Here is a 144,179-nt window from a genome sequence, read left to right on the forward strand (position 1 = left end):
AATAGGTTTATTAAATAGGCTTATTAAATAGGCATATTAAATAGGCTTATTAAATAGGCTTATTAAATAGACTAATTAAATAGGCGTATGAAATAGGCGTATGAAATAGGCTCAATAAATAGGCTTATTAAATAGGCTTATTAAATAGGCTTATTAAATAGGCCCATAAAATAATTATTAAATAGGATTATTAAATAGGCGTATTAAATAGGCTTATTAAATAGGCTTATTTAATAGGCTTATTAAATAGGCTTATTAAATAGACATTAAATAGCCTCATTAAATAGGCTTATTTTAGCAACTTAGGCTTATTAAATAGGTTTATTTCAGCAACTTAGACTTATTAAATAGCCTTACTAAATAGGCTTATTTCAGCAACTTAGGCTTATTAAATAGGCTTATTTCAGCAACTTATGCTTATTAAATAGCCTCATTAAATAGGCTTATTTCAGCAACTTAGGCTTATTAAATAGGCTTATTTCAGCAACTTAGACTTATTAAATAGGCCTATTAAATAGGCTTATTAAATAGACTTATTAAATAGGCTCATTAAATACTTATTAAATAGGCTTATTAAATAGGCTTATTAAATAGACTTATTAAATAGGCTCAATAAATAGGCTTATTAAATAGGCTTATTAAATAGGCTTATTGAATAGGCTTATTAAATAGGCTCATTAAATAGGTGTATTAAATAGACTTATTAAATAGGCTCAAGAAATAGGCGTATTAAATAGGCTCAATAAATAGGCTTATTAAATAGGCTCAATAAATAGGCTTATTAAATAGGCTCAATAAATAGGCTTATTAAATAGGCTCATTAAATACTTATTAAGTAGGCTTATTAAATAGACTTATTAAATAGACTTATTAAATAGGCTTATTAAATAGACTTATTAAATAGGCTTATTAAAAAGGCTTATTAAATAGACTTAATACATGGGCTCATTAAATACTTATTAAATAGGTTTATTAAATAGGCGTATTAAATAGGCTTATTAAATAGGCTTATTAAATAGGCTTATTAAATAGGCTTATGAAATAGGCTTATTAAATAGGCTTATTAAATAGGCGTATGAAATAGGATCAATAAATAGGCTTATTAAATAGACTTATTAAATAGGCTCATTAAATACTTATTAAATAGGCTCATTAAATAGGCTTATTAAATAGACTTATTAAATAGGCTCAATAAATAGGCTTATTAAATAGGCTTATTAAATAGGCTTATTGAATAGGCTTATTAAATAGGCTTATTAAATAAGCGTATTAAATAGACTTATTAAATAGGCTCAATAAATAGGCTTATTAAATAGGCTCATTAAATAGACTTATTAAATAGGCTCATTAAATACTTATTAAGTAGGCTTATTAAATAGACTTATTAAATAGACTTATTAAATAGGCTTATTAAATAGGCTTATGAAATAGGCTTATTAAATAGGCTTATTAAATAGGCGTATGAAATAGGATCAATAAATAGGCTTATTAAATAGACTTATTAAATAGGCTCATTAAATACTTATTAAATAGGCTCATTAAATAGGCTTATTAAATAGAGTTATTAAATAGGCTCAATAAATAGGCTTATTAAATAGGCTCATTAAATAGACTTATTAAATAGGCTCATTAAATACTTATTAAGTAGGCTTATTAAATAGACTTATTAAATAGACTTATTAAATAGGCTTATTAAATAGACTTATTAAATAGGCTTATTAAAAAGGCTTATTAAATAGACTTAATACATGGGCTCATTAAATACTTATTAAATAGGTTTATTAAATAGGCGTATTAAATAGGCTTATTAAATAGGCTTATTAAATAGGCTTATTAAATAGGCTTATGAAATAGGCTTATTCAATAGGCTTATTAAATAGGCGTATGAAATAGGATCAATAAATAGGCTTATTAAATAGACTTATTAAATAGGCTCATTAAATACTTATTAAATAGGCTCATTAAATAGGCTTATTAAATAGACTTATTAAATAGGCTCAATAAATAGGCTTATTAAATAGGCTCATTAAATACTTATTTAATAGGTTTATTAAGTAGGCGTATTAAATAGGCTTATTAAATAGGCTCATTAAATAGGTTTATTAAATAGACTTATTAAATAGCCTCATTAAATAGGCTTATTTTAGCAACTTAGGCTTATTAATTAGGTTTATTTCAGCAACGTATACTTATTAAATAGCCTTACTAAATAGGCTTATTTCAGCAACTTAGGCTTATTAAATAGGCTTATTTCAGCAACTTATGCTTATTAAATTATTAAATAGGCTTATTTCAGCAATTTAGGCTTATTAAATAGGCTTATTTCAGCAACTTAGACTTATTAAATAGGCCTATTAAATAGGCTTATTAAATGGACTTATTAAATAGGCTCATTAAATACTTATTAAATAGGCTTATTAAATAGGCTTATTAAATAGACTTATTAAATAGGCTCAATAAATAGGCTTATTAAATAGGCTTATTAAATAGGCTGATTAAATAGGCTTATTAAAAAGGCTTATTAAATCGGCTTATTAAATAGACTTATTAAATAGGCTCAATAAATAGGCTTATTAAATAGGCTCAATAAATAGGCGTATTAAATAGGCTCAATAAATAGGCTTATTAAATAGGCTCAATAAATAGGCATATTAAATAGGCTCAATAAATAGGCTTATTAAATAGGCTCAATAAATAGACTTATTAAATAGACTTATTAAATAGGCTTATTAAATAGACTTATTAAATAGGCTTATTAAAAAGGCTTATTAAATAGACTTAATACATAGGCTCATTAAATATTTATTAAATAGGTTTATTAAAGAGGCGTATTAAATAGGCTTATTAAATAGGCTTATTAAATAGGCTTATTAAATAGGCTTATTAAATAGGCTTATTAAATAGGCTTATTAAATAGACTAATTAAATAGGCGTATGAAATAGGCTCAATAAATAGGCTTATTAAATAGGCTCAATAAATAGGCGTATTAAATAAGCTCAATAAATAGGCTTATTAAATAGGCTCAATAAATATGCTTATTAAATAGGCTCATTAAATACTTATTAAATAGGCTTATTAAATAGACGTATTAAATAGACTCATTAAATAGGCTTATTAAATAGACTTATTAAATAGGCTTATTAAAAAGGCTTATTAAATAGACTTATTAAATAGGATCATTAAATACTTATTAAATAGGTTTATTAATTAGGTGTATTAAATAGGCTTATTAAATAGGCTTATTAAATAGGTTTATTAAATAGGCTTATTAAATAGACTTATTAAATACCCTCATTAAATAGGCTTATTTTAGCAACTAAGGCTTATTAAATAGGTTTATTTCAGCAACTTAGACTTATTAAATAGCATTATTAAATAGGCTTATTTCAGCAACTTAGGCTTATTAAATAGGCTTATTTCAGCAACTTATGCTCATTAAATAGCCTTATTAAATAGGCTTATTTCAGCAACTTAGGCTTATTAAATAGGCCTATTAAATAGACTTATTAAATAGACTTATTAAATAGGCTCATTAAATACTTATTAAATAGGTGTATTAAATAGGCTTATTAAATAGACTTATTAAATAGGCTTATTAAATAGACTTATTAAATAGGCTTATTAAAAAGGCTTATTAAATAGACTTAATACATGGGCACATTAAATACTTATTAAATAGGTTTATTAAATAGGCGTATTAAATAGGCTTATTAAATAGGCTTATTAAATAGGCTCATTAAATAGGCTTATGAAATAGGCTTATTAAGTAGGCTTATTAAATAGGCGTATGAAATAGGATCAATAAATAGGCTTATTAAATAGGCTTATTAAATAGACTTATTAAATAGGCTCATTAAATAGGCTCAATAAATAGGTGTATTAAATAGGCATATTAAATAGGCTTATTAAATAGGCTTATTAAATAGACTAATTAAATAGGTGTAAGAAATAGGCTCAATAAATAGTCTTATTAAATAGGTTTATTAAATAGGCGTATGAAATAGGCTCAATAAATAGGCTTATTAAATAGGCTCAATAAATAGGCTTATTAAATAGGCTCAATAAATAGGCTTATTAAATAGGCTCAATAAATAGGCTTATTAAATAGGCCCATTAAATACTTATTAAATAGGTTTATTAAATAGGCGTATTAAATAGGCTTATTAAATAGACTTATTTAATAGGCTTATTAAATAGGCTTATTAAATAGACTTATTAAATAGCCTCATTAAATAGGCTTATTTTAGCAACTTAGGCTTATTAAATAGGTTTATTTCAGCAACTTAGACTTATTAAATAGCCTTATTAAATAGGCTTATTTCAGCAAGTTAGGCTTATTAAATAGGCTTATTTCAGCAACTCAGGCTTATTAAATAGGCTTATTTCAGCAACTTAGACTTATTAAATAGGCCTATTAAATAGGCTTATTAAATAGACTTATTAAATAGGCTCATTAAATACTTATTAAATAGGCGTATTAAATAGGCTTATTAAATAGACTTATTAAATAGGCTCAATAAATAGGCTTATTAGATAGGCTTATTAAATAAGCTTATTAAATAGGCTTATTAAATAGGCTTATTAAATAGGCTTATTAAATAATCTTATTAAATAGGCTTATTAAATAGGCTCAATAAATAGGCTTATTAAATAGGCTCAATAAATAGGCTTATTAAAAAGGCTCAATAAATTGGCTTATTAAATAGGCTCAATAAATAGGCTTATTAAATAGGCTCAATAAATAGGATTATTAAATAGGCTCAATAAATAGGCTTATTAAATAGGCTCATTAAATACTTATTAAATAGACTTATTAAATATACTTATTAAATAGGCTTATTAAATAGACTTGTTAAATAGGCTTATTAAAAAGGCGTATTAAATAGACTTAATACATAGGCTCATTAAATACTTATTAAATAGGTTTATTAAATATGCGTATTAAATAGGCTTATTAAATAGGCGTATTAAATAGGCTTATTAAAATGGCTTATTAAATACTTATTTAATAGGTTTATTAAATAGGCGTATTAAATAGGCTTATTTTAGCAACTTAGGCTTATTAAATAGGCTTATTCAGCAACATAGGCATATTATATAGGCTTATTTCAACAACTTAGACTTATTAAATAGGCCTATTAAATAGGCTTATTAAATAGACTTATTAAATAGGCTCAATAAATAGGTTTATTAAATAGGCTTATTAAATAGGCTTATTAAATAGGCTTATTAAATAGGCTTATTAAATAGACGTATTAAATAGGCTCATTAAAATGGCTCAATAAATAGGCTTATTAAATAGGCTTATTAAATAGGCTTATTAAATAGACTAATTAAATAGGCGTATGAAATAGGCTCAATAAATAGGCTTATTAAATAGGCTCAATAAATAAGCTTATTAAATAGGCTCAATAAATAGGCTTATTAAATAGGCTCATTAAATACTTATTTAATAGGTTTATTAAGTAGGCGTATTAAATAGGCTTATTAAATAGGCTCATTAAATAGGTTTATTAAATAGACTTATTAAATAGCCTCATTAAATAGGCTTATTTTAGCAACTTAGGCTTATTAATTAGGTTTATTTCAGCAACTTAGACTTATTAAATAGCCTTACTAAATAGGCCTATTTCAGCAACTTAGGCTTATTAAATAGGCTTATTTCAGCAACTTATGCTTATTAAATTATTAAATAGGCTTATTTCAGCAACTTAGGCTTATTAAATAGGCTTATTTCAGCAACTTAGACTTATTAAATAGGCCTATTAAATAGGCTTATTAAATGGACTTATTAAATAGGCTCATTAAATACGTATTAAATAGGCTTATTAAATAGGCTTATTAAATAGACTTATTAAATAGGCTCAATAAATAGGCTTATTAAATAGGTTTATTAAATAGGCTGATTAAATAGGCTTATTAAAAAGGCTTATTAAATTGGATTATTAAATAGACTTATTAAATAGGCTCAATAAATAGGCTTATTAAATAGGCTCAATAAATAGGCGTATTAAATAGGCTCAATAAATAGGCTTATTAAATAGGCTCAATAAATAGGCATATTAAATAGGCTCAATAAATAGGCTTATTAAATAGGCTCAATAAATAGACTTATTAAATAGACTTATTAAATAGGCTTATTAAATAGACTTATTAAATAGGCTTATTAAAAAGGCTTATTAAATAGACTTAATACATAGGCTCATTAAATATTTATTAAATAGGTTTATTAAAGAGGCGTATTAAATAGGCTTATTAAATAGGCTTATTAAATAGGCTTATTAAATAGGCTTATTAAATAGGCTTATTAAATAGGCTTATTAAATAGACTAATTAAATAGGCGTATGAAATAGGCTCAATAAATAGGCTAATTAAATAGGCTCAATAAATAGGCGTATTAAATAAGCTCAATAAATAGGCTTATTAAATAGGCTCAATAAATATGCTTATTAAATAGGCTCATTAAATACTTATTAAATAGGCTTATTAAATAGACGTATTAAATAGACTCATTAAATAGGCTTATTAAATAGACTTATTAAATAGGCTTATTAAAAAGGCTTATTAAATAGACTTATTAAATAGGATTATTAAATACTTATTAAATAGGTTTATTAATTAGGTGTATTAAATAGGCTTATTAAATAGGTTTATTAAATAGGCTTATTAAATAGACGTATTAAATACCCTCATTAAATAGGCTTATTTTAGCAACTAAGGCTTATTAAATAGGTTTATTTCAGCAACTTAGACTTATTAAATAGCATTATTAAATAGGCTTATTTCACCAACTTAGGCTTATTAAATAGGCTTATTTCAGCAACTTATGCTCATTAAATAGCCTTATTAAATAGGCTTATTTCAGCAACTTAGGCTTATTAAATAGGCCTATTAAATAGACTTATTAAATAGACTTATTAAATAGGCTCATTAAATACTTATTAAATAGGTGTATTAAATAGGCTTATTAAATAGACTTATTAAATAGGCTCAATAAATAGGCTTATTAGATAGGCTTATTAAATAGGCTTATTAAATAGGCTTATTAAATAGGCTTATTAAATAGGCTTATTAAATAGACTTATTGAATAGGCTCAATAAATAGGCTTATTAAATAGGCTCAATAAATAGGCTTATTAAATAGGCTCAATAAATAGGCTTATTAAATAGGCTCAATAAATAGGCTTATTAAATAGGCTCATTAAATACTTATTAAGTAGGCTTATTAAATAGACTTATTAAATAGACTTATTAAATAGGCTTATTAAATAGACTTATTAAATAGGCTTATTAAAAAGGCTTATTAAATAGACTTAATACATAGGCTCATTAAATTCTTATTAAATAGGTTTATTAAATAGGCATATTAAATAGGCTTATTAAATAGGCTTATTAAATAGGCTCAATAAATAGGCTTATTAATTAGGCTCAATAAATAGTCTTATTAAATAGGCTCATTAAATACTTATTAAGTAGGCTTATTAAATAGACTTATTAAATAGACTTATTAAATAGGCTTATTAAATAGACTTATTAAATAGGCTTATAAAAAGGCTTATTAAATAGACTTAATACATGGGCTCATTAAATACTTATTAAATAGGTTTATTAAATAGGCCTATTAAATAGGCTTATTAAATAGACTTATTAAATAGGCTCATTCAATACTTATTAAATAGGCTATTAAAAAGGCTTATTAAATAGACATATTAAATAGGCTCAATAAATAGGCTTATTAAATAGGCTTATTAAATAGACTTATTAAATAGGCTCATTAAATAGGCTCAATAAATAGGCTTATTAAATAGGCTTATTAAATAGCATATTAAATAGGCTTCTTAAATAGACTTATTAAATAGGCTCATTCAATACTTATTAAATAGGCTATTAAAAAGGCTTATTAAATAGACATATTAAATAGGCTCAATAAATAGGCGTATTAAATAGGCTCAATAAATAGGCTTATTAAATAGGCTCAATAAATAGGCTTATTAAATAGGCTCAATAAATAGGCTTATTAAATAGGCTCATTAAATACTTATTAAGTAGGCTTATTAAATAGACTTATTAAATAGACTTATTAAATAGGCTTATTAAATAGACTTATTAAATAGGCTTATTAAAAAGGCTTATTAAATAGACTTAATACATGGGCTCATTAAATACTTATTAAATAGGTTTATTAAATAGGCCTATTAAATAGGCTTATTAAATAGACTTATTAAATAGGCTCATTCAATACTTATTAAATAGGCTATTAAAAAGGCTTATTAAATAGACATATTAAATAGGCTCAATAAATAGGCTTATTAAATAGGCTTATTAAATAGGCTTATTAAATAGGCTTATTAAATAGACTTATTAAATAGGCTCATTAAATAGGCTCAATAAATAGGCTTATTAAATAGGCTTATTAAATAGGCATATTAAATAGGCTTATTAAATAGGCTTATTAAATAGACTAATTAAATAGGCGTATGAAATAGGCTCAATAAATAGACTTATTAAATAGGCTCAATAAATAGGCTTATTAAATAGGCACAATAAATAGGCTTATTAAATAGGCTCAATAAATAGGCTTATTAAATAGGCACATTAAATACTTATTAAATAGGTTTATTAAATAGGCGTATTAAATAGGCTTATTAAATAGGCTTATTTAAAAGGCTTATTAAATAGGCTTATTAAATAGACATTAAATAGCCTCATTAAATAGGCTTATTTTAGCAACTTAGGCTTATTAAATAGGTTTATTTCAGCAACTTACACTTATTAAATAGCCTTACTAAATAGGCTTATTTCAGCAACTTAGGCTTATTAAATAGGCTTATTTCAGCAACTTAGACTTATTAAATAGGCCTATTAAATAGGTTTATTAAATAGACTTATTAAATAGGCTCATTAAATACTTATTAAATAGGCTTATTAAATAGGCTTATTAAATAGACTTATTAAATAGGCTCAATAAATAGGCTTATTAAATAGGCTTATTAAATAGGCTTATTAAATAGGCTTATTAAATAGGCTTATTAAATAGGCGTATTAAATAGACTTATTAAATAGGCTCAAGAAATAGGCGTATTAAATAGGCTCAATAAATAGGCTTATTAAATAGGCTCAATAAATAGGCTTATTAAATAGGCTCATTAAATACTTATTAAGTAGGCTTATTAAATAGACTTATTAAATAGACTTATTAAATAGGCTTATTAAATAGACTTATTAAATAGGCTTATTAAAAAAGCTTATTAAATAGACTTAATACATGGGCTCATTAAATACTTATTAAATAGGTTTATTAAATAGGCCTATTAAATAGGCTTATTAAATAGACTTATTAAATAGGCTCATTCAATACTTATTAAATAGGCTATTAAATAGGCTTATTAAATAGACATATTAAATAGGCTCAATAAATAGGCTTATTAAATAGGCTTATTAAATAGGCTTATTAAATAGGCTTATTAAATAGACTTATTAAATAGGCTCATTAAATAGGCTCAATAAATAGGCTTATTAAATAGGCATATTAAATAGGGTTATTAAATAGGCTTATTAAATAGACTAATTAAATAGGCGTATGAAATAGGCTCAATAAATAGACTTATTAAATAGGCTCAATAAATAGGCTTATTAAATAGGCTCAATAAATAGGCTTATTAAATAGGCTCAATAAATAGGCTTATTAAATAGGCCCATTAAATACTTATTAAATAGGTTTATTAAATAGGCGTATTAAATAGGCTTATTAAATAGGCTTATTTAATAGGCTTATTAAATAGACTTATTAAATAGACATTAAATAGCCTCATTAAATAGGCTTATTTTAGCAACTTAAGCTTATTAAATAGGTTTATTTCAGCAACTTAGACTTATTAAATAGCCTTACTAAATAGTCTTATTTCAGCAACTTAGGCTTATTAAATAGGCTTATTTCAGCAACTTATGCTTATTAAATAGCCTTATTAAATAGGCTTATTTCAGCAACTTAGGCTTATTAAATAGGATTATTTCAGCAACTTAGACTTATTAAATAGGCCTATTAAATAGGCTGATTAAATAGACTTATTAAATAGACTTATTAAATAGGCTTATTAAAAAGGCTTATTAAATAGACTTAATACATGGGCTCATTAAATACGTATTAAATAGGTTTATTAAATAGACCTATTAAATAGGCTTATTAAATAGACTTATTAAATAGGCTCATTCAATACTTATTAAATAGGCTATTAAATAGGCTTATTAAATAGACATATTAAATAGGCTCAATAAATAGGCTTATTAAATAGGCTTATTAAATAGGCTTATTAAATAAGCTTATTAAATAGACTTATTAAATAGGCTCATTAAATAGGCTCAATAAATAGGTTTATTAAATAGGCTTATTAAATAGGCATATTAAATAGGCTTATTAAATAGGCTTATTAAATAGACTAATTAAATAGGCGTATGAAATAGGCGTATGAAATAGGCTCAATAAATAGGCTTATTAAATAGGCTTATTAAATAGGCTTATTAAATAGGCCCATAAAATAATTATTAAATAGGATTATTAAATAGGCGTATTAAATAGGCTTATTAAATAGGCTTATTTAATAGGCTTATTAAATAGGCTTATTAAATAGACATTAAATAGCCTCATTAAATAGGCTTATTTTAGCAACTTAGGCTTATTAAATAGGTTTATTTCAGCAACTTAGACTTATTAAATAGCCTTACTAAATAGGCTTATTTCAGCAACTTAGGCTTATTAAATAGGCTTATTTCAGCAACTTATGCTTATTAAATAGCCTCATTAAATAGGCTTATTTCAGCAACTTAGGCTTATTAAATAGGCTTATTTCAGCAACTTAGACTTATTAAATAGGCCTATTAAATAGGCTTATTAAATAGACTTATTAAATAGGCTCATTAAATACTTATTAAATAGGCTCATTAAATAGGCGTATTAAATAGACTTATTAAATAGGCTCAAGAAATAGGCGTATTAAATAGGCTCAATAAATAGGCTTATTAAATAGGCTCAATAAATAGGCTTATTAAATAGGCTCAATAAATAGGCTTATTAAATAGGCTCATTAAATACTTATTAAGTAGGCTTATTAAATAGACTTATTAAATAGACTTATTAAATAGGCTTATTAAATAGACTTATTAAATAGGCTTATTAAAAAGGCTTATTAAATAGACTTAATACATGGGCTCATTAAATACTTATTAAATAGGTTTATTAAATAGGCGTATTAAATAGGCTTATTAAATAGGCTTATTAAATAGGCTTATTAAATAGGCTTATGAAATAGGCTTATTAAATAGGCTTATTAAATAGGCGTATGAAATAGGATCAATAAATAGGCTTATTAAATAGACTTATTAAATAGGCTCATTAAATACTTATTAAATAGGCTCATTAAATAGGCGTATTAAATAGACTTATTAAATAGGCTCAATAAATAGGCTTATTAAATAGGCTTATTAAATAGGCTTATTGAATAGGCTTATTAAATAGGCTTATTAAATAAGCGTATTAAATAGACTTATTAAATAGGCTCAATAAATAGGCTTATTAAATAGGCTCATTAAATAGACTTATTAAATAGGCTCATTAAATACTTATTAAGTAGGCTTATTAAATAGACTTATTAAATAGACTTATTAAATAGGCTTATTAAATAGACTTATTAAATAGGCTTATTAAAAAGGCTTATTAAATAGACTTAATACATGGGCTCATTAAATACTTATTAAATAGGTTTATTAAATAGGCGTATTAAATAGGCTTATTAAATAGGCTTATTAAATAGGCTTATTAAATAGGCTTATGAAATAGGCTTATTAAATAGGCTTATTAAATAGGCGTATGAAATAGGATCAATAAATAGGCTTATTAAATAGACTTATTAAATAGGCTCATTAAATACTTATTAAATAGGCTCATTAAATAGGCTTATTAAATAGACTTATTAAATAGGCTCAATAAATAGGCTTATTAAATAGGCTTATTAAATAGGCTTATTGAATAGGCTTATTAAATAGGCTTATTAAATAGGCGTATTAAATAGACTTATTAAATAGGCTCAATAAATAGGCTTATTAAATAGGCTCATTAAATAGATTTATTAAATAGGCTCATTAAATACTTATTAAATAGGCTTATTAAATAGGCTTATTGCATAGACTTATTAAATAGGCTCAATAAATAGGCTTATTAAATAGGCTTATTAAATAGGCTTATTAAATAGGCTTATTAAATAGGCTTATTAAATAGGCGTATTAAATAGACTTATTAAATAGGCTCAAGAAATAGGCGTATTAAATAGGCTTATTAAATAGGCTTATGAAATAGGCTTATTAAATAGGCTTATTAAATAGGCGTATGAAATAGGATCAATAAATAGGCTTATTAAATAGACTTATTAAATAGGCTCATTAAATACTTATTAAATAGGCTCATTAAATAGGCTTATTAAATAGACTTATTAAATAGGCTCAGTAAATAGGCTTATTAAATAGGCTTATTAAATAGGCTTATTGAATAGGCTTATTAAATAGGCTTATTAAATAGGCGTATTAAATAGACTTATTAAATAGGCTCAATAAATAGGCTTATTAAATAGGCTCATTAAATAGACTTATTAAATAGGCTCATTAAATACTTATTAAATAGGCTTATTAAATAGGCTTATTAAATAGACTTATTAAATAGGCTCAATAAATAGGCTTATTAAATCGGCTTATTAAATAGGCTTATTGAATAGGCTTATTAAATAGGCTTATTAAATAGGCGTATTAAATAGACTTATTAAATAGGCTCAATAAATAGGCTTATTAAATAGGCTCATTAAATAGACTTATTAAATAGGCTCATTAAATACTTATTAAGTAGGCTTATTAAATAGACTTATTAAATAGACTTATTAAATAGGCTTATTAAATAGACTTATTAAATAGGCTTATTAAAAAGGCTTATTAAATAGACTTAATACATGGGCTCATTAAATACTTATTAAATAGGTTTATTAAATAGGCGTATTAAATAGGCTTATTAAATAGGCTTATTAAATAGGCTTATTAAATAGGCTTATGAAATAGGCTTATTAAATAGGCTTATTAAATAGGCATATGAAATAGGATCAATAAATAGGCTTATTAAATAGACTTATTAAATAGGCTCATTAAATACTTATTAAATAGGCTCATTAAATAGGCTTATTAAATAGACTTTTTAAATAGGCTCAATAAATAGGCTTATTAAATAGGCTTATTAAATAGGCTTATTGAATAGGCTTATTAAATAGGCTTATTAAATAGGCGTATTAAATAGACTTATTAAATAGGCTCAATAAATAGGCTTATTAAATAGGCTCATTAAATAGATTTATTAAATAGGCTCATTAAATACTTATTAAATAGGCTTATTAAATAGGCTTATTGCATAGACTTATTAAATAGGCTCAATAAATAGGCTTATTAAATAGGCTTATTAAATAGGCTTATTAAATAGGCTCAAGAAATAGGCTTATTGCATAGACTTATTAAATAGGCTCAATAAATAGGCTTATTAAATAGGCTTATTAAATAGGCTTATTAAACAGGCTTATTAAATAGGCTTATTAAATAGGCGTATTAAATAGACTTATTAAATAGGCTCAAGAAATAGGCGTATTAAATAGGCTTATTAAATAGGCTCAATAAATAGGCTTATTAAATAGGCTCAATAAATAGGCTTATTAAATAGGCTCATTAAATACTTATTAAGTAGGCTTATTAAATAGACTTATTAAATAGACTTATTAAATAGGCTTATTAAATAGACTTATTAAATAGGCTTATTAAAAAGGCTTATTAAATAGACTTAATACATGGGCTCATTAAATACTTATTAAATAGGTTTATTAAATAGGCCTATTAAATAGGCTTATTAAATAGACTTATTAAATAGGCTCATTCAATACTTATTAAATAGGCTATTAAATAGGCTTATTAAATAGACATATTAAATAGGCTCAATAAATAGGCTTATTAAATAGGCTTATTAAATAGGCTTATTGAATAGGCTTATTAAATAGGCGTATTAAATAGACTTATTAAATAGGCTCAATAAATAGGCTTATTAAATAGGCTCATTAAATAGACTTATTAAATAGGCTCATTAAATACTTATTAAATAGGCTTATTAAATAGGCTTATTAAATAGACTTATTAAATAGGCTCAATAAATAGGCTTATTAAATCGGCTTATTAAATAGGCTTATTGAATAGGCTTATTAAATAGGCTTATTAAATAGGCGTATTAAATAGACTTATTAAATAGGCTCAATAAATAGGCTTATTAAATAGGCTCATTAAATAGACTTATTAAATAGGCTCATTAAATACTTATTAAGTAGGCTTATTAAATAGACTTATTAAATAGACTTATTAAATAGGCTTATTAAATAGACTTATTAAATAGGCTTATTAAAAAGGCTTATTAAATAGACTTAATACATGGGCTCATTAAATACTTATTAAATAGGTTTATTAAATAGGCGTATTAAATAGGCTTATTAAATAGGCTTATTAAATAGGCTTATTAAATAGGCTTATGAAATAGGCTTATTAAATAGGCTTATTAAATAGGCATATGAAATAGGATCAATAAATAGGCTTATTAAATAGACTTATTAAATAGGCTCATTAAATACTTATTAAATAGGCTCATTAAATAGGCTTATTAAATAGACTTATTAAATAGGCTCAATAAATAGGCTTATTAAATAGGCTTATTAAATAGGCTTATTGAATAGGCTTATTAAATAGGCTTATTAAATAGGCGTATTAAATAGACTTATTAAATAGGCTCAATAAATAGGCTTATTAAATAGGCTCATTAAATAGATTTATTAAATAGGCTCATTAAATACTTATTAAATAGGCTTATTAAATAGGCTTATTGCATAGACTTATTAAATAGGCTCAATAAATAGGCTTATTAAATAGGCTTATTAAATAGGCTTATTAAATAGGCTCAAGAAATAGGCTTATTGCATAGACTTATTAAATAGGCTCAATAAATAGGCTTATTAAATAGGCTTATTAAATAGGCTTATTAAACAGGCTTATTAAATAGGCTTATTAAATAGGCGTATTAAATAGACTTATTAAATAGGCTCAAGAAATAGGCGTATTAAATAGGCTTATTAAATAGGCTCAATAAATAGGCTTATTAAATAGGCTCAATAAATAGGCTTATTAAATAGGCTCATTAAATACTTATTAAGTAGGCTTATTAAATAGACTTATTAAATAGACTTATTAAATAGGCTTATTAAATAGACTTATTAAATAGGCTTATTAAAAAGGCTTATTAAATAGACTTAATACATGGGCTCATTAAATACTTATTAAATAGGTTTATTAAATAGGCCTATTAAATAGGCTTATTAAATAGACTTATTAAATAGGCTCATTCAATACTTATTAAATAGGCTATTAAATAGGCTTATTAAATAGACATATTAAATAGGCTCAATAAATAGGCTTATTAAATAGGCTTATTAAATAGGCTTATTGAATAGGCTTATTAAATAGGCTTATTAAATAGGCGTATTAAATAGACTTATTAAATAGGCTCAATAAATAGGCTTATTAAATAGGCTAATTAAATAGACTTATTAAATAGGCTCATTAAATACTTATTAAATAGGCTTATTAAATAGGCTTATTGCATAGACTTATTAAATAGGCTCAATAAATAGGCTTATTAAATAGCCTTATTAAATAGGCTTATTAAATAGGCTTATTAAATAGGCTTATTAAATAGGCGTATTAAATAGGCTTATTAAATAGGCTTATGAAATAGGCTTATTAAATAGGCTTATTAAATAGGCGTATGAAATAGGATCAATAAATAGGCTTAATAAATAGATTTATTAAATAGGCTCATTAAATACTTATTAAATAGGCTCATTAAATAGGCTTATTAAATAGACTTATTAAATAGGCTCAATAAATAGGCTTATTAAATAGGCTTATTAAATAGGCTTATTGAATAGGCTTATTAAATAGGCTTATTAAATAGGCGTATTAAATAGACTTATTAAATAGGCTCAATAAATAGGCTTATTAAATAGGCTCATTAAATACTTATTAAGTAAGCTTATTAAATAGACTTATTAAATAGACTTATTAAATAGGCTTATTAAATAGACTTATTAAATAGGCTTATTAAAAAGGCTTATTAAATAGACTTAATACATGGGCTCATTAAATACTTATTAAATAGGTTTATTAAATAGGCGTATTAAATAGGCTTATTAAATAGGCTTATTAAATAGGCTTATTAAATAGGCTTATGAAATAGGCTTATTAAATAGGCTTATTAAATAGGCGTATGAAATAGGATCAATAAATAGGCTTATTAAATAGACTTATTAAATAGGCTCATTAAATACTTATTAAATAGGCTCATTAAATAGGCCTATTAAATAGACTTATTAAATAGGCTCAATAAATAGGCTTATTAAATAGGCTTATTAAATAGGCTTATTGAATAGGCTTATTAAATAGGCTTATTAAATAGGCGTATTAAATAGACTTATTAAATAGGCTCAATAAATAGGCTTATTAAATAGGCTTATTAAATAGACTTATTAAATAGGCTCAAGAAATAGGCGTATTAAATAGGCTTATTAAATAGGCTCAATAAATAGGCTTATTAAATAGGCTCAATAAATAGGCTTATTAAATAGGCTCATTAAATACTTATTAAGTAGGCTTATTAAATAGACTTATTAAATAGACTTATTAAATAGGCTTATTAAATAGACTTATTAAATAGGCTTATTAAAAAGGCTTATTAAATAGACTTAATACATGGGCTCATTAAATACTTATTAAATAGGTTTATTAAATAGGCCTATTAAATAGGCTTATTAAATAGACTTATTAAATAGGCTCATTCAATACTTATTAAATAGGCTATTAAATAGGCTTATTAAATAGACATATTAAATAGGCTCAATAAATAGGCTTATTAAATAGGCTTATTAAATAGGCTTATTGAATAGGCTTATTAAATAGGCTTATTAAATAGGCGTATTAAATAGACTTATTAAATAGGCTCAATAAATAGGCTTATTAAATAGGCTAATTAAATAGACTTATTAAATAGGCTCATTAAATACTTATTAAATAGGCTTATTAAATAGGCTTATTGCATAGACTTATTAAATAGGCTCAATAAATAGGCTTATTAAATAGCCTTATTAAATAGGCTTATTAAATAGGCTTATTAAATAGGCTTATTAAATAGGCGTATTAAATAGGCTTATTAAATAGGCTTATGAAATAGGCTTATTAAATAGGCTTATTAAATAGGCGTATGAAATAGGATCAATAAATAGGCTTAATAAATAGATTTATTAAATAGGCTCATTAAATACTTATTAAATAGGCTCATTAAATAGGCTTTTTAAATAGACTTATTAAATAGGCTCAATAAATAGGCTTATTAAATAGGCTTATTAAATAGGCTTATTGAATAGGCTTATTAAATAGGCTTATTAAATAGGCGTATTAAATAGACTTATTAAATAGGCTCAATAAATAGGCTTATTAAATAGGCTCATTAAATACTTATTAAGTAAGCTTATTAAATAGACTTATTAAATAGACTTATTAAATAGGCTTATTAAATAGACTTATTAAATAGGCTTATTAAAAAGGCTTATTAAATAGACTTAATACATGGGCTCATTAAATACTTATTAAATAGGTTTATTAAATAGGCGTATTAAATAGGCTTATTAAATAGGCTTATTAAATAGGCTTATTAAATAGGCTTATGAAATAGGCTTATTAAATAGGCTTATTAAATAGGCGTATGAAATAGGATCAATAAATAGGCTTATTAAATAGACTTATTAAATAGGCTCATTAAATACTTATTAAATAGGCTCATTAAATAGGCCTATTAAATAGACTTATTAAATAGGCTCAATAAATAGGCTTATTAAATAGGCTTATTAAATAGGCTTATTGAATAGGCTTATTAAATAGGCTTATTAAATAGGCGTATTAAATAGACTTATTAAATAGGCTCAATAAATAGGCTTATTAAATAGGCTCATTAAATAGACTTATTAAATAGGCTCATTAAATACTTATTAAAAAGGCTTATTAAATAGGCTTATTGCATAGACTTATTAAATAGGCTCAATAAATAGGCTTATTAAATAGGCTTATTAAATAGGCTTATTAAATAGGCTTATTAAATAGGCTTATTAAATAGGCGTATTAAATAGACTTATTAAATAGGCTCAAGAAATAGGCGTATTAAATAGGCTCAATAAATAGGCTTATTAAATAGGCTCAATAAATAGGCTTATAAAATAGGCTCATTAAATACTTATTAAGTAGGCTTATTAAATATACTTATTAAATAGACTTATTAAATAGGCTTATTAAATAGACTTATTAAATAGGCTTATTATAAAGGCTTATTAAATAGACTTAATACATGGGCTCATTAAATACTTATTAAATAGGTTTATTAAATAGGCCTATTAAATAGGCTTATTAAATAGACTTATTAAATAGGCTCATTCAATACTTATTAAATAGGCTATTAAATAGGCTTATTAAATAGACATATTAAATAGGCTCAATAAATAGGCTTATTAAATAGGCTTATTAAATAGGCTTATTAAATAGGCTTCTTAAATAGACTTATTAAATAGGCTCATTAAATAGGCTCAATAAATAGGCTTATTAAATAGGCTTATTAAATAGGCATATTAAATAGGGTTATTAAATAGGCTTATTAAATATACTAATTAAATAGGCGTATGAAATAGGCTCAATAAATAGACTTATTAAATAGGCTCAATAAATAGGCTTATTAAATAGGCTCAATAAATAGGCTTATTAAATAGGCTCAATAAATAGGCTTATTAAATAGGCCCATTAAATACTTATTAAATAGGTTTATTAAATAGGCGTATTAAATAGGCTTATTAAATAGGCTTATTTAATAGGCTTATTAAATAGGCTTATTAAATAGACATTAAATAGCCTCATTAAATAGGCTTATTTTAGCAACTTAGGCTTATTAAATAGGTTTATTTCAGCAACTTAGACTTATTAAATAGCCTTACTAAATAGGCTTATTTCAGCAACTTAGGCTTATTAAATAGGCTTATTTCAGCAACTTATGCTTATTAAATAGCCTTATTAAATAGGCTTATTTCAGCAACTTAGGCTTATTAAATAGGATTATTTCAGCAACTTAGACTTATTAAATAGGCCTATTAAATAGGCTTATTAAATAGACTTATTAAATAGGCTCATTAAATACTTATTAAATAGGCTTATTAAATAGGCTTATTAAATAGACTTATTAAATAGGCTCAATAAATAGGCTTATTAAATAGGCTTATTAAATAGGCTTATTGAATAGGCTTATTAAATAGGCGTATTAAATAGACTTATTAAATAGGCTCAAGAAATAGGCGTATTAAATAGGCTCAATAAATAGGCTTATTAAATAGGCTCAATAAATAGGCTTATTAAATAGGCTCAATAAATAGGCTTATTAAATAGGCTCATTAAATACTTATTAAGTAAGCTTATTAAATAGACTTATTAAATAGACTTATTAAATAGGCTTATTAAATAGACTTATTAAATAGGCTTATTAAAAAGGCTTATTAAATAGACTTAATAAATGGGCTCATTAAATACTTATTAAATAGGTTTATTAAATAGGCGTATTAAATAGGCTTATTAAATAGGCTTATTAAATAGGCTTATTAAATAGGCTTATGAAATAGGCTTATTAAATAGGCTTATTAAATAGGCGTATGAAATAGGATCAATAAATAGGCTTATTAAATAGGCTTATTAAATAGACTTATTAAATAGGCTCATTAAATAGGCTCAATAAATAGGTGTATTAAATAGGTGTATTAAATAGGCTTATTAAATAGGCTTATTAAATAGACTAATTAAATAGGCGTATGAAATAGTCTCAATAAATAGGCTTATTAAATAGGCTCAATAAATAGGCTTATTAAATAGGCTCAATAAATAGGCTTATTAAATAGGCTCATTAAATAGACTTATTAAATAGGCTCATTAAATACTTATTAAATAGGCTTATTAAATAGGCTTATTAAATAGACTTATTAAATAGGCTCAATAAATAGGCTTATTAAATAGGCTTATTAAATAGGCTTATTAAATAGGCTTATTAAATAGGCTTATTAAATAGGCGTATTAAATAGACTTATTAAATAGGCTCAAGAAATAGGCGTATTAAATAGGCTCAATAAATAGGCTTATTAAATAGGCTCAATAAATAGGCTTATTAAATAGGCTCATTAAATACTTATTAAGTAGGCTTATTAAATAGACTTATTAAATAGACTTATTAAATAGGCTTATTAAATAGACTTATTAAATAGGCTTATTAAAAAGGCTTATTAAATAGACTTAATACATGGGCTCATTAAATACTTATTAAATAGGTTTATTAAATAGGCGTATTAAATAGGCTTATTAAATAGGCTTATTAAATAGGCGTATTAAATACGCTTATGAAATAGGCTTATTAAATAGGCTTATTAAATAGGCGTATGAAATAGGATCAATAAATAGGCTTATTAAATAGGCTTATTAAATAGACTTATTAAATAGGCTCATTAAATAGGCTCAATAAATAGGTGTATTAAATAGGCGTATTAAATAGGCTTATTAAATAGGCTTATTAAATAGACTAATTAAATAGGCGTATGAAATAGTCTCAATAAATAGGCTTATTAAATAGGCTCAATAAATAGGCTTATTAAATAGGCTCAATAAATAGGCTTATTAAATAGGCTCATTAAATAGACTTTTTAAATAGGCTCATTAAATACTTATTAAATAGGCTTATTAAATAGGCTTATTCAATAGACTTATTAAATAGGCTCAATAAATAGGCTTATTAAATAGGCTTATTAAATAGGCTTATTAAATAGGCTTATTAAATAGGCTTATTAAATAGGCGTATTAAATAGACTTATTAAATAGGCTCAAGAAATAGGCGTATTAAATAGGCTCAATAAATAGGCTTATTAAATAGGCTCAATAAATATGCTTATTAAATAGGCTCATTAAATACTTATTAAGTAGGCTTATTAAATAGACTTATTAAATAGACTTATTAAATAGGCTTATTAAATAGACTTATTAAATAGGCTTATTAAAAAGGCTTATTAAATAGACTTAATACATGGGCTCATTAAATACTTATTAAATAGGTTTATTAAATAGGCCTATTAAATAGGCTTATTAAATAGACTTATTAAATAGGCTCATTCAATACTTATTAAATAGGCTTATTAAATAGGCTTATTAAATAGCCTTATTAAATAGACTTATTAAATAGGCTCATTAAATAGGCTCAATAAATAGGCTTTTTAAATAGGCTCAATAAATAGGCTTATTAAATAGGCCCATTAAATACTTATTAAATAGGTTTATTAAATAGGCGTATTAAATAGGCTTATTAAATAGGCTTATTTAATAGGCTTATTAAATAGGCTTATTAAATAGACATTAAATAGCCTCATTAAATAGGCTTATTTTAGCAACTTAGGCTTATTAAATAGGTTTATTTCAGCAACTTAGACTTATTAAATAGCCTTACTAAATAGGCTTATTTCAGCAACTTAGGCTTATTAAATAGGCTTATTTCAGCAACTTATGCTTATTAAATAGCCTCATTAAATAGGCTTATTTCAGCAACTTAGGCTTATTAAATAGGCTTATTTCAGCAACTTAGACTTATTAAATAGGCCTATTAAATAGGCGTATTAAATAGACTTATTAAATAGGCTCATTAAATACTTATTAAATAGGCTTATTAAATAGGCTTATTAAATAGACTTATTAAATAGGCTCAATAAATAGGCTTATTAAATAGGCTTATTAAATAGGCTTATTAAATAGGCTTATTAAATAGGCTTATTAAATAGGCTCAATAAATAGGCTTATTAAATAGGCTCATTAAATACTTATTAAGTAGGCTTATTAAATAGACTTATTAAATAGACTTATTAAATAGGATTATTAAATAGACTTATTAAATAGGCTTATTAAAAAGGCTTATTAAATAGACTTAATACATGGGCTCATTAAATACTTATTAAATAGGTTTATTAAATAGGCGTATTAAATAGGCTTATTAAATTGGCTTATTAAATAGGCGTATTAAATACGCTTATGAAATAGGCTTATTAAATAGGCTTATTAAATAGGCGTATGAAAAAGGATCAATAAATAGGCTTATTAAATAGGCTTATTAAATAGACTTATTAAATAGGCTCATTAAATAGGCTCAATAAATAGGTGTATTAAATAGGCGTATTAAATAGGCTTATTAAATAGGCTTATTAAATAGACTAATTAAATAGGCGTATGAAATAGTCTCAATAAATAGGCTTATTAAATAGGCTCAATAAATAGGCTTATTAAATAGGCTCAATAAATAGGCTTATTAAATAGGCTCATTAAATAGACTTTTTAAATAGGCTCATTAAATACTTATTAAATAGGCTTATTAAATAGGCTTATTCAATAGACTTATTAAATAGGCTCAATAAATAGGCTTATTAAATAGGCTTATTAAATAGGCTTATTAAATAGGCTTATTAAATAGGCTTATTAAATAGGCTTATTAAATAGGCGTATTAAATAGACTTATTAAATAGGCTCAAGAAATAGGCGTATTAAATAGGCTCAATAAATAGGCTTATTAAATAGGCTCATTAAATAGACTTATTAAATAGGCTCATTAAATACTTATTAAGTAGGCTTATTAAATAGGCTTATTAAATAGCCTTATTAAATAGGCTTATTAAATAGACTTATTAAATACGCTTATTAAAAAGGCTTATTAAATAGACTTATTAAACAGGCTCATTAAATACTTATTAAATAGGTTTATTAAATAGGCGTATTAAATAGGCTTATTAAATAGGCTTATTTAATAGGCTTATTAAATAGGCTTATTAAATAGACTTATTAAATAGCCTCATTAAATAGGCTTATTTTAGCAACTTAGGCTTATTAAATAGGTTTATTTCAGCAACTTAGACTTATTAAATAGCCTTATTAAATAGGCTTATTTCAGCAACTTAGGCTTATTAAATAGGCTTATTTCAGCAACTCAGGCTTATTAAATAGGCTTATTTCAGCAACTTAGACTTATTAAATAGGCCTATTAAATAGGCTTATTAAATAGACTTATTAAATAGGCTCATTAAATACTTATTAAATAGGCGTATTAAATAGGCTTATTAAATAGACTTATTAAATAGGCTCAATAAATAGGCTTATTAGATAGGCTTATTAAATAAGCTTATTAAATAGGCTTATTAAATAGGCTTATTAAATAGGCTTATTAAATAGGCTTATTAAATAGGCTTATTAAATAGGCGTATTAAATAGACTTATTAAATAGGCTCAAGAAATAGGCGTATTAAATAGGCTCAATAAATAGGCTTATTAAATAGGCTCAATAAATAGGCTTATAAAATAGGCTCATTAAATACTTATTAAGTAGGCTTATTAAATAGACTTATTAAATAGACTTATTAAATAGGCTTATTAAATAGACTTATTAAATAGGCTTATTATAAAGGCTTATTAAATAGACTTAATACATGGGCTCATTAAATACTTATTAAATAGGTTTATTAAATAGGCCTATTAAATAGGCTTATTAAATAGACTTATTAAATAGGCTCATTCAATACTTATTAAATAGGCTATTAAATAGGCGTATTAAATAGACATATTAAATAGGCTCAATAAATAGGCTTATTAAATAGGCTTATTAAATAGGCTTATTAAATAGGCTTCTTAAATAGACTTATTAAATAGGCTCATTAAATAGGCTCAATAAATAGGCTTATTAAATAGGCTTATTAAATAGGCATATTAAATAGGGTTATTAAATAGGCTTATTAAATATACTAATTAAATAGGCGTATGAAATAGGCTCAATAAATAGACTTATTAAATAGGCTCAATAAATAGGCTTATTAAATAGGCTCAATAAATAGGCTTATTAAATAGGCTCAATAAATAGGCTTATTAAATAGGCCCATTAAATACTTATTAAATAGGTTTATTAAATAGGCGTATTAAATAGGCTTATTAAATAGGCTTATTTAATAGGCTTATTAAATAGGCTTATTAAATAGACATTAAATAGCCTCATTAAATAGGCTTATTTTAGCAACTTAGGCTTATTAAATAGGTTTATTTCAGCAACTTAGACTTATTAAATAGCCTTACTAAATAGGCTTATTTCAGCAACTTAGGCTTATTAAATAGGCTTATTTCAGCAACTTATGCTTATTAAATAGCCTTATTAAATAGGCTTATTTCAGCAACTTAGGCTTATTAAATAGGATTATTTCAGCAACTTAGACTTATTAAATAGGCCTATTAAATAGGCTTATTAAATAGACTTATTAAATAGGCTCATTAAATACTTATTAAATAGGCTTATTAAATAGGCTTATTAAATAGACTTATTAAATAGGCTCAATAAATAGGCTTATTAAATAGGCTTATTAAATAGGCTTATTGAATAGGCTTATTAAATAGGCGTATTAAATAGACTTATTAAATAGGCTCAAGAAATAGGCGTATTAAATAGGCTCAATAAATAGGCTTATTAAATAGGCTCAATAAATAGGCTTATTAAATAGGCTCAATAAATAGGCTTATTAAATAGGCTCATTAAATACTTATTAAGTAAGCTTATTAAATAGACTTATTAAATAGACTTATTAAATAGGCTTATTAAATAGACTTATTAAATAGGCTTATTAAAAAGGCTTATTAAATAGACTTAATAAATGGGCTCATTAAATACTTATTAAATAGGTTTATTAAATAGGCGTATTAAATAGGCTTATTAAATAGGCTTATTAAATAGGCTTATTAAATAGGCTTATGAAATAGGCTTATTAAATAGGCTTATTAAATAGGCGTATGAAATAGGATCAATAAATAGGCTTATTAAATAGGCTTATTAAATAGACTTATTAAATAGGCTCATTAAATAGGCTCAATAAATAGGTGTATTAAATAGGTGTATTAAATAGGCTTATTAAATAGGCTTATTAAATAGACTAATTAAATAGGCGTATGAAATAGTCTCAATAAATAGGCTTATTAAATAGGCTCAATAAATAGGCTTATTAAATAGGCTCAATAAATAGGCTTATTAAATAGGCTCATTAAATAGACTTATTAAATAGGCTCATTAAATACTTATTAAATAGGCTTATTAAATAGGCTTATTAAATAGACTTATTAAATAGGCTCAATAAATAGGCTTATTAAATAGGCTTATTAAATAGGCTTATTAAATAGGCTTATTAAATAGGCTTATTAAATAGGCGTATTAAATAGACTTATTAAATAGGCTCAAGAAATAGGCGTATTAAATAGGCTCAATAAATAGGCTTATTAAATAGGCTCAATAAATAGGCTTATTAAATAGGCTCATTAAATACTTATTAAGTAGGCTTATTAAATAGACTTATTAAATAGACTTATTAAATAGGCTTATTAAATAGACTTATTAAATAGGCTTATTAAAAAGGCTTATTAAATAGACTTAATACATGGGCTCATTAAATACTTATTAAATAGGTTTATTAAATAGGCGTATTAAATAGGCTTATTAAATAGGCTTATTAAATAGGCGTATTAAATACGCTTATGAAATAGGCTTATTAAATAGGCTTATTAAATAGGCGTATGAAATAGGATCAATAAATAGGCTTATTAAATAGGCTTATTAAATAGACTTATTAAATAGGCTCATTAAATAGGCTCAATAAATAGGTGTATTAAATAGGCGTATTAAATAGGCTTATTAAATAGGCTTATTAAATAGACTAATTAAATAGGCGTATGAAATAGTCTCAATAAATAGGCTTATTAAATAGGCTCAATAAATAGGCTTATTAAATAGGCTCAATAAATAGGCTTATTAAATAGGCTCATTAAATAGACTTTTTAAATAGGCTCATTAAATACTTATTAAATAGGCTTATTAAATAGGCTTATTCAATAGACTTATTAAATAGGCTCAATAAATAGGCTTATTAAATAGGCTTATTAAATAGGCTTATTAAATAGGCTTATTAAATAGGCTTATTAAATAGGCGTATTAAATAGACTTATTAAATAGGCTCAAGAAATAGGCGTATTAAATAGGCTCAATAAATAGGCTTATTAAATAGGCTCAATAAATATGCTTATTAAATAGGCTCATTAAATACTTATTAAGTAGGCTTATTAAATAGACTTATTAAATAGACTTATTAAATAGGCTTATTAAATAGACTTATTAAATAGGCTTATTAAAAAGGCTTATTAAATAGACTTAATACATGGGCTCATTAAATACTTATTAAATAGGTTTATTAAATAGGCCTATTAAATAGGCTTATTAAATAGACTTATTAAATAGGCTCATTCAATACTTATTAAATAGGCTTATTAAATAGGCTTATTAAATAGCCTTATTAAATAGACTTATTAAATAGGCTCATTAAATAGGCTCAATAAATAGGCTTATTAAATAGGCTCAATAAATAGGCTTATTAAATAGGCCCATTAAATACTTATTAAATAGGTTTATTAAATAGGCGTATTAAATAGGCTTATTAAATAGACTTATTAAATAGGCTCATTAAATAGGCTCAATAAATAGGTGTATTAAATAGGCGTATTAAATAGGCTTATTAAATAGGCTTATTAAATAGACTAATTAAATAGGCGTATGAAATAGTCTCAATAAATAGGCTTATTAAATAGGCTCAATAAATAGGCTTATTAAATAGGCTCAATAAATAGGCTTATTAAATAGGCTCATTAAATAGACTTTTTAAATAGGCTCATTAAATACTTATTAAATAGGCTTATTAAATAGGCTTATTCAATAGACTTATTAAATAGGCTCAATAAATAGGCTTATTAAATAGGCTTATTAAATAGGCTTATTAAATAGGCTTATTAAATAGGCTTATTAAATAGGCTTATTAAATAGGCGTATTAAATAGACTTATTAAATAGGCTCAAGAAATAGGCGTATTAAATAGGCTCAATAAATAGGCTTATTAAATAGGCTCATTAAATAGACTTATTAAATAGGCTCATTAAATACTTATTAAGTAGGCTTATTAAATAGGCTTATTAAATAGCCTTATTAAATAGGCTTATTAAATAGACTTATTAAATACGCTTATTAAAAAGGCTTATTAAATAGACTTATTAAACAGGCTCATTAAATACTTATTAAATAGGTTTATTAAATAGGCGTATTAAATAGGCTTATTAAATAGGCTTATTTAATAGGCTTATTAAATAGGCTTATTAAATAGACTTATTAAATAGCCTCATTAAATAGGCTTATTTTAGCAACTTAGGCTTATTAAATAGGTTTATTTCAGCAACTTAGACTTATTAAATAGCCTTATTAAATAGGCTTATTTCAGCAACTTAGGCTTATTAAATAGGCTTATTTCAGCAACTCAGGCTTATTAAATAGGCTTATTTCAGCAACTTAGACTTATTAAATAGGCCTATTAAATAGGCTTATTAAATAGACTTATTAAATAGGCTCATTAAATACTTATTAAATAGGCGTATTAAATAGGCTTATTAAATAGACTTATTAAATAGGCTCAATAAATAGGCTTATTAGATAGGCTTATTAAATAAGCTTATTAAATAGGCTTATTAAATAGGCTTATTAAATAGGCTTATTAAATAGGCTTATTAAATAGGCTTATTAAATAGGCGTATTAAATAGACTTATTAAATAGGCTCAAGAAATAGGCGTATTAAATAGGCTCAATAAATAGGCTTATTAAATAGGCTCAATAAATAGGCTTATAAAATAGGCTCATTAAATACTTATTAAGTAGGCTTATTAAATAGACTTATTAAATAGACTTATTAAATAGGCTTATTAAATAGACTTATTAAATAGGCTTATTATAAAGGCTTATTAAATAGACTTAATACATGGGCTCATTAAATACTTATTAAATAGGTTTATTAAATAGGCCTATTAAATAGGCTTATTAAATAGACTTATTAAATAGGCTCATTCAATACTTATTAAATAGGCTATTAAATAGGCGTATTAAATAGACATATTAAATAGGCTCAATAAATAGGCTTATTAAATAGGCTTATTAAATAGGCTTATTAAATAGGCTTCTTAAATAGACTTATTAAATAGGCTCATTAAATAGGCTCAATAAATAGGCTTATTAAATAGGCTTATTAAATAGGCATATTAAATAGGGTTATTAAATAGGCTTATTAAATATACTAATTAAATAGGCGTATGAAATAGGCTCAATAAATAGACTTATTAAATAGGCTCAATAAATAGGCTTATTAAATAGGCTCAATAAATAGGCTTATTAAATAGGCTCAATAAATAGGCTTATTAAATAGGCCCATTAAATACTTATTAAATAGGTTTATTAAATAGGCGTATTAAATAGGCTTATTAAATAGGCTTATTTAATAGGCTTATTAAATAGGCTTATTAAATAGACATTAAATAGCCTCATTAAATAGGCTTATTTTAGCAACTTAGGCTTATTAAATAGGTTTATTTCAGCAACTTAGACTTATTAAATAGCCTTACTAAATAGGCTTATTTCAGCAACTTAGGCTTATTAAATAGGCTTATTTCAGCAACTTATGCTTATTAAATAGCCTTATTAAATAGGCTTATTTCAGCAACTTAGGCTTATTAAATAGGATTATTTCAGCAACTTAGACTTATTAAATAGGCCTATTAAATAGGCTTATTAAATAGACTTATTAAATAGGCTCATTAAATACTTATTAAATAGGCTTATTAAATAGGCTTATTAAATAGACTTATTAAATAGGCTCAATAAATAGGCTTATTAAATAGGCTTATTAAATAGGCTTATTGAATAGGCTTATTAAATAGGCGTATTAAATAGACTTATTAAATAGGCTCAAGAAATAGGCGTATTAAATAGGCTCAATAAATAGGCTTATTAAATAGGCTCAATAAATAGGCTTATTAAATAGGCTCAATAAATAGGCTTATTAAATAGGCTCATTAAATACTTATTAAGTAAGCTTATTAAATAGACTTATTAAATAGACTTATTAAATAGGCTTATTAAATAGACTTATTAAATAGGCTTATTAAAAAGGCTTATTAAATAGACTTAATAAATGGGCTCATTAAATACTTATTAAATAGGTTTATTAAATAGGCGTATTAAATAGGCTTATTAAATAGGCTTATTAAATAGGCTTATTAAATAGGCTTATGAAATAGGCTTATTAAATAGGCTTATTAAATAGGCGTATGAAATAGGATCAATAAATAGGCTTATTAAATAGGCTTATTAAATAGACTTATTAAATAGGCTCATTAAATAGGCTCAATAAATAGGTGTATTAAATAGGTGTATTAAATAGGCTTATTAAATAGGCTTATTAAATAGACTAATTAAATAGGCGTATGAAATAGTCTCAATAAATAGGCTTATTAAATAGGCTCAATAAATAGGCTTATTAAATAGGCTCAATAAATAGGCTTATTAAATAGGCTCATTAAATAGACTTATTAAATAGGCTCATTAAATACTTATTAAATAGGCTTATTAAATAGGCTTATTAAATAGACTTATTAAATAGGCTCAATAAATAGGCTTATTAAATAGGCTTATTAAATAGGCTTATTAAATAGGCTTATTAAATAGGCTTATTAAATAGGCGTATTAAATAGACTTATTAAATAGGCTCAAGAAATAGGCGTATTAAATAGGCTCAATAAATAGGCTTATTAAATAGGCTCAATAAATAGGCTTATTAAATAGGCTCATTAAATACTTATTAAGTAGGCTTATTAAATAGACTTATTAAATAGACTTATTAAATAGGCTTATTAAATAGACTTATTAAATAGGCTTATTAAAAAGGCTTATTAAATAGACTTAATACATGGGCTCATTAAATACTTATTAAATAGGTTTATTAAATAGGCGTATTAAATAGGCTTATTAAATAGGCTTATTAAATAGGCGTATTAAATACGCTTATGAAATAGGCTTATTAAATAGGCTTATTAAATAGGCGTATGAAATAGGATCAATAAATAGGCTTATTAAATAGGCTTATTAAATAGACTTATTAAATAGGCTCATTAAATAGGCTCAATAAATAGGTGTATTAAATAGGCGTATTAAATAGGCTTATTAAATAGGCTTATTAAATAGACTAATTAAATAGGCGTATGAAATAGTCTCAATAAATAGGCTTATTAAATAGGCTCAATAAATAGGCTTATTAAATAGGCTCAATAAATAGGCTTATTAAATAGGCTCATTAAATAGACTTTTTAAATAGGCTCATTAAATACTTATTAAATAGGCTTATTAAATAGGCTTATTCAATAGACTTATTAAATAGGCTCAATAAATAGGCTTATTAAATAGGCTTATTAAATAGGCTTATTAAATAGGCTTATTAAATAGGCTTATTAAATAGGCGTATTAAATAGACTTATTAAATAGGCTCAAGAAATAGGCGTATTAAATAGGCTCAATAAATAGGCTTATTAAATAGGCTCAATAAATATGCTTATTAAATAGGCTCATTAAATACTTATTAAGTAGGCTTATTAAATAGACTTATTAAATAGACTTATTAAATAGGCTTATTAAATAGACTTATTAAATAGGCTTATTAAAAAGGCTTATTAAATAGACTTAATACATGGGCTCATTAAATACTTATTAAATAGGTTTATTAAATAGGCCTATTAAATAGGCTTATTAAATAGACTTATTAAATAGGCTCATTCAATACTTATTAAATAGGCTTATTAAATAGGCTTATTAAATAGCCTTATTAAATAGACTTATTAAATAGGCTCATTAAATAGGCTCAATAAATAGGCTTATTAAATAGGCTCAATAAATAGGCTTATTAAATAGGCCCATTAAATACTTATTAAATAGGTTTATTAAATAGGCGTATTAAATAGGCTTATTAAATAGGCTTATTTAATAGGCTTATTAAATAGGCTTATTAAATAGACATTAAATAGCCTCATTAAATAGGCTTATTTTAGCAACTTAGGCTTATTAAATAGGTTTATTTCAGCAACTTAGACTTATTAAATAGCCTTACTAAATAGGCTTATTTCAGCAACTTAGGCTTATTAAATAGGCTTATTTCAGCAACTTATGCTTATTAAATAGCCTTATTAAATAGGCTTATTTCAGCAACTTAGGCTTATTAAATAGGCTTATTTCAGCAACTTAGACTTATTAAATAGGCCTATTAAATAGGCGTATTAAATAGACTTATTAAATAGGCTCATTAAATACTTATTAAATAGGCTTATTAAATAGGCTTATTAAATAGACTTATTAAATAGGCTCAATAAATAGGCTTATTAAATAGGCTTATTAAATAGGCTTATTAAATAGGCTTATTAAATAGGCTTATTAAATAGGCTCAATAAATAGGCTTATTAAATAGGCTCATTAAATACTTATTAAGTAGGCTTATTAAATAGACTTATTAAATAGACTTATTAAATAGGCTTATTAAATAGACTTATTAAATAGGCTTATTAAAAAGGCTTATTAAATAGACTTAATACATGGGCTCATTAAATACTTATTAAATAGGTTTATTAAATAGGCGTATTAAATAGGCTTATTAAATAGGCTTATTAAATAGGCGTATTAAATACGCTTATGAAATAGGCTTATTAAATAGGCTTATTAAATAGGCGTATGAAAAAGGATCAATAAATAGGCTTATTAAATAGGCTTATTAAATAGACTTATTAAATAGGCTCATTAAATAGGCTCAATAAATAGGTGTATTAAATAGGCGTATTAAATAGGCTTATTAAATAGGCTTATTAAATAGACTAATTAAATAGGCGTATGAAATAGTCTCAATAAATAGGCTTATTAAATAGGGTCAATAAATAGGCTTATTAAATAGGCTCAATAAATAGGCTTATTAAATAGGCTCATTAAATAGACTTTTTAAATAGGCTCATTAAATACTTATTAAATAGGCTTATTAAATAGGCTTATTCAATAGACTTATTAAATAGGCTCAATAAATAGGCTTATTAAATAGGCTTATTAAATAGGCTTATTAAATAGGCTTATTAAATAGGCTTATTAAATAGGCGTATTAAATAGACTTATTAAATAGGCTCAAGAAATAGGCGTATTAAATAGGCTCAATAAATAGGCTTATTAAATAGGCTCATTAAATAGACTTATTAAATAGGCTCATTAAATACTTATTAAGTAGGCTTATTAAATAGGCTTATTAAATAGCCTTATTAAATAGGCTTATTAAATAGACTTATTAAATACGCTTATTAAATAGGCTTATTCAATAGACTTATTAAATAGGCTCAATAAATAGGCTTATTAAATAGGCTTATTAAATAGGCTTATTAAATAGGCTTATTAAATAGGCTTATTAAATAGGCGTATTAAATAGACTTATTAAATAGGCTCAAGAAATAGGCGTATTAAATAGGCTCAATAAATAGGCTTATTAAATAGGCTCATTAAATAGACTTATTAAATAGGCTCATTAAATACTTATTAAGTAGGCTTATTAAATAGGCGTATTAAATAGGCTTATTAAATAGGCTTATTTAATAGGCTTATTAAATAGGCTTATTAAATAGACTTATTAAATAGCCTCATTAAATAGGCTTATTTTAGCAACTTAGGCTTATTAAATAGGTTTATTTCAGCAACTTAGACTTATTAAATAGCCTTATTAAATAGGCTTATTTCAGCAACTTAGGCTTATTAAATAGGCTTATTTCAGCAACTCAGGCTTATTAAATAGGCTTATTTCAGCAACTTAGACTTATTAAATAGGCCTATTAAATAGGCTTATTAAATAGACTTATTAAATAGGCTCATTAAATACTTATTAAATAGGCGTATTAAATAGGCTTATTAAATAGACTTATTAAATAGGCTCAATAAATAGGCTTATTAGATAGGCTTATTAAATAAGCTTATTAAATAGGCTTATTAAATAGGCTTATTAAATAGGCTTATTAAATAATCTTATTAAATAGGCTTATTAAATAGGCTCAATAAATAGGCTTATTAAATAGGCTCAATAAATAGGCTTATTAAAAAGGCTCAATAAATTGGCTTATTAAATAGGCTCAATAAATAGGCTTATTAAATAGGCTCAATAAATAGGATTATTAAATAGGCTTATTAAATAGGCTTATGAAATAGGCTTATTAAATAGGCTTATTAAATAGGCGTATGAAATAGGATCAATAAATAGGCTTATTAAATAGACTTATTAAATAGGCTCATTAAATACTTATTAAATAGGCTCATTAAATAGGCTTATTAAATAGACTTATTAAATAGGCTCAATAAATAGGCTTATTAAATAGGCTTATTAAATAGGCTTATTGAATAGGCTTATTAAATAGGCTTATTAAATAAGCGTATTAAATAGACTTATTAAATAGGCTCAATAAATAGGCTTATTAAATAGGCTCATTAAATAGACTTATTAAATAGGCTCATTAAATACTTATTAAGTAGGCTTATTAAATAGACTTATTAAATAGACTTATTAAATAGGCTTATTAAATAGACTTATTAAATAGGCTTATTAAAAAGGCTTATTAAATAGACTTAATACATGGGCTCATTAAATACTTATTAAATAGGTTTATTAAATAGGCGTATTAAATAGGCTTATTAAATAGGCTTATTAAATAGGCTTATTAAATAGGCTTATGAAATAGGCTTATTAAATAGGCTTATTAAATAGGCGTATGAAATAGGATCAATAAATAGGCTTATTAAATAGACTTATTAAATAGGCTCATTAAATACTTATTAAATAGGCTCATTAAATAGGCTTATTAAATAGACTTATTAAATAGGCTCAATAAATAGGCTTATTAAATAGGCTCATTAAATACTTATTTAATAGGTTTATTAAGTAGGCGTATTAAATAGGCTTATTAAATAGGCTCATTAAATAGGTTTATTAAATAGACTTATTAAATAGCCTCATTAAATAGGCTTATTTTAGCAACTTAGGCTTATTAATTAGGTTTATTTCAGCAACTTATACTTATTAAATAGCCTTACTAAATAGGCTTATTTCAGCAACTTAGGCTTATTAAATAGGCTTATTTCAGCAACTTATGCTTATTAAATTATTAAATAGGCTTATTTCAGCAACTTAGGCTTATTAAATAGGCTTATTTCAGCAACTTAGACTTATTAAATAGGCCTATTAAATAGGCTTATTAAATGGACTTATTAAATAGGCTCATTAAATACTTATTAAATAGGCTTATTAAATAGGCTTATTAAATAGACTTATTAAATAGGCTCAATAAATAGGCTTATTAAATAGGCTTATTAAATAGGCTGATTAAATAGGCTTATTAAAAAGGCTTATTAAATCGGCTTATTAAATAGGCTCAATAAATAGGCTTATTAAATAGGCTCAATAAATAGGCGTATTAAATAGGCTCAATAAATAGGCTTATTAAATAGGCTCAATAAATAGGCATATTAAATAGGCTCAATAAATAGGCTTATTAAATAGGCTCAATAAATAGACTTATTAAATAGACTTATTAAATAGGCTTATTAAATAGACTTATTAAATAGGCTTATTAAAAAGGCTTATTAAATAGACTTAATACATAGGCTCATTAAATATTTATTAAATAGGTTTATTAAAGAGGCGTATTAAATAGGCTTATTAAATAGGCTTATTAAATAGGCTTATTAAATAGGCTTATTAAATAGGCTTATTAAATAGGCTTATTAAATAGACTAATTAAATAGGCGTATGAAATAGGCTCAATAAATAGGCTTATTAAATAGGCTCAATAAATAGGCGTATTAAATAAGCTCAATAAATAGGCTTATTAAATAGGCTCAATAAATATGCTTATTAAATAGGCTCATTAAATACTTATTAAATAGGCTTATTAAATAGACGTATTAAATAGACTCATTAAATAGGCTTATTAAATAGACTTATTAAATAGGCTTATTAAAAAGGCTTATTAAATAGACTTATTAAATAGGATCATTAAATACTTATTAAATAGGTTTATTAATTAGGTGTATTAAATAGGCTTATTAAATAGGCTTATTAAATAGGTTTATTAAATAGGCTTATTAAATAGACTTATTAAATACCCTCATTAAATAGGCTTATTTTAGCAACTAAGGCTTATTAAATAGGTTTATTTCAGCAACTTAGACTTATTAAATAGCATTATTAAATAGGCTTATTTCAGCAACTTAGGCTTATTAAATAGGCTTATTTCAGCAACTTATGCTCATTAAATAGCCTTATTAAATAGGCTTATTTCAGCAACTTAGGCTTATTAAATAGGCCTATTAAATAGACTTATTAAATAGACTTATTAAATAGGCTCATTAAATACTTATTAAATAGGTGTATTAAATAGGCTTATTAAATAGACTTATTAAATAGGCTTATTAAATAGACTTATTAAATAGGCTTATTAAAAAGGCTTATTAAATAGACTTAATACATGGGCACATTAAATACTTATTAAATAGGTTTATTAAATAGGCGTATTAAATAGGCTTATTAAATAGGCTTATTAAATAGGCTCATTAAATAGGCTTATGAAATAGGCTTATTAAGTAGGCGTATTAAATAGGCGTATGAAATAGGATCAATAAATAGGCTTATTAAATAGGCTTATTAAATAGACTTATTAAATAGGCTCATTAAATAGGCTCAATAAATAGGTGTATTAAATAGGCATATTAAATAGGCTTATTAAATAGGCTTATTAAATAGACTAATTAAATAGGTGTAAGAAATAGGCTCAATAAATAGTCTTATTAAATAGGTTTATTAAATAGGCGTATGAAATAGGCTCAATAAATAGGCTTATTAAATAGGCTCAATAAATAGGCTTATTAAATAGGCTCAATAAATAGGCTTATTAAATAGGCTCAATAAATAGGCTTATTAAATAGGCCCATTAAATACTTATTAAATAGGTTTATTAAATAGGCGTATTAAATAGGCTTATTAAATAGGCTTATTTAATAGGCTTATTAAATAGGCTTATTAAATAGACTTATTAAATAGCCTCATTAAATAGGCTTATTTTAGCAACTTAGGCTTATTAAATAGGTTTATTTCAGCAACTTAGACTTATTAAATAGCCTTATTAAATAGGCTTATTTCAGCAACTTAGGCTTATTAAATAGGCTTATTTCAGCAACTCAGGCTTATTAAATAGGCTTATTTCAGCAACTTAGACTTATTAAATAGGCCTATTAAATAGGCTTATTAAATAGACTTATTAAATAGGCTCATTAAATACTTATTAAATAGGCGTATTAAATAGGCTTATTAAATAGACTTATTAAATAGGCTCAATAAATAGGCTTATTAGATAGGCTTATTAAATAAGCTTATTAAATAGGCTTATTAAATAGGCTTATTAAATAGGCTTATTAAATAATCTTATTAAATAGGCTTATTAAATAGGCTCAATAAATAGGCTTATTAAATAGGCTCAATAAATAGGCTTATTAAAAAGGCTCAATAAATTGGCTTATTAAATAGGCTCAATAAATAGGCTTATTAAATAGGCTCAATAAATAGGATTATTAAATAGGCTCAATAAATAGGCTTATTAAATAGGCTCATTAAATACTTATTAAATAGACTTATTAAATATACTTATTAAATAGGCTTATTAAATAGACTTGTTAAATAGGCTTATTAAAAAGGCGTATTAAATAGACTTAATACATAGGCTCATTAAATACTTATTAAATAGGTTTATTAAATATGCGTATTAAATAGGCTTATTAAATAGGCGTATTAAATAGGCTTATTAAAATGGCTTATTAAATACTTATTTAATAGGTTTATTAAATAGGCGTATTAAATAGGCTTATTTTAGCAACTTAGGCTTATTAAATAGGCTTATTCAGCAACATAGGCATATTATATAGGCTTATTTCAACAACTTAGACTTATTAAATAGGCCTATTAAATAGGCTTATTAAATAGACTTATTAAATAGGCTCAATAAATAGGTTTATTAAATAGGCTTATTAAATAGGCTTATTAAATAGGCTTATTAAATAGGCTTATTAAATAGACGTATTAAATAGGCTCATTAAAATGGCTCAATAAATAGGCTTATTAAATAGGCTTATTAAATAGGCTTATTAAATAGACTAATTAAATAGGCGTATGAAATAGGCTCAATAAATAGGCTTATTAAATAGGCTCAATAAATAAGCTTATTAAATAGGCTCAATAAATAGGCTTATTAAATAGGCTCATTAAATACTTATTTAATAGGTTTATTAAGTAGGCGTATTAAATAGGCTTATTAAATAGGCTCATTAAATAGGTTTATTAAATAGACTTATTAAATAGCCTCATTAAATAGGCTTATTTTAGCAACTTAGGCTTATTAATTAGGTTTATTTCAGCAACTTAGACTTATTAAATAGCCTTACTAAATAGGCCTATTTCAGCAACTTAGGCTTATTAAATAGGCTTATTTCAGCAACTTATGCTTATTAAATTATTAAATAGGCTTATTTCAGCAACTTAGGCTTATTAAATAGGCTTATTTCAGCAACTTAGACTTATTAAATAGGCCTATTAAATAGGCTTATTAAATGGACTTATTAAATAGGCTCATTAAATACGTATTAAATAGGCTTATTAAATAGGCTTATTAAATAGACTTATTAAATAGGCTCAATAAATAGGCTTATTAAATAGGTTTATTAAATAGGCTGATTAAATAGGCTTATTAAAAAGGCTTATTAAATTGGATTATTAAATAGACTTATTAAATAGGCTCAATAAATAGGCTTATTAAATAGGCTCAATAAATAGGCGTATTAAATAGGCTCAATAAATAGGCTTATTAAATGGCTCAATAAATAGGCATATTAAATAGGCTCAATAAATAGGCTTATTAAATAGGCTCAATAAATAGACTTATTAAATAGACTTATTAAATAGGCTTATTAAATAGACTTATTAAATAGGCTTATTAAAAAGGCTTATTAAATAGACTTAATACATAGGCTCATTAAATATTTATTAAATAGGTTTATTAAAGAGGCGTATTAAATAGGCTTATTAAATAGGCTTATTAAATAGGCTTATTAAATAGGCTTATTAAATAGGCTTATTAAATAGGCTTATTAAATAGACTAATTAAATAGGCGTATGAAATAGGCTCAATAAATAGGCTTATTAAATAGGCTCAATAAATAGGCGTATTAAATAAGCTCAATAAATAGGCTTATTAAATAGGCTCAATAAATATGCTTATTAAATAGGCTCATTAAATACTTATTAAATAGGCTTATTAAATAGACGTATTAAATAGACTCATTAAATAGGCTTATTAAATAGACTTATTAAATAGGCTTATTAAAAAGGCTTATTAAATAGACTTATTAAATAGGATTATTAAATACTTATTAAATAGGTTTATTAATTAGGTGTATTAAATAGGCTTATTAAATAGGTTTATTAAATAGGCTTATTAAATAGACTTATTAAATACCCTCATTAAATAGGCTTATTTTAGCAACTAAGGCTTATTAAATAGGTTTATTTCAGCAACTTAGACTTATTAAATAGCATTATTAAATAGGCTTATTTCACCAACTTAGGCTTATTAAATAGGCTTATTTCAGCAACTTATGCTCATTAAATAGCCTTATTAAATAGGCTTATTTCAGCAACTTAGGCTTATTAAATAGGCCTATTAAATAGACTTATTAAATAGACTTATTAAATAGGCTCATTAAATACTTATTAAATAGGTGTATTAAATAGGCTTATTAAATAGACTTATTAAATAGGCTCAATAAATAGGCTTATTAGATAGGCTTATTAAATAGGCTTATTAAATAGGCTTATTAAATAGGCTTATTAAATAGGCTTATTAAATAGACTTATTGAATAGGCTCAATAAATAGGCTTATTAAATAGGCTCAATAAATAGGCTTATTAAATAGGCTCAATAAATAGGCTTATTAAATAGGCTCAATAAATAGGCTTATTAAATAGGCTCATTAAATACTTATTAAGTAGGCTTATTAAATAGACTTATTAAATAGACTTATTAGATAGGCTTATTAAATAGACTTATTAAATAGGCTTATTAAAAAGGCTTATTAAATAGACTTAATACATAGGCTCATTAAATTCTTATTAAATAGGTTTATTAAATAGGCATATTAAATAGGCTTATTAAATAGGCTTATTAAATAGGCTCAATAAATAGGCTTATTAATTATGCTCAATAAATAGTCTTATTAAATAGGCTCATTAAATACTTATTAAGTAGGCTTATTAAATAGACTTATTAAATAGACTTATTAAATAGGCTTATTAAATAGACTTATTAAATAGGCTTATAAAAAGGCTTATTAAATAGACTTAATACATGGGCTCATTAAATACTTATTAAATAGGTTTATTAAATAGGCCTATTAAATAGGCTTATTAAATAGACTTATTAAATAGGCTCATTCAATACTTATTAAATAGGCTATTAAAAAGGCTTATTAAATAGACATATTAAATAGGCTCAATAAATAGGCTTATTAAATAGGCTTATTAAATAGACTTATTAAATAGGCTCATTAAATAGGCTCAATAAATAGGCTTATTAAATAGGCTTATTAAATAGGCATATTAAATAGGCTTCTTAAATAGACTTATTAAATAGGCTCATTCAATACTTATTAAATAGGCTATTAAAAAGGCTTATTAAATAGACATATTAAATAGGCTCAATAAATAGGCGTATTAAATAGGCTCAATAAATAGGCTTATTAAATAGGCTCAATAAATAGGCTTATTAAATAGGCTCAATAAATAGGCTTATTAAATAGGCTCATTAAATACTTATTAAGTAGGCTTATTAAATAGACTTATTAAATAGACTTATTAAATAGGCTTATTAAATAGACTTATTAAATAGGCTTATTAAAAAGGCTTATTAAATAGACTTAATACATGGGCTCATTAAATACTTATTAAATAGGTTTATTAAATAGGCCTATTAAATAGGCTTATTAAATAGACTTATTAAATAGGCTCATTCAATACTTATTAAATAGGCTATTAAAAAGGCTTATTAAATAGACATATTAAATAGGCTCAATAAATAGGCTTATTAAATAGGCTTATTAAATAGGCTTATTAAATAGGCTTATTAAATAGACTTATTAAATAGGCTCATTAAATAGGCTCAATAAATAGGCTTATTAAATAGGCTTATTAAATAGGCATATTAAATAGGCTTATTAAATAGGCTTATTAAATAGACTAATTAAATAGGCGTATGAAATAGGCTCAATAAATAGACTTATTAAATAGGCTCAATAAATAGGCTTATTAAATAGGCACAATAAATAGGCTTATTAAATAGGCTCAATAAATAGGCTTATTAAATAGGCACATTAAATACTTATTAAATAGGTTTATTAAATAGGCGTATTAAATAGGCTTATTAAATAGGCTTATTTAAAAGGCTTATTAAATAGGCTTATTAAATAGACATTAAATAGCCTCATTAAATAGGCTTATTTTAGCAACTTAGGCTTATTAAATAGGTTTATTTCAGCAACTTAGACTTATTAAATAGCCTTACTAAATAGGCTTATTTCAGCAACTTAGGCTTATTAAATAGGCTTATTTCAGCAACTTATGCTTATTAAATAGCCTTATTAAATAGGCTTATTTCAGCAACTTAGGCTTATTAAATAGGCTTATTTCAGCAACTTAGACTTATTAAATAGGCCTATTAAATAGGTTTATTAAATAGACTTATTAAATAGGCTCATTAAATACTTATTAAATAGGCTTATTAAATAGGCTTATTAAATAGACTTATTAAATAGGCTCAATAAATAGGCTTATTAAATAGGCTTATTAAATAGGCTTATTAAATAGGCTTATTAAATAGGCTTATTAAATAGGCGTATTAAATAGACTTATTAAATAGGCTCAAGAAATAGGCGTATTAAATAGGCTCAATAAATAGGCTTATTAAATAGGCTCAATAAATAGGCTTATTAAATAGGCTCATTAAATACTTATTAAGTAGGCTTATTAAATAGACTTATTAAATAGACTTATTAAATAGGCTTATTAAATAGACTTATTAAATAGGCTTATTAAAAAAGCTTATTAAATAGACTTAATACATGGGCTCATTAAATACTTATTAAATAGGTTTATTAAATAGGCCTATTAAATAGGCTTATTAAATAGACTTATTAAATAGGCTCATTCAATACTTATTAAATAGGCTATTAAATAGGCTTATTAAATAGACATATTAAATAGGCTCAATAAATAGGCTTATTAAATAGGCTTATTAAATAGGCTTATTAAATAGGCTTATTAAATAGACTTATTAAATAGGCTCATTAAATAGGCTCAATAAATAGGCTTATTAAATAGGCATATTAAATAGGGTTATTAAATAGGCTTATTAAATAGACTAATTAAATAGGCGTATGAAATAGGCTCAATAAATAGACTTATTAAATAGGCTCAATAAATAGGCTTATTAAATAGGCTCAATAAATAGGCTTATTAAATAGGCTCAATAAATAGGCTTATTAAATAGGCCCATTAAATACTTATTAAATAGGTTTATTAAATAGGCGTATTAAATAGGCTTATTAAATAGGCTTATTTAATAGGCTTATTAAATAGACTTATTAAATAGACATTAAATAGCCTCATTAAATAGGCTCATTTTAGCAACTTAAGCTTATTAAATAGGTTTATTTCAGCAACTTAGACTTATTAAATAGCCTTACTAAATAGTCTTATTTCAGCAACTTAGGCTTATTAAATAGGCTTATTTCAGCAACTTATGCTTATTAAATAGCCTTATTAAATAGGCTTATTTCAGCAACTTAGGCTTATTAAATAGGATTATTTCAGCAACTTAGACTTATTAAATAGGCCTATTAAATAGGCTGATTAAATAGACTTATTAAATAGACTTATTAAATAGGCTTATTAAAAAGGCTTATTAAATAGACTTAATACATGGGCTCATTAAATACGTATTAAATAGGTTTATTAAATAGACCTATTAAATAGGCTTATTAAATAGACTTATTAAATAGGCTCATTCAATACTTATTAAATAGGCTATTAAATAGGCTTATTAAATAGACATATTAAATAGGCTCAATAAATAGGCTTATTAAATAGGCTTATTAAATAGGCTTATTAAATAAGCTTATTAAATAGACTTATTAAATAGGCTCATTAAATAGGCTCAATAAATAGGTTTATTAAATAGGCTTATTAAATAGGCATATTAAATAGGCTTATTAAATAGGCTTATTAAATAGACTAATTAAATAGGCGTATGAAATAGGCGTATGAAATAGGCTCAATAAATAGGCTTATTAAATAGGCTTATTAAATAGGCTTATTAAATAGGCCCATAAAATAATTATTAAATAGGATTATTAAATAGGCGTATTAAATAGGCTTATTAAATAGGCTTATTTAATAGGCTTATTAAATAGGCTTATTAAATAGACATTAAATAGCCTCATTAAATAGGCTTATTTTAGCAACTTAGGCTTATTAAATAGGTTTATTTCAGCAACTTAGACTTATTAAATAGCCTTACTAAATAGGCTTATTTCAGCAACTTAGGCTTATTAAATAGGCTTATTTCAGCAACTTATGCTTATTAAATAGCCTCATTAAATAGGCTTATTTCAGCAACTTAGGCTTATTAAATAGGCTTATTTCAGCAACTTAGACTTATTAAATAGGCCTATTAAATAGACTTATTAAATAGGCTCAATAAATAGGCTTATTAAATAGGCTTATTAAATAGGCTTATTGAATAGGCTTATTAAATAGGCTCATTAAATAGGCGTATTAAATAGACTTATTAAATAGGCTCAAGAAATAGGCGTATTAAATAGGCTCAATAAATAGGCTTATTAAATAGGCTCAATAAATAGGCTTATTAAATAGGCTCAATAAATAGGCTTATTAAATAGGCTCATTAAATACTTATTAAGTAGGCTTATTAAATAGACTTATTAAATAGACTTATTAAATAGGCTTATTAAATAGACTTATTAAATAGGCTTATTAAAAAGGCTTATTAAATAGACTTAATACATGGGCTCATTAAATACTTATTAAATAGGTTTATTAAATAGGCGTATTAAATAGGCTTATTAAATAGGCTTATTAAATAGGCTTATTAAATAGGCTTATGAAATAGGCTTATTAAATAGGCTTATTAAATAGGCGTATGAAATAGGATCAATAAATAGGCTTATTAAATAGACTTATTAAATAGGCTCATTAAATACTTATTAAATAGGCTCATTAAATAGGCTTATTAAATAGACTTATTAAATAGGCTCAATAAATAGGCTTATTAAATAGGCTTATTAAATAGGCTTATTGAATAGGCTTATTAAATAGGCTTATTAAATAAGCGTATTAAATAGACTTATTAAATAGGCTCAATAAATAGGCTTATTAAATAGGCTCTTTAAATAGACTTATTAAATAGGCTCATTAAATACTTATTAAGTAGGCTTATTAAATAGACTTATTAAATAGACTTATTAAATAGGCTTATTAAATAGACTTATTAAATAGGCTTATTAAAAAGGCTTATTAAATAGACTTAATACATGGGCTCATTAAATACTTATTAAATAGGTTTATTAAATAGGCGTATTAAATAGGCTTATTAAATAGGCTTATTAAATAGGCTTATTAAATAGGCTTATGAAATAGGCTTATTAAATAGGCTTATTAAATAGGCGTATGAAATAGGATCAATAAATAGGCTTATTAAATAGACTTATTAAATAGGCTCATTAAATACTTATTAAATAGGCTCATTAAATAGGCTTATTAAATAGACTTATTAAATAGGCTCAATAAATAGGCTTATTAAATAGGCTTATTAAATAGGCTTATTGAATAGGCTTATTAAATAGGCTTATTAAATAGGCGTATTAAATAGACTTATTAAATAGGCTCAATAAATAGGCTTATTAAATAGGCTCATTAAATAGATTTATTAAATAGGCTCATTAAATACTTATTAAATAGGCTTATTAAATAGGCTTATTGCATAGACTTATTAAATAGGCTCAATAAATAGGCTTATTAAATAGGCTTATTAAATAGGCTTATTAAATAGGCTTATTAAATAGGCTTATTAAATAGGCGTATTAAATAGACTTATTAAATAGGCTCAAGAAATAGGCGTATTAAATAGGCTTATTAAATAGGCTTATGAAATAGGCTTATTAAATAGGCTTATTAAATAGGCGTATGAAATAGGATCAATAAATAGGCTTATTAAATAGACTTATTAAATAGGCTCATTAAATACTTATTAAATAGGCTCATTAAATAGGCTTATTAAATAGACTTATTAAATAGGCTCAGTAAATAGGCTTATTAAATAGGCTTATTAAATAGGCTTATTGAATAGGCTTATTAAATAGGCTTATTAAATAGGCGTATTAAATAGACTTATTAAATAGGCTCAATAAATAGGCTTATTAAATAGGCTCATTAAATAGACTTATTAAATAGGCTCATTAAATACTTATTAAATAGGCTTATTAAATAGGCTTATTAAATAGACTTATTAAATAGGCTCAATAAATAGGCTTATTAAATCGGCTTATTAAATAGGCTTATTGAATAGGCTTATTAAATAGGCTTATTAAATAGGCGTATTAAATAGACTTATTAAATAGGCTCAATAAATAGGCTTATTAAATAGGCTCATTAAATAGGCTTATTAAATAGGCTCATTAAATACTTATTAAGTAGGCTTATTAAATAGACTTATTAAATAGACTTATTAAATAGGCTTATTAAATAGACTTATTAAATAGGCTTATTAAAAAGGCTTATTAAATAGACTTAATACATGGGCTCATTAAATACTTATTAAATAGGTTTATTAAATAGGCGTATTAAATAGGCTTATTAAATAGGCTTATTAAATAGGCTTTTTAAATAGGCTTTTGAAATAGGCTTATTAAATAGGCTTATTAAATAGGCATATGAAATAGGATCAATAAATAGGCTTATTAAATAGACTTATTAAATAGGCTCATTAAATACTTATTAAATAGGCTCATTAAATAGGCTTATTAAATAGACTTATTAAATAGGCTCAATAAATAGGCTTATTAAATAGGCTTATTAAATAGGCTTATTGAATAGGCTTATTAAATAGGCTTATTAAATAGGCGTATTAAATAGACTTATTAAATAGGCTCAATAAATAGGCTTATTAAATAGGCTCATTAAATAGATTTATTAAATAGGCTCATTAAATACTTATTAAATAGGCTTATTAAATAGGCTTATTGCATAGACTTATTAAATAGGCTCAATAAATAGGCTTATTAAATAGGCTTATTAAATAGGCTTATTAAATAGGCTCAAGAAATAGGCTTATTGCATAGACTTATTAAATAGGCTCAATAAATAGGCTTATTAAATAGGCTTATTAAATAGGCTTATTAAATAGGCTTATTAAATAGGCTTATTAAATAGGCGTATTAAATAGACTTATTAAATAGGCTCAAGAAATAGGCGTATTAAATAGGCTTATTAAATAGGCTCAATAAATAGGCTTATTAAATAGGCTCAATAAATAGGCTTATTAAATAGGCTCATTAAATACTTATTAAGTAGGCTTATTAAATAGACTTATTAAATAGACTTATTAAATAGGCTTATTAAATAGACTTATTAAATAGGCTTATTAAAAAGGCTTATTAAATAGACTTAATACATGGGCTCATTAAATACTTATTAAATAGGTTTATTAAATAGGCCTATTAAATAGGCTTATTAAATAGACTTATTAAATAGGCTCATTCAATACTTATTAAATAGGCTATTAAATAGGCTTATTAAATAGACATATTAAATAGGCTCAATAAATAGGCTTATTAAATAGGCTTATTAAATAGGCTTATTGAATAGGCTTATTAAATAGGCTTATTAAATAGGCGTATTAAATAGACTTATTAAATAGGCTCAATAAATAGGCTTATTAAATAGGCTAATTAAATAGACTTATTAAATAGGCTCATTAAATACTTATTAAATAGGCTTATTAAATAGGCTTATTGCATAGACTTATTAAATAGGCTCAATAAATAGGCTTATTAAATAGCCTTATTAAATAGGCTTATTAAATAGGCTTATTAAATAGGCTTATTAAATAGGCGTATTAAATAGGCTTATTAAATAGGCTTATGAAATAGGCTTATTAAATAGGCTTATTAAATAGGCGTATGAAATAGGATCAATAAATAGGCTTAATAAATAGATTTATTAAATAGGCTCATTAAATACTTATTAAATAGGCTCATTAAATAGGCTTATTAAATAGACTTATTAAATAGGCTCAATAAATAGGCTTATTAAATAGGCTTATTAAATAGGCTTATTGAATAGGCTTATTAAATAGGCTTATTAAATAGGCGTATTAAATAGACTTATTAAATAGGCTCAATAAATAGGCTTATTAAATAGGCTCATTAAATACTTATTAAGTAAGCTTATTAAATAGACTTATTAAATAGACTTATTAAATAGGCTTATTAAATAGACTTATTAAATAGGCTTATTAAAAAGGCTTATTAAATAGACTTAATACATGGGCTCATTAAATACTTATTAAATAGGTTTATTAAATAGGCGTATTAAATAGGCTTATTAAATAGGCTTATTAAATAGGCTTATTAAATAGGCTTATGAAATAGGCTTATTAAATAGGCTTATTAAATAGGCGTATGAAATAGGATCAATAAATAGGCTTATTAAATAGACTTATTAAATAGGCTCATTAAATACTTATTAAATAGGCTCATTAAATAGGCCTATTAAATAGACTTATTAATTAGGCTCAATAAATAGGCTTATTAAATAGGCTTATTAAATAGGCTTATTGAATAGGCTTATTAAATAGGCTTATTAAATAGGCGTATTAAATAGACTTATTAAATAGGCTCAATAAATAGGCTTATTAAATAGGCTCATTAAATAGACTTATTAAATAGGCTCATTAAATACTTATTAAAAAGGCTTATTAAATAGGCTTATTGCATAGACTTATTAAATAGGCTCAATAAATAGGCTTATTAAATAGGCTTATTAAATAGGCTTATTAAATAGGCTTATTAAATAGGCTTATTAAATAGGCGTATTAAATAGACTTATTAAATAGGCTCAAGAAATAGGCGTATTAAATAGGCTCAATAAATAGGCTTATTAAATAGGCTCAATAAATAGGCTTATAAAATAGGCTCATTAAATACTTATTAAGTAGGCTTATTAAATAGACTTATTAAATAGACTTATTAAATCGGCTTATTAAATAGACTTATTAAATAGGCTTATTATAAAGGCTTATTAAATAGACTTAATACATGGGCTCATTAAATACTTATTAAATAGGTTTATTAAATAGGCCTATTAAATAGGCTTATTAAATAGACTTATTAAATAGGCTCATTCAATACTTATTAAATAGGCTATTAAATAGGCTTATTAAATAGACATATTAAATAGGCTCAATAAATAGGCTTATTAAATAGGCTTATTAAATAGGCTTATTAAATAGGCTTCTTAAATAGACTTATTAAATAGGCTCATTAAATAGGCTCAATAAATAGGCTTATTAAATAGGCTTATTAAATAGGCATATTAAATAGGGTTATTAAATAGGCTTATTAAATATACTAATTAAATAGGCGTATGAAATAGGCTCAATAAATAGACTTATTAAATAGGCTCAATAAATAGGCTTATTAAATAGGCTCAATAAATAGGCTTATTAAATAGGCTCAATAAATAGGCTTATTAAATAGGCCCATTAAATACTTATTAAATAGGTTTATTAAATAGGCGTATTAAATAGGCTTATTAAATAGGCTTATTTAATAGGCTTATTAAATAGGCTTATTAAATAGACATTAAATAGCCTCATTAAATAGGCTTATTTTAGCAACTTAGGCTTATTAAATAGGTTTATTTCAGCAACTTAGACTTATTAAATAGCCTTACTAAATAGGCTTATTTCAGCAACTTAGGCTTATTAAATAGGCTTATTTCAGCAACTTATGCTTATTAAATAGCCTTATTAAATAGGCTTATTTCAGCAACTTAGGCTTATTAAATAGGATTATTTCAGCAACTTAGACTTATTAAATAGGCCTATTAAATAGGCTTATTAAATAGACTTATTAAATAGGCTCATTAAATACTTATTAAATAGGCTTATTAAATAGGCTTATTAAATAGACTTATTAAATAGGCTCAATAAATAGGCTTATTAAATAGGCTTATTAAATAGGTTTATTGAATAGGCTTATTAAATAGGCGTATTAAATAGACTTATTAAATAGGCTCAAGAAATAGGCGTATTAAATAGGCTCAATAAATAGGCTTATTAAATAGGCTCAATAAATAGGCTTATTAAATAGGCTCAATAAATAGGCTTATTAAATAGGCTCATTAAATACTTATTAAGTAAGCTTATTAAATAGACTTATTAAATAGACTTATTAAATAGGCTTATTAAATAGACTTATTAAATAGGCTTATTAAAAAGGCTTATTAAATAGACTTAATAAATGGGCTCATTAAATACTTATTAAATAGGTTTATTAAATAGGCGTATTAAATAGGCTTATTAAATAGGCTTATTAAATAGGCTTATTAAATAGGCTTATGAAATAGGCTTATAAAATAGGCTTATTAAATAGGCGTATGAAATAGGATCAATAAATAGGCTTATTAAATAGGCTTATTAAATAGACTTATTAAATAGGCTCATTAAATAGGCTCAATAAATAGGTGTATTAAATAGGTGTATTAAATAGGCTTATTAAATAGGCTTATTAAATAGACTAATTAAATAGGCGTATGAAATAGTCTCAATAAATCGGCTTATTAAATAGGCTCAATAAATAGGCTTATTAAATAGGCTCAATAAATAGGCTTATTAAATAGGCTCATTAAATAGACTTATTAAATAGGCTCATTAAATACTTATTAAATAGGCTTATTAAATAGGCTTATTAAATAGGCTTATTAAATAGGCGTATTAAATAGACTTATTAAATAGGCTCAAGAAATAGGCGTATTAAATAGGCTCAATAAATAGGCTTATTAAATAGGCTCAATAAATAGGCTTATTAAATAGGCTCATTAAATACTTATTAAGTAGGCTTATTAAATAGACTTATTAAATAGACTTATTAAATAGGCTTATTAAATAGACTTATTAAATAGGCTTATTAAAAAGGCTTATTAAATAGACTTAATACATGGGCTCATTAAATACTTATTAAATAGGTTTATTAAATAGGCCTATTAAATAGGCTTATTAAATAGACTTATTAAATAGGCTCATTCAATACTTAATTAAATAGGCTTATTAAATAGGCTTATTAAATAGCCTTATTAAATAGACTTATTAAATAGGCTCATTAAATAGGCTCAATAAATAGGCTTATTAAATAGGCTCAATAAATAGGCTTATTAAATAGGCCCATTAAATACTTATTAAATAGGTTTATTAAATAGGCGTATTAAATAGGCTTATTAAATAGGCTTATTTAATAGGCTTATTAAATAGGCTTATTAAATAGACATTAAATAGCCTCATTAAATAGGCTTATTTTAGCAACTTAGGCTTATTAAATAGGTTTATTTCAGCAACTTAGACTTATTAAATAGCCTTACTAAATAGGCTTATTTCAGCAACTTAGGCTTATTAAATAGGCTTATTTCAGCAACTTATGCTTATTAAATAGCCTTATTAAATAGGCTTATTTCAGCAACTTAGGCTTATTAAATAGGCTTATTTCAGCAACTTAGACTTATTAAATAGGCCTATTAAATAGGCGTATTAAATAGACTTATTAAATAGGCTCATTAAATACTTATTAAATAGGCTTATTAAATAGGCTTATTAAATAGACTTATTAAATAGGCTCAATAAATAGGCTTATTAAATAGGCTTATTAAATAGGCTTATTAAATAGGCTTATTAAATAGGCTTATTAAATAGGCTCAATAAATAGGCTTATTAAATAGGCTCATTAAATACTTATTAAGTAGGCTTATTAAATAGACTTATTAAATAGACTTATTAAATAGGCTTATTAAATAGACTTATTAAATAGGCTTATTAAAAAGGCTTATTAAATAGACTTAATACATGGGCTCATTAAATACTTATTAAATAGGTTTATTAAATAGGCGTATTAAATAGGCTTATTAAATAGGCTTATTAAATAGGCGTATTAAATACGCTTATGAAATAGGCTTATTAAATAGGCTTATTAAATAGGCGTATGAAAAAGGATCAATAAATAGGCTTATTAAATAGGCTTATTAAATAGACTTATTAAATAGGCTCATTAAATAGGCTCAATAAATAGGTGTATTAAATAGGCGTATTAAATAGGCTTATTAAATAGGCTTATTAAATAGACTAATTAAATAGGCGTATGAAATAGTCTCAATAAATAGGCTTATTAAATAGGCTCAATAAATAGACTTATTAAATAGGCTCAATAAATAGGCTTATTAAATAGGCTTATTAAATAGGCTTATTAAATAGGCTTATTAAATAGGCTTATTAAATAGGCGTATTAAATAGACTTATTAAATAGGCTCAAGAAATAGGCGTATTAAATAGGCTCAATAAATAGGCTTATTAAATAGGCTCAATAAATAGGCTTATTAAATAGGCTCATTAAATACTTATTAAGTAGGCTTATTAAATAGACTTATTAAATAGACTTATTAAATAGGCTTATTAAATAGACTTATTAAATAGGCTTATTAAAAAGGCTTATTAAATAGACTTAATACATGGGCTCATTAAATACTTATTAAATAGGTTTATTAAATAGGCCTATTAAATAGGCTTATTAAATAGACTTATTAAATAGGCTCATTCAATACTTAATTAAATAGGCTTATTAAATAGGCTTATTAAATAGCCTTATTAAATAGACTTATTAAATAGGCTCATTAAATAGGCTCAATAAATAGGCTTATTAAATAGGCTCAATAAATAGGCTTATTAAATAGGCCCATTAAATACTTATTAAATAGGTTTATTAAATAGGCGTATTAAATAGGCTTATTAAATAGGCTTATTTAATAGGCTTATTAAATAGGCTTATTAAATAGACATTAAATAGCCTCATTAAATAGGCTTATTTTAGCAACTTAGGCTTATTAAATAGGTTTATTTCAGCAACTTAGACTTATTAAATAGCCTTACTAAATAGGCTTATTTCAGCAACTTAGGCTTATTAAATAGGCTTATTTCAGCAACTTATGCTTATTAAATAGCCTTATTAAATAGGCTTATTTCAGCAACTTAGGCTTATTAAATAGGCTTATTTCAGCAACTTAGACTTATTAAATAGGCCTATTAAATAGGCGTATTAAATAGACTTATTAAATAGGCTCATTAAATACTTATTAAATAGGCTTATTAAATAGGCTTATTAAATAGACTTATTAAATAGGCTCAATAAATAGGCTTATTAAATAGGCTTATTAAATAGGCTTATTAAATAGGCTTATTAAATAGGCTTATTAAATAGGCTCAATAAATAGGCTTATTAAATAGGCTCATTAAATACTTATTAAGTAGGCTTATTAAATAGACTTATTAAATAGACTTATTAAATAGGCTTATTAAATAGACTTATTAAATAGGCTTATTAAAAAGGCTTATTAAATAGACTTAATACATGGGCTCATTAAATACTTATTAAATAGGTTTATTAAATAGGCGTATTAAATAGGCTTATTAAATAGGCTTATTAAATAGGCGTATTAAATACGCTTATGAAATAGGCTTATTAAATAGGCTTATTAAATAGGCGTATGAAAAAGGATCAATAAATAGGCTTATTAAATAGGCTTATTAAATAGACTTATTAAATAGGCTCATTAAATAGGCTCAATAAATAGGTGTATTAAATAGGCGTATTAAATAGGCTTATTAAATAGGCTTATTAAATAGACTAATTAAATAGGCGTATGAAATAGTCTCAATAAATAGGCTTATTAAATAGGCTCAATAAATAGGCTTATTAAATAGGCTCAATAAATAGGCTTATTAAATAGGCTCATTAAATAGACTTTTTAAATAGGCTCATTAAATACTTATTAAATAGGCTTATTAAATAGGCTTATTCAATAGACTTATTAAATAGGCTCAATAAATAGGCTTATTAAATAGGCTTATTAAATAGGCTTATTAAATAGGCTTATTAAATAGGCTTATTAAATAGGCGTATTAAATAGACTTATTAAATAGGCTCAAGAAATAGGCGTATTAAATAGGCTCAATAAATAGGCTTATTAAATAGGCTCAATAAATAGCCTTATTAAATAGGCTCATTAAATACTTATTAAGTAGGCTTATTAAATAGACTTATTAAATAGACTTATTAAATAGGCTTATTAAATAGACTTATTAAATAGGCTTATTAAAAAGGCTTATTAAATAGACTTAATACATGGGCTCATTAAATACTTATTAAATAGGTTTATTAAATAGGCCTATTAAATAGGCGTATTAAATAGACTTATTAAATAGGCTCATTCAATACTTATTAAATAGGCTTATTAAATAGGCTTATTAAATAGCCTTATTAAATAGACTTATTAAATAGGCTCATTAAATAGGCTCAATAAATAGGCTTATTAAATAGGCTCAATAAATAGGCTTATTAAATAGGCCCATTAAATACTTATTAAATAGGTTTATTAAATAGGCGTATTAAATAGGCTTATTAAATAGGCTTATTTAATAGGCTTTTTAAATAGGCTTATTAAATAGACATTAAATAGCCTCATTAAATAGGCTTATTTTAGCAACTTAGGCTTATTAAATAGATTTATTTCAGCAACTTAGACTTATTAAATAGCCTTACTAAATAGGCTTATTTCAGCAACTTAGGCTCATTAAATAGGCTTATTTCAGCAACTTATGCTTATTAAATAGCCTTATTAAATAGGCTTATTTCAGCAACTTAGGCTTATTAAATAGGCTTATTTCAGCAACTTAGACTTATTAAATAGGCCTATTAAATAGGCGTATTAAATAGACTTATTAAATAGGCTCATTAAATACTTATTAAATAGGCTCATTAAATAGGCTTATTAAATAGACTTATTAAATAGGCTCAATAAATAGGCTTATTAAATAGGCTTATTAAATAGGCTTATTGAATAGGCTTATTAAATAGGCTTATTAAATAGGCGTATTAAATAGACTTATTAAATAGGCTCAAGAAATAGGCGTATTAAATAGGCTCAATAAATAGGCGTATTAAATAGGCTCAATAAATAGGCTTATTAAATAGGCTCAATAAATAGGCTTATTAAATAGGCTCATTAAATACTCATTAAGTAGGCTTATTAAATAGACTTATTAAATAGACTTATTAAATAGGCTTATTAAAAAGGCTTATTAAATAGACTTAATACATGGGCTCATTAAATACTTATTAAATAGGTTTATTAAATAGGCCTATTAAATAGGCGTATTAAATAGACTTATTAAATAGGCTCATTCAATACTTATTAAATAGGCTATTAAATAGGCTTATTAAATAGACATATTAAATAGGCTCAATAAATAGGCTTATTAAATAGGCTTATTAAATAGGCTTATTAAATAGGCTTATTAAATAGACTTATTAAATAGGCTCATTAAATAGGCTCAATAAATAGGCTCATTAAATAGGCTTATTAAATAGGCATATTAAATAGGGTTATTAAATAGGCTTATTAAATAGACTAATTAAATAGGCGTATGAAATAGGCTCAATAAATAGACTTATTAAATAGGCTCAATAAATAGGCTTATTAAATAGGCTCAATAAATAGGCTTATTAAATAGGCTCAATAAATAGGCTTATTAAATAGGCCCATTAAATACTTATTAAATAGGTTTATTAAATAGGCGTATTAAATAGGCTTATTAAATAGCCTTATTTAATAGGCTTATTAAATAGGCTTATTAAATAGACATTAAATAGCCTCATTAAATAGGCTTATTTTAGCAACTTAGGCTTATTAAATAGGTTTATTTCAGCAACTTAGACTTATTAAATAGCCTTACTAAATAGTCTTATTTCAGCAACTTAGGCTTATTAAATAGGCTTATTTCAGCAACGTATGCTTATTAAATAGCCTTATTAAATAGGCTTATTTCAGCAACTTAGGCTTATTAAATAGGATTATTTCAGCAACTTAGACTTATTAAATAGGCCTATTAAATAGGCTTATTAAATAGACTTATTAAATAGGCTTATTAAAAAGGCTTATTAAATAGACTTAATACATGGGCTCATTAAATACTTATTAAATAGGTTTATTAAATAGACCTATTAAATAGGCTTATTAAATAGACTTATTAAATAGGCTCATTCAATACTTATTAAATAGGCTATTAAATAGGCTTATTAAATAGACATATTAAATAGGCTCAATAAATAGGCTTATTAAATAGGCTTATTAAATAGGCTTATTAAATAGGCTTATTAAATAGACTTATTAAATATGCTCATTAAATAGGCTCAATAAATAGGTTTATTAAATAGGCTTATTAAATAGGCATATTAAATAGGCTTATTAAATAGGCTTATTAAATAGACTAATTAAATAGGCATATGAAATAGGCTCAATAAATAGACTTATTAAATAGGCTCAAAAAATAGGCTTATTAAATAGGCTCAATAAATAGGCTTATTAAATAGGCTCAATAAATCGGCTTATTAAATAGGCCCATTAAATACTTATTAAATATGTTTATTAAATAGGCGTATTAAATAGGCTTATTAAATAGGCTTATTTAATAGGCTTATTAAATAGGCATATTAAATAGGCTTATTAAATAGGCTTATTAAATAGGCTTATTAAATAGGCGTATTAAATAGACTTATTAAATAGGCTCAAGAAATAGGCGTATTAAATAGGCTTATTAAATACGCTTATGAAATAGGCTTATTAAATAGGCTTATTAAATAGGCGTATGAAATAGGATCAATAAATAGGCTTATTAAATAGACTTATTAAATAGGCTCATTAAATACTTATTAAATAGGCTCATTAAATAGGCTTATTAAATAGACTTATTAAATAGGCTCAATAAATAGGCTTATTAAATAGGCGTATTAAATAGGCTTATTGAATAGGCTTATTAAATAGGCTTATTAAATAGGCGTATTAAATAGACTTATTAAATAGGCTCAATAAATAGGCTTATTAAATAGGCTCATTAAATAGACTTATTAAATAGGCTCATTAAATACTTATTAAATAGGCTTATTAAATAGGCTTATTAAATAGACTTATTAAATAGGCTCAATAAATAGGCTTATTAAATAGGCTGATTAAATAGGCTTATTGAATAGGCTTATTAAATAGGCTTATTAAATAGGCGTATTAAATAGACTTATTAAATAGGCTCAATAAATAGGCTTATTAAATAGGCTCATTAAATAGACTTATTAAATAGGCTCATTAAATACTTATTAAGTAGGCTTATTAAATAGACTTATTAAATAGACTTATTAAATAGGCTTATTAAATAGACTTATTAAATAGGCTTATTAAAAAGGCTTATTAAATAGACTTAATACATGGGCTCATTAAATACTTATTAAATAGGTTTATTAAATAGGCGTATTAAATAGGCTTATTAAATAGGCTTATTAAATAGGCTTATTAAATAGGCTTATGAAATAGGCTTATTAAATAGGCTTATTAAATAGGCGTATGAAATAGGATCAATGAATAGGCTCATTAAATAGACTTATTAAATAGGCTCATTAAATACTTATTAAATAGGCTCATTAAATAGGCTTATTAAATAGACTTATTAAATAGGCTCAATAAATAGGCTTATTAAATAGGCTTATTAAATAGGCTTATTGAATAGGCTTATTAAATAGGCTTATTAAATAGGCGTATTAAATAGACTTATTAAATAGGCTCAATAAATAGGCTTATTAAATAGGCTCATTAAATAGATTTATTAAATAGGCTCATTAAATACTTATTAAATAGGCTTATTAAATAGGCTTATTGCATAGACTTATTAAATAGGCTCAATAAATAGGCTTATTAAATAGGCTTATTAAATAGGCTTATTAAATAGGCTTATTAAATAGGCTTATTAAATAGGCGTATTAAATAGACTTATTAAATAGGCTCAAGAAATAGGCGTATTAAATAGGCTTATTAAATAGGCTTATGAAATAGGCTTATTAAATAGGCTTATTAAATAGGCGTATGAAATAGGATCAATAAATAGGCTTATTAAATAGACTTATTAAATAGGCTCATTAAATACTTATTAAATAGGCTCATTAAATAGGCCTATTAAATAGACTTATTAAATAGGCTCAATAAATAGGCTTATTAAATAGGCTTATTAAATAGGCTTATTAAATAGGCTTATTAAATAGGCTTATTAAATAGGCGTATTAAATAGACTTATTAAATAGGCTCAAGAAATAGGCGTATTAAATAGGTTTATTAAATAGGCTTATGAAATAGGCTTATTAAATAGGCTTATTAAATAGGCGTATGAAATAGGATCAATAAATAGGCTTATTAAATAGACTTATTAAATAGGCTCATTAAATACTTATTAAATAGGCTCATTAAATAGGCTTATTAAATAGACTTATTAAATAGGCTCAATAAATAGGCTTATTAAATAGGCTTATTAAATAGGCTTATTGAATAGGCTTATTAAATAGGCTTATTAAATAGGCGTATTAAATAGACTTATTAAATAGGCTCAATAAATAGGCTTATTAAATAGGCTCATTAAATAGACTTATTAAATAGGCTCATTAAATACTTATTAAATAGGCTTATTAAATAGGCTTATTGCATAGACTTATTAAATAGGCTCAATAAATAGGCTTATTAAATAGGCTTATTAAATAGGCTTATTAAATAGGCTTATTAAATAGGCTCATTAAATAGGCGTATTAAATAGACTTATTAAATAGGCTCAAGAAATAGGCGTATTAAATAGGCCCAATAAATAGGCTTATTAAATAGGCTCAATAAATAGGCTTATTAAATAGGCTCATTAAATACTTATTAAGTAGGCTTATTAAATAGACTTATTAAATAGACTTATTAAATAGGCTTATTAAATAGACTTATTAAATAGGCTTATTAAAAAGGCTTATTAAATAGACTTAATACATGGGCTCATTAAATACTTATTAAATAGGTTTATTAAATAGGCCTATTAAATAGGCTTATTAAATAGACTTATTAAATAGGCTCATTCAATACTTATTAAATAGGCTATTAAATAGGCTTATTAAATAGACATATTAAATAGGCTCAATAAATAGGCTTATTAAATAGGCTTATTAAATAGGCTTATTAAATAGGCTTATTGAATAGGCTTATTAAATAGGCTTATTAAATAGGCGTATTAAATAGACTTATTAAATAGGCTTATTAAATAGGCTCATTAAATAGGCTTATTAAATAGACTTATTAAATAGGCTCAAGAAATAGGCGTATTAAATAGGCTTATTAAATAGGCTTATGAAATAGGCTTATTAAATAGGCTTATTAAATAGGCGTATGAAATAGGATCAATAAATAGGCTTATTAAATAGACTTATTAAATAGGCTCATTAAATACTTATTAAATAGGCTCATTAAATAGGCTTATTAAATAGACTTATTAAATAGGCTCAATAAATAGGCTTATTAAATAGGCTTATTAAATAGGCTTATTAAATAGGCTTATTAAATAGGCGTATTAAATAGGCGTATTAAATAGACTTATTAAATAGGCTCAATAAATAGGCTTATTAAATAGGCTCATTAAATAGACTTATTAAATAGGCTCATTAAATACTTATTAAATAGGCTTATTAAATAGGCTTATTAAATAGACTTATTAAATAGGCTCAATAAATAGGCTTATTAAATAGGCTTATTAAATAGGCTTATTGAATAGGCTTATTAAATAGGCTTATTAAATAGGCGTATTAAATAGACTTATTAAATAGGCTCAATAAATAGGCTTATTAAATAGGCTCATTAAATAGACTTATTAAATAGGCTCATTAAATACTTATTAAGTAGGCTTATTAAATAGACTTATTAAATAGACTTATTAAATAGGCTTATTAAATAGACTTATTAAATAGGCTTATTAAAAAGGCTTATTAAATAGACTTAATACATGGGCTCATTAAATACTTATTAAATAGGTTTATTAAATAGGCGTATTAAATAGGCTTATTAAATAGGCTTATTAAATAGGCTTATTAAATAGGCTTATGAAATAGGCTTATTAAATAGGCTTATTAAATAGGCGTATGAAATAGGATCAATAAATAGGCTTATTAAATAGACTTATTAAATAGGCTCATTAAATACTTATTAAATAGGCTCATTAAATAGGCTTATTAAATAGACTTATTAAATAGGCTCAATAAATAGGCTTATTAAATAGGCTTATTAAATAGGCTTATTGAATAGGCTTATTAAATAGGCTTATTAAATAGGCGTATTAAATAGACTTATTAAATAGGCTCAATAAATAGGCTTATTAAATAGGCTCATTAAATAGACTTATTAAATAGGCTCATTAAATAGGCTTATTAAATAGACTTATTAAATAGGCTCAATAAATAGGCTTATTAAATAGGCTTATTAAATAGGCTTATTGAATAGGCTTATTAAATAGGCTTATTAAATAGGCGTATTAAATAGACTTATTAAATAGGCTCAATAAATAGGCTTATTAAATAGGCTCATTAAATAGATTTATTAAATAGGCTCATTAAATACTTATTAAATAGGCTTATTAAATAGGCTTATTGCATAGACTTATTAAATAGGCTCAATAAATAGGCTTATTAAATAGGCTTATTAAATAGGCTTATTAAATAGGCTTATTAAATAGGCTTATTAAATAGGCGTATTAAATAGACTTATTAAATAGGCTCAATAAATAGGCTTATTAAATAGGCTTATTAAATAGGCATATTGAATAGGCTTATTAAATAGGCTTATTAAATAGGCGTATTAAATAGACTTATTAAATAGGCTCAATAGATAGGCTTATTAAATAGCCTCATTAAATAGGCTCAATAAATAGGCTTATTAAATAGGCTTATTAAATAGGCTTATTAAATAGGCTTATTAAATAGGCTTATTAAATAGGCGTATTAAATAGACTTATTAAATAGGCTCAAGAAATAGGCGTATTAAATAGGCTCAATAAATAGGCTTATTAAATAGGCTCAATAAATAGGCTTATTAAATAGGCTCATTAAATACTTATTAAGTAGGCTTATTAAATAGACTTATTAAATAGACTTATTAAATAGGCTTATTAAATAGACTTATTAAATAGGCGTATTAAAAAGGCTTATTAAATAGACTTAATACATGGGCTCATTAAATACTTATTAAATAGGTTTATTAAATAGGCCTATTAAATAGGCTTATTAAATAGACTTATTAAATAGGCTCATTCAATACTTATTAAATAGGCTATTAAATAGGCTTATTAAATAGACATATTAAATAGGCTCAATAAATAGGCTTATTAAATAGGCTTATTAAATAGGCTTATTAAATAGGCTTCTTAAATAGACTTATTAAATAGGCTCATTAAATAGGCTCAATAAATAGGCTTATCAAATAGGCTTATTAAATAGGCATATTAAATAGGGTTATTAAATAGGCTTATTAAATATACTAATTAAATAGGCGTATGAAATAGGCTCAATAAATAGACTTATTAAATAGGCTCAATAAATAGGCTTATTAAATAGGCTCAATAAATAGGCTTATTAAATAGGCTCAATAAATAGGCTTATTAAATAGGCCCATTAAATACTTATTAAATAGGTTTATTAAATAGGCGTATTAAATAGGCTTATTAAATAGGCTTATTTAATAGGCTTATTAAATAGGCTTATTAAATAGACATTAAATAGCCTCATTAAATAGGCTTATTTTAGCAACTTAGGCTTATTAAATAGGTTTATTTCAGCAACTTAGACTTATTAAATAGCCTTACTAAATAGTCTTATTTCAGCAACTTAGGCTTATTAAATAGGCTTATTTCAGCAACTTATGCTTATTAAATAGCCTTATTAAATAGGCTTATTTCAGCAACTTAGGCTTATTAAATATGATTATTTCAGCAACTTAGACTTATTAAATAGGCCTATTAAATAGGCTTATTAAATAGACTTATTAAATAGGCTCATTAAATACTTATTAAATAGGCTTATTAAATAGGCTTATTAAATAGACTTATTAAATAGGCTCATTAAATACTTATTAAATAGGCCTATTAAATAGGCTTATTAAATAGACTTATTAAATAGGCTCATTAAATACTTATTAAATAGGCGTATTAAATAGGCTTATTAAATACGCTTATGAAATAGGCTTATTAAATAGGCTTATTAAATAGGCGTATGAAATAGGATCAATAAATAGGCTTATTAAATAGACTTATTAAATAGGCTCATTAAATACTTATTAAATAGGCTCATTAAATAGGCTTATTAAATAGACTTATTAAATAGGCTCAATAAATAGGCTTATTAAATAGGCGTATTAAATAGGCTTATTGAATAGGCTTATTAAATAGGCTTATTAAATAGGCGTATTAAATAGACTTATTAAATAGGCTCAATAAATAGGCTTATTAAATAGGCTCATTAAATAGACTTATTAAATAGGCTCATTAAATACTTATTAAATAGGCTTATTAAATAGGCTTATTAAATAGACTTATTAAATAGGCTCAATAAATAGGCTTATTAAATAGGCTGATTAAATAGGCTTATTGAATAGGCTTATTAAATAGGCTTATTAAATAGGCGTATTAAATAGACTTATTAAATAGGCTCAATAAATAGGCTTATTAAATAGGCTCATTAAATAGACTTATTAAATAGGCTCATTAAATACTTATTAAGTAGGCTTATTAAATAGACTTATTAAATAGACTTATTAAATAGGCTTATTAAATAGACTTATTAAATAGGCTTATTAAAAAGGCTTATTAAATAGACTTAATACATGGGCTCATTAAATACTTATTAAATAGGTTTATTAAATAGGCGTATTAAATAGGCTTATTAAATAGGCTTATTAAATAGGCTTATTAAATAGGCTTATGAAATAGGCTTATTAAATAGGCTTATTAAATAGGCGTATGAAATAGGATCAATGAATAGGCTCATTAAATAGACTTATTAAATAGGCTCATTAAATACTTATTAAATAGGCTCATTAAATAGGCTTATTAAATAGACTTATTAAATAGGCTCAATAAATAGGCTTATTAAATAGGCTTATTAAATAGGCTTATTGAATAGGCTTATTAAATAGGCTTATTAAATAGGCGTATTAAATAGACTTATTAAATAGGCTCAATAAATAGGCTTATTAAATAGGCTCATTAAATAGATTTATTAAATAGGCTCATTAAATACTTATTAAATAGGCTTATTAAATAGGCTTATTGCATAGACTTATTAAATAGGCTCAATAAATAGGCTTATTAAATAGGCTTATTAAATAGGCTTATTAAATAGGCTTATTAAATAGGCTTATTAAATAGGCGTATTAAATAGACTTATTAAATAGGCTCAAGAAATAGGCGTATTAAATAGGCTTATTAAATAGGCTTATGAAATAGGCTTATTAAATAGGCTTATTAAATAGGCGTATGAAATAGGATCAATAAATAGGCTTATTAAATAGACTTATTAAATAGGCTCATTAAATACTTATTAAATAGGCTCATTAAATAGGCCTATTAAATAGACTTATTAAATAGGCTCAATAAATAGGCTTATTAAATAGGCTTATTAAATAGGCTTATTAAATAGGCTTATTAAATAGGCTTATTAAATAGGCGTATTAAATAGACTTATTAAATAGGCTCAAGAAATAGGCGTATTAAATAGGTTTATTAAATAGGCTTATGAAATAGGCTTATTAAATAGGCTTATTAAATAGGCGTATGAAATAGGATCAATAAATAGGCTTATTAAATAGACTTATTAAATAGGCTCATTAAATACTTATTAAATAGGCTCATTAAATAGGCTTATTAAATAGACTTATTAAATAGGCTCAATAAATAGGCTTATTAAATAGGCTTATTAAATAGGCTTATTGAATAGGCTTATTAAATAGGCTTATTAAATAGGCGTATTAAATAGACTTATTAAATAGGCTCAATAAATAGGCTTATTAAATAGGCTCATTAAATAGACTTATTAAATAGGCTCATTAAATACTTATTAAATAGGCTTATTAAATAGGCTTATTGCATAGACTTATTAAATAGGCTCAATAAATAGGCTTATTAAATAGGCTTATTAAATAGGCTTATTAAATAGGCTTATTAAATAGGCTCATTAAATAGGCGTATTAAATAGACTTATTAAATAGGCTCAAGAAATAGGCGTATTAAATAGGCCCAATAAATAGGCTTATTAAATAGGCTCAATAAATAGGCTTATTAAATAGGCTCATTAAATACTTATTAAGTAGGCTTATTAAATAGACTTATTAAATAGACTTATTAAATAGGCTTATTAAATAGACTTATTAAATAGGCTTATTAAAAAGGCTTATTAAATAGACTTAATACATGGGCTCATTAAATACTTATTAAATAGGTTTATTAAATAGGCCTATTAAATAGGCTTATTAAATAGACTTATTAAATAGGCTCATTCAATACTTATTAAATAGGCTATTAAATAGGCTTATTAAATAGACATATTAAATAGGCTCAATAAATAGGCTTATTAAATAGGCTTATTAAATAGGCTTATTGAATAGGCTTATTAAATAGGCTTATTAAATAGGCGTATTAAATAGACTTATTAAATAGGCTCAATAAATAGGCTTATTAAATAGGCTCATTAAATAGACTTATTAAATAGGCTCATTAAATACTTATTAAATAGGCTTATTAAATAGGCTTATTGCATAGACTTATTAAATAGGCTCAATAAATAGGCTTATTAAATAGGCTTATTAAATAGGCTTATTAAATAGGCTTATTAAATAGGCGTATTAAATAGACTTATTAAATAGGCTCAAGAAATAGGCGTATTAAATAGGCTTATTAAATAGGCTTATGAAATAGGCTTATTAAATAGGCTTATTAAATAGGCGTATGAAATAGGATCAATAAATAGGCTTATTAAATAGACTTATTAAATAGGCTCATTAAATACTTATTAAATAGGCTCATTAAATAGGCTTATTAAATAGACTTATTAAATAGGCTCAATAAATAGGCTTATTAAATAGGCTTATTAAATAGGCTTATTGAATAGGCTTATTAAATAGGCGTATTAAATAGGCGTATTAAATAGACTTATTAAATAGGCTCAATAAATAGGCTTATTAAATAGGCTCATTAAATAGACTTATTAAATAGGCTCATTAAATACTTATTAAATAGGCTTATTAAATAGGCTTATTAAATAGACTTATTAAATAGGCTCAATAAATAGGCTTATTAAATAGGCTTATTAAATAGGCTTATTGAATAGGCTTATTAAATAGGCTTATTAAATAGGCGTATTAAATAGACTTATTAAATAGGCTCAATAAATAGGCTTATTAAATAGGCTCATTAAATAGACTTATTAAATAGGCTCATTAAATACTTATTAAGTAGGCTTATTAAATAGACTTATTAAATAGACTCATTAAATAGGCTTATTAAATAGACTTATTAAATAGGCTTATTAAAAAGGCTTATTAAATAGACTTAATACATGGGCTCATTAAATACTTATTAAATAGGTTTATTAAATAGGCGTATTAAATAGGCTTATTAAATAGGCTTATTAAATAGGCTTATTAAATAGGCTTATGAAATAGGCTTATTAAATAGGCTTATTAAATAGGCGTATGAAATAGGATCAATAAATAGGCTTATTAAATAGACTTATTAAATAGGCTCATTAAATACTTATTAAATAGGCTCATTAAATAGGCTTATTAAATAGACTTATTAAATAGGCTCAATAAATAGGCTTATTAAATAGGCTTATTAAATAGGCTTATTGAATAGGCTTATTAAATAGGCTTATTAAATAGGCGTATTAAATAGACTTATTAAATAGGCTCAATAAATAGGCTTATTAAATAGGCTCATTAAATAGACTTATTAAATAGGCTCATTAAATAGGCTTATTAAATAGACTTATTAAATAGGCTCAATAAATAGGCTTATTAAATAGGCTTATTAAATAGGCTTATTGAATAGGCTTATTAAATAGGCTTATTAAATAGGCGTATTAAATAGACTTATTAAATAGGCTCAATAAATAGGCTTATTAAATAGGCTCATTAAATAGATTTATTAAATAGGCTCATTAAATACTTATTAAATAGGCTTATTAAATAGGCTTATTGCATAGACTTATTAAATAGGCTCAATAAATAGGCTTATTAAATAGGCTTATTAAATAGGCTTATTAAATAGGCTTATTAAATAGGCTTATTAAATAGGCGTATTAAATAGACTTATTAAATAGGCTCAATAAATAGGCTTATTAAATAGGCTTATTAAATAGGCATATTGAATAGGCTTATTAAATAGGCTTATTAAATAGGCGTATTAAATAGACTTATTAAATAGGCTCAATAGATAGGCTTATTAAATAGCCTCATTAAATAGGCTCAATAAATAGGCTTATTAAATAGGCTTATTAAATAGGCTTATTAAATAGGCTTATTAAATAGGCTTATTAAATAGGCGTATTAAATAGACTTATTAAATAGGCTCAAGAAATAGGCGTATTAAATAGGCTCAATAAATAGGCTTATTAAATAGGCTCAATAAATAGGCTTATTAAATAGGCTCATTAAATACTTATTAAGTAGGCTTATTAAATAGACTTATTAAATAGACTTATTAAATAGGCTTATTAAATAGACTTATTAAATAGGCTTATTAAAAAGGCTTATTAAATAGACTTAATACATGGGCTCATTAAATACTTATTAAATAGGTTTATTAAATAGGCCTATTAAATAGGCTTATTAAATAGACTTATTAAATAGGCTCATTCAATACTTATTAAATAGGCTATTAAATAGGCTTATTAAATAGACATATTAAATAGGCTCAATAAATAGGCTTATTAAATAGGCTTATTAAATAGGCTTATTAAATAGGCTTCTTAAATAGACTTATTAAATAGGCTCATTAAATAGGCTCAATAAATAGGCTTATCAAATAGGCTTATTAAATAGGCATATTAAATAGGGTTATTAAATAGGCTAATTAAATATACTAATTAAATAGGCGTATGAAATAGGCTCAATAAATAGACTTATTAAATAGGCTCAATAAATAGGCTTATTAAATAGGCTCAATAAATAGGCTTATTAAATAGGCTCAATAAATAGGCTTATTAAATAGGCCATTAAATACTTATTAAATAGGTTTATTAAATAGGCGTATTAAATAGGCTTATTAAATAGGCTTATTTAATAGGCTTATTAAATAGGCTTATTAAATAGACATTAAATAGCCTCATTAAATAGGCTTATTTTAGCAACTTAGGCTTATTAAATAGGTTTATTTCAGCAACTTAGACTTATTAAATAGCCTTACTAAATAGTCTTATTTCAGCAACTTAGGCTTATTAAATAGGCTTATTTCAGCAACTTATGCTTATTAAATAGCCTTATTAAATAGGCTTATTTCAGCAACTTAGGCTTATTAAATAGGATTATTTCAGCAACTTAGACTTATTAAATAGGCCTATTAAATAGGCTTATTAAATAGACTTATTAAATAGGCTCATTAAATACTTATTAAATAGGCTTATTAAATAGGCTTATTAAATAGACTTATTAAATAGGCTCAATAAATAGGCTTATTAAATAGGCTTATTAAATAGGCTTATTGAATAGGCTTATTAAATAGGCGTATTAAATAGACTTATTAAATAGGCTCAAAAATAGGCGTATTAAATAGGGTCAATAAATAGGCTTATTAAATAGGCTCAATAAATAGGCTTATTAAATAGGCTCAATAAATAGGCTTATTAAATAGGCTAATTAAATACTTATTAAGTAAGCTTATTAAATAGACTTATTAAATAGACTTATTAAATAGGCTTTTTAAATAGACTTATTAAATAGGCTCAATAAATAGGCTTATTAAATAGGCTCATTAAATAGACTTATTAAATAGGCTCATTAAATACTTATTAAATAGGCTTATTAAATAGGCTTATTGCATAGACTTATTAAATAGGCTCAATAAATAGGCTTATTAAATAGGCTTATTAAATAGGCTTGTTAAATAGGCTTATTAAATAGGCTTATTAAATAGGCGTATTAAATAGACTTATTAAATAGGCTCAAGAAATAGGCGTATTAAATAGGCTTATTAAATAGGCTTATGAAATAGGCTTATTAAATAGGCTTATTAAATAGGCGTATGAAATAGGATCAATAAATAGGCTTATTAAATAGACTTATTAAATAGGCTCATTAAATACTTATTAAATAGGCTCATTAAATAGGCTTATTAAATAGACTTATTAAATAGGCTCAATAAATAGGCTTATTAAATAGGCTTATTAAATAGGCTTATTGAATAGGCTTATTAAATAGGCTTATTAAATAGGCGTATTAAATAGACTTATTAAATAGGCTCAATAAATAGGCTTATTAAATAGGCTCATTAAATAGACTTATTAAATAGGCTCATTAAATACTTATTAAATAGGCTTATTAAATAGGCTTATTGCATAGACTTATTAAATAGGCTCAATAAATAGGCTTATTAAATAGGCTTATTAAATAGGCTTATTAAATAGGCTTATTAAATAGGCTTATTAAATAGGCGTATTAAATAGACTTATTAAATAGGCTCAAGAAATAGGCGTATTAAATAGGCTCAATAACTAGGCTTATTAAATAGGCTCAATAAATAGGCTTATTAAATAGGCTCATTAAATACTTATTAAGTAGGCTTATTAAATAGACTTATTAAATAGACTTATTAAATAGGCTTATTAAATAGACTTATTAAATAGGCTTATTAAAAAGGCTTATTAAATAGACTTAATACATGGGCTCATTAAATACTTATTAAATAGGTTTATTAAATAGGCCTATTAAATAGGCTTATTAAATAGACTTATTAAATAGGCTCATTCAATACTTATTAAATAGGCTATTAAATAGGCTTATTAAATAGACATATTAAATAGGCTCAATAAATAGGCTTATTAAATAGGCTTATTAAATAGGCTTATTAAATAGGCTTCTTAAATAGACTTATTAAATAGGCTAATTAAATAGGCTCAATAAATAGGCTTATTAAATAGGCTTATTAAATAGGCATATTAAATAGGGTTATTAAATAGGCTTATTAAATATACTAATTAAATAGGCGTATGAAATAGGCTCAATAAATAGACTTATTAAATAGGCTCAATAAATAGGCTTATTAAATAGGCTCAATAAATAGGCTTATTAAATAGGCTCAATAAATAGGCTTATTAAATAGGCCCATTAAATACTTATTAAATAGGTTTATTAAATAGGCGTATTAAATAGGCTTATTAAATAGGCTTATTTAATAGGCTTATTAAATAGGCTTATTAAATAGACATTAAATAGCCTCATTAAATAGGCTTATTTTAGCAACTTAGGCTTATTAAATAGGTTTATTTCAGCAACTTAGACTTATTAAATAGCCTTACTAAATAGTCTTATTTCAGCAACTTAGGCTTATTAAATAGGCTTATTTCAGCAACTTATGCTTATTAAATAGCCTTATTAAATAGGCTTATTTCAGCAACTTAGGCTTATTAAATAGGATTATTTCAGCAACTTAGACTTATTAAATAGGCCTATTAAATAGGCTTATTAAATAGACTTATTAAATAGGCTCATTAAATACTTATTAAATAGGCTTATTAAATAGGCTTATTAAATAGACTTATTAAATAGGCTCAATAAATAGGCTTATTAAATAGGCTTATTAAATAGGCTTATTGGATAGGCTTATTAAATAGGCGTATTAAATAGACTTATTAAATAGGCTCAAAAATAGGCGTATTAAATAGGCTCAATAAATAGGCTTATTAAATAGGCTCAATAAATAGGCTTATTAAATAGGCTCAATAAATAGGCTTATTAAATAGGCTCATTAAATACTTATTAAGTAAGCTTATTAAATAGACTTATTAAATAGACTTATTAAATAGGCTTATTAAATAGACTTATTAAATAGGCTTATTAAAAAGGCTTATTAAATAGACTTAATACATGGGCTCATTAAATACTTATTAAATAGGTTTATTAAATAGGCGTATTAAATAGGCTTATTAAATAGGCTTATTAAATAGGCTTATTAAATAGGCTTATGAAATAGGCTTATTAAATAGGCGTATGAAATAGGATCAATAAATAGGCTTATTAAATAGGCTTATCAAATAGACTTATTAAATAGGCTCATTAAATAGGCTCAATAAATAGGTGTATTAAATAGGCGTATTAAATAGGCTTATTAAATAGGCTTATTAAATAGACTAATTAAATAGGCATATGAAATAGTCTCAATAAATAGGCTTATTAAATAGGCTCAATAAATAGGCTTATTAAATAGGCTCAATAAATAGGCTTATTAAATAGGCTCATTAAATAGACTTATTAAATAGGCTCATTAAATACTTATTAAATAGGCTTATTAAATAGGCTTATTAAATAGACTTATTAAATAGGCTCAATAAATAGGCTTATTAAATAGGCTTATTAAATAGGCTTATTAAATAGGCTTATTAAATAGGCTTATTAAATAGGCGTATTAAATAGACTTATTAAATAGGCTCAAGAAATAGGCGTATTAAATAGGCTCAATAAATAGGCTTATTAAATAGGCTCAATAAATAGGCTTATTAAATAGGCTCATTAAATACTTATTAAGTAGGCTTATTAAATAGACTTATTAAATAGACTTATTAAATAGGCTTATTAAATAGACTTATTAAATAGGCTTATTAAAAAGGCATATTAAATAGACTTAATACATGGGCTCATTAAATACTTATTAAATAGGTTGATTAAATAGGCATATTAAATAGGCTTATTAAATAGGCTTATTAAATAGGCGTATTAAATACGCTTATGAAATAGGCTTATTAAATAGGCTTATTAAATAGGCGTATGAAATAGGATCAATAAATAGGCTTATTAAATAGGCTTATTAAATAGACTTATTAAATAGGCTCATTAAATAGGCTCAATAAATAGGTGTATTAAATAGGCGTATTAAATAGGCTTATTAAATAGGCTTATTAAATAGACTAATTAAATAGGCGTATGAAATAGTCTCAATAAATAGGCTTATTAAATAGGCTCAATAAATAGGCTTATTAAATAGGCTCAATAAATTGGCTTATTAAATAGGCTCATTAAATAGACTTTTTAAATAGGCTCATTAAATACTTATTAAATAGGCTTATTAAATAGGCTTATTAAATAGACTTATTAAATAGGCTCAATAAATAGGCTTATTAAATAGGCTTATTAAATAGGCTTATTAAATAGGCTTATTAAATAGGCTTATTAAATAGGCGTATTAAATAGACTTATTAAATAGGCTCAAGAAATAGGCGTATTAAATAGGCTCAATAAATAGGCTTATTAAATAGGCTCAATAAATAGGCTTATTAAATAGGCTCATTAAATACTTATTAAGTAGGCTTATTAAATAGACTTATTAAATAGACTTATTAAATAGGCTTATTAAATAGACTTATTAAATAGGCTTATTAAAAAGGCTTATTAAATAGACTTAATACATGGGATCATTAAATACTTATTAAATAGGTTTATTAAATAGGCCTATTAAATAGGCTTATTAAATAGACTTATTAAATAGGCTCATTCAATACTTATTAAATAGGCTTATTAAATAGGCTTATTAAATAGCCTTATTAAATAGACTTATTAAATAGGCTCAATAAATAGGCTTATTAAATAGGCTCAATAAATAGGCTTATTAAATAGGCCCATTAAATACTTATTAAATAGGTTTATTAAATAGGCGTATTAAATAAGCTTATTAAATAGGCTTATTTAATAGGCTTATTAAATAGGCTTATTAAATAGACATTAAATAGCCTCATTAAATAGGCTTATTTTAGCAACTTAGGCTTATTAAATAGGTTTATTTCAGCAACTTAGACTTATTAAATAGCCTTACTAAATAGGCTTATTTCAGCAACTTAGGCTTATTAAATAGGCTTATTTCAGCAACTTATGCTTATTAAATAGCCTTATTAAATAGGCTTATTTCAGCAACTTAGGCTTATTAAATAGGCTTATTTCAGCAACTTAGACTTATTAAATAGGCCTATTAAATAGGCGTATTAAATAGACTTATTAAATAGGCTCATTAAATACTTATTAAATAGGCTCATTAAATAGGCTTATTAAATAGACTTATTAAATAGGCTCAATAAATAGGCTTATTAAATAGGCTTATTAAATAGGCTTATTGAATAGGCTTATTAAATAGGCTTATTAAATAGGCGTATTAAATAGACTTATTAAATAGGCTCAAGAAATAGGCGTATTAAATAGGCTCAATAAATAGGCTTATTAAATAGGCTCAATAAATAGGCTTATTAAATAGGCTCATTAAATACTTATTAAGTAGGCTTATTAAATAGACTTATTAAATAGACTTATTAAATAGGCTTATTAAAAAGGCTTATTAAATAGACTTAATACATGGGCTCATTAAATACTTATTAAATAGGTTTATTAAATAGACCTATTAAATAGGCTTATTAAATAGACTTATTAAATAGGCTCATTCAATACTTATTAAATAGGCTATTAAATAGGCTTATTAAATAGACATATTAAATAGGCTCAATAAATAGGCTTATTAAATAGGCTTATTAAATAGGCTTATTAAATAGGCTTATTAAATAGACTTATTAAATATGCTCATTAAATAGGCTCAATAAATAGGTTTATTAAATAGGCTTATTAAATAGGCATATTAAATAGGCTTATTAAATAGGCTTATTAAATAGACTAATTAAATAGGCGTATGAAATAGGCTCAATAAATAGACTTATTAAATAGGCTCAAAAAATAGGCTTATTAAATAGGCTCAATAAATAGGCTTATTAAATAGGCTCAATAAATCGGCTTATTAAATAAGCCCATTAAATACTTATTAAATAGGTTTATTAAATAGGCGTATTAAATAGGCTTATTAAATAGGCTTATTTAATAGGCTTATTAAATAGGCTTATTAAATAGACATTAAATAGCCTCATTAAATAGGCTTATTTTAGCAACTTAGGCTTATTAAATAGGTTTATTTCAGAAACTTAGACTTATTAAATAGCCTTACTAAATAGGCTTATTTCAGCAACTTAGGCTTATTAAATAGACTTATTTCAGCAACTTATGCTTATTAAATAGCCTTATTAAATAAGCTTATTTCAGCAACTTAGGCTTATTAAATAGGCTTATTTCAGCAACTTAGACTTATTAAATAGGCCTATTAAATAGGCTTATTAAATAGACTTATTAAATAGGCTCATTAAATACTTATTAAATAGGCTTATTAAATAGGCTTATTAAATAGACTTATTAAATAGGCTCAATAAATAGGCTTATTAAATAGGCTTATTAAATAGGCTTATTGAATAGGCTTATTAAATAGGCTTATTAAATAGGCGTATTAAATAGACTTATTAAATAGGCTCAAGAAATAGGCGTATTAAATAGGCTCAATAAATAGGCTTATTAAATAGGCTCAATAAATAGGCTTATTAAATAGGCTCAATAAATAGGCTTCTTAAATAGGCTCATTAAATACTTATTAAGTAGGCTTATCAAATAGACTTATTAAATAGACTTATTAAATAGGCTTATTAAATAGACTTATTAAATAGGCTTATTAAAAAGGCTTATTAAATAGACTTAATACATGGGCTCATTAAATACTTATTAAATAGGTTCATTAAATAGGCGTATTAAATAGGCTTATTAAATAGGCTTATTAAATAGGCTTATGAAATAGGCTTATTAAATAGGCTTATTAAATAGGCGTATGAAATAGGATCAATAAATAGGCTTATTAAATAGGCTTATTAAATAGACTTATTAAATAGGCTCATTAAATAGGCTCAATAAATAGGTGTATTAAATAGGCGTATTAAATAGGCTTATTAAATAGGCTTATTAAATAGACTAATTAAATAGGCGTATGAAATAGTCTCAATAAATAGGCTTATTAAATAGGCTCAATAAATAGGCTTATTAAATAGGCTCAATAAATAGGCTTATTAAATAGGCTCATTAAATAGACTTATTAAATAGGCTCATTAAATACTTATTAAATAGGCTTATTAAATAGGCTTATTAAATAGACTTATTAAATAGGCTCAATAAATAGGCTTATTAAATAGGCGTATTAAATAGACTTATTAAATAGGCTCAAGAAATAGGCGTATTAAATAGGCTCAATAAATAGGCTTATTAAATAGGCTCAATAAATAGGCTTATTAAATAGGCTCATTAAATACTTATTAAGTAGGCTTATTAAATAGACTTATTAAATAGACTTATTAAATAGGCTTATTAAATAGACTTATTAAATAGGCTTATTAAAAAGGCTTATTAAATAGACTTAATACATGGGCTCATTAAATACTTATTAAATAGGTTTATTAAATAGGCCTATTAAACAGGCTTATTAAATAGACTTATTAAATAGGCTCATTCAATACTTATTAAATAGGCTATTAAATAGGCTTATTAAATAGACATTAAATAGGCTCAATAAATAGGTTTTTAAAATAGGCTTATTAAATAGGCTTATTAAATAGCCTTATTAAATAGACTTATTAAATAGGCTCATTAAATAGGCTCAATAAATAGGCTTATTAAATAGGCTCAATAAATAGGCTTATTAAATAGGCCCATTAAATACTTATTAAATAGGTTTATTAAATAGGTGTATTAAATAAGCTTATTAAATAGGGTTATTTAATATTTAATAGGCTTATTAAATTTAATAGGCTTATTAAATAGACATTAAATAGCCTCATTAAATAGGCTTATTTTAGCAACTTAGGCTTATTAAATAGGTTTATTTCAGCAACTTAGACTTATTAAATAGCCTTACTAAATAGGCTTATTTCAGCAACTTAGGCTTATTAAATAGGCTTATTTCAGCAACTTATGCTATTTAAATAGCCTTATTAAATAGGCTTATTTCAGCAACTTAGGCTTATTAAATAGGCTTATTTCAGCAACTTAGACTTATTAAATAGGCCTATTAAATAGGCTTATTAAATAGACTTATTAAATAGGCTCATTAAATACTTATTAAATAGGCTTATTAAATAGGCTTATTAAATAGACTTATTAAATAGGCTCAATAAATAGGCTTATTAAATAGGCTTATTAAATAGGCTTATTGAATAGGCTTATTAAATAGGCTTATTAAATAGGCGTATTAAATAGACTTATTAAATAGGCTCAAGAAATAGGCGTATTAAATAGGCTCAATAAATAGGCTTATTAAATAGGCTCAATAAATAGGCTTATTAAATAGGCTCAATAAATAGGCTTATTAAATAGGCTCATTAAATACTTATTAAATAGACTTATTAAATAGACTTATTAAATAGGCTTATTAAATAGACTATTAAATAGACTTATTAAATAGGCTTATTAAAAAGGCTTATTAAATAGACTTAATACATGGGCTCATTAAATACTTATTAAATAGGTTTATTAAATAGGTGTATTAAATAGGCTTATTAAATAGGCTTATTAAATAGGCTTATGAAATAGGCTTATTAAATAGGCTTATTAAATAGGCGTATGAAATAGGATCAATAAATAGGCTTATTAAATAGGCTTATTAAATAGACTTATTAAATAGGCTCATTAAATAGGCTCAATAAATAGGTGTATTAAATAGGCGTATTAAATAGGCTTATTAAATAGGCTTATTAAATAGACTAATTAAATAGGCATATGAAATAGGCTCAATAAATAGGCTGATTAAATAGGCTCAATAAATAGGCTTATTAAATAGGCTCAATAAATAGGCTTATTAAATAGGCTCATTAAATAGACTTATTAAATAGGCTCATTAAATACTTATTAAATAGGCTTATTAAATAGGCTTATTAAATAGACTTATTAAATAGGCTCAATAAATAGGCTTATTAAATAGGCTTATTAAATAGGCTTATTAAATAGGCGTATTAAATAGACTTATTAAATAGGCTCAAGAAATAGGCGTATTAAATAGGCTCAATAAATAGGCTTATTAAATATGCTCAATAAATAGGCTTATTAAATAGGCTCATTAAATACTTATTAAGTAGGCTTATTAAATAGACTTATTAAATAGACTTATTAAATAGGCTTATTAAATAGACTTATTAAATAGGCTTATTAAAAAGGCTTATTAAATAGACTTAATACATGGGCTCATTAAATACTTATTAAATAGGTTTATTAAATAGGCCTATTAAATAGGCTTATTAAATAGACTTATTAAATAGGCTCATTCAATACTTATTAAATAGGCTATTAAATAGGCTTATTAAATAGACATATTAAATAGGCTCAATAAATAGGCTTATTAAATAGGCTTATTAAATAGGCTTATTAAATAGGCTTATTAAATAGACTTATTAAATAGGCTCATTAAATAGGCTCAATAAATAGGTTTATTAAATAGGCTTATTAAATAGGCATATTAAATAGGCTTATTAAATAGGCTTATTAAATAGACTAATTAAATAGTCGTATGAAATAGGCTCAATAAATAGACTTATTAAATAGGCTCAATAAATAGGCTTATTAAATAGGCTCAATAAATAGGCTTATTAAATAGGCTCAATAAATAGGCTTATTAAATAGGCCCATTAAATACTTATTAAATAGGTTTATTAAATAGGCGTATTAAATAGGCTTATTAAATAGGCTTATTTAATAGGCTTATTAAATAGGCTTATTAAATAGACATTAAATAGCCTCATTAAATAGGCTTTTTTTAGCAACTTAGGCTTATTAAATAGGTTTATTTCAGCAACTTAGACTTATTAAATAGCCTTACTAAATAGGCTTATTTCAGCAACTTAGGCTTATTAAATAGGCTTATTTCAGCAACTTATGCTTATTAAATAGCCTTATTAAATAGGCTTATTTCAGCAACTTAGGCTTATTAAATAGGCTTATTTCAGCAACTTAGACTTATTAAATAGGCCTATTAAATAGGCTTATTAAATAGACTTATTAAATAGGCTCATTAAATACTTATTAAATAGGCTTATTAAATAGGCTTATTAAATAGACTTATTAAATAGGCTCAATAAATAGGCTTATTAAATAGGCTTATTAAATAGGCGTATTGAATAGGCTTATTAAATAGACTTATTAAATAGGCGTATTAAATAGACTTATTAAATAGGCTCAAGAAATAGGCGTATTAAATAGGCTCAATAAATAGGCTTATTAAAAAGGCTCAATAAATAGGCTTATTAAATAGGCTCAATAAATAGGCTTATTAAATAGGCTCATTAAATACTTATTAAGTAGGCTTATTAAATAGACTTATTAAATAGACTTATTAAATAGGCTTATTAAATAGACTTATTAAATAGGCTTATTAAAAAGGCTTATTAAATAGACTTAATACATGGGCTCATTAAATACTTATTAAACAGGTTTATTAAATAGGCGTATTAAATAGGCTTATTAAATAGGCTTATTAAGTAGGCTTATTAAATAGGCTTATGAAATAGGCTTATTAAATAGGCTTATTAAATAGGCGTATGAAATAGGATCAATAAATAGGCTTATTAAATAGGCTTATTAAATACACTTATTAAATAGGCTCATTAAATAGGTTCAATAAATAGGTGTATTAAATAGGCGTATTAAATAGGCTTATTAAATAGGCTTATTAAATAGACTAATTAAATAGGCGTATGAAATAGGCTCAATAAATAGGCTTATTAAATAGGCTCAATAAATAGGCTTATTAAATAGGCTCAATAAATAGGCTTATTAAATAGGCTCATTAAATAGACTTATTATATAGGCTCATTAAATACTTATTAAATAGGCTTATTAAATAGGCTTATTAAATAGACTTATTAAATAGGCTCAATAAATAGGCTTATTAAATAGGCTTATTAAATAGGCTTATTAAATAGGCTTATTAAATAGGCTTATTAAATAGGCGTATTAAATAGACTTATTAAATAGGCTCAAGAAATAGGCGTATTAAATAGGCTCAATAAATAGGCTTATTAAATAGGCTCAATAAATAGGCTTATTAAATAGGCTCATTAAATACTTATTAAGTAGGCTTATTAAATAGACTTATTAAATAGACTTATTAAATAGGCTTATTAAATAGACTTATTAAATAGGCTTATTAAAAAGGCTTATTAAATAGACTTAATACATGGGCTCATTAAATACTTATTAAATAGGTTTATTAAATAGGCCTATTAAATAGGCTTATTAAATAGACTTATTAAATAGGCTCATTCAATACTTATTAAATAGGCTATTAAATAGGCTTATTAAATAGACATATTAAATAGGCTCACTAAATAGGCTTATTAAATAGGCTTTTTAAATAGGCTTATTAAATAGCCTTATTAAATAGACTTATTAAATAGGCTCATTAAATAGGCTCAATAAATAGGCTTATTAAATAGGCTTATTAAATAGGCATATTAAATAGGGTTATTAAATAGGCTTATTAAATAGACTAATTAAATAGGCGTATGAAATAGGCTCAATAAATAGACTTATTAAATAGGCTCAATAAATAGGCGTATTAAATAGGCTCAATAAATAGGCTTATTAAATAGGCTCAATAAATAGGCTTATTAAATAGGCCCATTAAATACTTATTAAATAGGTTTATTAAATAGGCGTATTAAATAGGCTTATTAAATAGGCTTATTTAATAGGCTTATTAAATAGGCTTATTAAATAGACATTAAATAGCCTCATTAAATAGGCTTATTTTAGCAACTTAGGCTTATTAAATAGGTTTATTTCAGCAACTTAGACTTATTAAATAGCCTTACTAAATAGGCTTATTTCAGCAACTTAGGCTTATTAAATAGGCTTATTTCAGCAACTTATGCTTATTAAATAGCCTTATTAAATAGGCTTATTTCAGCAACTTAGGCTTATTAAATAGGCTTATTTCAGCAACTTAGACTTATTAAATAGGCCTATTAAATAGGCTTATTAAATAGACTTATTAAATAGGCTTATTAAAAAGGCTTATTAAATAGACTTAATACATGGGCTCATTAAATACTTATTAAATAGGTTTATTAAATAGACCTATTAAATAGGCTTATTAAATAGGCTTATTAAATAGGCTTATTAAATAGGCGTATTAAATAGACTTATTAAATAGGCTCAAGAAATAGGCGTATTAAATAGGCTCAATAAATAGGCTTATTAAATAGGCTCAATAAATAGGCTTATTAAATAGGCTCAATAAATAGGCTTATTAAATAGGCTCATTAAATACTTATTAAGTAGGCTTATTAAATAGACTTATTAAATAGACTTATTAAATAGGCTTATTAAATAGACTTATTAAATAGGCTTATTAAAAAGGCTTATTAAATAGACTTAATACATGGGCTCATTAAATACTTATTAAATAGGTTTATTAAATAGGCGTATTAAATAGGCTTATTAAATAGGCTTATTAAATAGGCTTATTAAATAGGCTTATGAAATAGGCTTATTCAATAGGCTTATTAAATAGGCGTATGAAATAGGATCAATAAATAGGCTTATTAAATAGGCTTATTAAATAGACTTATTAAATAGGCTCATTAAATAGGCTCAATAAATAGGTGTATTAAATAGGCGTATTAAATAGGCTTATTAAATAGGCTTATTAAATAGACTAATTAAATAGGCGTATGAAATAGGCTCAATAAATAGGCTTATTAAATAGGCTTATTAAATAGACTTATTAAATAGGCTCATTAAATAGGCTCAATAAATAGGTGTATTAAATAGGCGTATTAAATAGGCTTATTAAATAGGCTTATTAAATAGACTAATTAAATAGGCGTATGAAATAGGCTCAATAAATAGGCTTATTAAATAGGCTCAATAAATAGGCTTATTAAATAGGCTCAATAAATACTTGTTAAATAGGTTTATTAAATAGGCGTATTAAATAGGCTTATTAAATAGACTTATTAAATAGGCTCAATAAATAGGCTTATTAAATAGGCTTATTAAATAGGCTTATTAAATAGGCTTATTAAATAGACTATTAAATAGGCGTATTAAATAGGCTTAATAAATAGGCTTATTAAATAGGCTCAATAAATAGGCTTAATAAATAGGCTTAATAAATAGGCTTATTAAATAGGCTCAATAAATAGGCTTAATAAATAGGCTCATTGAATACTCTTTAAATAGGCTTATTAAATAGACTTATTAAATAGACTTGTTAAATAGGCTTATTAAATAGGCTTATTAAATAGGCGTATTAAATAGGCTTATTAAATAGACTTATTAAATAGCCTCATTAAATAGGCTTATTTTAGCAACTTAGGCTTATTAAATAGGCTTATTTCAGCAACTTAGACTTATTGAATAGCCTTATTTCAGCAACTTAGGCTTATTAAATAGGCTCATTTCAGCAACTTAGGCTTATTAAATAGCCTTATTTCAGCAACTTAGACTTATTAAATTGGTTTATTCAGCAACTTAGGCTTATTAAATAGGCTTATTTCAGCAACTTAGACTTATTAAATAGGCCTATTAAATAGGCTTATTAAATAGACTCATTAAATAGGCTCATTAAATACTTATTAAATAGGCTTATTAAATAGGCTTATTAAATAGACTTATTAAATAGGCTCAATAAATAGGCTTATTAAATAGGCTTATTAAATAGGCTTATTAAATAGGCTTATTAAATAGACTATTAAATAGGCGTATTAAATAGGCTTAATAAATAGGCTTATTAAATAGGCTCAATAAATAGGCTTAATAAATAGGCTTAATAAATAGTCTTATTAAATAGGCTCAATAAATAGGCTTAATAAATAGGCTCATTGAATACTCTTTAAATAGGCTTATTAAATAGACTTATTAAATAGACTTCTTAAATAGGCTTATTAAATAGGCTTATTAAATAGGCGTATTAAATAGGCTTATTAAATAGACTTATTAAATAGCCTCATTAAATAGGCTTATTTTAGCAACTTAGGCTTATTAAATAGGCTTATTTCAGCAACTTAGACTTATTGAATAGCCTTATTTCAGCAACTTAGGCTTATTAAATAGGCTCATTTCAGCAACTTAGGCTTATTAAATAGCCTTATTTCAGCAACTTAGACTTATTAAATTTGTTTATTCAGCAACTTAGGCTTATTAAATAGGCTTATTTCAGCAACTTAGACTTATTAAATAGGCCTATTAAATAGGCTTATTAAATAGACTTATTTAATAGCCTCATTAAATAGGCTTATTTTAGCAACTTAGGCTTATTAAATAGGTTTATTTCAGCAACTTAGACTTATTAAATAGCCTTACTATATAGACGTATTTCAGCAACTTAGGCTTATTAAATAGGCTTATTTTAGCAACTTATGCTGATTAAATTATTAAATAGGCTTATTTTAGCAACTTAGGCTTATTAAATAGGTTTATTTCAGCAACTTAGACTTATTAAATAGCCCTATTAAATAGGCTTATTAAATAGACTTTTTGAATAGGCTCATTAAATACTTATAAAATAGGCTTATTAAATAGGCTTATTAAATAGGCTTATTAAATAGGCTTATTAAATAGGCTTATTAAATAGGCTTATTAAATAGACTTATTAAATAGGCTTATTAAAAAGGCTTATTAAATAGACTTAATACATAGGCTCATTAAATACTTATTAAATAGGTTGATTAAATAGGCATATTAAATAGGCTTATTAAATAGGCGTTTTAAATAGGCTTATTAAATTGGCTTATTAAATAGGCTTATTAAATAGGCTCAATAAATAGGCTTATTAAATAGGCTCATTAAATACTTATTAAATAGGCTTATTAAATAGACTTATTAAATAGCCTCATTAAATAGGCTTATTTTAGCAACTTAGGCTTATTAAATAGGTTTATTTCAGCAACTTAGACTTATTAAATAGCCTTATTAAATAGGCTTATTTCAGCAACTTAGGCTTATTAAATAGGCTTATTTCAGCAACTCAGGCTTATTAAATAGGCTTATTTCAGCAACTTAGACTTATTAAATAGGCCTATTAAATAGGCTTATTAAATAGACTTATTAAATAGGCTCATTAAATACTTATTGAATAGGCGTATTAAATAGGCTTATTAAATAGACTTATTAAATAGGCTCAATAAATAGGCTTATTAGATAGGCTTATTAAATAGGCTTATTAAATAGGCTTATTAAATAGGCTTATTAAATAGGCTTATTAAATAATCTTATTAAATAGGCTTATTAAATAGGCTCAATAAATAGGCTTATTAAATAGGCTCAATAAATAGGCTTATTAAATAGGCTCAATAAATAGGCTTATTAAATAGGCTCAATAAATAGGCTTATTAAATAGGCTCAATAAATAGGCTTATTAAATAGGCTCAATAAATAGGCTTATTAAATAGGCTCATTAAATACTTATTAAATAGACTTATTAAATAGACTTATTAAATAGGCTTATTAAATAGACTTGTTAAATAGGCTTATTAATAATGCGTATTAAATAGACTTAATACATAGGCTCATTAAATACTTATTAAATAGGTTTATTAAATATGCGTATTAAATAGGCTTATTAAATAGGCTTATTAAATAGGCTTATTAAATAGACTTATTAAATAGCCTCATTAAATCGGATTATTTTAGCAACTTAGGCTTATTAAATAGCATTATTAAATAGGCTTATTTCAGCAACTTATGCTTATTAAATAGCCTTATTAAACAGGTTTATTTCAGCAACTTAGGCTTATTAAATAGCATTTTTAAATAGGCTTAGTTCATAAACTTAGGCTTATTAAATAGGCTTATTTCAGCAACTTAGGCTCATTAAATAGCCTTATTAAATAGGCTTTTTTCAGCAACTTAGTCTCATTAAATAGCCTTATTAAATAGGCTTATTTCAGCAACTTAGGCTTATTAAATAGCCTTATTAAATAGGCTTATTTTAGCAACTTAGACTTATTAAATCGACTTATTAAATAGACATTTCAGCAACTTAGGCTCATTAAATATGCTTATGAAATATGCTTATTTAAGCAAATTAGGCGTATTAAATAGCATTATTAAATAGGTTTATTTCTGCAACTTAGACTTATTTAATAGCCTTATTAAATAGGTTTATTTCAGCAACTTAGGCTTATTAAATAGGCTTATTTCAGCAACTTATGCTTATTAAATAGCCTTATTAAACAGGTTTATTTCTAGCAATTTAGGCTTATTAAATAGCATTTTTAAATAGGTTTTTTTCAGCAACTTAGACTTATTAAATAGACCTTTTTATATAGGCTTAGTTCACCAACGTAGGCTTATTAAATAGGCTTATTTCAGCAACTTAGGCTTATTAAATAGCCTTATTTCAGCAACTTAGACTTATTAAATAGGCTTATTCAGCAACTTAGGCTTATTAAATAGCCTTATTAAATAGGCTTATTTCAGCAACTTAGGCTTATTAAATAGGCTTATTTCAGCAACTTAGACATATTAAAAAGGCTTATTTCAGCAACTTAGGCTTATGAAATAGGCTTATTCAGCAACTTAGGCTTATTAAATAGGCTTATTTCAGCAACTTATGCTTATTAAATAGCCTTATTAAACAGGTTTATTTCAGCAACTTAGGCTTATTAAATAGCATTTTTAAATAGGTTTATTGCAGCAACTTAGACTTCTTAAATATACCTTTTTAAATAGGCTTAGTTCAGAAACTTAGGCTTATTAAATAGGCTTATTTCAGCAACTTAGGCTAATTAAATAGCCTTATTAAATAGGCTTATTAAATAGACTTATTAAATAGGCTTATTAAAAAGGCTTATTAAATAGACTTATTAAACACGCTCATTAAATACTTATTAAATAGGTTTATTAAATAGGCGTATTAAATAGGCTTATTAAATAGGCTCAATAAATAGGCTTATTAAATGGGCTTATTAAATAGGCTCATTAAATAGGCTTAATAAATAGGCTTATTAAATAGGCGTATTAAATAGGCTTATTAAATAGACTCATTAAATAGGCTTATTAAATAGGCTCAATAAATAGGCTCATTAAATAGGCTCAATAAATAGGCTTATTAAATAGGCTCAATAATTAGGCTTATTGAATAGGCTCAATAAATAGGCTTATTAAATAGGCGCATTATATACTTATTAAATAGGCTTATTAAATAGACTTATTAAATAGACGTATTAAATATGCTTATTAAATAGGCTTATTAAATAGGCTTATTAAATAGGCGTATTAAAGAGCCTCATTAAATAGGCTTATTTTAGCAACTTAGGCTTATTAATTAGGCTTTTTTCAGCAACTTAGACTTATTAAATAGCCTTATTACAGCAACTTAGGCTTATTAAATAGGCTTATTTCAGCAACTTAGGCTTATTAAATAGGCTTATTAAATAGGCTTATTCAGCAACTTAGGCTTATTAAATAGCCTTATTAAATAGGCTTATTTCAGCAACTTAGGCTTATTAAATAGGCTTATTTCAGCAACTTAGACTTATTAAAAAGACATATTTCTGCAACTTAGGCTTATGAAATAGGCTTATTCAGCAACTTAGGCTTATTAAATAGGCTTTTTTCAGCAACTTAGACTTATTAAATAGGCCTATTAAATAGGCTTATTAAATAGACTGATTAAATAGGCTCATTAAATACTTATTAAATTGGCATATTAAATAGACGTATCAAATAGGCTCAATAAAGAGGCTTATTAAATAGGCTTATTAAATAGGCTTATTAAATAGGCTTATTAAATAGACTTATTAAATAGGCTCAATAAATAGGCTTATTAAATAGGCTTATTAAATAGGCTTATTAAATAGGCTCAATAAAGAGGTTTATTTCAGCAACTTAGGCTTATTAAATAGGCTTATTTCAGCAACTTATGCTTATTAAATAAGCCTTATTAAACAGGTTTATTTCAGCAACTTAGGCTTATTAAATAGCATTTTTAAATAGGCTTAGTTCATAAACTTAGGCTTATTAAATAGGCTTTTTTCAGCAACTTAGGCTCATTAAATAGCCTTATTAAATAGGCTTTTTTCAGCAACTTATGCTCATTAAAAAGCCTTATTAAATAGGCTTATTTCAGCAACTTAGGCTTATTAAATAGCCTTATTAAATAGGCTTATTTTAGCAACTTAGACTTATTAAATCAACTTATTAAATAGACATTTCAGCAACTTAGGCTCATTAAATATGCTTATGAAATATGCTTATTTAAGCAAATTAGGCGTATTAAATAGCATTATTAAATAGGTTTATTTCTGCAACTTAGACTTATTAAATAGCCTTATTAAATAGGTTTATTTCAGCAACTTAGGCTTATTAAATAGGCTTATTTCAGCAACTTATGCTTATTAAATAGCCTTATTAAACAGGTTTATTTCTAGCAATTTAGGCTTATTAAATAGCATTTTTAAATAGGTTTTTTTCAGCAACTTAGACTTATTAAATAGACCTTTTTATATAGGCTTAGTTCACCAACGTAGGCTTATTAAATAGGCGTATTTCAGCAACTTAGGCTTATTAAATAGCCTTATTTCAGCAACTTAGACTTATTAAATAGGCTTATTCAGCAACTTAGGCTTATTAAATAGCCTTATTAAATAGGCTTATTTCAGCAACTTAGGCTTATTAAATAGGCTTATTTCAGCAACTTAGACATTAAAAAGGCTTATTTCAGCAACTTAGGCTTATGAAATAGGCTTATTCAGCAACTTAGGCTTATTAAATAGGCTTATTTCAGCAACTTATGCTTATTAAATAGCCTTATTAAACAGGTTTATTTCAGCAACTTAGGCTTATTAAATAGCATTTTTAAATAGGTTTATTGCAGCAACTTAGACTTATTAAATATACCTTTTTAAAAAGGCTTAGTTCAGAAACTTAGGCTTATTAAATAGGCTTATTTCAGCAACTTAGGCTCATTAAATAGCCTTATTAAATAGGCTTATTAAATAGACTTATTAAATAGGCTTATTAAAAAGGCTTATTAAATAGACTTATTAAACACGCTCATTAAATACTTATTAAATAGGTTTATTAAATAGGCGTATTAAATAGGCTTATTAAATAGGCTCAATAAATAGGCTCATTAAATGGGCTTATTAAATAGGCTCATTAAATAGGCTTATTAAATAGGCTTATTAAATAGGCGTATTAAATAGGCTTATTAAATAGACTCATTAAATAGGCTTATTAAATAGGCTCAATAAATAGGCTCATTAAATAGGCTCAAAAAATAGGCTTATTAAATAGGCTCAATAATTAGGCTTATTAAATAGGCTCAATAAATAGGCTTATTAAATAGGCTCATTATATACTTATTAAATAGGCTTATTAAATAGACTTATTAAATAGACGTATTAAATATGCTTATTAAATAGGCTTATTAAATAGGCTTATTAAATAGGCTTATTAAATAGACTTATTAAATAGCCTCATTAAATAGGCTTATTTTAGTAACTTAGGCTTATTAATTAGGCTTTTTTCAGCAACTTAGACTTATTAAATAGCCTTATTACAGCAACTTAGGCTTATTAAATAGGCTTATTTCAGCAACTTAGGCTTTTAAATAGGCTTATTTCAGCAACTTAGGCTTATTAAATAGGCTTATTCAGCAACTTAGGCTTATTAAATAGCCTTATTAAATAGGCTTATTTCAGCAACTTAGGCTTATTAAATAGGCTTATTTCAGCAACTTAGACTTATTAAAAAGACTTATTTCTGCAACTTAGGCTTATGAAATAGGCTTATTCAGCAACTTAGGCTTATTAAATAGGCTTATTTCAGCAAAATAGACTTATTAAATAGGCCTATTAAATAGGCTTATTAAATAGACTGATTTAATAGGCTCATTAAATACTTATTAAATAGGCTTATTAAATAGACTTATTAAATAGGCTCAATAAATAGGCTTATTAAATAGGCTTATTAAATAGGCTCAATAAATAGGCTTATTAAATAGGCTTATTAAATAGGCTTATTAAATAAGCTTATTAAATAGACTTATTAAATAGGCTCAATAAATAGGCTTATTAAATAGGCTTATTAAATAGGCTTATTAAATAGGCTCAATAAATAGGCTTATTAAATAGGCTCAATAAATAGGCTTATTAAATAGGCTCATTAAATACTTATTAAATAGGCTTATTAAGAAGGCATATTAAATAGACTTAATACATAGGCTCATTAAATACTTATTAAATAGGTTTATTAAATAGGCGTATTAAATAGGCTTATTAAATAGGCTTATTAAATAGGATTATTAAATAGGCTTATTAAATAGACTTATTAAATAGCCTCATTAAATAGGCTTATTTTAGCAACTTACGCTTATTAAATAGGTTTATTTCAGCAACTTAGACTTATTAAATAGCCTTATTAAATAGGCTTATTTCAGCAACTTAGGCTTATTAAATAGGCTTATTTCAGCAACTTATGCTTATTAAATAGCCTTACTAAATTGGCTTATTTCAGCAACTTAGGCTTATTAAATAGGCTTATTTCAGCAACTTATGCTTATTAAATTATTAAATAGGCTTATTTTAGCAACTTAGTCTTATTAAATAGGTTTATTTCAGCAACTTAGACTTATTAAATAGCCCTATTAAATAGGCTTATTAAATAGACTTATTGAATAGGCTCATTAAATACCTATAAAATAGGCTTATTAAATAGGCTTATTAAATAGGCTTATTAAATAGGCTTATTAAATAGGCTTATTAAATAGGCTTATTAAATAGACTTATTAAAAAGGCTTATTAAATAGACCTAATACATAGGCTCATTAAATACTTATTAAATAGGTTTATTAAATAGGCGTATTAAATAGGCTTATTAAATAGGCTTATTAAATAGGCTTATTAAATTGGCTTATTAAATAGGCTTATTAAATAGGCTTATTAAATAGGCTTATTTAATAGACTTATTAAATAGGCTTATTAAAAAGCTTATTAAATAGACTTAATACATAGGCTCATTAAATACTTATTAAATAGGTTTATTAAATAGGCGTATTAAATAGGCTTATTAAATAGGTGTATTAAATAGGCTTATTAAATTGGCTTATTAAATAGGCTTATTAAATAGACTAATTAAATAGGCGTATGAAATAGGCTCAATAAATAGGCTTATTAAATAGGCTCAATAAATAGGCTTATTAAATAGGCTCAATAAATAGGCTTATTAAATAGGCTCAATAAAAAGGCTTATTAAATAGGCTCATTAAATATTTATTAAATAGGCTTATTAAATAGACGTATTAAATAGACTCATTAAATAGGCTTATTAAATAGGCTTATTAAATAGGCTTATTAAATAGGCTTATTAAATAGGCTTATTAAATAGACTTATTAAAAAGGCTTATTAAATAGACTTAATACATAGGCTCATTAAATACTTATTAAATAGGTTTATTAAATAGGCGTATTAAATAGGCTTATTAAATAGGCTTATTAAATAGGCTTATTAAATTGGCTTATTAAATAGGCTTATTAAATAGGCTTATTAAATAGGCTTATTAAATAGACTTATTAAATAGGCTTATTAAAAAGCTTATTAAATAGACTTAATACATAGGCTCATTAAATACTTATTAAATAGGTTTATTAAATAGACGTATTAAATAGGCTTATTAAATAGGCGTATTAAATAGGATTATTAAATTGGCTTATTAAATAGGCTTATTAAATAGACTAATTAAATAGGCGTATGAAATAGGCTCAATAAATAGGCTTATTAAATAGGCTCATTATATACTTATTAAATAGGCTTATTAAATAGACTTATTAAATAGACGTATTAAATATGCTTATTAAATAGGCTTATTAAATAGGCTTATTAAATAGGCTTATTAAATAGACTTATTAAATAGCCTCATTAAATAGGCTTATTTTAGCAACTTAGGCTTATTAATTAGGCTTTTTTCAGCAACTTAGACTTATTAAATAGCCTTATTACAGCAACTTAGGCTTATTAAATAGGCTTATTTCAGCAACTTAGGCTTTTTAAATAGGCTTATTTCAGCAACTTAGGCTTATTAAATAGGCTTATTCAGCAACTTAGGCTTATTAAATAGCCTTATTAAATAGGCTTATTTCAGCAACTTAGGCTTATTAAATAGGCTTATTTCAGCAACTTAGACTTATTAAAAAGACTTATTTCTGCAACTTAGGCTTATGAAATAGGCTTATTCAGCAACTTAGGCTTATTAAATAGGCTTATTTCAGCAAAATAGACTTATTAAATAGGCCTATTAAATAGGCTTATTAAATAGACTGATTAAATAGGCTCATTAAATACTTATTAAATAGGCTTATTAAATAGACTTATTAAATAGGCTCAATAAATAGGCTTATTAAATAGGCTTATTAAATAGGCTCAATAAATAGGCTTATTAAATAGGCTTATTAAATAGGCTTATTAAATAGGCTTATTAAATAGACTTATTAAATAGGCTCAATAAATAGGCTTATTAAATAGGCTTATTAAATAGGCTTATTAAATAGGCTCAATAAATAGGCTTATTAAATAGGCTCAATAAATAGGCTTATTAAATAGGCTCATTAAATACTTATTAAATAGGCTTATTAAAAAGGCGTATTAAATAGACTTAATACATAGGCTCATTAAATACTTATTAAATAGGTTTATTAAATAGGCGTATTAAATAGGCTTATTAAATAGGCTCAATAAATAGGCTTATTAAATAGGCTCAATAAATAGGCTTATTAAATAGGCTCAATAAATAGGCTTATTAAATAGGCTCAATAAATAGGCTTATTAAATAGGCTTATTAAATAGGCTTATTAAATAGGCTTATTAAATAAGCTTATTAAATAGGCTTATTAAATAGGCTCAATAAATAGGCGTATTAAATAGGCTTATTAAATAGGCTTATTAAATAGGCTTATTAAATAGGCTTATTAAATAGACTTATTAAATAGCCTCATTAAATAGGCTTATTTTAGCAACTTAGGCTTATTAAATAGGTTTATTTCAGCAACTTAGACTAATAAATAGCCTTATTAAATAGGCTTATTTCTGCAACTTAGGCTTATTAAATAGGCTTATTTCAGCAACTCAGGCTTATTAAATAGGCTTATTTCAGCAACTTAGACTTATTAAATAGACTTATTAAATAGGCTCAATAAATAGGCTTATTAGATAGGCTTATTAAATAGGCTTATTAAATAGGCTTATTAAATAGGCTTATTAAATAGGCTTATTAAATAAGCTTATTAAATAGGCTTATTAAATAGGCTCAATAAATAGGCTTATTAAATAGGCTCAATAAATAGGCTTATTAAATAGGCTCAATAAATAGGCTTATTAAATAGGCTCAATAAATAGGCTTATTAAATAGGCTCAATAAATAGGCTTATTAAATAGGCTCAATAAATAGGCTTATTAAATAGGCTCATTAAATACTTATTAAATAGACTTATTAAATAGACTTATTAAATAGGCTTATTAAATAGACTTGTTAAATAGGCTTATTAAAAAGGTGTATTAAATAGACTTAATACATAGGGTCATTAAATACTTATTAAATAGGTTTATTAAATAGGCGTATTAAATAGGCTTATTAAATAGGCTTATTAAATAGGCTTATTAAATAGGCTTATTAAATAGACTTATTAAATAGCCTCATTAAATAGGCTTATTTTAGCAACTTAGGCTTATTAAATAGGTTTATTTCAGCAACTTAGACTTATTAAATAGCCTTATTAAATAGGCTTATTTCAGCAACTTAGGCTTATTAAATAGGCTTATTTCAGCAACTTATGCTTATTAAATAGCCTTACTAAATTGGCTTATTTCAGCAACTTAGGCTTATTAAATAGGCTTATTTCAGCAACTTATGCTTATTAAATTATTAAATAGGCTTATTTTAGCAACTTAGTCTTATTAAATAGGTTTATTTCAGCAACTTAGACTTATTAAATAGCCCTATTAAATAGGCTTATTAAATAGACTTATTGAATAGGCTCATTAAATACTTATAAAATAGGCTTATTAAATAGGCTTATTAAATAGGCTTATTAAATAGGCTTATTAAATAGGCTTATTAAATAGGCTTATTAAATAGACTTATTAAAAAGCCTTATTAAATAGACTTAATACATAGTCTCATTAAATACTTATTAAATAGGTTTATTAAATAGGCGTATTAAATAGGCTTATTTAATAGGCTTATTAAATAGGCTTATTAAATTGGCTTATTAAATAGGCGTATTAAATAGGCTTATTAAATAGGCTTATTAAATAGACTTATTAAATAGGCTTATTAAAAAGCTTATTAAATAGACTTAATACATAGGCTCATTAAATACTTATTAAATAGGTTTATTAAATAGGCGTATTAAATAGGCTTATTAAATAGGTGTATTAAATAGGCTTATTAAATTGGCTTATTAAATAGGCTTATTAAATAGACTAATTAAATAGGCGTATGAAATAGGCTCAATAAATAGGCTTATTAAATAGGCTCAATAAATAGGCTTATTAAATAGGCTCAATAAATAGGCTTATTAAATAGGCTCAATAAATAGGCTTATTAAATAGGCTCATTAAATAGGCTCAATAAATAAGCTTATTAAATAGGCTCAATAAATAGGCTTATTAAATAGGCTCAATAAATAGGCTTATTAAATAGGCTCAATAAATAGGCTTATTAAATAGGCTCAATAAATAGGCTTATTAAATAGGCTCATTAAATACTTATTAAATAGACTTATTAAATAGACTTATTAAATAGGCTTATTAAATAGACTTGTTAAATAGGCTTATTAAAAAGGCGTATTAAATAGACTTAATACATAGGCTCATTAAATACTTATTAAATAGGTTTATTAAATAGGCGTATTAAATAGGCTTATTAAATAGGCTTATTAAATAGGCTTATTAAATAGGCTTATTAAATAGACTTATTAAATAGCCTCATTAAATAGGCTTATTTTAGCAACTTAGGCTTATTAAATAGGTTTATTTCAGCAACTTAGACTTATTAAATAGCCTTATTAAATAGGCTTATTTCAGCAACTTAGGCTTATTAAATAGGCTTATTTCAGCAACTTATGCTTATTAAATAGCCTTACTAAATTGGCTTATTTCAGCAACTTAGGCTTATTAAATAGGCTTATTTCAGCAACTTATGCTTATTAAATTATTAAATAGGCTTATTTTAGCAACTTAGTCTTATTAAATAGGTTTATTTCAGCAACTTAGACTTATTAAATAGCCCTATTAAATAGGCTTATTAAATAGACTTATTGAATAGGCTCATTAAATAAACTTATTAAAAAGGCTTATTAAATAGACTTAATACATAGTCTCATTAAATACTTATTAAATAGGTTTATTAAATAGGCGTATTAAATAGGCTTATTAAATAGGCTTATTAAATAGGCTTATTAAATTGGCTTATTAAATAGGCTTATTAAATAGGCTTATTAAATAGGCTTATTAAATAGACTTATTAAATAGGCTTATTAAAAAGCTTATTAAATAGACTTAATACATAGGCTCATTAAATACTTATTAAATAGGTTTATTAAATAGGCGTATTAAATAGGCTTATTAAATATGTGTGTTAAATAGGCTTATTAAATTGGCTTATTAAATAGGCTTATTAAATAGACTAATTAAATAGGCATATGAAATAGGCTCAATAAATAGGCTTATTAAATAGGCTCAATAAATAGGCTTATTAAATAGGCTCAATAAATAGGCTTATTAAATAGGCTCAATAAATAGGCTTATTAAATAGGCTCATTAAATATTTATTAAATAGGCTTATTAAATAGACGTATTAAATAGACTCATTAAATAGGCTTATTAAATAGGCTTATTAAATAGGCTTATTAAATAGGCTTATTAAATAGGCTTATTAAATAGGCTTATTAAATAGACTTATTAAAAAGGCTTATTAAATAGACTTAATACATAGGCTCATTAAATACTTATTAAATAGGTTTATTAAATAGGCGTATTAAATAGGCTTATTAAATAGGCTTATTAAATAGGCTTATTAAATTGGCTTATTAAATAGGCTTATTAAATAGGCTTATTAAATAGGCTTATTAAATAGACTTATTAAATAGGCTTATTAAAAAGCTTATTAAATAGACTTAATACATAGGCTCATTAAATACTTATTAAATAGGTTTATTAAATAGACGTATTAAATAGGCTTATTAAATAGGCGTATTAAATAGGCTTATTAAATTGGCTTATTAAATAGGCTTATTAAATAGACTAATTAAATAGGCGTATGAAATAGGCTCAATAAATAGGCTTATTAAATAGGCTCATTAAATACTTATTAAATAGGCTTATTAAATAGACGTATTAAATAGACTCATTAAATAGGCTTATTAAATAGACTTATTAAATAGGTTTATTAAATAGGCTTATTAAATAGACTTATTAAATAGCCTCATTAAATAGGCTTATTTTAGCAACTTAGGCTTATTAAATAGGTTTATTTCAGCAACTTAGACTTATTAAATAGCCTTATTAAATAGACTTATTTCAGCAACTTAGGCTTATTAAATAGGCTTATTTCAGCAACTCAGGCTTATTAAATAGGCTTATTTCAGCAACTTAGACTTATTAAATAGGCCTATTAAATAGGCTTATTAAATAGACTTATTAAATAGGCTCAATAAATAGGCTTATTAGATAGGCTTATTAAATAGGCTCATTAAATACTTATTAAATAGGTGTATTAAATAGGCTTATTAAATAGACTTATTAAATAGGCTCAATAAATAGGCTTATTAGATAGGCTTATTAAATAGGCTTATTAAATAGGCTTATTAAATAGGCGTATTAAATAGGCTTATTAAATAAGCTTATTAAATAGGCTTATTAAATAGGCTCAATAAATAGGCTCATTAAATAGGCTCAATAAATAGGCTTATTAAATAGGCTCAATAAATAGGCTTATTAAATAGGCTCAATAAATAGGCTTATTAAATAGGCTCAATAAATAGGCTTATTAAATAGGCTCAATAAATAGGCTTATTAAATAGGCTCATTAAATACTTATTAAATAGACTTATTAAATAGACTTATTAAATAGGCTTATTAAATAGACTTGTTAAATAAGCTTATTAAAAAGGCGTATTAAATAGACTTAATACATAGGCTCATTAAATACTTATTAAATAGGTTTATTAAATAGGCGTATTAAATAGGCTTTTAAATAGGCTTTTTAAATAGGCTTATTAAATAGGCTTATTAAATAGACTTATTAAATAGCCTCATTAAATAGGCTTATTTCAGCAACTCAGGCTTATTAAATAGGCTTATTTCAGCAACTTAGACTTATTAAATAGGCCTATTAAATAGGCTTATTAAATAGACTTATTAAATAGGCTCATTAAATACTTATTAAATAGGCGTATTAAATAGGCTTATTAAATAGACTTATTAAATAGGCTCAATAAATAGGCTTATTAGATAGGCTTATTAAATAGGCTTATTAAATAGGCTTATTAAATAGGCTTATTAAATAGGCTTATTAAATAAGCTTATTAAATAGGCTTATTAAATAGGCTCAATAAATAGGCGTATTAAATAGGCTTATTAAATAGGCTTATTAAATAGGCTTATTAAATAGGCTTATTAAATAGACTTATTAAATAGCCTCATTAAATAGGCTTATTTTAGCAACTTAGGCTTATTAAATAGGTTTATTTCAGCAACTTAGACTAATAAATAGCCTTATTAAATAGGCTTATTTCTGCAACTTAGGCTTATTAAATAGGCTTATTTCAGCAACTCAGGCTTATTAAATAGGCTTATTTCAGCAACTTAGACTTATTAAATAGACTTATTAAATAGGCTTATTAAATAGGCTCAATAAATAGGCTTATTAAATAGGCTCAATAAATAGGCTTATTAAATAGGCTCAATAAATAGGCTTATTAAATAGGCTCAATGAATAGGCTTATTAAATAGGCTCAATAAATAGGCTTATTAAATAGGCTCAATAAATAGGCTTATTAAATAGGCTCATTAAATACTTATTAAATAGACTTATTAAATAGACTTATTAAATAGGCTTATTAAATAGACTTGTTAAATAGGCTTATTAAAAAGGCGTATTAAATAGACTTAATACATAGGCTCATTAAATACTTATTAAATAGGTTTATTAAATAGGCGTATTAAATAGGCTTTTAAATAGGCTTTTTAAATAGGCTTATTAAATAGGCTTATTAAATAGACTTATTAAATAGCCTCATTAAATAGGCTTATTTCAGCAACTCAGGCTTATTAAATAGGCTTATTTCAGCAACTTAGACTTATTAAATAGGCCTATTAAATAGGCTTATTAAATAGACTTATTAAATAGGCTCATTAAATACTTATTAAATAGGCGTATTAAATAGGCTTATTAAATAGACTTATTAAATAGGCTCAATAAATAGGCTTATTAGATAGGCTTATTAAATATGCTTATTAAATAGGCTTATTAAATAGGCTTATTAAATAGGCGTATTAAATAAGCTTATTAAATAGGCTTATTAAATAGGCTCAATAAATAGGCGTATTAAATAGGCTTATTAAATAGGCTTATTAAATAGGCTTATTAAATAGGCTTATTAAATAGACTTATTAAATAGCCTCATTAAATAGGCTTATTTTAGCAACTTAGGCTTATTAAATAGGTTTATTTCAGCAACTTAGACTAATAAATAGCCTTATTAAATAGGCTTATTTCTGCAACTTAGGCTTATTAAATAGGCTTATTTCAGCAACTCAGGCTTATTAAATAGGCTTATTTCAGCAACTTAGACTTATTAAATAGACTTATTAAATAGGCTTATTAAATAGGCTCAATAAATAGGCTTATTAAATAGGCTCAATAAATAGGCTTATTAAATAGGCTCAATAAATAGGCTTATTAAATAGGCTCAATAAATAGGCTTATTAAATAGGCTCAATAAATAGGCTTATTAAATAGGCTCAATAAATAGGGTTATTAAATAGGCTCATTAAATACTTATTAAATAGACTTATTAAATAGACTTATTAAATAGGCTTATTAAATAGACTTGTTAAATAGGCTTATTAAAAAGGCGTATTAAATAGACTTAATACATAGGCTCATTAAATACTTATTAAATAGGTTTATTAAATAGGCGTATTAAATAGGCTTATTAAATAGGCTTATTAAATAGGCTTATTAAATAGGCTTATTAAATAGACTTATTAAATAGCCTCATTAAATAGGCTTATTTTAGCAACTTAGGCTTATTAAATAGGTTTATTTCAGCAACTTAGACTTATTAAATAGCCTTATTAAATAGGCTTATTTCAGCAACTTAGGCTTATTAAATAGGCTTATTTCAGCAACTTATGCTTATTAAATAGCCTTATTAAACAGGTTTATTTCAGCAACTTAGGCTTATTAAATAGCATTTTTAAATAGGCTTAGTTCATAAACTTAGGCTTATTAAATAGGCTTATTTCAGCAACTTAGGCTCATTAAATAGCCTTATTAAATAGGCTTTTTTCAGCAACTTACGCTCATTAAATAGCCTTATTAAATAGGCTTATTTCAGCAACTTAGGCTTATTAAATAGCCTTATTAAATAGGCTTATTTTAGTAACTTAGACTTATTAAATCGACTTATTAAATTGACATTTCAGCAACTTAGGCTCATTAAATATGCTTATTAAATATGCTTATTTAAGCAAATTAGGCGTATTAAATAGCATTATTAAATAGGTTTATTTCTGCAACTTAGACTTATTAAATAGCCTTATTAAATAGGTTTATTTCAGCAACTTAGGCATATTAAATAGGAAATTTCAGCAACTTATGATTATTAAATAGCCTTATTAAACAGGTTTATTTCTAGCAATTTAGGCTTATTAAATAGCATTTTTAAATAGGTTTTTTTCAGCAACTTAGACTTATTAAATAGACCTTTTTATATAGGCTTAGTTCATCAACGTAGGCTTATTAAATAGTCTTATTTCAGCAACTTAGGCTTATTAAATAGCCTTATTTCAGCAACTTAGACTTATTAAATAGGCTTATTCAGCAACTTAGGCTTATTAAATAGCCTTATTAAATAGGCTTATTTCAGCAACTTAGGCTTATTAAATAGGCTTATTTCAGCAACTTATGCTTATTAAATAGCCTTATTAAACAGCTTTATTTCAGCAACTTAGGCTTTTTAAATACCATTTTTAAATAGGTTTATTTCAGCAACTTAGACTTATTAAATATACCTTTTTAAATAGGATTAGTTCAGAAACTTAGGCTTATTAAATAGGCTTATTTCAGCAACTTAGGCTCATTAAATAGCCTTATTAAATAGGCTTATTTCAGCAACTTAGGCTTATTAAATAGCCTTATTAAATAGGCTTATTAAATAGATTTATTAAATAGGCTTATTAAAAAGGCTTATTAAATAGACTTATTAAACAGGCTCATTAAATACTTATTAAATAGGTTTATTAAATAGGTGTATTAAATAGGCTTATTAAATAGGCTCAATAAATAGGCTTATTAAATGGGCTTATTAAATAGGCTCATTAAATATGCTTAATAAATAGGCTTATTAAATACGTGTATTAAATAGGCTTATTAAATAGACTCATTAAATATGCTTATTAAATAGGCTCAATAAATAGGCTCATTAAATAGGCTCAATAAATAGGCTTATTAAATAGGCTCAATAATTAGGCTTATTAAATAGGCTCAATAAATAGGCTTATTAAATAGGCTCATTATATAATTATTAAATAGGCTTATTAAATATACTTATTAAATAGACGTATTAAATATGCTTATTAAATAGGCTTATTAAATAAGCTTATTAAATAGGCTTATTAAATAGACTTATTAAATAGCCTCATTAAATAGGCTTATTTTAGCAACTTAGGCTTATTAATCAGGCTTTTTTCAGCAACTTAGACTTATTAAATAGCCTTATTACAGCAACTTAGGCTTATTAAATAGGCTTATTTCAGCAACTTAGGCTTATTAAATAGGCTTATTTCAGCAACTTAGGCTTATTAAATAGGCTTATTTCAGCAACTTAGGCTTTTTAAATAGGCTTATTCAGCAACTTAGGCTTATTAAATAGCCTTATTAAATAGGCATATTTCAGCAACTTAGGCTTATTAAATAGGCTTATTTCAGCAACTTAGACTTATTAAAAAGACTTATTTCTGCAACTTAGGCTTATGAAATAGGCTTATTCAGCAACTTAGGCTTATTAAATAGGCTTATTTCAGCAACTTAGACTTATTAAATAGGCCTATTAAATAGGCTTATTAAATAGACTGATTAAATAGGCTCATTAAATACTTATTAAATAGGCTTATTAAATAGACTTATTAAATAGGCTCAATAAAGAGGCTTATTAAATAGGCTTATTAAATAGGCTTATTAAATAGGCTCAATAAATAGGCTTATTAAATAGGCTTATTAAATAGGTTTATTAAATAGGCTTATTAAATAGACTCATTAAATAGGCTCAATAAATAGGCTTATTAAATAGGCTTATTAAATAGGCTTATTAAATAGGCTCAATAAATAGGCTTATTAAATAGGCTCAATAAATAGGCTTATTAAATAGGCTTATTAAATAGACTTATTAAATAGGCTTATTAAAAAGGCTTATTAAATAGACTTAATACATAGGCTCATTAAATACTTATTAAATAGGTTTATTAAATAGGCGTATTAAATAGGCTTATTAAATAGGCTTATTAAATAGGCTTATTAAATTGGCTTATTAAATAGGCTTATTAAATAGGCTTATTAAATAGGCTTATTAAATAGACTTATTAAATAGGCTTATTAAAAAGCTTATTAAATAGACTTAATACATAGGCTCATTAAATACTTATTAAATAGGTTGATTAAATAGGCGGATTAAATAGGCTTATTAAATAGGCGTATTAAATAGGCTTATTAAATTGGCTTATTAAATAGGCTTATTAAATAGACTAATTAAATAGGCGTATGAAATAGGCTCAATAAATAGGCTTATTAAATAGGCTCAATAAATAGGCTTATTAAATAGGCTCAATAAATAGGCTTATTAAATAGGCTCAATAAATAGGCTTATTAAATAGGCTAATTAAATACTTATTAAATAGGCTTATTAAATAGACTTATTAAATAGACTCATTAAATAGGCTTATTAAATAGACTTATTAAATAGGTTTATTAAATAGGCTTATTAAATAGACTTATTAAATAGCCTCATTAAATAGGCTTATTTTAGCAACTTAGGCTTATTAAATAGGTTTATTTCAGCAACTTAGACTTATTAAATAGCCCTATTAAATAGGCTTATTAAATAGACTTATTGAATAGGCTCATTAAATACTTATAAAATAGGCTTATTAAATAGGCTTATTAAATAGGCTTATTAATTAGGCTTATTAAATAGGCTTATTAAATAGGTTTATTAAATAGGCTTATTAAATAGACTTATTAAATAGGCTCAATAAAGAGGCTTATTAAATAGGCTTATTAAATAGGCTTATTAAATAGGCTCAATAAATATGCTTATTAAATAGGCTTATTAAATAGGTTTATTAAATAGGCTTATTAAATAGACTCATTAAATAGGCTCAATAAATAGGCTTATTAAATAGGCTTATTAAATAGGCTTATTAAATAGGCTCAATAAATAGGCTTATTAAATAGGCTCAATAAATAGGCTTATTAAATAGGCTTATTAAATAGACTTATTAAATAGGCTTATTAAAAAGGCTTATTAAATAGACTTAATACATAGGCTCATTAAATACTTATTAAATAGGTTTATTAAATAGGCGTATTAAATAGGCTTATTAAATAGGCTTATTAAATAGGCTTATTAAATTGGCTTATTAAATAGGCTTATTAAATAGGCTTATTAAATAGACTTATTAAATAGGCTTATTAAAAAGCTTATTAAATAGACTTAATACATAGGCTCATTAAATACTTATTAAATAGGTTGATTAAATAGGCGTATTAAATAGGCTTATTAAATAGGCGTATTAAATAGGCTTATTAAATTGGCTTATTAAATAGGCTTATTAAATAGACTAATTAAATAGGCGTATGAAATAGGCTCAATAAATAGGCTTATTAAATAGGCTCAATAAATAGGCTTATTAAATAGGCTCAATAAATAGGCTTATTAAATAGGCTCAATAAATAGGCTTATTAAATAGGCTCATTAAATACTTATTAAATAGGCTTATTAAATAGACTTATTAAATAGACTCATTAAATAGGCTTATTAAATAGACTTATTAAATAGGTTTATTAAATAGGCTTATTAAATAGACTTATTAAATAGCCTCATTAAATAGGCTTATTTTAGCAACTTAGGCTTATTAAATAGGTTTATTTCAGCAACTTAGACTTATTAAATAGCCCTTTTAAATAGGCTTATTAAATAGACTTATTGAATAGGCTCATTAAATACTTATAAAATAGGCTTATTAAATAGGCTTATTAAATAGGCTTATTAAATAGGCTTATTAAATAGGCTTATTAAATAGGTTTATTAAATAGGCTTATTAAATAGACTTATTAAATAGCCTCATTAAATAGGCTTATTTTAGCAACTTAGGCTTATTAAATAGGTTTATTTCAGCAACTTAGACTTATTAAATAGCCCTATTAAATAGGCTTATTAAATAGACTTATTGAATAGGCTCATTAAATACTTATAAAATAGGCTTATTAAATAGGCTTATTAAATAGGCTTATTAAATAGGCTTATTAAATAGGCTTATTAAATAGGCTTATTAAATAGACTTATTAAAAAGGCTTATTAAATAGCCTCATTAAATAGGCTTATTTTAGCAACTTAGGCTTATTAAATAGGTTTATTTCAGCAACTTAGACTTATTAAATAGCCCTATTAAATAGGCTTATTAAATAGACTTATTGAATAGGCTCATTAAATACTTATAAAATAGGCTTATTAAATAGGCTTATTAAATAGGCTTATTAAATAGGCTTATTAAATAGGCTTATTAAATAGGCTTATTAAATAGACTCATTAAAAAGGCTTATTAAATAGACTTAATACATAGGCTCATTAAATACTTATTAAATAGGTTTATTAAATAGGCATATTAAATAGGCTTATTAAATAGGCTTATTAAATAGGCTTATTAAATTGGCTTATTAAATAGGCTTATTAAATAGGCTTATTAAATAGGCTTATTAAATAGACTTATTAAATAGGCGTATGAAATAGGCTCAATAAATAGGCTTATTAAATAGGCTCAATAAATAGGCTTATTAAATAGGCTCAATAAATAGGCTTATTAAATAGGCTCAATAAATAGGCTTATTAAATAGGCTCATTAAATACTTATTAAATAGGCTTATTAAATAGACGTATTAAATAGACTCATTAAATAGGCTTATTAAATAGGCGTATTAAATAGGCTTATTAAATAGGCTTATTAAATAGGCTTATTAAATAGGCTTATTAAATAGGCTTATTAAATAGGCTTATTAAATAGACTTATTAAATAGGCTTATTAAAAAGCTTATTAAATAGACTTAATACGTAGGCTCATTAAATACTTATTAAATAGGTTTATTAAATAGGCGTATTAAATAGGCGTATTAAATAGGCGTATTAAATAGGCTTATAAAATTGGCTTATTAAATAGGCTTATTAAATAGACTAATTAAATAGGCGTATGAAATAGGCTCATTAAATAGGCTTATTAAATAGGCTCAATAAATAGGCTTATTAAATAGGCTCAATAAATAGGCTTATTAAATAGGCTCAATAAATATGCTTATTAAATAGGCTCATTAAATACTTATTAAATAGGCTTATTAAATAGACGTATTAAATAGACTCATTAAATAGGCTTATTAAATAGACTTATTAAATAGGTTTATTAAATAGGCTTATTAAATAGACTTATTAAATAGGCTCATTAAATACTTATTAAATAGGCGTATTAAATAGGCTTATTAAATAGGCTCAATAAATAGGCTTATTAGATAGGCTTATTAAATAGGCTTATTAAATAGGCTTATTAAATAGGCTTATTAAATAGGCTTATTAAATAAGCTTATTAAATAGGCTTATTAAATAGGCTCAATAAATAGGCTTATTAAATAGGCTCAATAAATAGGCTTATTAAATAGGCTCAATAAATAGGTTCATTAAATAGGTTCAATAAATAGGTTTATTAAATAGGCTCAATAAATAGGCTTATTAAATAGGCTCAATAAATAGGCTTATTAAATAGGCTCATTAAATACTTATTAAATAGGCTTATTAAATAGAATTATTAAATAGACTCATTAAATAGGCTTATTAAATAGACTTATTAAATAGGTTTATTAAATAGGCTTATTAAATAGACTTATTAAATAGCCTCATTAAATAGGCTTATTTTAGCAACTTAGGCTTATTAAATAGGTTTATTTCAGCAACTTAGACTTATTAAATAGCCCTATTAAATAGGCTTATTAAATAGACTTATTGAATAGGCTCATTAAATACTTATAAAATAGGCTTATTAAATAGGCTTATTAAATAGGCTTATTAAATAGGCTTATTAAATATGCTTATTACATAGGTTTATTAAATAGGCTTATTAAATAGACTTATTAAATAGCCTCATTAAATAGGCTTATTTTAGCAACTTAGGCTTATTAAATAGGTTTATTTCAGCAACTTAGACTTATTAAATAGCCCTATTAAATAGGCTTATTAAATAGACGTATTGAATAGGCTCATTAAATACTTATAAAATAGGCTTATTAAATAGGCTTATTAAATAGGCTTATTAAATAGGCTTATTAAATAGGCTTATTAAATAGGCTTATTAAATAGACTTATTAAAAAGGCGTATTAAATAGACTTAATACATAGGCTCATTAAATACTTATTAAATAGGTTTATTAAATAGGCGTATTAAATAGGCTTATCAAATAGGCGTATTAAATAGGCTTATTAAAATGGCTTATTAAATAGGCTTATAAAATAGGCTTATTAAATAGGCTTATTAAATAGACTTATTAAATAGGCTTATTAAAAAGCTTATTAAATAGACTTAATACATAGGCTCATTAAATACTTATTAAATAGGTTTATTAAATAGGCGTATTAAATAGGCTTATTAAATAGGCGTATTAAATAGGCTCAATAAATAGGCTTATTAAATAGGCTCAATAAATAGGCTTATTAAATAGGCTCAATAAATAGGCTTATTAAATAGGCTCATTAAATACTTATTAAATAGGCTTATTAAATAGACGTATTAAATAGACTCATTAAATAGGCTTATTAAATAGGCTTATTAAATAGGCTTATTAAATAGGCTTATTAAATAGGCTTATTAAATAGACTTATTAAAAAGGCTTATTAAATAGACTTAATACATAGGCTCATTAAATACTTATTAAATAGGTTTATTAAATAGGCATATTAAATAGGCTTATTAAATAGACTTATTAAATAGACTCATTAAATAGGCTTATTAAATAGACTTATTAAATAGGTTTATTAAATAGGCTTATTAAATAGACTTATTAAATAGCCTCATTAAATAGGCTTATTTTAGCAACTTAGGCTTATTAAATAGGTTTATTTCAGCAACTTAGACTTATTAAATAGCCCTTTTAAATAGGCTTATTAAATAGACTTATTGAATAGGCTCATTAAATACTTATAAAATAGGCTTATTAAATAGGCTTATTAAATAGGCTTATTAAATAGGCTTATTAAATAGGCTTATTAAATAGGTTTATTAAATAGGCTTATTAAATAGACTTATTAAATAGCCTCATTAAATAGGCTTATTTTAGCAACTTAGGCTTATTAAATAGGTTTATTTCAGCAACTTAGACTTATTAAATAGCCCTATTAAATAGGCTTATTAAATAGACTTATTGAATAGGCTCATTAAATACTTATAAAATAGGCTTATTAAATAGGCTTATTAAATAGGCTTATTAAATAGGCTTATTAAATAGGCTTATTAAATAGGCTTATTAAATAGACTTATTAAAAAGGCTTATTAAATAGCCTCATTAAATAGGCTTATTTTAGCAACTTAGGCTTATTAAATAGGTTTATTTCAGCAACTTAGACTTATTAAATAGCCCTATTAAATAGGCTTATTAAATAGACTTATTGAATAGGCTCATTAAATACTTATAAAATAGGCTTATTAAATAGGCTTATTAAATAGGCTTATTAAATAGGCTTATTAAATAGGCTTATTAAATAGGCTTATTAAATAGACTCATTAAAAAGGCTTATTAAATAGACTTAATACATAGGCTCATTAAATACTTATTAAATAGGTTTATTAAATAGGCATATTAAATAGGCTTATTAAATAGGCTTATTAAATAGGCTTATTAAATTGGCTTATTAAATAGGCTTATTAAATAGGCTTATTAAATAGGCTTATTAAATAGACTTATTAAATAGGCGTATGAAATAGGCTCAATAAATAGGCTTATTAAATAGGCTCAATAAATAGGCTTATTAAATAGGCTCAATAAATAGGCTTATTAAATAGGCTCAATAAATAGGCTTATTAAATAGGCTCATTAAATACTTATTAAATAGGCTTATTAAATAGACGTATTAAATAGACTCATTAAATAGGCTTATTAAATAGGCGTATTAAATAGGCTTATTAAATAGGCTTATTAAATAGGCTTATTAAATAGGCTTATTAAATAGGCTTATTAAATAGGCTTATTAAATAGACTTATTAAATAGGCTTATTAAAAAGCTTATTAAATAGACTTAATACGTAGGCTCATTAAATACTTATTAAATAGGTTTATTAAATAGGCGTATTAAATAGGCGTATTAAATAGGCGTATTAAATAGGCTTATAAAATTGGCTTATTAAATAGGCTTATTAAATAGACTAATTAAATAGGCGTATGAAATAGGCTCATTAAATAGGCTTATTAAATAGGCTCAATAAATAGGCTTATTAAATAGGCTCAATAAATAGGCTTATTAAATAGGCTCAATAAATATGCTTATTAAATAGGCTCATTAAATACTTATTAAATAGGCTTATTAAATAGACGTATTAAATAGACTCATTAAATAGGCTTATTAAATAGACTTATTAAATAGGTTTATTAAATAGGCTTATTAAATAGACTTATTAAATAGGCTCATTAAATACTTATTAAATAGGCGTATTAAATAGGCTTATTAAATAGGCTCAATAAATAGGCTTATTAGATAGGCTTATTAAATAGGCTTATTAAATAGGCTTATTAAATAGGCTTATTAAATAGGCTTATTAAATAAGCTTATTAAATAGGCTTATTAAATAGGCTCAATAAATAGGCTTATTAAATAGGCTCAATAAATAGGCTTATTAAATAGGCTCAATAAATAGGTTCATTAAATAGGTTCAATAAATAGGTTTATTAAATAGGCTCAATAAATAGGCTTATTAAATAGGCTCAATAAATAGGCTTATTAAATAGGCTCATTAAATACTTATTAAATAGGCTTATTAAATAGAATTATTAAATAGACTCATTAAATAGGCTTATTAAATAGACTTATTAAATAGGTTTATTAAATAGGCTTATTAAATAGACTTATTAAATAGCCTCATTAAATAGGCTTATTTTAGCAACTTAGGCTTATTAAATAGGTTTATTTCAGCAACTTAGACTTATTAAATAGCCCTATTAAATAGGCTTATTAAATAGACTTATTGAATAGGCTCATTAAATACTTATAAAATAGGCTTATTAAATAGGCTTATTAAATAGGCTTATTAAATAGGCTTATTAAATATGCTTATTACATAGGTTTATTAAATAGGCTTATTAAATAGACTTATTAAATAGCCTCATTAAATAGGCTTATTTTAGCAACTTAGGCTTATTAAATAGGTTTATTTCAGCAACTTAGACTTATTAAATAGCCCTATTAAATAGGCTTATTAAATAGACGTATTGAATAGGCTCATTAAATACTTATAAAATAGGCTTATTAAATAGGCTTATTAAATAGGCTTATTAAATAGGCTTATTAAATAGGCTTATTAAATAGGCTTATTAAATAGACTTATTAAAAAGGCGTATTAAATAGACTTAATACATAGGCTCATTAAATACTTATTAAATAGGTTTATTAAATAGGCGTATTAAATAGGCTTATCAAATAGGCGTATTAAATAGGCTTATTAAAATGGCTTATTAAATAGGCTTATAAAATAGGCTTATTAAATAGGCTTATTAAATAGACTTATTAAATAGGCTTATTAAAAAGCTTATTAAATAGACTTAATACATAGGCTCATTAAATACTTATTAAATAGGTTTATTAAATAGGCGTATTAAATAGGCTTATTAAATAGGCGTATTAAATAGGCTCAATAAATAGGCTTATTAAATAGGCTCAATAAATAGGCTTATTAAATAGGCTCAATAAATAGGCTTATTAAATAGGCTCATTAAATACTTATTAAATAGGCTTATTAAATAGACGTATTAAATAGACTCATTAAATAGGCTTATTAAATAGGCTTATTAAATAGGCTTATTAAATAGGCTTATTAAATAGGCTTATTAAATAGGCTTATTAAATAGACTTATTAAAAAGGCTTATTAAATAGACTTAATACATAGGCTCATTAAATACTTATTAAATAGGTTTATTAAATAGGCATATTAAATAGGCTTATTAAATAGGCTTATTAAATAGGCTTATTAAATTGGCTTATTAAATAGGCTTATTAAATAGGCTTATTAAATAGGCTTATTAAATAGACTTATTAAATAGGCTTATTAAAAAGCTTATTAAATAGACTTAATATGTAGGCTCATTAAATACTTATTAAATAGGTTTATTAAATAGGCGTATTAAATAGGCGTATTAAATAGGCTTATAAAATTGGCTTATTAAATAGGCTTATTAAATAGACTAATTAAATAGGCGTATGAAATAGGCTCAATAAATAGGCTTATTAAATAGGCTCAATAAATAGGCTTATTAAATAGGCTTATTAAATTGGTTTATTAAATAGGCTTATTAAATAGGCTTATTAAATAGGCTTATTAAATAGACTTATTAAATAGGCTTATTAAAAAGCTTATTAAATAGACTTAATACATAGGCTCATTAAATACTTATTAAATAGGTTTATTAAATAGGCGTATTAAATAGGCTTATTAAATAGGCGTATTAAATAGGCTTATTAAATTGGCTTATTAAATAGGCTTATTAAATAGACTAATTAAATAGGCGTATGAAATAGGCTCAATAAATAGGCTTATTAAATAGGCTCAATAAATAGGCTTATTAAATAGGCTCAATAAATAGGCTTATTAAATAGGCTCAATAAATAGGCTTATTAAATAGGCTCATTAAATACTTATTAAATAGGCTTATTAAATAGACGTATTAAATAGACTCATTAAATAGGCTTATTAAATAGGCTTATTAAATAGGCTTATTAAATAGGCTTATTAAATAGGCTTATTAAATAGACTTATTAAAAAGGCTTATTAAATAGACTTAATACATAGGCTCATTAAATACTTATTAAATAGGTTTATTAAATAGGCATATTAAATAGGCTTATTAAATAGGCTTATTAAAAAGGCTAATTAAATTGGCTTATTAAATAGGCTTATTAAATAGGCTTATTAAATAGGCTTATTAAATAGACTTATTAAATAGGCTTATTAAAAAGCTTATTAAATAGACTTAATACGTAGGCTCATTAAATACTTATTAAATAGGTTTATTAAATAGGCGTATTAAATAGGCGTATGAAATAGGCGTATTAAATAGGCTTATAAAATTGGCTTATTAAATAGGCTTATTAAATAGACGTATTAAATAGACTCATTAAATAGGCTTATTAAATAGACTTATTAAATAGCTTTATTAAATAGGCTTATTAAATAGACTTATTAAATAGGCTCATTAAATAGGCTTATTAGATAGGCTTATGAAATAGGCTTATTAAATAGGCTTATTAAATAGGCTTATTAAATAGGCTCAATAAATAGGCTTATTAGATAGGCTTATGAAATAGGCTTATTAAATAGGCTTATTAAATAGGCTTATTAAATAGGCTTATTAAATAGGCTTATTAAATAGGCTCAATAAATAGGCTTATTAAATAGGCTCAATAAATAGGCTTATTAAATAGGCTCAATAAATAGGTTTATTAAATAGGCTCAATAAATAGGTTTATTAAATAGGCTCAATAAATAGGCTTATTTAATAGGCTCAATAAATAGGCTTATTAAATAGGCTCATTAAATACTTATTAAATAGACTTATTAAATAGACTTATTAAATAGGCTTATTAAATAGACTTGTTAAATAGGCTTATTAAAAAGGCGTATTAAATAGACTTAATACATAGGCTCATTAAATACTTATTAAATAGGTTTATTAAATAGGCGTATTAAATAGGCTTTTAAAAAGGCTTTTTAAATAGGCTTATTAAATAGGCTTATTAAATATACTTATTAAATAGCCTCATTAAATAGGCTTATTTTACCAACTTAGGCGTATTAAATAGGTTTATTTCAGCAACTTAGACTTATTAAATAGCCTTATTAAATAGGCTTATTTCAGCAACTTAGGCTTATTAAATAGGCTTATTTCAGCAACTCAGGCTTATTAAATAGGCTTATTTCAGCAACTTAGACTTATTAAATAGGCCTATTAAATAGGCTTATTAAATATACTTATTATTAATAGGCTCATTAAATACTTATTAAATAGGCATATTAAATAGGCTTATTAAATAGACTTATTAAATAGGCTCAATAAATAGGCTTATTAGATAGGGTTATTAAATAGGCTTATTAAATAGGCTTATTAAATAGGCTCAATAAATAGGCTTATTAAATAGGCTCAATAAATAGGCTTATTAAATAGGCTCAATAAATAGGCTTATTAAATAGGCTCAATAAATAGGCTTATTAAATAGGCTCATTAAATACTTATTTAATAGACTTATTAAATAGACTTATTAAATAGGCTTATTAAATAGACTTGTTAAATAGGCTTATTAAAAAGGCGTATTAAATAGACTTAATACATAGGCTCATTAAATACTTATTAAATAGGCTTATTAAATAGGCGTATAAAATAGGCTTATTAAATAGGCTTATTAAATAGGCTTATTAAATAGACTTATTAAATAGCCTCATTAAATAGGCTTATTTTAGCAACTTAGGCTTATTAAATAGGTTTATTTCAGCAACTTAGACTTATTAAATAGCCTTATTAAATAGGCTTATTTCAGCAACTTAGGCTTATTAAATAGGCTTATTTCAGCAACTTATGCTTATTAAATAGCCTTATTAAACAGGTTTATTTCAGCAACTTAGGCTTATTAAATAGCATTTTTAAATAGGCTTAGTTCATGAACTTAGGCTTATTAAATAGGCTTATTTCAGCAACTTAGGCTCATTAAATAGCCTTATTAAATAGGCTTTTTTCAGCAACTTAGGCTCATTAAATAGCCTTATTAAATAGGCTTATTTCAGAAACTTAGGCTTATTAAATAGCCTTATTAAATAGGCTTATTTTAGCAACTTAGACTTATTAAATCGACTTATTAAACAGACATTTCAGCAACTTAGGCTCATTAAATATGCTTATGAAATATGCTTATTTAAGCAAATTAGGCGTATTAAATAGCATTATAAAATAGGTTTATTTCTGCAACTTAGACTTATTAAATAGCCTTATTAAATAGGTTTATTTCAGCAACTTAGGCTTATTAAATAGGCTTATTCAGCAACTTATGCTTATTAAATAGCCTTATTATACAGGTTTATTTCTAGCAATTTAGGCTTATTAAATAGCATTTTTAAATAGGTTTTTTTCAGCAACTTAGACTTATTAAATAGACCTTTTTATATAGGCTTAGTTCACCAACGTAGGCTTATTAAATAGGCTTATTTCAGCAACTTAGGCTTATTAAATAGCCTTATTTCAGCAACTTAGACTTATTAAATAGGCTTATTCAGCAACTTAGGCTTATTAAATAGCCTTATTAAATAGGCTTATTTCAGCAACTTAGGCTTATTAAATAGGCTTATTTCAGCAACTTAGACATATTAAAAAGGCTTATTTCAGCAACTTAGGCTTATGAAATAGGCTTATTCAGCAACTTAGGCTTATTAAATAGGCTTATTTCAGCAACTTATGCTAATTAAATAGCCTTATTAAACAGGTTTATTTCAGCAACTTAGGCTTATTAAATAGCATTTTTAAATAGGTTTATTTCAGCAACTTAGACTTATTAAATATACCTTTTTAAATAGGCTTAGTTCAGAAACTTAGGCTTATTAAATAGGCTTATTTCAGCAACTTAGGCTCATTAAATAGCCTTATTAAATAGGCTTATTTCAGCAACTTAGGCTTATTAAATATCCTTATTAAATAGGCTTATTAAATAGACTTATTAAATAGGCTTATTAAAAAGGCTTATTAAATAGACTTATTAAACAGGTTCATTAAATACTTATTAAATAGGTTTATTAAATAGGCGTATTAAATAGGCTTATTAAATAGGCTCAATAAATAGGCTTATTAAATGGGCTTATTAAATAGGCTCATTAAACAGGCTTAATAAATAGGCTTATTAAATAGGCGTATTAAATAGGCTTATTAAATAGACTCATTAAATAGGCTTATTAAATAGGCTCAATAAATAGGCTCATTAAATAGGCTCAATAAATAGGCTTATTAAATAGGCTCAATAAATAGGCTTATTAAATAGGCTTATTAAATAGACTTATTAAATAGGCTTATTAAATAGACTTATTAAATAGGCTTATTAAAAAGCTTATTAAATAGACTTAATACATAGGCTCATTAAATACTTATTAAATAGGTTGATTAAATAGGCGTATTAAATAGGCTTATTAAATAGGCGTATTAAATAGGCTTATTAAATTGGCTTATTAAATAGGCTTATTAAATAGACTAATTAAATAGGCATATGAAATAGGCTCAATAAATAGGCTTATTAAATAGGCTCAATAAATAGGCTTATTAAATAGGCTCAATAAATAGGCTTATTAAATAGGCTCAATAAATAGGCTTATTAAATAGGCTCATTAAATACTTATTAAATAGGCTTATTAAATAGACTTATTAAATAGACTCATTAAATAGGCTCATTAAATAGCCTTATTAAATAGGCTTATTTCAGAAACTTAGGCTTATTAAATAGCCTTATTAAATAGGCTTATTTTAGCAACTTAGACTTATTAAATCGACTTATTAAACAGACATTTCAGCAACTTAGGCTCATTAAATATGCTTATGAAATATGCTTATTTAAGCAAATTAGGCGTATTAAATAGCATTATAAAATAGGTTTATTTCTGCAACTTAGACTTATTAAATAGCCTTATTAAATAGGTTTATTTCAGCAACTTAGGCTTATTAAATAGGCTTATTCAGCAACTTATGCTTATTAAATAGCCTTATTATACAGGTTTATTTCTAGCAATTTAGGCTTATTAAATAGCATTTTTAAATAGGTTTTTTTCAGCAACTTAGACTTATTAAATAGACCTTTTTATATAGGCTTAGTTCACCAACGTAGGCTTATTAAATAGGCTTATTTCAGCAACTTAGGCTTATTAAATAGCCTTATTTCAGCAACTTAGACTTATTAAATAGGCTTATTCAGCAACTTAGGCTTATTAAATAGCCTTATTAAATAGGCTTATTTCAGCAACTTAGGCTTATTAAATAGGCTTATTTCAGCAACTTAGACATATTAAAAAGGCTTATTTCAGCAACTTAGGCTTATGAAATAGGCTTATTCAGCAACTTAGGCTTATTAAATAGGCTTATTTCAGCAACTTATGCTAATTAAATAGCCTTATTAAACAGGTTTATTTCAGCAACTTAGGCTTATTAAATAGCATTTTTAAATAGGTTTATTTCAGCAACTTAGACTTATTAAATATACCTTTTTAAATAGGCTTAGTTCAGAAACTTAGGCTTATTAAATAGGCTTATTTCAGCAACTTAGGCTCATTAAATAGCCTTATTAAATAGGCTTATTTCAGCAACTTAGGCTTATTAAATATCCTTATTAAATAGGCTTATTAAATAGACTTATTAAATAGGCTTATTAAAAAGGCTTATTAAATAGACTTATTAAACAGGTTCATTAAATACTTATTAAATAGGTTTATTAAATAGGCGTATTAAATAGGCTTATTAAATAGGCTCAATAAATAGGCTTATTAAATGGGCTTATTAAATAGGCTCATTAAACAGGCTTAATAAATAGGCTTATTAAATAGGCGTATTAAATAGGCTTATTAAATAGACTCATTAAATAGGCTTATTAAATAGGCTCAATAAATAGGCTCATTAAATAGGCTCAATAAATAGGCTTATTAAATAGGCTCAATAAATAGGCTTATTAAATAGGCTTATTAAATAGACTTATTAAATAGGCTTATTAAATAGACTTATTAAATAGGCTTATTAAAAAGCTTATTAAATAGACTTAATACATAGGCTCATTAAATACTTATTAAATAGGTTGATTAAATAGGCGTATTAAATAGGCTTATTAAATAGGCGTATTAAATAGGCTTATTAAATTGGCTTATTAAATAGGCTTATTAAATAGACTAATTAAATAGGCATATGAAATAGGCTCAATAAATAGGCTTATTAAATAGGCTCAATAAATAGGCTTATTAAATAGGCTCAATAAATAGGCTTATTAAATAGGCTCAATAAATAGGCTTATTAAATAGGCTCATTAAATACTTATTAAATAGGCTTATTAAATAGACTTATTAAATAGACTCATTAAATAGGCTTATTAAATAGACTTATTAAATAGGTTTATTAAATAGGCGTATTAAATAGACTTATTAAATAGCCTCATTAAATAGGCTTATTTTAGCAACTTAGGCTTATTAAATAGGTTTATTTCAGCAACTTAGACTTATTAAGTAGCCTTATTAAATAGGCTTATTTCAGCAACTTAGGCTTATTAAATAGGCTTATTTCAGCAACTTAGGCTCATTAAATAGCCTTATTAAATAGGCTTATTTCAGCAACTTAGGCTTATTAAATATCCTTATTAAATAGGCTTATTAAATAGACTTATTAAATAGGCTTATTAAAAAGGCTTATTAAATAGACTTATTAAACAGGCTCATTAAATACTTATTAAATAGGTTTATTAAATAGGCGTATTAAATAGGCTTATTAAATAGGCTCAATAAATAGGCTTATTAAATGGGCTTATTAAATAGGCTCATTAAACAGGCTTAATAAATAGGCTTATTAAATAGGCGTATTAAATAGGCTTATTAAATAGACTCATTAAATAGGCTTATTAAATAGGCTCAATAAATAGGCTCATTAAATAGGCTCAATAAATAGGCTTATTAAATAGGCTCAATAAATAGGCTTATTAAATAGGCTTATTAAATAGACTTATTAAATAGGCTTATTAAAAGGGCGTATTAAATAGACTTAATACATAGGCTCATTAAATACTTATTAAATAGGTTTATTAAATAGGCGTATTAAATAGGCTTATTAAATAGGCTTATTAAATAGGCTTATTAAATTGGCTCATTAAATAGGCTTATTAAATAGGCTTATTAAATAGGCTTATTAAATAGACTTATTAAATAGGCTTATTAAAAAGCTTATTAAATAGACTTAATACATAGGCTCATTAAATACTTATTAAATAGGTTGATTAAATAGGCGTATTAAATAGGCTTATTAAATAGGCGTATTAAATAGGCTTATTAAATTGGCTTATTAAATAGGCTTATTAAATAGACTAATTAAATAGGCAAATGAAATAGGCTCAATAAATAGGCTTATTAAATAGGCTCAATAAATAGGCTTATTAAATAGGCTCAATAAATAGGCTTATTAAATAGGCTCAATAAATAGGCTTATTAAATAGGCTCATTAAATACTTATTAAATAGGCTTATTAAATAGACTTATTAAATAGACTCATTAAATAGGCTTATTAAATAGACTTATTAAATAGGTTTATTAAATAGGCGTATTAAATAGACTTATTAAATAGCCTCATTAAATAGGCTTATTTTAGCAACTTAGGCTTATTAAATAGGTTTATTTCAGCAACTTAGACTTATTAAGTAGCCTTATTAAATAGGCTTATTTCAGCAACTTAGGCTTATTAAATAGGCTTATTTCAGCAACTCAGGCTTATTAAATAGGCTTATTTCAGCAACTTAGACTTATTAAATATGCCTATTAAATAGGCTTATTAAATAGACTTATTAAATAGGCTCATTAAATACTTATTAAATAGGCGTATTAAATAGGCTTATTAAATAGACTTATTAAATAGGCTCAATAAATAGGCTTATTAGATAGGCTTATTAAATAGGCTTATTAAATAGGCTTATTAAATAGGCTTATTAAATAGGCTTATTAAATAATCTCATTAAATAGGCTTATTAAATAGGCTCAATAAATAGGCTTATAAAATAGGCTCAATAAATAGGCTTATTAAATAGGCTCAATAAATAGGCTTATTAAATAGGCTCAATAAATAGGCTTATTAAATAGGCTTATTAAATAGACTTATTAAATAGGCTTATTAAAAAGGCTTATTAAATAGACTTATTAAACAGGCTCATTAAATACTTATTAAATAGACTTATTAAATAGGCTTATTAAATAGACTTGTTAAATAGGCTCAATAAATAGGCTTATTAAATAGGCTTATTAAATAGGCTCATTTAATAGGCTTAATAAATAGGCTTATTAAATAGGCGTATTAAATAGGCTTATTAAATAGACTTATTAAATAGCCTCATTAAATAGGCTTATTTTAGCAACTTAGGCTTATTAAATAGGTTTATTTCAGCAACTTAGACTTATTAAATAGCCTTATTAAATAGGCTTATTTCAGCAACTTAGGCTTATTAAATAGGCTTATTTCAGCAACTTATGCTTATTAAATAGCCTTATTAAACAGGTTTATTTCAGCAACTTAGGCTTATTAAATAGGCTTATTTCAGCAACTTATGCTTATTAAATTATTAAATAGGCTTATTTCAGCAACTTAGGCTTATTAAATAGGCTTATTTCAGCAACTTAGGCTCATTAAATAGCCTTATTAAATAGGCTTTTTTCAGCAACTTAGGCTCATTAAATAGCCTTATTAAATAGGCTTATTTCAGAAACTTAGGCTTATTAAATAGCCTTATTAAATAGGCTTATTTTAGCAACTTAGACTTATTAAATCGACTTATTAAACAGACATTTCAGCAACTTAGGCTCATTAAATATGCTTATGAAATATGCTTATTTAAGCAAATTAGGCGTATTAAATAGCATTATTAAATAGGTTTATTTCTGCAACTTAGACTTATTAAATAGCCTTATTAAATAGGTTTATTTCAGCAACTTAGGCTTATTAAATAGGCTTATTTCAGCAACTTATGCTTATTAAATAGCCTTATTATACAGGTTTATTTCTAGCAATTTAGGCTTATTAAATAGCATTTTTAAATAGGTTTTTTTCAGCAACTTAGACTTATTAAATAGACCTTTTTATATAGGCTTAGTTCACCAACGTAGGCTTATTAAATAGGCTTATTTCAGCAACTTAGGCTTATTAAATAGCCTTATTTCAGCAACTTAGACTTATTAAATAGGCTTATTCAGCAACTTAGGCTTATTAAATAGCCTTATTAAATAGGCTTATTTCAGCAACTTAGGCTTATTAAATAGGCTTATTTCAGCAACTTAGACATATTAAAAAGGCTTATTTCAGCAACTTAGGCTTATGAAATAGGCTTATTCAGCAACTTAGGCTTATTAAATAGGCTTATTTCAGCAACTTAGACTTATTAAATATACTTTTTTAAATAGGCTTAGTTCAGAAACTTAGGCTTATTAAATAGGCTTATTTCAGCAACTTAGGCTCATTAAATAGGCTCATTTCAGCAACTTAGGCTTATTAAATAGGCTTATTTCAGCAACTTATGCTTATTAAATTATTAAATAGGCTTATTTCAGCAACTTAGGCTTATTAAATAGGCTTATTTCAGCAACTTAGGCTCATTAAATAGCCTTATTAAATAGGCTTTTTTCAGCAACTTAGGCTCATTAAATAGCCTTATTAAATAGGCTTATTTCAGAAACTTAGGCTTATTAAATAGCCTTATTAAATAGGCTTATTTTAGCAACTTAGACTTATTAAATCGACTTATTAAACAGACATTTCAGCAACTTAGGCTCATTAAATATGCTTATGAAATATGCTTATTTAAGCAAATTAGGCGTATTAAATAGCATTATTAAATAGGTTTATTTCTGCAACTTAGACTTATTAAATAGCCTTATTAAATAGGTTTATTTCAGCAACTTAGGCTTATTAAATAGGCTTATTTCAGCAACTTATGCTTATTAAATAGCCTTATTATACAGGTTTATTTCTAGCAATTTAGGCTTATTAAATAGCATTTTTAAATAGGTTTTTTTCAGCAACTTAGACTTATTAAATAGACCTTTTTATATAGGCTTAGTTCACCAACGTAGGCTTATTAAATAGGCTTATTTCAGCAACTTAGGCTTATTAAATAGCCTTATTTCAGCAACTTAGACTTATTAAATAGGCTTATTCAGCAACTTAGGCTTATTAAATAGCCTTATTAAATAGGCTTATTTCAGCAACTTAGGCTTATTAAATAGGCTTATTTCAGCAACATAGACATATTAAAAAGGCTTATTTCAGCAACTTAGGCTTATGAAATAGGCTTATTCAGCAACTTAGGCTTATTAAATAGGCTTATTTCAGCAACTTAGACTTATTAAATATACTTTTTTAAATAGGCTTAGTTCAGAAACTTAGGCTTATTAAATAGGCTTATTTCAGCAACTTAGGCTCATTAAATAGCCTTATTAAATAGGCTTATTTCAGCAACTTAGGCTTATTAAATAGCCTTATTAAATAGGCTTATTAAATAGACTTATTAAATAGGCTTATTAAAAAGGCTTATTAAATAGACTTATTAAACAGGCTCATTAAATACTTATTAAATAGGTTTATTAAATAGGCGTATTAAATAGGCTTATTAAATAGGCTCAATAAATAGGCTTATTAAATGGGCTTAATAAATAGGCTCATTAAATAGGCTTAATAAATAGGCTTATTAAATAGGCGTATTAAATAGGCTTATTAAATAGACTCATTAAATAGGCTTATTAAATAGGCTCAATAAATAGGCTCATTAAATAGGCTCAATAAATAGGCTTATTAAATAGGCTCAATAATTAGGCTTATTAAATAGGCTCAATAAATAGGCTTATTAAATAGGCTCATTATATACTTATTAAATAGGCTTATTAAATAGGCTTATTAAATAGACTTATTAAATAGCCTCATTAAATAGGCTTATTTTAGCAACTTAGGCTTATTAATTAGGCTTTTTTCAGCAACTTAGACTTATTAAATAGCCTAATTACAGCAACTTAGGCTTATTAAATAGGCTTATTTCAGCAACTTAAGCTTATTAAATAGGCTTATTCAGCAACTTAGGCTTATTAAATAGCCTTTTTAAATAGGCTTATTTCAGCAACTTAGGCTTATTAAATAGGCTTATTTCAGCAACTTAGACTTATTAAAAAGACTTATTTCTGCAACTTAGGCTTATGAAATAGGCTTATTCAGCAACTTAGGCTTATTAAATAGGCTTATTTCAGCAACTTACACTTATTAAATAGGCCTATTAAATAGGCTTATTAAATAGACTGATTAAATAGGCTCATTAAATACTTATTAAATAGGCTTATTAAATAGACTTATTAAATAGGTTTATTAAATAGGCTTATTAAATAGACTTATTAAATAGCCTCATTAAATAGGCTTATTTTAGCAACTTAGGCTTATTAAATAGGTTTATTTCAGCAACTTAGACTTATTAAGTAGCCTTATTAAATAGGCTTATTTCAGCAACTTAGGCTTATTAAATAGGCTTATTTCAGCAACTCAGGCTTATTAAATAGGCTTATTTCAGCAACTTAGATTTATTAAATAGGCCTATTAAATAGGCTTATTAAATAGACTTATTAAATAGGCTCATTAAATACTTATTAAATAGGTGTATTAAATAGGCTTATTAAATAGACTTATTAAATAGGCTCAATAAATAGGCTTATTAGATAGGCTTATTAAATAGGCTTATTAAATAGGCTTATTAAATAGGCTTATTAAATAATCTTATTAAATAGGCGTATTAAATAGGCTCAATAAATAGGCTTATTAAATAGGCTCAATAAAGAGGCTTATTAAATAGGCTCAATAAATAGGCTTATTAAATAGGCTCAATAAATAGGCTTATTAAATAGGCTTATTAAATAGACTTATTAAATAGGCTTATTAAAAAGGCTTATTAAATAGATTTATTAAACAGGCTCATTAAATACTTATTAAATAGACTTATTAAATAGGCTTATTAAATAGACTTGTTAAATAGGCTCAATAAATAGGCTTATTAAATGGGCTTATTAAATAGGCTCATTAAATAGGCTTAATAAATAGGCTTATTAAATAGGCGTATTAAATAGGCTTATTAAATAGGCTTATTAAATAGGCTTATTAAATAGGCTTATTAAATAGGCGTATTAAATAGCATTATTAAATAGGTTTATTTCTGCAACTTAGACTTATTAAATAGCCTTTTTAAATATGCTTATTTTAGCAACTTAGGCTTATTAAATATGCTTATTTCAGCAACTTATGCTTATTAAATAGCCTTATTAAACAGGTTTATTTCTAGCAATTTAGGCTTATTAAATAGCATTTTTAAATAGGTTTTTTTCAGCAACTTAGACTTATTAAATAGACCTTTTTATATAGGCTTAGTTCACCAACGTAAGCTTATTAAATAGGCTTATTTCAGCAACTTAGGCTTATTAAATAGCCTTATTTCAGCAACTTAGACTTATTAAATAGGCTTATTCAGCAACTTAGGCTTATTAAATAGCCTTATTAAATAGGCTTATTTCAGCAACTTAGGCTTATTAAATAGGCTTATTTCAGCAACTTAGACATATTAAAAAGGCTTATTTCAGCAACTTAGGCTTATGAAATAGGCTTATGCAGCAACTTAGGCTTATTAAATAGGCTTATTTCAGCAACTTATGCTTATTAAATAGCCTTATTAAACAGGTTTATTTCAGCAACTTAGGCTTATTAAATAGCATTTTTAAATAGGTTTATTTCAGCAACTTAGACTTATTAAATATACCTTTTAAATAGGCTTAGTTCAGAAACTTAGGCTTATTAAATAGGCTTATTTCAGCAACTTAGGCTCATTAAATAGCCTTATTAAATAGGCTTATTTCAGCAACTTAGGCTTATTAAATAGCCTTATTAAATAGGCTTATTAAATAGACTTATTAAATACGCTTATTAAAAAGGCTTATTAAATAGACTTATTAAACAGGCTCATTAAATACTTATTAAATAGGTTTATTAAATAGGCGTATTAAATAGGCTTATTAAATAGGCTCAATAAATAGGCTTATTAAATGGGCTTATTAAATAGGCTCATTAAATAGGATTAATAAATAGGCTTATTAAATAGGCGTATTAAATAGGCTTATTAAATAGACTCATTAAATAGGCTTATTAAATAGGCTCAATAATTAGGCTTATTAAATAGGCTCAATAAATAGGCTTATTAAATAAGCTCATTATATACTTATTAAATAGGCTTATTAAATAGACTTATTAAATAGACGTATTAAATATGCTTATTAAATCGGCTTATTAAATAGGCTTATTAAATAGGCTTATTAAATAGACTTATTAAATAGCCTCTTTAAATAGGCTTATTTTAGCAACTTAGGCTTATTAATTATGCTTTTTTCAGCAACTTAGACTTATTAAATAGCCTTATTACAGCAACTTAGGCTTATTAAATAGGCTTATTTCAGCAACTTAGGCTTATTAAATAGGCTTATTAAATAGGTTTATTTCAGCAACTTAGACTTATTAAATAGCCTTATTAAATAGGCTTATTTCAGCAACTTAGGCTTATTAAATAGGCTTATTTCAGCAACTTCGACTTATTAAAAAGACTTATTTCTGCAACTTAGGCTTATGAAATAGGCTTATTCAGCAACTTAGGCCTATTAAATAGGCTTATTTCAGCAACTTAGACTTATTAAATAGGCCTATTAAATAGGCTTATTAAATAGACTGATTAAATAGGCTAATTAAATACTTATTAAATAGGCTTATTAAATAGACTTATTAAATAGGCTCAATAGAGAGGCTTATTAAATAGGCTTATTAAATAGGCTGATTAAATAGGCTCAATAAATAGGCTTATTAAATAGGCTCAATAAATAGGCTTATTAAATAGGCTCATTAAATACTTATTAAATAGGCTTATTAAAAAAGCGTATTAAATATACTTAATACATAGGCTCATTAAATACTTATTAAATAGGTTTATTAAATAGGCTTATTAAATAGGCTTATTAAATAGGCTTATTAAATAGGCTTATTAAATAGGCTTATTAAATAGACTTATTAAATAGCCTCATTAAATTGGCTTATTTTAGCAACTTAGGCTTATTAAATAGGTTTATTTCAGCAACTTAGACTTATTAAATAGCCTCATTAAATAGGCTTATTTCAGCAACTTAGGCTTATTAAATAGGCTTATTTCAGCAACTTATGCTTATTAAATAGCCTTACTAAATAGGCTTATTTCAGCAACTTAGGCTTATTAAATAGGCTTATTTCAGCAACTTATGCTTATTAAATTATTAAATCGGCTTATTTCAGCAACTTAGGCTCATTAAATAGCCTTATTAAATAGGCTTATTTCAGCAACTTAGGCTTATTAAATAGCCTTATTAAATAGGCTTATTAAATAGACTTATTAAATAGGCTTATTAAAAAGGCTTATTAAATAGACTTATTAAACAGGCTCATTAAATACTTATTAAATAGGTTTATTAAATAGGCGTATTAAATAGGCTTATTAAATAGGCTCAATAAATAGGCTTATTAAATGGGCTTATTAAATAGGCTCATTAAATAGGCTTAATAAATAGGCTTATTAAATAGGCGTATTAAATAGGCTTATTAAATAGACTCATTAAATAGGCTTATTAAATAGGCTCAATAAATAGGCTCATTAAATAGGCTCAATAAATAGGCTAATTAAATAGGCTCAATAATTAGGCTTATTAAATAGGCTCAATAAATAGGCTTATTAAATAGGCTCATTATATACTTATTAAATAGGCTTATTAAATAGACTTATTAAATAGACGTATTAAATATGCTTATTAAATCGGCTTATTAAATAGGCTTATTAAATAGGCTTTTTAAATAGACTTATTAAATAGCCTCATTAAATAGGCTTATTTTAGCAACTCAGGCTTATTAATTAGGCTTTTTTCAGCAACTTAGACTTATTAAATAGCCTTATTACAGCAACTTAGGCTTATTAAATAGGCTTATTTCAGCAACTTAGGCTTATTAAATAGGCTTATTCAGCAACTTAGGCTTATTAAATAGCCTTATTAAATAGGCTTATTTCAGCAACTTAGGCTTATTAAATAGGCTTATTTCAGCAACTTAGACTTATTAAAAAGACTTATTTCTGCAACTTAGGCTTATGAAATAGGCTTATTCAGCAACTTAGGCTTATTAAATAGGCTTATTTCAGCAACTTAGACTTATTAAATAGGCCTATTAAATAGGCTTATTAAATAGACTGATTAAATAGGCTCATTAAATACTTATTAAATAGGCTTATTAAATAGGCTTATTAAATAGACTTATTAAATAGGCTCAATAAATAGGCTTATTAAATAGGCTCAATAAATAGGCTTATTAAATAGGCTTATTAAATAGACTTATTAAAAAGGCGTATTAAATAGGCTTAATAAATAAGCTTATTAAATAAACTCAATAAATAGGCTTAATAAATAGGCTTATTAAATAGGCTCAATAAATAGGCTTAATAAATAGTCTCATTGAATACTCTTTAAATAGGCTTATTAAATAGACTTATTAAATAGACTTGTTAAATAGGCTTATTAAATAGGCTTTATTAAATAGGCTTATTAAATAGGCTTATTAAATAGACTTATTAAATAGCCTCATTAAATAGCCTTATTTTAGCAACTTAGGCTTATTACATTGGCTTATTTCATCAACTTAGACTTATTCAATAGCCTTTATTCAGCAACTTAGGCTTATTAAATTGGCTTATTTCAGCAACTTAGGCTTATTAAATAGGCCTATTAAATAGGCTTATTAAATAGACTTATTAAATAGGCTTATTAAAAAGGCTTATAAATAGACTTAATAAATAGGCTCATTAAATACTTATTAAATAGGTTTATTAAATAGGCGTATTAAATAGGCTTATTAAATAGGCGTATTAAATAGGCTTATTAAATAGGCTTATTAAATGGACTTATTAAATAGCCTCATTAAATAGGCTAATTTTAGCAATTTAGGCTTATTAAATAGGTTTATTTCAGCAACTTAGACTTATTAAATAGCCTTATTAAATAGGCTTATTTCAGCAACTTAGGCTTATTAAATAGGCTTATTTCAGCAACTTACGCTTATTAAATACCATTTTTAAATAGGTTTATTTCAGCAACTTAGACTTATTAAATAGACCTTTTTAAATAGGCTTAGTTCAGAAACTTAGGATTATTAAATCGGCTTATTTCAGCAACTTAGGCTCATTAAATAGCCTCATTAAATAGGCTTATTTCAGCAACTTAGGCTTATTAAATAGCCTTATTAAATAGGCTTCTTTCAGTAACTTAGGCTTATTCAATAGCCTTATTAAATAGGCTTATTTCAGCAACTTGGGCTTATTAAATAGGCTTATTTCAGCAACTTATGCTGATTAAATAGGCTTATTTCAGCAACTTAGATTTATTAAATAGCCTTATTTCAGCAACTTAGACTTATTAAATAGGTTTATTTCAGCAACTTAGACTTATTAAATAGGCTTATTTCAGCAACTTAGACTTATTAAATAGCCTTATTTCAGCAACTTAGGCTTATTAAATAGGCTTATTTCAGCAACTTAGGCTTATTAAATAGCCTTATTTCAGCAACTTAGACTTATTAAATAGGCTTATTTCAGCAACTTAGGCTTATTAAATAGGCTTATTCAGCAACTTAGGCTTAATAAATAGGCTTATTAAAAAGGCTTATTTCAGCAACTTAGGCTTATTAAATAGGTTTATTCAGCAACTTGGGTTTATTAAATAGGTTCATTAAATACTTATTAAATAGGCTTATTAAACAGGCTTATTAAATAGACTTATTAAATAGGTTCAATAAATAGGCTTATTAAATAGGCTCATTAAATAGGATTAATTAATAGGCTTATTAAAGAGGCTTATTAAATAGGCGTATTTAATTGGCTTAATAAATAGGCTTATTAAATAGGCTCAATAAATAGGCTTATTAAATAGGCTCGTTAAATACTTATTAAATAGGCGTATTAATTAGACTTATTAAATAGACTTATTAAATAGGCTTTTTAAATAGGCTCATTAAATAGGCATATTAAATAGGCTTATTAAATAGACTTATTAAACAGCCTCATTAAATAGGCTTATTTTAGCAACTTAGGCTTATTAAATAGGCTTATTTCAGCTACATAGACTTATTAAAAAGGCTTATTTCAGCAACTTAAGGCCTATGAAATAGGTTTTTCAGCAACTTAGGCTCATTAAATAGGCTTATTTCAGCAACTTAGACTTATTAAATAGCCCTATTAAATAGGCTTATTAAATAGACTCATTAAATAGGCTCATTAAATACTTATTAAATAGGCTTATTAAATAGGCTGATTAAATAGACTTATTAAATAGGCTCAATAAATAGGCTTATTAAATAGGCTTATTAAATAGGCTTATTAAATAGGCTTAATAAATAGGCTTATTAAATAGGCTCAATAAATAGGCTTAATAAATAGGCTTAATAAATAGGCTTATTAAATAGGCTCAATAAATAGGCTTAATAAATAGGCTCATTGAATACTCTTTAAATAGGCTTATTAAATAGACTTATTAAATAGACTTGTTAAATAGGCTTATTAAATAGGCTTATTAAATAGGCGTATTAAATAGGCTTATTAAATAGACTTATTAAATAGCCTCATTAAATAGGCTTATTTTAGCAACTTAGGCTTATTAAATAGGCTTATTTCAGCAACTTAGACTTATTGAATAGCCTTATTTCAGCAACTTAGGCTTATTAAATAGGCTCATTTCAGCAACTTAGGCTTATTAAATAGCCTTATTTCAGCAACTTAGACTTATTAAATTGGTTTATTCAGCAACTTATGCTTATTAAATAGGCTTATTTCAGCAACTTAGACTTATTAAATAGGCCTATTAAATAGGCTTATTAAATAGACTTATTAAATAGGCTTATTAAAAAGGCTTATTAAATAGACTTAATAAATAGGCTCATTAAATGCTTATTAAATAGGTTTATTAAATAGGCGTATTAAATAGGCTTATTAAATAGGCGTATTAAATAGGCTTATTAAATAGGCTTATTAAATGGACTTATTAAATAGCCTCATTAAATAGGCTTATTTTAGCAACTTAGGCTTATTAAATAGGTTTATTTCAGCAACTTAGACTTATTAAATAGACCTTTTTAAATAGGCTTAGTTCAGAAACTTAGGCTTATTAAATCGGCTTATTTCAGCAACTTAGGCTCATTAAATAGCCTCATTAAATAGGCTTATTTCAGCAACTTAGGCTTATTAAATAGCCTTATTAAATAGGCTTATTTTAGCAACTTTGACTTATTAAATCGACTTATTAAATAGACATTTCAGCAACTTAGGCTCATTAAATAGGCTTATAAAATATGCTTATTTCTGCAACTTAGACTATTAGATAGGCCTATTAAATAGGCTTATTTCAGCAACTTAGGCTTATTAAATAGGCTTATTTCAGCAACTTAGGCTTATTAAATAGGCCTATTTCAGCAACTTAGACTTATTAAATTGCCTTATTTTAGCAACTTACGCTTATTAAATAGGCTTCTTTCAGCAACTTAGGCTTATTAAATAGCCTTATTAAATGGGCTTATTTCAGCAACTTGGGCTTATTAAATAGGCTTATTTTAGCAACTTACGCTGATTAAATAGGCTTATTTCAGCAACTTAGACTTATTAAATAGCCTAATTTCAGCAACTTAGACTTATTAAATAGCCTTATTTCAGCAACTTAGGCTTATTAAATAGGCTTATTTCAGCAACTTAGGCTTATTAAATAGGCTTATTTCAGCAACTTACGCTTATTAAATAGCCTTATTAATCAGGTTTATTTCAGCAACTTGGGCGTATTAAATAGCATTTTTAAATAGGTTTATTTCAGCAACTTAGACTTATTAAATAGACCTTTTTAAATAGGCTTAGTTCAGAAACTTAGGCTTATTAAATAGGTTTATTTCAGCAACTTAGACTTATTAAATAGCCTTACTAAATAGGCTTATTTCAGCAACTTAGGCTTGTTAAATAGGCTTATTTCAGCAACTTATGCTTATTAAATAGCCTTATTAAATAGGCTTATTTCAGCAACATAGGCTTATTAAATAGGCTTATTTCAGCAACTTAGACTTATTAAATAGGCCTATTAAATAGGCTTATTAAATAGACTTATTAAATAGGCTCATTACATACTTATTAAATAGGCTTATTAAATAGGCTTATGAAATAGACTTATTAAATAGGCTCAATAAATAGGCTTACTAAATAGGCTTATTAAATAGGCTTATTAAATAGGCTTATTAAATAGGCTTATTAAATAGGCTTATTAAATAGGCGTATTAAATAGACTTATTAAATAGGCTCAAGAAATAGGCGTATTAAAGAGGCTCAATAAATAGGCTCATTAAATAGGCTCAATAAATAGGCTTATTAAATAGGCTCAATAAATAGGCTTATTAAATAGGCTCATTAAATACTTATTAAGTAGGCTTATTAAATAGACTTATTAAATAGACTTATTAAATAGGCTTATTAAATAGGCTCAATAAATAGGCTTATTAAATAGGCTCAATAAATAGGCTTATTAAATAGGCTCAATAAATAGGCTTATTAAATAGGCTCAATAAATAGGCTTATTAAACAGCCTCATTAAATAGGCTTATTTTAGCAACTTAGGCTTATTAAATAGGCTTATTTCAGCAACTTAGACTTATTAAAAAGGCTTATTTCAGCAACTTAGGTCTATGAAATAGGCTTTTCAGCAACTTAGGCTTATTAAATAGGCTTATTTCAGCAACTTAGACTTATTAAATAGGCCTATTAAATAGGCTTATTAAATAGACTGATTAAATAGGCTCATTAAATACTTATTAAATAGGCTTATTAAATAGGCTTATTAAATAGACTTATTAAATAGGCTCAATAAATAGGCTTATTAAATAGGCTCAATAAATAGGCTTAATAAATAGTCTCATTGAATACTCTTTAAATAGGCTTATTAAATAGACTTATTAAATAGACTTGTTAAATAGGCTTATTAAATAGGCTTTATTAAATAGGCTTATTAAATAGGCTTATTAAATAGACTTATTAAATAGCCTCATTAAATAGCCTTATTTTAGCAACTTAGGCTTATTACATTGGCTTATTTCATCAACTTAGACTTATTCAATAGCCTTTATTCAGCAACTTAGGCTTATTAAATTGGCTTATTTCAGCAACTTAGGCTTATTAAATAGGCCTATTAAATAGGCTTATTAAATAGACTTATTAAATAGGCTTATTAAAAAGGCTTATAAATAGACTTAATAAATAGGCTCATTAAATACTTATTAAATAGGTTTATTAAATAGGCGTATTAAATAGGCTTATTAAATAGGCGTATTAAATAGGCTTATTAAATAGGCTTATTAAATGGACTTATTAAATAGCCTCATTAAATAGGCTAATTTTAGCAATTTAGGCTTATTAAATAGGTTTATTTCAGCAACTTAGACTTATTAAATAGCCTTATTAAATAGGCTTATTTCAGCAACTTAGGCTTATTAAATAGGCTTATTTCAGCAACTTACGCTTATTAAATACCATTTTTAAATAGGTTTATTTCAGCAACTTAGACTTATTAAATAGACCTTTTTAAATAGGCTTAGTTCAGAAACTTAGGATTATTAAATCGGCTTATTTCAGCAACTTAGGCTCATTAAATAGCCTCATTAAATAGGCTTATTTCAGCAACTTAGGCTTATTAAATAGCCTTATTAAATAGGCTTCTTTCAGCAACTTAGGCTTATTCAATAGCCTTATTAAATAGGCTTATTTCAGCAACTTGGGCTTATTAAATAGGCTTATTTCAGCAACTTATGCTGATTAAATAGGCTTATTTCAGCAACTTAGATTTATTAAATAGCCTTATTTCAGCAACTTAGACTTATTAAATAGGTTTATTTCAGCAACTTAGACTTATTAAATAGGCTTATTTCAGCAACTTAGACTTATTAAATAGCCTTATTTCAGCAACTTAGGCTTATTAAATAGGCTTATTTCAGCAACTTAGGCTTATTAAATAGCCTTATTTCAGCAACTTATACTTATTAAATAGGCTTATTTCAGCAACTTAGGCTTATTAAATAGGCTTATTCAGCAACTTAGGCTTAATAAATAGGCTTATTAAAAAGGCTTATTTCAGCAACTTAGGCTTATTAAATAGGTTTATTCAGCAACTTGGGTTTATTAAATAGGTTCATTAAATACTTATTAAATAGGCTTATTAAACAGGCTTATTAAATAGACTTATTAAATAGGTTCAATAAATAGGCTTATTAAATAGGCTCATTAAATAGGATTAATTAATAGGCTTATTAAATAGGCTTATTAAATAGGCTTATTAAATAGGCGTATTTAATTGGCTTAATAAATAGGCTTATTAAATAGGCTCAATAAATAGGCTTATTAAATAGGCTCGTTAAATACTTATTAAATAGGCGTATTAATTAGACTTATTAAATAGACTTATTAAATAGGCTTTTTAAATAGGCTCATTAAATAGGCATATTAAATAGGCTTATTAAATATACTTATTAAACAGCCTCATTAAATAGGCTTATTTTAGCAACTTAGGCTTATTAAATAGGCTTATTTCAGCTACATAGACTTATTAAAAAGGCTTATTTCAGCAACTTAAGGCCTATGAAATAGGCTTTTCAGCAACTTAGGCTCATTAAATAGGCTTATTTCAGCAACTTAGACTTATTAAATAGGCCTATTAAATAGGCTTATTAAATAGACTCATTAAATAGGCTCATTAAATACTTATTAAATAGGCTTATTAAATAGGCTTATTAAATAGACTTATTAAATAGGCTCAATAAATAGGCTTATTAAATAGGCTTATTAAATAGGCTTATTAAATAGGCTTATTAAATAGACTATTAAATAGGCGTATTAAATAGGCTTAATAAATAGGCTTATTAAATAGGCTCAATAAATAGGCTTAATAAATAGGCTTAATAAATAGGCTTATTAAATAGGCTCAATAAATAGGCTTAATAAATAGGCTCATTGAATACTCTTTAAATAGGCTTATTAAATAGACTTATTAAATAGACTTGTTAAATAGGCTTATTAAATAGGCTTATTAAATAGGCGTATTAAATAGGCTTATTAAATAGACTTATTAAATAGCCTCATTAAATAGGCTTATTTTAGCAACTTAGGCTTATTAAATAGGCTTATTTCAGCAACTTAGACTTATTGAATAGCCTTATTTCAGCAACTTAGGCTTATTAAATAGGCTCATTTCAGCAACTTAGGCTTATTAAATAGCCTTATTTCAGCAACTTAGACTTATTAAATTGGTTTATTCAGCAACTTAGGCTTATTAAATAGGCTTATTTCAGCAACTTAGACTTATTAAATAGGCCTATTAAATAGGCTTATTAAATAGACTTATTAAATAGGCTTATTAAAAAGGCTTATTAAATAGACTTAATAAATAGGCTCATTAAATACTTATTAAATAGGTTTATTAAATAGGCGTATTAAATAGGCTTATTAAATACGCGTATTAAATAGGCTTATTAAATAGGCTTATTAAATGGACTTATTAAATAGCCTCATTAAATAGGCTTATTTTAGCAACTTAGGCTTATTAAATAGGTTTATTTCAGCAACTTAGACTTATTAAATAGACCTTTTTAAATAGGCTTAGTTCAGAAACTTAGGCTTATTAAATCGGCTTATTTCAGCAACTTAGGCTCATTAAATAGCCTCATTAAATAGGCTTATTTCAGCAACTTAGGCTTATTAAATAGCCTTATTAAATAGGCTTATTTTAGCAACTTTGACTTATTAAATCGACTTATTAAATAGACATTTCAGCAACTTAGGCTCATTAAATAGGCTTATGAAATATGCTTATTTCTGCAACTTAGACTTATTAGATAGGCCTATTAAATAGGCTTATTTCAGCAACTTAGGCTTATTAAATAGGCTTATTTCAGCAACTTAGGCTTATTAAATAGGCCTATTTCAGCAACTTAGACTTATTAAATTGCCTTATTTTAGCAACTTACGCTTATTAAATAGGCTTCTTTCAGCAACTTAGGCTTATTAAATAGCCTTATTAAATGGGCTTATTTCAGCAACTTGGGCTTATTAAATAGGCTTATTTTAGCAACTTACGCTGATTAAATAGGCTTATTTCAGCAACTTAGACTTATTAAATAGCCTAATTTCAGCAACTTAGACTTATTAAATAGCCTTATTTCAGCAACTTAGGCTTATTAAATAGGCTTATTTCAGCAACTTAGGCTTATTAAATAGGCTTATTTCAGCAACTTACGCTTATTAAATAGCCTTATTAATCAGGTTTATTTCAGCAACTTGGGCGTATTAAATAGCATTTTTAAATAGGTTTATTTCAGCAACTTAGACTTATTAAATAGACCTTTTTAAATAGGCTTAGTTCAGAAACTTAGGCTTATTAAATCGGCTTATTTCAGCAACTTAGGCTCATTAAATAGCCTCATTAAATAGGCTTATTTCAGCAACTTAGGCTTATTAAATAGCCTTATTAAATAGGCTTATTTTAGCAACTTTGACTTATTAAATCGACTTATTAAATAGACATTTCAGCAACTTTGGCTCATTAAATAGGCTTATGAAATATGCTTATTTCTGCAACTTAGACTTATTAGATAGGCCTATTAAATAGGCTTATTTCAGCAACTTAGGCTTATTAAATAGGCTTATTTCAGCAACTTAGGCTTATTAAATAGGCTTATTTCAGCAACTTTGACTTATTAAATAGCCTTATTTCAGCAACTTACGCTTATTAAATAGGCTTCTTTCAGCAACTTAGGCTTATTAAATAGCCTTATTAAATAGGCTTATTTCAGCAACTTGGGCTTATTAAATAGGCTTATTTCAGCAACTTACGCTGATTAAATAGGCTTATTTCAGCAACTTAGACTTATTAAATAGCCTTATTTCAGCAACTTAGACTTATTAAATAGGCTTATTTCAGCAACTTAGACTTATTAAATAGGCGTATTTCAGCAACTTAGACTTATTAAATAGGCTTTTTTCAGCAACTTAGACTTATTAAATAGCCTTATTTCAGCAACTTAGGCTTATTAAATAGGCTTATTTCAGCAACTTAGGCTTATTAAATAGCCTTATTTCAGCAACTTAGACTTATTAAATAGGCTTATTTCAGCAACTTAGGCTTATTAAATAGGCTTATTCAGCAACTTAGGCTTATTAAATAGGCTTATTAAATAGGCTTATTTCAGCAACTTAGGCTTATTAAATAGGCTTATTCAGCAACTTAGGCTTATTAAATAGGCTCATTAAATACGTATTAAATAGGCTTATTAAATAGGCATATTAAATAGGCTTATAAAATAGACTCATTAAATAGGCTTTTTAAATAGGATAATTAAATAGGCTCAATAAATTGGCTTATTAAATAGGCTCAATAAATTGGCTTATTAAATAGGCTCATTAAATACTTATTAAATAGGCTTATTAAATAGACTTATTAAATAGACTTATTAAATAGGCTTATTAAATAGGCTTATTAAATAGGCTTATTAAATAGGTTTATTAAATAGACTTATTAAATAGCCTCATTAAATAGGCTTATTTTAGCAACTTAGGTTTATTAAATAGGCTTATTTCAGCAACTTAGACTTATTGAATAGCCTTATTTCAGCAACTTAGGCTTATTAAATAGGCTCATTTCAGCAACTTAGGCCTATTAAATAGCCTTATTTCAGCAACTTAGACTTATTAAATTGGTTTATTCAGCAACTTAGGCTTATTAAATAGGCTTATTTAAGCAACTTAGACTTATTAAATAGGCCTATTAAATAGGCTTATTAAATAGACTTATTAAATAGGCTTATTAAAAAGGCTTATTAAATAGACTTAATAAATAGGCTCATTAAATACTTATTAAATAGGTTTATTAAATAGGCGTATTAAATAGGCTTATTAAATAGGCTTATTAAATAGCCTCATTAAATGGACTTATTAAATAGCCTCATTAAATAGGCTTATTTTAGCAACTTAGCCTTATTAAATAGGCTTATTTCAGCAACTTAGGCTTATTAAATAGGCTTATTTCAGCAACTTACGCTTATTAAATAGCCTTATTAATCAGGATTATTTCAGCAACTTGGGCGTATTAAATCGGCTTATTTCAGCAACTTAGACTTATTAAATAGACCTTTTAAAATAGGCTTTGTTCAGAAACTTAGGCTTATTAAATCGGCTTATTTCAGCAACTTAGGCTCATTAAATAGCCTCATTAAATAGGCTTATTTCAGCAACTTAGGCTTATTAAATAGCCTTATTAAATAGGCTTATTTTAGCAACTTTGACTTACTAAATCGACTTATTAAATAGACATTTCAGCAACTTAGGCTCATTAAATAGGCTTATGAAATATGCTTATTTCTTCAACTTAGACTTATTAGATAGGCCTATTAAATAGGCTTATTTCAGCAACTTAGGCTTATTAAATAGGCTTATTTCAGCAACTTACGCTTATTAAATAGCCTTATTAATCAGGTTTATTTCAGCAACTTGGGCGTATTAAATAGCATTTTTAAATAGGTTTATTTCAGCAACTTAGACTTATTAAATAGACCTTTTTAAATAGGCTTAGTTCAGAAACTTAGGCTTATTAAATCGGCTTATTTCAGCAACTTAGGCTCATTAAATAGCCTCATTAAATAGGCTTATTCAGCAACTTAGGCTTAATAAATAGGCTTATTAAAAAGGCTTATTTCAGCAACTTAGGCTTATTAAATAGGTTTATTCAGCAACTTGGGTTTATTAAATAGGTTCATTAAATACTTATTAAATAGGCTTATTAAACAGGCTTATTAAATAGACTTATTAAATAGGTTCAATAAATAGGCTTATTAAATAGGCTCATTAAATAGGATTAATTAATAGGCTTATTAAATAGGCTTATTAAATAGGCTTATTAAATAGGCGTATTTAATTGGCTTAATAAATAGGCTTATTAAATAGGCTCAATAAATAGGCTTATTAAATAGGCTCGTTAAATACTTATTAAATAGGCGTATTAATTAGACTTATTAAATAGACTTATTAAATAGGCTTTTTAAATAGGCTCATTAAATAGGCATATTAAATAGGCTTATTAAATAGACTTATTAAACAGCCTCATTAAATAGGCTTATTTTAGCAACTTAGGCTTATTAAATAGGCTTATTTCAGCTACTTAGACTTATTAAAAAGGCTTATTTCAGCAACTTAAGGCCTATAAAATAGGCTTTTCAGCAACTTAGGCTCATTAAATAGGCTTATTTCAGCAACTTAGACTTATTAAATAGGCCTATTAAATAGGCTTATTAAATAGACTCATTAAATAGGCTCATTAAATACTTATTAAATAGGCTTATTAAATAGGCTTATTAAATAGACTTATTAAATAGGCTCAATAAATAGGCTTATTAAATATGCTTATTAAATAGGCTTATTAAATAGGCTTATTAAATAGACTATTAAATAGGCGTATTAAATAGGCTTAATAAATAGGCTTATTAAATAGGCTCAATAAATAGGCTTAATAAATAGGCTTAATAAATAGGCTTATTAAATAGGCTCAATAAATAGGCTTAATAAATAGGCTCATTGAATACTCTTTAAATAGGCTCATTAAATAGACTTATTAAATAGACTTGTTAAATAGGCTTATTAAATAGGCTTATTAAATAGGCGTATTAAATAGGCTTATTAAATAGACTTATTAAATAGCCTCATTAAATAGGCTTATTTTAGCAACTTAGGCTTATTAAATAGGCTTATTTCAGCAACTTAGACTTATTGAATAGCCTTATTTCAGCAACTTAGGCTTATTAAATAGGCTCATTTCAGCAACTTAGGCTTATTAAATAGCCTTATTTCAGCAACTTAGACTTATTAAATTGGTTTATTCAGCAACTTAGGCTTATTAAATAGGCTTATTTCAGCAACTTAGACTTATTAAATAGGCCTATTAAATAGGCTTATTAAATAGACTTATTAAATAGGCTTATTAAAAAGGCTTATTAAATAGACTTAATAAATAGGCTCATTAAATACTTATTAAATAGGTTTATTAAATAGGCGTATTAAATAGGCTTATTAAATAGGCGTATTAAATAGGCTTATTAAATAGGCTTATTAAATGGACTTATTAAATAGCCTCATTAAATAGGCTTATTTTAGCAACTTAGGCTTATTAAATAGGTTTATTTCAGCAACTTAGACTTATTAAATAGACCTTTTTAAATAGGCTTAGTTCAGAAACTTAGGCTTATTAAATCGGCTTATTTCAGCAACTTAGGCTCATTAAATAGCCTCATTAAATAGGCTTATTTCAGCAACTTAGGCTTATTAAATAGCCTTAATAAATAGGCTTATTTTAGCAACTTTGACTTATTAAATCGACTTATTAAATAGACATTTCAGCAACTTAGGCTCATTAAATAGGCTTATGAAATATGCTTATTTCTGCAACTTAGACTTATTAGATAGGCCTATTAAATAGGCTTATTTCAGCAACTTAGGCTTATTAAATAGGCTTATTTCAGCAACTTAGGCTTATTAAATAGGCCTATTTCAGCAACTTAGACTTATTAAATTGCCTTATTTTAGCAACTTACGCTTATTAAATAGGCTTCTTTCAGCAACTTAGGCTTATTAAATAGCCTTATTAAATGGGCTTATTTCAGCAACTTGGGCTTATTAAATAGGCTTATTTTAGCAACTTACGCTGATTAAATAGGCTTATTTCAGCAACTTAGACTTATTAAATAGCCTAATTTCAGCAACTTAGACTTATTAAATAGCCTTATTTCAGCAACTTAGGCTTATTAAATAGGCTTATTTCAGCAACTTAGGCTTATTAAATAGGCTTATTTCAGCAACTTACGCTTATTAAATAGCCTTATTAATCAGGTTTATTTCAGCAACTTGGGCGTATTAAATAGCATTTTTAAATAGGCTTATTTCAGCAACTTAGGCTTATTAAATAGCCTTATTTCAGCAACTTAGACTTATTAAATAGGCTTATTTCAGCAACTTAGGCTTATTAAATAGGCTTATTCAGCAACTTAGGCTTATTAAATAGGCTTATTAAATAGGCTTATTTCAGCAACTTAGGCTTATTAAATAGGCTTATTCAGCAACTTAGGCTTATTAAATAGGCTCATTAAATACGTATTAAATAGGCTTATTAAATAGGCGTATTAAATAGGCTTATAAAATAGACTCATTAAATAGGCTTTTTAAATAGGATAATAAAATAGGCTCAATAAATTGGCTTATTAAATAACCTCAATAAATTGGCTTATTAAATAGGCTCATTAAATACTTATTAAATAGGCTTATTAAATAGACTTATTAATTAGACTTATTAAATAGGCTTATTAAATAGGCTTATTAAATAGGCTTATTAAATAGGTTTATTAAATAGACTTATTAAATAGCCTCATTAAATAGGCTTATTTTAGCAACTTAGGTTTATTAAATAGGCTTATTTCAGCAACTTAGACTTATTGAATAGCCTTATTTCAGCAACTTAGGCTTATTAAATAGGCTCATTTCAGCAACTTAGGCCTATTAAATAGCCTTATTTCAGCAACTTAGACTTATTGAATTGGTTTATTCAGCAACTTAGGCTTATTAAATAGGCTTATTTAAGCAACTTAGACTTATTAAATAGGCCTATTAAATAGGCTTATTAAATAGACTTATTAAATAGGCTTATTAAAAAGGCTTATTAAATAGACTTAATAAATAGGCTCATTAAATACTTATTAAATAGGTTTATTAAATAGGCGTATTAAATAGGCTTATTAAATAGGCGTATTAAATAGGCTTATTAAATAGCCTCATTAAATGGACTTATTAAATAGCCTCATTAAATAGGCTTATTTTAGCAACTTAGCCTTATTAAATAGGCTTATTTCAGCAACTTAGGCTTATTAAATAGGCTTATTTCAGCAACTTACGCTTATTAAATAGCCTTATTAATCAGGATTATTTCAGCAACTTGGGCGTATTAAATCGGCTTATTTCAGCAACTTAGACTTATTAAATAGACCTTTTAAAATAGGCTTTGTTCAGAAACTTAGGCTTATTAAATCGGCTTATTTCAGCAACTTAGGCTCATTAAATAGCCTCATTAAATAGGCTTATTTCAGCATCTTAGGCTTATTAAATAGCCTTATTAAATAGGCTTATTTTAGCAACTTTGACTTATTAAATCGACTTATTAAATAGACATTTCAGCAACTTAGGCTCATTAAATAGGCTTATGAAATATGCTTATTTCTTCAACTTAGACTTATTAGATAGGCCTATTAAATAGGCTTATTTCAGCAACTTAGGCTTATTAAATAGGCTTATTTCAGCAACTTACGCTTATTAAATAGCCTTATTAATCAGGTTTATTTCAGCAACTTGGGCGTATTAAATAGCATTTTTAAATAGGTTTATTTCAGCAACTTAGACTTATTAAATAGACCTTTTTAAATAGGCTTAGTTCAGAAACTTAGGCTTATTAAATCGGCTTATTTCAGCAACTTAGGCTCATTAAATAGCCTCATTAAATAGGCTTATTTCAGCAACTTAGGCTTATTAAATAGCCTTATTAAATAGGCTTATTTTAGCAACTTTGACTTATTAAATCGACTTATTAAATAGACATTTCAGCAACTTAGGCTCATTAAATAGGCTTATGAAATATGCTTATTTCTGCAACTTAGACTTATTAGATAGGCCTATTAAATAGGCTTATTTCAGCAACTTAGGCTTATTAAATAGGCTTATTTCAGCAACTTAGGCTTATTAAATAGGCTTATTTCAGCAACTTAGACTTATTAAATAGCCTTATTTCAGCAACTTACGCTTATTAAATAGGCTTCTTTCAGCAACTTAGGCTTATTAAATAGCCTTATTAAATAGGCTTATTTCAGCAACTTGGGCTTATTAAATAGGCTTATTTCAGCAACTTACGCTGATTAAATAGGCTTATTTCAGCAACTTAGACTTATTAAATGGCCTTATTTCAGCAACTTAGACTTATTAAATAGGCGTATTTCAGCAACTTAGACTTATTAAATAGGCTTTTTTCAGCAACTTAGACTTATTAAATAGCCTTATTTCAGCAACTTAGGCTTATTAAATAGGCTTATTTCAGCAACTTAGGCTTATAAATAGCCTTATTTCAGCAACTTAGACTTATTAAATAGGCTTATTTCAGCAACTTAGGCTTATTAAATAGGCTTATTCAGCAACTTAGGCTTATTAAATAGGCTTATTAAATAGGCTTATTTCAGCAACTTAGGCTTATTAAATAGGCTTATTCAACAACTTAGGCTTATTAAATAGGCTCATTAAATACGTATTAAATAGGCTTATTAAATAGGCGTATTAAATAGGCTTATAAAATAGACTCATTAAATAGGCTTTTTAAATAGGATAATTAAATAGGCTCAATAAATTGGCTTATTAAATAGGCTCAATAAATTGGCTTATTAAATAGGCTCATTAAATACTTATTAAATAGGCTGATTAAATAGACTTATTAAATAGACTTATTAAATAGGCTTATTAAATAGGCTTATTAAATAGGCTTATTAAATAGGTTTATTAAATAGACTTATTAAATAGCCTCATTAAATAGGCTTATTTTAGCAACTTAGGTTTATTAAATAGGCTTATTTCAGCAACTTAGACTTATTGAATAGCCTTATTTCAGCAACTTAGGCTTATTAAATAGGCTCATTTCAGCAACTTAGGCCTATTAAATAGCCTTATTTCAGCAACTTAGACTTATTAAATTGGTTTATTCAGCAACTTAGGCTTATTAAATAGGCTTATTTAAGCAACTTAGACTTATTAAATAGGCCTATTAAATAGGCTTATTAAATAGACTTATTAAATAGGCTTATTAAAAAGGCTTATTAAATAGACTTAATAAATAGGCTCATTAAATACTTATTAAATAGGTTTATTAAATAGGCGTATTAAATAGGCTTATTAAATAGGCGTATTAAATAGGCTTATTAAATAGCCTCATTAAATGGACTTATTAAATAGCCTCATTAAATAGGCTTATTTCAGCAACTTAGGCTTATTAAATAGGCTTATTTCAGCAACTTACGCTTATTAAATAGCCTTATTAATCAGGTTTATTTCAGCAACTTGGGCGTATTAAATAGCATTTTTAAATAGGTTTATTTCAGCAACTTAGACTTATTAAATAGACCTTTTTAAATAGGCTTAGTTCAGAAACTTAGGCTTATTAAATCGGCTTATTTCAGCAACTTAGGCTCATTAAATAGCCTCATTAAATAGGCTTATTTCAGCAACTTAGGCTTATTAAATAGCCTTATTAAATAGGCTTATTTTAGCAACTTTGACTTATTAAATCGACTTATTAAATAGACATTTCAGCAACTTAGGCTCATTAAATAGGCTTATGAAATATGCTTATTTCTGCAACTTAGACTTATTAGATAGGCCTATTAAATAGGCTTATTTCAGCAACTTAGGCTTATTAAATAGGCTTATTTCAGCAACTTAGGCTTATTAAATAGGCTTATTTCAGCAACTTAGACTTATTAAATAGCCTTATTTCAGCAACTTACGCTTATTAAATAGGCTTCTTTCAGCAACTTAGGCTTATTAAATAGCCTTATTAAATAGGCTTATTTCAGCAACTTGGGCTTATTAAATAGGCTTATTTCAGCAACTTACGCTGATTAAATAGGCTTATTTCAGCAACTTAGACTTATTAAATGGCCTTATTTCAGCAACTTAGACTTATTAAATAGGCGTATTTCAGCAACTTAGACTTATTAAATAGGCTTTTTTCAGCAACTTAGACTTATTAAATAGCCTTATTTCAGCAACTTAGGCTTATTAAATAGGCTTATTTCAGCAACTTAGGCTTATAAATAGCCTTATTTCAGCAACTTAGACTTATTAAATAGGCTTATTTCAGCAACTTAGGCTTATTAAATAGGCTTATTCAGCAACTTAGGCTTATTAAATAGGCTTATTAAATAGGCTTATTTCAGCAACTTAGGCTTATTAAATAGGCTTATTCAACAACTTAGGCTTATTAAATAGGCTCATTAAATACGTATTAAATAGGCTTATTAAATAGGCGTATTAAATAGGCTTATAAAATAGACTCATTAAATAGGCTTTTTAAATAGGATAATTAAATAGGCTCAATAAATTGGCTTATTAAATAGGCTCAATAAATTGGCTTATTAAATAGGCTCATTAAATACTTATTAAATAGGCTGATTAAATAGACTTATTAAATAGACTTATTAAATAGGCTTATTAAATAGGCTTATTAAATAGGCTTATTAAATAGGTTTATTAAATAGACTTATTAAATAGCCTCATTAAATAGGCTTATTTTAGCAACTTAGGTTTATTAAATAGGCTTATTTCAGCAACTTAGACTTATTGAATAGCCTTATTTCAGCAACTTAGGCTTATTAAATAGGCTCATTTCAGCAACTTAGGCCTATTAAATAGCCTTATTTCAGCAACTTAGACTTATTAAATTGGTTTATTCAGCAACTTAGGCTTATTAAATAGGCTTATTTAAGCAACTTAGACTTATTAAATAGGCCTATTAAATAGGCTTATTAAATAGACTTATTAAATAGGCTTATTAAAAAGGCTTATTAAATAGACTTAATAAATAGGCTCATTAAATACTTATTAAATAGGTTTATTAAATAGGCGTATTAAATAGGCTTATTAAATAGGCGTATTAAATAGGCTTATTAAATAGCCTCATTAAATGGACTTATTAAATAGCCTCATTAAATAGGCTTATTTTAGCAACTTAGCCTTATTAAATAGGCTTATTTCAGCAACTTAGGCTTATTAAATAGGCTTATTTCAGCAACTTACGCTTATTAAATAGCCTTATTAATCAGGATTATTTCAGCAACTTGGGCGTATTAAATCGGCTTATTTCAGCAACTGAGACTTATTAAATAGACCTTTTAAAATAGGCTTTGTTCAGAAACTTAGGCTTATTAAATCGGCTTATTTCAGCAACTTAGGCTCATTAAATAGGCTTATGAAATATGCTTATTTCTTCAACTTAGACTTATTAGATAGGCCTATTAAATAGGCTTATTTCAGCAACTTAGGCTTATTAAATAGGCTTATTTCAGCAACTTAGGCTTATTAAATAGGCTTATTTCAGCCACTTAGACTTATTAAATAGCCTTATTTTAGCAACTTACGCTTATTAAATAGGCTTCTTTCAGCAACTTAGGCTTATTAAATAGCCTTATTAAATAGGCTTATTTCAGCAACTTGGGCTTATTAAATAGGCTTAATTCAGCAACTTATGCTGATTAAATAGGCTTTTTTCAGCAACTTAGATTGATTAAATAGCCTTATTTCAGCAACTTAGACTTATTAAATAGGCTTATTTCAGCAACTTAGACTTATTAAATAGGCTTATTTCAACAACTTAGACTTATTAAATAGCCTTATTTCAGCAACTTAGGCTTATTAAATAGGCATATTTCAGCAACTTAGGCTTAATAAATAGCCTTATTTCAGCAACTTAGACTTAATAAAAAGGCTTATTTCAGCAACTTAGGCTTATTAAATAGGCATATTCAGCAACTTAGGCTTATTAAATAGGCTTATTAAATAGGCTTATTTCAGCAACTTAGGCTTATTAAATAGGCTTATTCAGCAACTTGGGCTTATTAAATAGGCTCATTAAATACTTATTAAATAGGCTTATTAAACAGGCTTATTAAATAGACTTATTAAATAGGTTCAATAAATAGGCTTATTAAATAGGCTCATTAAATAGGCTTAATTAATAGGCTTATTAAATAGCCTTATTAAATAGGCTTATTAAATAGACTTATTAAATAGGCTTATTTAATTGGCTTAATAAATAGGCTTATTAAATAGGCTCAATAAATAGGCTTATTAAATAGGCTCGTTAAATACTTATTAAATAGGCGTATTAAATAGACTTATTAAATAGACTTATTAAATAGGCTTTTTAAATAGGCTCATTAAATAGGCTTATTAAATAGGCTTATTAAATAGACTTATTAAACAGCCTCATTAAATAGGCTTATTTTAGCAACTTAGGCTTATTAAATAGGCTTATTTCAGCAACTTAGACTTATTAAAAAGGCTTATTTCAGCAACTTAGGCCTATGAAATAGGCTTTTCAGCAACTTAGGCTTATTAAATAGGCTTATTTCAGCAACTTAGACTTATTAAATAGGCCTATTAAATAGGCTTATTAAATAGACTGATTAAATAGGCTCATTAAATACTTATTAAATAGGCTTATTAAATAGGCTTATTAAATAGACTTATTAAATAGGCTCAATAAATAGGCGTATTAAATAGGCTTATTAAATAGGCTTATTAAATAGGCTTATTAAATAGACTTATTAAATAGGCGTATTAAATAGGCTTAATAAACAGGCTTATTAAATAGGCTTATTTTAGCAACTTACGCTGATTAAATAGGCTTATTTCAGTAACTTAGACTTATTAAATAGCCTTATTTCAGCAACTTACACTTACTAAATAGGCTTATTTCAGCAACTTAGACTTATTAAATAGGCTTATTTCAGCAACTTAGACTTATTAAATAGCCTTATTTCAGCAACTTAGGCTTATTAATTAGGCTTATTTCAGCAACTTAGGCTTATTAAATAGCCTTATTTCAGCAACTTAGACTTATTAAATAGGCTTATTTCAGCAACTTAGGCTTATTAAATAGGCTTATTCAGCAACTTAGGCTTATTAAACAGGCTTATTTAAACAACTTAGGCTTATTAAATTGCCTTATTTCAGAAACTTAGACTTATTAAATAGGCTTATTTCAGCAACTTAGGCTTATTAAATAGGCTTATTCATCAACTTAGGCTTATTAAATAGGCTTATTAAATAGGCTTATTTCAGCAACTTAGGCTTATTAAATAGGCTTATTCAGCAACTTGGGCTTATTAAATAGGCTCATTAAATACTTATTAAATAGGCTTATTAAACAGGCTTATTAAATAGACTTATTAAATAGGTTCAATAAATAGGCTTATTAAATAGGCTCATTAAATAGGCTTAATTAATAGGCTTATTAAATAGGCTTATTAAATAGGCTTATTAAATAGGCTTATTTAATTGGCTTAATAAATAGGCTTATTAAATAGGCTCAATAAATAGGCTTATTAAATAGGCTCGTTAAATACTCATTAAATAGGCGTATTAAATAGACTTATTAAATAGACTTATTAAATAGGCTTTTTAAATAGGCTCATTAAATAGGCTTATTAAATAGGCTTATTAAATAGACTTATTAAACAGCCTCATTAAATAGGCTTATTTTAGCAACTTAGGCTTATTAAATAGGCTTATTTCAGCAACTTAGACTTATTAAAAAGGCTTATTTCAGCAACTTAGGCCTATGAAATAGGCTTTTCAGCAACTTAGGCTTATTAAATAGGCTTATTTCAGCAACTTAAACTTATTAAATAGGCCTATTAAATAGGCTTATTAAATAGACTGATTAAATAGGCTCATTAAATACTTATTAAATAGGCTTATTAAATAGGCATATTAAATAGACTTATTAAATAGGCTCAATAAATAGGCTTATTAAATAGGCTTATTAAATAGGCTTATTAAATAGGCTTATTAAATAGACTTATTAAATAGGCGTATTAAATAGGCTTAATAAACAGGCTTATTAAATAGGCTCAATAAATAGGCTTAATAAATAGGCTTAATAAATAGGCTTATTAAATAGGCTCAATAAATAGGCTTAATAAATAGGCTCATTGAATACTCTTTAAATAGGCTTATTAAATAGACTTATTAAATAGACTTGTTAAATAGGCTTATTAAATAGGCTTATTAAATAGGCTTATTAAATAGGCTTATTAAATAGGCTTATTAAATAGACTTATTAAATAGCCTCATTAAATAGGCTTATTTTAGCAACTTAGGCTTATTAAATAGGCTTATTTCAGCAACTTAGACTTATTGAATAGCCTTATTTCAGCAACTTAGGCTTATTAAATAGGCTCATTTCAGCAACTTAGGCTTATTAAATAGCCTTATTTCAGCAACTTAGACTTATTAAATTGGTTTATTCAGCAACTTAGGCTTATTAAATAGGATTATTTCAGCAACTTAGACTTATTAAATAGGCCTATTAAATAGGCTTATTAAATAGACTTATTAAATAGGCTTATTAAAAAGGCTTATTAAATAGACTTAATAAATAGGCTCATTAATACTTATTAAATAGGTTTATTAAATAGGCGTATTAAATAGGTTTATTAAATAGGCGTATTAAATAGGCTTATTAAATAGGCTTATTAAATGGACTTATTAAATAGCCTCATTAAATAGGCTTATTTTAGCAACTTAGGCTTATTAAATAGGTTTATGTCAGCAACTTAGACTTATTAAATAGCCTTATTAAATAGGCTTATTTCAGCAACTTAGGCTTATTAAATAGGCTTATTTCAGCAACTTACGGTTATTAAATAGCCTTATTAATCAGGTTTATTTCAGTAACTTGGGCCTATTAAATACCATTTTTAAATAGGTTTATTTCAGCAACTTAGACTTATTAAATAGACCTTTTTAAATAGGCTTAGTTCAGAAACTTAGGCTTATTAAATCGGCTTATTTCAGCAACTTAGGCTCATTAAATAGCCTCATTAAATAGGCTTATTTCAGCAACTTAGGCTTATTAAATAGCCTTATTAAATAGGCTTATTTTAGCAACTTTGACTTATTAAATCGACTTATTAAATAGACATTTCAGCAACTTAGGCTCATTAAATAGGCTTATGAAATATGCTTATTTCTGCAACTTAGACTTATTAGATAGGCCAATTAAATAGGCTTATTTCAGCAACTTAGGCTTACTAAATAGGCCTATTTCAGCAACTTAGACTTATTAAATTGCCTTATTTCATCAACTTACGCTTATTAAATAGGCTTCTTTCAGCAACTTAGGCTTATTAAATAGCCTTATTAAATAGGCTTATTTCAGCAACTTGGGCTTATTAAATAGGCTTATTTTAGCAACTTACGCTGATTAAATAGGCTTATTTCAGTAACTTAGACTTATTAAATAGCCTTATTTCAGCAACTTAGACTTACTAAATAGGCTTATTTCAGCAACTTAGGCTTATTAAATAGGCTTATTTCAGCAACTTAGACTTATTAAAAAGGCTTATTTCAGCAACTTAGGCCTATGAAATAGGCTTTTCAGCAACTTAGGCTTATTAAATAGGCTTATTTCAGCAACTTAAACTTATTAAATAGGCCTATTAAATAGGCTTATTAAATAGACTGATTAAATAGGCTCATTAAATACTTATTAAATAGGCTTATTAAATAGGCGTATTAAATAGACTTATTAAATAGGCTCAATAAATAGGCTTATTAAATAGGCTTATTAAATAGGCTTATTAAATAGGCTTATTAAATAGACTTATTAAATAGGCGTATTAAATAGGCTTAATAAACAGGCTTATTAAATAGGCTCAATAAATAGGCTTAATAAATAGGCTTAATAAATAGGCTTATTAAATAGGCTCAATAAATACGCTTAATAAATAGGCTCATTGAATACTCTTTAAATAGGCTTATTAAATAGACTTATTAAATAGACTTGTTAAATAGGCTTATTAAATAGGCTTATTAAATAGGCTTATTAAATAGGCTTATTTTAAATAGGCTTATTAAATAGACTTATTAAATAGCCTCATTAAATAGGCTTATTTTAGCAACTTAGGCTTATTAAATAGGCTTATTTCAGCAACTTAGACTTATTGAATAGCCTTATTTCAGCAACTTAGGCTTATTAAATAGGCTCATTTCAGCAACTTAGGCTTATTAAATAGCCTTATTTCAGCAACTTAGACTTATTAAATTGGTTTATTCAGCAACTTAGGCTTATTAAATAGGATTATTTCAGCAACTTAGACTTATTAAATAGGCCTATTAAATAGGCTTATTAAATAGACTTATTAAATAGGCTTATTAAAAAGGCTTATTAAATAGACTTAATAAATAGGCTCATTAATACTTATTAAATAGGTTTATTAAATAGGCGTATTAAATAGGTTTATTAAATAGGCGTATTAAATAGGCTTATTAAATAGGCTTATTAAATGGACTTATTAAATAGCCTCATTAAATAGGCTTATTTTAGCAACTTAGGCTTATTAAATAGGCTTATTTCAGCAACTTACGGTTATTAAATAGCCTTATTAATCAGGTTTATTTCAGTAACTTGGGCCTATTAAATACCATTTTTAAATAGGTTTATTTCAGCAACTTAGACTTATTAAATAGACCTTTTTAAATAGGCTTAGTTCAGAAACTTAGGCTTATTAAATCGGCTTATTTCAGCAACTTAGGCTCATTAAATAGCCTCATTAAATAGGCTTATTTCAGCAACTTAGGCTTATTAAATAGCCTTATTAAATAGGCTTATTTTAGCAACTTTGACTTATTAAATCGACTTATTAAATAGACATTTCAGCAACTTAGGCTCATTAAATAGGCTTATGAAATATGCTTATTTCTGCAACTTAGACTTATTAGATAGGCCTATTAAATAGGCTTATTTCAGCAACTTAGGCTTATTAAATAGGCTTATTTCAGCAACTTAGGCTTACTAAATAGGCCTATTTCAGCAACTTAGACTTATTAAATTGCCTTATTTCATCAACTTACGCTTATTAAATAGGCTTCTTTCAGCAACTTAGGCTTATTAAATAGCCTTATTAAATAGGCTTATTTCAGCAACTTGGGCTTATTAAATAGGCTTATTTTAGCAACTTACGCTGATTAAATAGGCTTATTTCAGTAACTTAGACTTATTAAATAGCCTTATTTCAGCAACTTAGACTTACTAAATAGGCTTATTTC

This window comes from Petromyzon marinus, unplaced genomic scaffold (assembly GCF_048934315.1).
Source record: "Petromyzon marinus isolate PM22_M1 ecotype Great Lakes invasive population unplaced genomic scaffold, UKy_Petmar_22M1.pri1.0 PM_G_Scaffold_43, whole genome shotgun sequence".
Taxonomy (NCBI): Eukaryota; Metazoa; Chordata; class Hyperoartia; order Petromyzontiformes; family Petromyzontidae; genus Petromyzon; species Petromyzon marinus.